The following is a 144,179-nucleotide window of genomic DNA, read 5'->3' as shown; positions in this document are numbered from 1 at the left end:
TAAGCTTTACCCATTCTGTAGATTTTTTTTGTTAAATATAGCATACATTTAAAAAATGACCAATAAAAGGCATCTGGTTAGGTTAATTTTCGTAAATTTTCATATACACCTATATAACCAACACAGATCAAGGAACAGGCATTATCAGAACCATAGAAGACCCCCCCCTCCCCCATATGACCAACTGTCAGAGAAAAATCACTATCTTGACTTCTAATACCATATACTGGTTTTACCTTATTAAAAATTTTACCTAAATGGAATTTTTGTGTATTTTTTTATCTGACATTTTTCTACTCATCAGTATGTTTATGAGATTTACTTCCAATTTATATAGAGTTGTAGTTCATTTTCAGTGTTGTATATTACTCCATTGTATGTCTCATGGTTTATCCATTCTACTGTTGAACATTTGGGTTTCCTTGTCACCAGTTTTTGGTTTAGTACTGCTATGAATACTATTACCTACCAACATTTTTGTTAGATGAATACCTAGGAGTGGAATTCCTGAGTTTTAGGATACACAAATAGTCTTTAGTAGATAGCTCTAAACAGTTTTGCTAAGTGGTACCAATTTACTCCCAACAGCCATTATATGAGAGTTCTAGTACTCCATCTCCTTACCAGCACATGATATAGTTAATTTTTTTACTGCAGTTCTTTTGTGTGTAGAGTGATATTACACTGTGGTTTTGATTTCTACGTCCCTCATAACTAGTGACTTAGCATTTTTTTTTCCAGATGCTGAATGATCATTTAGATCTTGTTTTCCTGTTTAGGTCTTTTGTCCATTTTTTGGGGTGGGTTGTTGGGTAGGTTATTGATTTATCAAAATTCTTTACACCAATCTTTTACTGATGTATGTATTATAAATATCATCTCCATCTCTGTGGCTTGTCTTTCACCCTCTTTATGGTGAAACATTAGTAATTTGTTTTGTGGCGTGACATTGGCTCATCCTCATTGCACATGCACATAATATGGTCACCATAAACGTGATGTGGAGGGGGCTTGGGAAGAGAAGTTGCATGGTGAACTTAACTGTGGCGCCCTCACTTGGACCGTTTTTCCCCCAAGATATTGTTATGCACTATAGCTTAATATGTGCATATTTTGCTTTGAATGACTTGTTATCCAGTTTTCACTAGACTGGTCTTTATAAAATGGATAAATGGCTTTAAAATACTCCTGCAGGGGCGCCTGGGTGGCTCGGTGGGTTACAGCCTATGCCTTCGGCTCTGGTCATGGTCCCGGGGTCCTGGGACTGAGCCCCATGTTGGGCTCTCTGCTCAGTGGGGAGCCTGCTTCCCCCCTCTCTCTCTGCTTGCCTCTGTGCCTACTTGTGATTGCTCTGTCTGTCAAATAACTAAATTAAAACAAAACAAAACAAAACAAAAATAATCTTTAAAATACTCCTGCAATGCAGACTTGAATTGAAGATAATAGAGCAAGCATTTGGGCACTACAGGCAAATGGTTGATCTGACAACTTCTCCCCAAATAAGAGCTATTCTTCAGGTAGATAAAGAAAATGGCTAACTGATAGTATCAGAAAAGCTAGTCAAAAAATAAATTTATTGGAAAAGCTATTAATAATAAAGATATATCTACTCTAGTTAACAATGAGCTTTGTCCGAATATATTTTTCCTTGGTATCCTAAAGTATAAAGCCACTATAATTAACAAAACATTAAATGTGTTTATTTCATCTTTATCTCGTCCTTTTAAATTTTCTAGTTTTTGTTTAATACAGCTATAATTTATAAACAAATTAATACATTCCTATTAGGATCATAATCAAAATAGTCTGGATCACTGCTCTAGAAAATTTTAAAACTATGGAGGTACTGCTAACTGGACGTATTACCGTGCAAACCTCTAGGAAACCTTTGGAATGGAAATTTACAAAGCACCTTTTCTGTTTTAGTTTAGACCTGGCTATTTGAGAAGCATGGCAGAGAGTTACATAGTGCATGCAGGGGAGTGGAGGTAGCTGGGACAGAATTTGGATAGATTTCTAAATAATAGAAGTTATTGTTCTCAACTCGCTATTGTTTTATAAAAGCTGTCCTGAATATCCTCCTTTGCTCAGGAAAGGGCTGATTCCTGAGAATGGTTATCCCTACCAAGGACAGTAGATTTCACTTTGGAACGTAGGATTCGAAACGTGAGTTGGGATGCCTGGGAATATCTAACTGTGTCTTAACTAAGGCAGCAAATCCCCTAGTAGAGGCGGTGGCTGCATTGTGGCCTCTGGAGCATTTTGAGGAGAACCCGGCTTCTTGAACGTTACCTTAATGGCTTAAGTAAGCTTAAAGAGTCACATAAGTATTTCTTTTCTACTGAGTCTGTATCTAAATATAAATAATCTAAAGAGAAAAAGACAGAGGATACACATTTTTTTCTTCATATTCCAGAGATTTTATAAGACTTGGTGACAGTAACTGAGCAAACCATTTTGTTTGCGGGGGTATTCATTATAAACGTCTCCATCTGATGAATGACAATGGCCTCAAGAGTCGCCTCATACATCCTGTGTGTTGTTGGCAAGCCTGAGAGAGGCCACCCTGGGTGGGTGAGGCTTCAGGCTCTCCAGGAGAGGACTGTCCAGATCTTGTCAACAATCCATTGCAGTTGTTTTTGGCTGCACACTTGGTGGACGCTCTTCTTCCAACTGAGCCTCACATCATCCACTTGGAATGATCTGCCCTCCTCTCACTCCTATCCGAAAGGCTGAGAATGCTTTGGAAGAAAATGCCGTGGAAATGTGAAGCATTATTTTAGGAACAAAAATCTCTGTAGCCGCAAAGCTTCTGCAAAGCGCTGCATCTACAAGCGACATATCTGCCACATCTGTTTTTGTGTGTGGGAGGAATGCTATATTTATCATCCAAGATGAGTCACCCTGTAAAGGAGCATAATCTACTTGAGCTTTTGTGTTTAAACTGCTCTTTGGTAGAGTGAGCTGTAGTATTTAAGCTTTAAGTGGTACATATCTAGGCCTCCTGGTCTCACCCTGCCAAGAGCAACAATGATAGTACAGAGGAGAACACCTCCTTCCTTCCGTTTCCTCTAAGTCTGTCTTTTTCACGATATTAGGGCTGAGACAAAGCAGGGAGGACCCTGAAGGGGGCTGCCATGAGAGACCAAGCCGTCCCACACCTGTTCTAGCTGAATTTGGCAATGCTAGAAGACACAAAAACAAAAGGTGAGAAGAAATATTATAAAACGTCAGTTAAAGAACTTTCACCAATCATTAAGCATCCATAGTCATTGATATCAGATTCTGAAGTATAAAACCCTGGGCATATCTGATCCATTCCCTAAAGATTTTTCCTTTAGTTTCCCAAAGTCTAAAGAAAAACAGTGACTTTAACCCTCTTTGCAATTCTATCTTACCGGGGAGGGTCTAAAAAAACAAAACAAAACTTTTTCGTTTTCGATCATTCATTTGCAGACAGAATATTATTTTCTTTTACTCTAAAATGTTTGTATGGTATTTCAATGGCTATTGGTAAGTGGTTTCCATGAAGTAAGCATGTCTTTCAAAAGAAAATGTGTGGCTTGGGAACTTTCCAAAGTGGAAGTTAACACTTACTAGTTTCCCTTCTGTAGACTGTATCTTCAGTTTGTCTTCTATATCCCAATACTTGGTTAAGAAGCCTTACTTGGACCAACAGAGCTATATGACCTAGGTCATGAATCAAATAGCACTGGGTCTATGAGTGGGACACAGCTCATAATATTGTCCCACATATTAGCTCACTGCTTTACTTCTAGCTCCTACCTTCATATCCTGTTCAAGAAGAGAAAGAGATAATCCAATGGATAATCATGTCTCGTTCTCTTTAGAGTTATATAGTCAGAGTATATAAACACAGGGTTTAGCTGACACATTTGTTATAGTTTTTTTGTTTGTTTGTTGTTGTTTTTTTCTTTTGGTCATTTAAATTGAATTCTAAGGAGGTCTGGGGATAAGTTCAGTTCACACTGATATCCAATTATCTTTACAATGAGGAGCCTAATTGACTTTCTGATCAGGTCATTGCATGGCTCTAGTTCATTTGAGAAGCATAGGAAAGTTCTTTCTGTTCACACCAAGAAATACATAGGCAACATTTTCTTTATTCTTGTTCCTATCAGTCTCAACTTACTCTTTCCTATGAGTTTAAGTAACAGAGTTTTGCTTAAAACATAAACATAGATCAGAAGCCATCAAATATTAGGACACCACCAACCCTCAAACTTTTCTGCAGCATCCCCCCCACCCCCCATACAGAAATGTGAAGGAACATAACTCAGAAGAGGCAGTTGTAGTACTGGAGTAAGAAGACAAGGAACAGAGAAAAGTAGAACACCAGCTCCAAAGAGAGAAACAGTGATGGTTATCTGAGGCTCAGGGATGCACTTGGGAACTTGGTTTATGATTGCAGGAAGGCACAGATAATGAAAGAGCACGGAGGAGTGCCAAGGAGAAAGATGTATGCCTCCCTGTTTGCTTACCTTTCCTTTTGTTAGGCATTCTTATGAATGGATGGCCCTGATGATATAAGGGGCCTGTGAAGAGATCTGTATGTCTCAAAGAAGAATATCACCACTAGTGGGAAAATGCGGAAAGATGTCTGACTGTGGGTCAAGAAATGATAAAAGTGTTCAGAGCATCATGATGTGGTAGATTCAGCATTGTTACAGAGTATGGTAAACATTCGGTCACACTTCATTCAAGTTCTACTTCTCCTCCTCCTCCTCTGCCTCCTCCTCCTTGTTTTTATTGCTGCTTTTGTCAATTATTTTCAGTACTTCCTCCACCTTTACTTTGCATCCCAATTATACATGTGTTACCCAGCCATGAAGATCATTTCTCTAGTATTTAGGTTCTATTTTTTTCACTGAGTTTTCTCTAATCCTAACCCACACTGACCTTCCATTTTGGGATTAATACTTAGTTGCACACTATCTTAAAGTGTTCCTTGTTATTTCAAGTATTATTTAATCTTGTTAAATGAACAAGGTAATAAATACACTGAAGACTGAAACCATATCCTATTTATTTCTCTGTATTCACCACAATAATTAAAACAATGTCAAACATATAGAATGTCCCTAATAACTGTTTGCCAAATCATAGGTATTTGATAAATATTGTTTAATTGACTGTCTTCCTTCTGCATGCCTAGAAAAGTATACACATGTTACTGTACTATGAACAAAAGGGTGAACAAAATTTATTAATGTTCATAATTTATTTGACATACTCATATTTCCATCTTGCCAGGTTAAAAAAATTTAGTCTATTCTTGACTTACCACTCTGTCCCAAACTAACAAAAACAAATTAATAAAGAAAAACCCTTAAGAGAAAAACTCCAAAAAACACCAAAAAAAAAAAAATCCAAAGAAACCACCACAACAAAAAATCCAAACAGTCTTGAAATGAATAAAAATAATATATTTATAAGGCCAACATAGATAAATATAGATTATAACTGGGAAAGAATTACTCAGTCAAGATTATGTTTATTATGTAGGAATTGAAACAAATATTTAAAATAAATTGAAACAAATATTTGAAATGAATTGAAACAAATATTTGAAGTGAATTAATAATGGATAGAGCAGCATCTAATTTTTTCCACATAATCCAGTTTAGATCAAGAATACTTTGTAGCAAGAACATGAAATCAGTTGAGACCAGCTGACCTTTGCTGGGAATTATGGCTGGTTAACTTCGTAGTTCATTTCATATTGTATTTGCAACATGAAAGAAAGATCTTCCAGTCCCCATCTGCTGAATTATTCCCCTCCCGTCCTTCAAAGCTCATGCAGAAAAACTACCTCTCCCGCAAAACCTTCAAATGGAAACTGCATGGGAATTCTCTGCTCTGTCATATGAGAACAGTGAAACAGCCGTTTTAGCTCTTGATTAATTCAAGCAAATGAGAAACAATACAATTAGATATGATTCAATATGCAGCAGGATTTTTCTTTTTTCTTCGAAAAAAACTTTTTGTTGTTGTTGTGACTGTTGTCTGACTTGGTCAGATCTGCTTGGAAGTATATGATAAAGAGGGACTGACTTTTTTTTTTCATCATGTTTACATTTTGGGCATTAAAGACATAAATGCTGCCCATTATCTGCTAAGATTACAACCTATCCAGCCAGTTTCTTTTTTAGTCAGAGCTTCTCTTTGGCTGAAACAAAGACTATTTTCTAAATGCTTGATAGCAGAACACTTCCAAGCACTGATGTAGCTATAACTCTTGTGCCAGTTGGGTAGGATAGACTTCCCCAAAGCTGAAAAAAGTCCTGTTCATTTATTTCTCCACTGGGGCCTGTCTCTTGATGTTTCCCAGGCATAGATGGATGGATACCAACCCTAGCATACTCCAAATATGAGACCAAATGAGATAGTTAGTAGAAACTCCACCATGAAGACATTCCATTCTCATGGTGGAGTTTGGGGTTGGCGGTGTGCAGTGTGCTCTCATGTAGGTATTCCTGTTTACTTCTTTGCATCTGTGAATTTGAATTCTTCTTCCTTTAACGCTTCTGTTCTATTGGACCTTGTGGAATACACCCTCCTAAAACAATATTGTTTTTTTTCCTTTTTTTTCCAATTACTTCTCCTCTAACAGAAATATTGCTCTCTCATTAAGAACCTAAATTCCTAATATCCTCTTTCATGCAGATCTCACCTCTCACTGGCCCTGATTAATTGGGGTGGTAGCGAGAACTGGCTTTTTTGGTACATCATTTCTTGATCAGTGAACCAGCTCGTGAGCAGGTATGGAAGAAACCCGAAAGAAAGGCATTATTTTATTTTACTTTAGTTTCAAATGGTAACAGTTGGAGTGAAGGAGCCCTGCCTTCTGTGGCACTTCCCATTTTCATCACCTCAAGGCCTTTACTTTCTTTCATGGGGCCTTCCTTAAAACATCACTGTAATTTATTTCAGGTTATATGAATGATTGGCTGCATTTTTTTTTTTTCTGAGTATTCCCTGCAATCTTCCTTAATCATTTAATTACTTACACTTTTGATCCCGAAGCTTCCTTGGGCTGTTACCTTTCTATTCCTGACCCGATAGACCTGTAGCTCATTGCTTCTTGAGCCACACAGACTGAAATTTGCCATTGTAAGTCAATACTTTTCTTTCTGAGATCTTTAATTCAGCACTTCCCTGCCTCAACCACAATTGTTTTACCTGCATTCTTTCCCCCATTTAATTCAACATTTATTCTCTGTTCTCTTTTGTGCCTTTATAGGCTTAAAGAGCATCTCTTGTCTCTCTTTTCTGACCCAGCCTTGTATGCTCGGCCAACCTATCAGTTCATCTTTCTGATCCCTTTCCTGCCCAACTCATTAGAGCTCCAGCTTGGATAACCCCCACCAGGTGCCCTCCCAGCTACTCTTGGTGTTTTCTTTGAGATGACAGAATGTTTTAGAGAAAGAGGGAAAAAAATATGAAGGCTCACCTTCATATTTTGACTAAAGATGCTCTACTCTCACTCTCAATTCTCCCTAATAGGGAAATTCGTGTCTTCGTTCAGCTTTAGCATTGAATTTAGTAGTGTTTTTTTCTTTCATCTCCCAATACCATCTGGTTATTCCACTATTTTAGGGAGAAAGAGCATGCAGTTTGTCCCCTTTTGCATGTTCTAGTCTTTATCCCTGTATCTTCCTTTCTCTCTGACCCTTCCCCAGTTGAGACTTCACTCTTCTCTCGGTGTTCTGGACTCCAGATGTTACCAGTATGTTCAGCACATTATCAAGTATCTACTTTTTCTCTAACAATCTTATTCTATCCCAACCTGTAGATACATACATCTTAAATAAAAACAAAAGCAAAAACAAAGCTCACTCCTTCAACAGACGTTATTGGACCTGCTCTCTATAGGCACTTTTCTAAGTATACAGAAGACAAGGATCGAAGTCTCCATTAACACAGACTTTTGTATCCTTGCTACCTTTTCTATAGACAAGTGAATTCTTTACTTTCTTCAAAAAATTTCCAAGTATGGTCCTCATGTGACTTCCTCTACTTCCTCCTAACAATTCTCTTCAGAAATCTCTTACAGTCTGGGTTTGTACCCATTGAAGCTGTTCCTTTAAGGATGAAGATAAAATGATGGCTTAGATCTTTTCTCTGTCCTTATTCTCTTTGCTCACTTCACTTTGTCTTATATTCTGTTTTCTCTTTTTTTGGTTCTCCTCTCTTGCCTCAGATGTCTTCTTTATCTCCTCTAACACCTTAAGTTTGGTTGTCCTTTAAAATGTCATCATAAAGCTTATAGCATCTTTTCTTTAAATACTCTATCAAGAAGCAGCTGTATTTTAAAGATTTCTAACTTTCATCCCATCTCTCAAAATTATAGGCAAACTCTGGCTTTGTATCTCCTCTGCAAGCCATATTTCAAATGGCTTATCCAGCACCTCTCTTTGAGCACACTGCCACACCTCCTGTCAAGTCATCATAGCTATGAGGCAGGTCTGGAACATGCTGAATTACAGAAGAGAAGAATCCTAACCGGGAGGAGGGCACCCAGAGAGTTAATTCCTCTGTAGAGTCAGCCCCAACAATATCAGCTGGAAATGTCCCAAGGCATGAGTCCAATTGATATGGTCATTTTATGTGCTGTTCAGGCAATGCCAAACCAGTAGATCTAACATTATCAGGGTCACAGTGCTAGGAATTTCAGGGAAGGGGTAGAAATGTCAGAAGCTGTTTATGTGTGGCAAGTCCTGAATTCATGGTTGGATACATGGAAAATATAAAACAAATTTACAGAAATGAATGAACAAGAGACACAGAAGACATTTTAGATGAAGTTATTAGGTGAAATAATTCATGGGAGGGCCCCAGAGCAGATTATATATAGACTGGTGGTCAAGGCAAAGTTCTAGTGATATGGATAGTGGCAATCAGAGTGTATGGTGCTGGGTAGTAAGGTAGTAAGAGGAGGGATCTGGGGAAAGGTTATCTTTTAGCTAAGTGACAACATGGCCTACCAAGATATTTGTATGGCGAGGGCCAAATTGCTGATGAATTTCTTGGGCTATTTCAATTGCTGTCTTACTGGACATCTCTTTAATATGGACGCTATCAGCCAGGCATTGAAACTTTAAAATCTACTATGCTAACATCTATGAAGCAACTCTTTTTTTTTTTTTTTAAACTCTTATTTCCCTGAATATTTCTTCTTAATCTTCTGTATGTGCTACTCCTCTTTTTCTGCTTTTGAATATGGGTGGCTCCCTTGGATTCTGTCTTTGGCTCTCTGCCATTCTCTCTATCTTCATTTTCCTTGGGCAAACTCATTCACTTTTTTGATCTTAACTACTACTATATATCCTGTTGCTTTGTAATCCACGTCTACAGTTCTGGTATCTCCCTTCAGACTCATATATTTAACTACTTGCTAGTTAAATCCATTTAGATGTCTTACTCATTATGTTGAAATACAACGTGTTCAAAAAAGATCTGAAATTTCTCTCCCTCCAAACCCACTCTTCCTTCCTATGTTTCCTTTGTTAATTAATTACAACATTATTCACATAGTTACTCCAGCCAGAAATTTGGAGTCATCCTAAGCCACTTCCTCTTTCTTATTCCCCACGTATAATCAACCTGCCAATCCTACTGATTTTACATTATGATTATTTCTCAATCTCTTATACTTTCCTAGTTCAGTCTATCATCACTGCACACCTGAAATATGTCACTAACCCAATCCTTGCTCTCCCTGACTGGCTGACTAGCTTCTCTACATTAAATTACCCTTCAGATAGTCTGGGTGCTGTATCTGAAATACATAGCTGGCTCTTGTCACTTTCCTGCTTCTAACCTTGTTATGGTTCTTCATTTTTATTGAATCAACCTAAGCTGCTTCGTCCGACTTAATGACCCTTCATGATCTGGCTCCTATCTGGTCTCTAAGCATCATCCACTTTTATATCTTACCTTTCACTACTTGCTAAAACTGAACTCATGACTTATTTTTATCTGCTTCACATCCCCTAAATATATACATCTTATATTGCTATCATTTTTTTTCCAGTCTTCTAAACTGGAAGTCAACGTATAGTCCTTTACATTTCTCACCAGTAACACAAAACAGTTTCTCGCTAAATTGATTAATTTTATTCCAGAAAGTATGTCTCAAATCTGGACCTTCCATTTTATTCCTCTTTTAATATTTCTTACGTGAACAATAAAATCATCTTGACACTACTAAGTTTAGCTTTCTTAGCCTTTGATGATCCTATTCTGTGTTACAGCTTTGGTTATTCTTGAAACTCCTCCTAAAAGCATTGAATATTTCTGGAGGAAAAGGACATATTACAGATATTTATTACCACTAGGTCCAAAGTAAATACTTTATATATAATTGGGAAAAAACACATAGATAGATTAAATATGTGGCCAGAATTACTCAGCCGTTACTCATGGATATAAGATAACATTTATTTCCCTGATTTTTGGTAGCAGAAGGGACTAGCAAAACCTAAGAATGAAAAGAATTTTTTTCTACAGAGTTCCATGGAGAATTTATCGTAAACTAAAGGGATATGTCACATTATTCATTGTTTAAATAATCTTAGTGTTATCCATACTTATCTTCTTGCCCATACAGTGGTGTGAATATGGACATGGTGTTTTGAAGTTATCTAGGCTTTTATGAAAAATAAGCAGCTGATTCCACAAACTTGAGAGAAAATTTTTTCAAGAGAAATTGTCTTTCTGGAGATTTGGTACTCCCTATCTCGGATTTGACCAAAAATGCTGTTCAAAACCAACTTTCTGGGAAGTAATTTCCATGAAAGGTTTCTTATTTTCCTTTTTCTTCCTGCCAATTCAGTAAAAGCAGCTCCAAAGTCAAGTCTTAAATTGAGGCCTGGTGAAAAACTACATGCTTTTAATAATTCAATAGCTTCATAAAGGTCCCTCAATGCGTGAACCTAACAGCAATATATACTGTTAATGAGAATGGAAAACTTGGAAAGAGAGTGCAGAAGTGAGCCTGCTGAGGAACTGAAGACGGTAGAAAGAAGCATTCCACAGTTTAAGAAGTGGTTATAAAAAGTGACTGATTAAAATGTTCAGAGGAAATGTTCCTGTTATTTTGTTGGAAGGTACACATAATTCACAGTTTTCACCAGTTCTTTTTGGGGGGTCCTACTTTTCACCACACCTCTTACTGGACATTTGATCACAAAGACTCACATTTCACTTTTCACCAATATAGCTACTAATTTGGTGGCTTCCCCTCATAGCTGACAGCTCCCCCATAATCAGGAGGGAATAGGAGACCAGCCGGGGCTTGGCCTTGCAGTAATCTTCTTGAAGCTACATTTGCCTCAAACACATTGTGTCTAAAAGCAAGGTCTGCCTTTAATGTTGGCAAGTTGATGATGGGGAAGAAAAAAAAAAGTGTCTGAGTTCTCCTAGAGGATAACCTTATCTTGAGTGTGAGTTTGTTTGGAATGTCAGCAGCCAGCCTGAAACAAAGAATTCCTTGTATGGTGAAGATGTCTTTTGCATTTATTTTTCCAATGGAGAACTGAGTTGAAGACAATAGTCTCTGGGGGAGAAAACAGAGTAAACTACACTTTAGGTCACTGGCATTTACAATTAATATGATTTTTCTTTTTTTCCTGGTGACCCAAACAGCAGGTATCTGCCGTTTCGATTCAATTAACTACTTGCTGCATTTCCCCCTTACTGTCAATTTAGGTAGTCTAGACATTGTGATCACTCTCTGGTAAGTGGGCTTCTTTCTGGGAATTGATTTCTTTTGGATCATCGAGGAGGTCTCAGCAGACCTGGATAACTCTTCCCACACGTTTCTTTTGCCAATATATTTCAATATCTGTGACTCCATAATAAATTGATACATCTGCATCATATTAATACTACATTAGAGAAATGCAATAGTAACATGATACAATAGAAACATTGCTAACCCCCTAAGACTTTCACATGGCTCTGCTGCATAAAAACCATTACTGTCAATTACAACTCACAGACCTTATATCTCCGAAAAGGCAAAATAGACTGTGTCCTGGATGCCTTTGAGTAGTATAAACTGTCTTGTTATCAACACCAACACTGCTGTCCAGAGATAAGGAAAGCAGACACTCGGACTGCCTACTCTGTAAGCTCTGCAATTTTTTTTTTTTTAAGTAACCCTTGGCACTTTCCTCTTTAGCATTATTGGTTTGTCATTCTCTGGATAATTGTTCATAAATCATTGCTTAAATTGCTCTTGGACTCCATAATGTTTCTTGCCAAAAAGTATTTCACTAAATATTTAATAGATTTTCCAAAATAATTTGCTCATAAGATACTTAGATTTCAGATTTTCAAAATGATAGGAAAAAGCATAAAAAAAATTAAGACTTTTCCTATAAGCCAACTTTGCTGGATATAATTTTAATTTCCAAAGTAAGCAATACACGTGCATGAATCTTAGACCCTTTCTAACCACATTCCTAAATATCTGTTCTTTCTAGTTAGTTCTGGGCACAGGACATCTCTTTTCTATGGAAGTTGACTCTTTTCACAGAAGTTTTCAAAGAAATAAATACTATAACCTTTTGGGTTAATTAAATCTATTGTTTTATAAAGACTTTTAAAGGACTAACCTAAACCTTTGTGCTCATTTGAAGTCAATGTCCTGTGCTTCTATCATTATAAATAAAAATTAAAAACAGCTGCTTACCTCTGCCCATTCCTTTCTACATCTCTGAAATATATTGGTAGGTTTGCCTCTTCATATTTCTACACTTAATAGGCCCAGTTCCCGTGACCTTTCCTCAGAGAGACAATTTTCTAACCATTTAATCATTTTCATTGCTCTTCTTTGGACATGCTCCAAATTCTCTATCCTTGGGTGGGCCCCCAGTGGTCATAGTGTTGTAGTATGGACTCCTATGCTGTGCTGACTAACTAGGAAGTTACTTCATTGACTGCACATAACAATAGCCTGATGTCATTCTATCCATGTGGCTACACCTCATTTTACGTAATTTTGGTACATGAAAATTCACATACAGCTTAAAAATATGCTTTGCAAGATGATTCATCATAGGAGAACGTCTAACATATGTCTAATATAGAATTTGTTTTTCAAAATCTATGTACTAGGTACAACTTTTGAGAGAATATTTGTCATGTGAGGTAAAATACACAATATCCATCTATTCATTCACTCATTCAGTCTTTCGTTTATTCAGGAAAATTTGTCAAATGCCCATTATTTTCTGGTAGCCACTGGGGATGTAAAAATGAATAGCTCACTTACCTCAGCTCCTTACCTTGAGGAGTATGCTGCCCAGAGGGACCGTATGTAAATAGTTTGGAGTTTCAAATCAACCAGATATGTGTGGAAATTATGCTCCTTCTGTTGACTAGCTACACTATTATCAGCACGTACTTACTTTCTCCAAATTTTAGTTTCCTCATTGTTATTTTATTTTTAAAGATTCATTGATTAATATGAGAGAGAGAAGGTGTGTGAGGAATAGCGGGGAGGGTCAGAGAGAGAGGGAGAGAGACTGTCAAGCAGACTCCCTGCTGAGCTAGAAGCCTGATGTGGGGCTCAATCCCATGACCTGAGATGAAATCAAGAGTCAGACACTCAACTGACTGAGCTACTCAGGTGCCCCTAATTTCCTCATCTTGAAAATGAACTTATATAATGACAATTACTATTTCATAGGGGGTTAAAGAAGACATACATATGGATAGTGTGACAGAACAGCTTGTTATATTCCAGAGCCTTCCCTATAGCAGGCAATTTTATTTTGGCCAAAATAGTGAATACAAGAATGAGTAAGCAAGTCAAACATACATGAAAACTGATTTGTACAATACATTATAATGGGCAATAAAATACAATTATGAACAAAATCTTATGGAGGAACAGAAGAGCAAAATACAAAGCCTACATGTGGGGATTCTAGGAAACGTGCAGAAAGTAATATGTAAATATGTCAGTTAGGACAAGGAGCTCTTTACTAAGTGAAAAATGTGGGGGAGGGCATTCCTGAGGGAAGGGAGAATATGTGTAAAGGCTCTGAAATCCAAGTAGGTAAGGCAAATCAGGAAATTGTGGGAGGCTAGGTACATTTTCAGTGCAGGGGGGGAGGGTTGAGAGTGAGAGGGCTGGAGAGTTAGGCTAGGGTCAGAGTTGAAGGGTCACAAGGGCAGACATAGAATTTATCCTTCAGGCAATGGAGAGAAGATGAGATTTTGAGCAGGAGGATGAAGTTCTAAGACAATGGGAAAAAAATTAGTAGTATAATTGACAAAAGTGAAATGGGGAGGATGAAATGGGAAGAAAAAAGACTGGTGACAAGAGAGACCAGTTACGATATGATACAAAGCCTCCTGTGGTGATCCAGGGATGTGATGAGGAAGGTCTGCCTGAATAGTGGTGGTAGGAATAGAGCTCAGATTTGGGACAGATTTTCTGGCATAAAAGTAATCAAATTTAGTGTACAAATGTTTAGGGCTTTACATGAGGGAGGTAGAGGAATATAGGTTGATCTGTTTTAGATTAGAAGATTGGATAAAATGGAAACAAATATGGGAGGATGAGAAGTGAATGAAAATAAATTAGGAGTTCAGTTTCAGTGAAGTGGTCTAAGTCTTGCTCTGTGGAGTTGGAAATGAGGCTCTGTGACTTGGAAGAGAGTTATGGAACAGAAATATGGACTTGGGAATTGTTAATGCAGAGATAGTCATTGATGGTTGGGGATAGGTAAAGTCTCACATGGACTCTGACATCTTTATGGTGCCTATCTAATGACCATTCTGTATCATACTTAGAAAAACTGTTCTACCTTCAAATACACATCCTCTTAGAATTATCTCTTTGGTATAATTTAGTCCTATTTCTTTGTGGACCTGTTATTGTTCAAAACTTCATTCTGTTTCTAAGAGAGTAGACCTTTCACTAAAAATGCATCTCTGTCTCAAACACCATTTGCCAAAAGGGATTTAGTCCCAAAGTCTAGAACTACAGTGAGGGCACTCCCTCTCTTAAGGCCCAGATAACAGGAATATGTAGGAATTCCGGGCTTTATTACATGAATGGGGAGACTTCATGAAAATGGGAAGAAACAATAGCTGCTTGTGATGTCACTGTAAAGAAACATATTGATTAAAGATTCTTTTGGAACCATTTAGAGCACACTAGCCCTCCATCATCAGTTCTGCTGTTCCTGAAATCAAGATCTCTTGCATGCACACCTTCTCTGTCTTCCAAGCTAGTGCAGTTCTTCTGTCTGACCTGCGAGTTTTGGATTGCTTTGTCAACATTGCCAGTCCTTTTGTTAGGCAGTTGTATGACTGAGCGGCCAAAGAAATCCAGAGCCATTATAAGCTGTTGGCTTCTGTTAACCAGCTAGAATTATGCAGAGGAGTCTTCTAAATGGCATCACTTCTAATTTATCAATACAGAATGTTTGAGAGTATTAGTTTTAAAAATTTATAAATGCTCTTGCATTTCTCTAATTTAAACCTACTTTCTAAGACCTTCTGGAATTAAGAAAATTTTTCAATTGTGATAGGAATCTTGGTATGGAATAGGAGACCTTCCGATGCATGTCCCATTTCTATTTTTTCTAGCCCCTGGGTAGAGAACAAACTCTGCTGCATTTAAAAAGATAAAGTTCTAAGGATGTGTCTAAAAATTATCATTAAAAAAATAAATGCTGAAGAGCTGGTCTAATCAGACCAGACTCTGAAGAAGGAATGTTTTTATACTGTTAAGCTGTTTCTTCACGATGTCTTATTGCCCCCATGCTCTAAACTCTCACAGCAAGGGATGGACATTTGTTTGTGTTTTTTTTTCTAATTAAAAACAAACCTCTGATCTCTATCTAAGACAATAATCCATTTCAGAGGTAATAGTATGGAAGCTGTTCATTTCTTGAATAAATCGTGTTTGGAAATCATTTTGCATTAAAAGAAAATTAATTCACTGGCTTTTCATTTTCTGATAGCCCAGTGACTCATTTCCCCTAGCCCTTTTCTTAGCAGGTAAGAATTAGCTAAAGTTATAAACAAATTTATGTCAATGGGTGAATGGACGCTGGTGCACAAACATCTGGAAGAAAACGGCTTTGTGCAAAAGAGGGATTTCAAAGATGAGGGTTTTATGCCCCTTGGATAATTTGCAAAAAGCTAATTCATGAAGTGATCACAGACTGTTTCTTCAATCAGACCACAGTGGTATGCCCTGATAGGTAGAATTGTTTCTAGAGCAATGCTGGATGCCGGTAACGAAGGCCTGCTGGGGCTTCCAGCCTTCTCTCCTAATTGCTTTTTAGTTTATGCTTCTCTACCTTTTTTTCCTGTAGTAATTCAATTTAGAGAGTTTTAATAGAAGGCTTATTTTTGTATAATATTTTCAGACATAGATATATAATAAAACCAATAGAAACTGGAAACCCCCCAATTTTTTCCTACCACAGATAAGAATCTGTCATTTCTCTTTTACTATATTACTCCCCATTACAAAAAAAAAAAAAAAAAAAAAAAAAAAAAAACAAAAACTTCTGTGACAATTTATGTATTCTAAATGAAGTTACAGGCATTTCAAGGTTTTAAATAAATTGATGCATTCCATCTTTTTTTTTTTAAAGATTTATTTATTTGACAGAGAGAGATCACAAGTAGGCAGAGAGGCGGGGGGGCGGGCAAGGGGGGGGGCAGGCTGGCTCCCTGCCGAGCAGAGAGCCTGATTCAGGGCTTGATCCCAGGACTCTGGGATCATGACCTGAACTGAAGGCCAAGGCTTTAACCCACTGAGGCACCTAGGTGCCTCAGCATTCCATATTTTTTTAGTAATCACATATATTTCTCATTGCAAGTCTTCTTCAAACACTACCATAAATTTTTGCATAATTATTTATTTTTTAATGTTAAGTGTGTTTGTGGGGAACAGAGATCCCCAGCAATCATTTAAATTTTATGTTTGCAGTTTCTTACTTTGTGTTTAAGAACTTTAGTAACCAGAAGATTTAGCTCATGATGCTCCCACAGATTAACCCACATCTGTTTTGTAAATCTAGAAAGATTCCTGAGAATTGTCCAGTATTTTTTATGGGAATAATAGACTAAGATGAAGCCTTTTCTTCTTTTTTTATGTATGTGATTGATATATATTCCTTTCTGGAAGAATCTGCTGTACCTAGAAATATAATTATAATGTAAAAAAGGGTTATCAGAGAAATCAACAGTTAAATTTTTACTAATACCCTATAAACTATTGAGGACTGAATCAGTGAGATACATGGGGGAAAATTAGATATTTTAAGTTAAAAGATCTGGGTTAAGCATTCCAGATGTCATACTACTTTTATTCGTTGATTCATTAGCAGTTGTTTATTGAACATTTGTTATGTTTTAGGCACTGTATTAAATCATGATATAGGTTTACTCTATGTCTTTGAGCAAGTTACTTAACTGAGAGCTTCAGTGTTTGAATCTTCCAAAGAGGAACAATCATGCCTTCATAACAAGGTTGGAGAAATATTGAATATGACAGTAAAATATAAAACATGGCATAAAGTGCCTGTACCTGTGTTCCCTGGCTCCCAGTTCAGGAGCCTGGGTGATCTTCTGAAGCAGGGAGTATTATATGAAAATATTCTAGGCCAGAACATAAAGGGAAAGTAGTTGAATTGGACTTTGGAGTCATGGTTATCTGTATCTTTACAATAAAAAAAAAGAGGGTGGCATGAGAAATGAGAGGAACACAGTAGGATTGTCCCAAGAGCTTTGGACAGATCTGTGTTTGAATCCTAAACCCACCTAATTATCTGGGTGACTGTGCCTGTTACTGGGCTGCTCTGAGACTGTTACAGTACCTGTTAAATGGGATAATAATAGTGTCCCCCGCAAGATTGTTGAGTTCAGTGTGGTGATTCCTGCAAGAAACCTAGCACAGTGGAGTGCAGTGATTGTTGTTGTTCTAAGTGTTGTTGTAATTAACAAAGAGCCTTTGGAAACTACTGCTTCATCTGTTAGGTTGCTATCTGGCCATTTTAAACACACTCTGAGTTGACAGTGATGCGACAGATGGAGTCATAAAATTGCATGACAATTTGGGCAGTCTGTCTCTAATAAAAATTATTTTTCAGAAAATAATTTTCTCTTTTTTAGAGGAAAGGTGAAAAAATTTTAAGGGAGAAGTATAACTGCGAGAGCAATCTCTGGATGGAACTGCTGTTTATTTAAATGCATGTGCAGGCAAGGTCACACATAGACTTAATGTTGGGCCTCTAGGTAGAAAAATAACCAGCACTTTTCTACTTAAAATTTCATAGGCTTTCTTTGAACAAGTTCATGACATTTCATCAAGAAAATGATGACATTTCATCAAGAAAATGCTGTTTCCTCTGAGTTAAAGAAAAGCTCAAAGCGTTCTTCGACATTATCTTCATAATTGTTACTTTTTCATCTATTCATATTTCAAACAGTTTAGAAAAAAGACTATTCCCCCATGTCAGCATTCTGCTCTCTCTCGTGTGTGCATTGCTTATCCACGAAAACGATGCAAAATCCTCCATGGGAAAGGTTTAGTGAAAGTAACAGCACCAACATTCTTTTATCTGCAATGATGGAAAGATAATCCACATGTGAAAGCTCTTGGTGCTTCAGCTTATTTTGAGTGACGGAGGCATAATGGAATCTCCTAAGCATGAACACTCTACAATAGCACAGCATTGTCATCCTTTGTCTCATCCTGGCTCATACAAATCTCACTTGGTGTTTCAAATTCCTAACAAAAACGAGAGAAATATACCTCAAAGCCATTACGTGAAAATGGTTTAGGTATAGCTCTAAATCCTCAAACAAACCCTTAATGACATAACAGTCCTATTTATATACTTCTCAAGGGATGTTCAGGATGCAAATTAAGAATCAAGATCTCACAGGCAATTTGCATGCCTAAATCCTATATACATTTTTTTTTTTCCTGAAAGTATTAGCCTTTTATATCCTTTCTCTGCCTTTGGTATTTTGGCTTGCCGTTCTGCAAACAGCTTTAAGAATGCAGTGAGAACAATTCTGTATCTTTTTCAATTGAGAATTAAAGACATTGTATGCTCTTTTCATTAGCTCCAGATTTTTAATTTTCAAAAAACAAAAGATATTACCTTTTGTTACATCAGGTATGGCGAATCTCTGGCAAGTTTTGAAATGGGAAGAGTTTGTCAGCCATTTTCTCCTATATCTCTTTAGGTGTCCACCCTCTAGGAGCTGAGCTCTCCTGTACTCTTCCCTGACTGTCTTGAACTCTTGTTATATGCTCTGAATCTAGACCTTCCTTTCTAGACAGTGTTCTTGCTGCCAAAGTTATTCTGCTTTCTTTGCACCCATCAGATCTTAGCCATCTTTGTTCTTTTGCTCTTAACTCCTAACCAGTGCCCAGGGAGGCAGCATAATAGGAGTAGAAAGAGCATTGAACTAGACATAAGAGACTTGAGTCAAAGTTCTGATCAATGGTTGGGGTATGCTCACCTCTGTCAAGCACTATTTTAAGTGCCTGCCATGGGATAAGTCATTCATTTTTCAATAACAGTTCTACAAAAGCCGATATAGTAAGGTTAAATCACTTGCTTGAAGTCACACAGCTAGCAAGAAGGGGAAGGGATTTTTAGTCTAAGTGGTCTAGCTCCAGAGTCTATGTGTTTAAATCACTATGCCATAGTGCCAATAATTGCTTTGTGGACTTCTCTTGGTCTCAGTTTCTTCTATTAAATAGGAGAGTTTAGATGATAACAAAGATCACTTTCCATCATAAAAGTATAGTTCTAAGTGGGAACTCAATTGAATCAACCAAGTTACATTAAAGCTAGACTTACAATTTTCTTTGACTAGTGGCACCAAATAAATTTTGTTTGCTTAACATCAAATACCGGCAATATTGGCAATGGTCTTCACTTTTTACCGTAATTGGGTGCGCAATTGACAGCTGATGCCTGAGTATATAAATAAATATCCACGCACCTGTGATTATGCAAGGTAATTTAATATGTAGTATCAGTTAGGATTTGATTTTTCTACATATAAAGAAACACAAAATATTAATGGCTTTCTCAAAACAGAAGTTTATTTCTCCATGTAAAAGAAGTCAGGAGATAAGGGTTCCAGAACCTAAGGTAACTTAATCATCCAAATTCTTTCTATAGTCCCAGTGTATCATCTTAACTCATGGCTCCCATCCTTGAGATCAGTACATGGTCCAAAATGATTGTGTTCTATACAGAAGGAAAGAGATGGGGGAGAAAAAAAAGAGAGAAGGGATGAACGACCAAAAACTTTCTTCCCATATGAGTCAGCCATCATTAAACAGATTTTCCTGAAGACTCATCAAGGCCTTCTACTCCACATTTCATTTATAAATCTGTCCAGGGTGTAAGGCTAATCTTATCCCCAAAGTAGGCTGGAACATGTTATCTCTTAGGTAGGTGCTTTGCAGTCCAGAATAAAACCATTCTATTATGAATAAAGAGAAGAATGGATGTTGACTAACAAAAGGAGGGAGTTTTGATAACCACTTATGAGATAGTTGTAGAAATCTACAACCAAATAATAGTCGTGACATGAAGAAGTCCCATTTGGGAGTAGTTAAGGTAGAGTCAGTAGGACTTAGTGACTGATTGAATATGGGGGATAAAAAGAAAAGTTGGAAGAGTCAACATTAGGGACCAAGTTGAAGCAACAAAGTAGATGGAGGTAACATTTTCAGATGAAGAACATGAAGTTACATGGGGAAGATGACCAATACTGTTTACCTTTGTTAAAATTCAGGTATATGTAGAGGAATCCAAAATTAACTTCAGGAGGAAGCTGGACCTTCAGGACTCGAGCTCAGTAAAGTTATCTGGGCTGGAACTATGTAGACATGTGAGTAGCTGGCATTATAGATAGTAAGTGACATACCTGTAACTAGACAGTCACTTGGAAAGAGTGTAAAGAATAAGAAGAGAAGATAGACCAGGACTTTTTTTCCAAGAAACAACTACCCTTTAAGGTAGGGAGAGAAAGAAGAGTGAATAGAGATATAGGGAGACAGGAGGAAAATCAGGAGAGCTTGGACATTCAAGCCAGCATAAGAGTTTCAAGTAGAATGGAACAGTTAATGGTATGAGATGCTACAGAGGAGGCAAGTAAAATAACTCAAAAGATGTTTAAAAAATTTAATCCTAACAAAGCTCTCATGGCCTTGAATGGCAGTTTTCTGGAGTCAGGGAAGAAACAAGAAAACAGTGAGATAAGAAGTACACAAAAGGTGGGAAAGAGAGAATATGTGTAGACCACTTAAAAAAAATGTTGTCAAGATAGAAAAAGGATGATAGCTAGAGGAAGATACGGAATCAAAGGTGAAGGAAATCGATACCGTAAGGTTTGCCAAGTCTATTGCACAGTTAGATTACTTTTAGGCAGGAGGAATGATTTTAATTCACTGTAGTTAGAAGAGGGAGAGAAGATTTAAACCAGCACTGCCTATTTGTAGATAATAAGAATTTAAGAGTGTTAGTCTGATGCCTTTATTTTCTGTGTGAAGTAGCAGTTAACTTCTCTGCTGAGAGATAGGAGGGAAGGTTAAAAGTTGTGGAGCAGGGGGTGCCTGGGTGCCTCCATTGGTTAAGGGGCTGCTTCTTGATTTTGGCTTAGGTCAGGATCTCAGGGTTGTGGAATCAAGCCCTATGTCAGGCTCTGTGCTGGGCACTGGCTCTGCTTAAGATTCTCTCTCTTCCTGTCCCTCAGCACTCCCCTTCCTCCCACCCCCCAAAATTTCTGGAGCAGTTTGAAATTATTCCAGATGACATGTGAGAACACTGACCAACAAAGTATAAGAGACACTGGTAATGGTCAAGGGCATGATTAAGGTCAAAGACTTCAGAAGACTTGGGATCCTCCTCCTCTCTTCCTCTTCCTCCTTTTGCTTCTTGCCATTTGCACTTTTCCATATTTCTTGTTCGTTTTTTTTTTTGGGTATTTCCTATTTTTATTTGTATTAGAATATTTCCTCATATTTTCTAACTAGTTATTGCCACATAAGTCTATTTCAATTTTCTGTATTAATGTCTGGCCTCCATGCTGAAATCTCTCTCTTTTTAAAAAATATTATTTATTTATTTATTTGACAGAAAGAGAGAGATCACAAGTAGGCAGAGAGAGAGGAGGAAGCAGGCTCCCTGCCAAGCAGAGAGCCCGATGCGGGACTTGATCCCAGCACCTTGAGATCATGACCTGAGCCAAAGGCAGAGGCTTAACCCACTGAGCCACCCAGGCGCCCCAAAGTAGTTTATTTATTTATTTTTTAAGATTTTTTTTTTTTTTACTTGCCATGCTGAAATCTCTTATCTGGAGTTGTTCAGATAAAAAATATCTCTGCGAATAATGACCACTTTATCCCTCCTATCTAAAATGTATTTCTCAGTCTTGTCCCTCTTCCATTCAGTGAGTACAGCTTCTGAATAATGATGAATAACGAAAATTACAGAAATAATCCTTTTCTTGTTCCTGTCTTTAATAAGAATGTCTCTGGTGTTTCACTATTTATTTAGATTCATTTATTCCATAAATGTTTATTGAGCACCTATCATTGTGTTAGGTACTGGTTATACTCTGGTGAAATAATTTCATACCCATTTTGATGTTACATTTAAAGTCAAGTGGAGAGACAAAAATTTTTAAGGTTATAAAGATATGGTCTCATAATAACAATTTGTGATAGGAGTTATGAATGAAAAAAGGGGGATGCTGTGAGAAACAAAAGCTAGCCCTAATTTAGATTAGAGGGCCAAGTAATTGCTCTTTGAAAAAGTGACATGGGGGCTCCTGGGTGGCTCAGTGGGCGGGGTCCTGGGATCAAGCCCCACATCGGGCTCTCTGCTCCTCAGGAAGCCTGCTTCCTCCTCTCTCTCTACCTGCCTCTTTGCCTACTTGTGATCTCTCTCTGTCAAATAAATAAAATAAATAAAATCTTTAAAATGTGCTTGTCTTAAAAAAAAAAGTGACATGTAAGTTAAAACACAAAAATGGACCAACAGTTGTAGAAAAGTCAGGTCAAGGTGCCAAGGTAGGGATGAATAAGAGAATTTGGGGTTTAATTAATGCAAGAACATCAGATGAGATTACAGATGGTGATTACTTTTTACCTGGAGAGGCATTTAAGAGCATATACTGAGTGCTTAATAAATGTTGAGACTACATATAATTTTAGATGATAATTTGAATCCTTTCTTATACTTAGAAAATAAAATGTTGGGCTTAACTTACTAAAAAGAGTTTTTAAAAATAGGAATGATTTAGAATATTACTAATAGGTCCTATAGCCATGTCTTGAGAGATGATCGATCATATGGTTTTTCTTCTTTTATCCATGAGTATGATAAATTATGTGAACTCTCCTTTCATTCCAAGAATAAATCTACTGGGCCATGATGTGTTTTTAAATATAAATTTAATTGGTCTATAACTTATTAGAGATTTTGTAAATATATTAACAAATGGGCTTTTAAGAGAGTTTTTTAAAATTATTTGTTTGGGCTCATTTGATGTAGTAACTGTCAAACATATCATTACCAAAGTTTTTCTAACTTCATAAAATCAATTGGAATATTTTTTGTTTTCTTTCTAATGTTTGAAAAGCGCTTCACCAGCATATACATTTCTAAATTACTTTCCTGCAAAACCATTTGACCTTTTGTGATTTTAAGGAGCACATGTTTCTTTGACAGTTTTATCAACTATTTCTGGTTACGTGACTACTAATGTTTTGTGTCTCTTTTTGAATCAGTTTTGGTAATTCATGTTCTCCTCATTTGGATGACCAGTAGCTATCCACTGGACTGTTTAAAACTGATTTCTAGCTGGTCTGCCTCAATTCCAGTTCATTCCTTTCACTGCAGAGTCAGTGAGACAGCTCGAAACTGTTATTCTAATTAACATCCTTCTCCTCTGAAAACCCTTCAACTCTTTATTCCTCTCAAGATAAGATACAAACTCCTTACACAAGATATGAGTCATGACTCTCTGCATTATTTCTAAAATAACATCGATGATCTTTCTCTCCTTTCATTTCAATTCCCAGAATCTTCTAGGTTCACCCTTCCCCTAGGCCTCTGCCTGTGTAATTCCCACTAGCTGAAATTCCCTTTTCCTTTTGCTTCCTGAATGCAGGATAATTCTGTGTCCTTCAGGTTTCTGCTCAGATATAACTTTCTTCAGGAAGTCTTCCTTAACTCCCAAGACTATACAATGTGTCCCTCCTATGGGGAATTGTACATATAGAAGGACAGTGAGAGTGTTTGGTCACCTATGTCTGTCTCACACAAGCGACTGTACAAGCACATTGAGAGGAAAAACATTGCGTTATTCATCTCTGTATTTTCAGTGTCTGGGATAAGGCCTAGCACTCAGAAAATACTCAATAAATATTCATTGAGTGTTGAATGAATGACAGGTGTGAATGACTTCTTGTTACACTGAAATTTTTAACAACTCACATTTCTTTAGCTTTTCCAAAATATTCAACTTAGTTATCAGAGAAATAACAGATTTTTCCCATTCACATATCATGAGAAGGTATGCCATTTAAAATTTTTTTAGATTAAGCAATTTTTTAAATTAAACATTTAATTTAAAATTAAAATTATTTAAAAATAAGCAGAACTGACATCAAGAAGTTTAAGGTCAAAACCTTGACTCTTGCAAGGCACATCGCTGAAACTAACAGAGCAGAAATAATTTTCTAGGTATTTCCTAGGTCTAAGCACAGAGATGGGCAACATTTGTTCATCTGCCGGTTGGTTAAGTGGAAATCTCTCAGAGTTTCTACTAGGTACAGAGAGTGCTCACAATTTAGAAAGCCATTGAAGTTTATTTGCAAGTTTCATGACTTAGATTAAAAAATATTTTTTGTCATGCAAGATAAAAAATAGTTAAGGCTCACAAGATTGGGCAAAATGTCCTCATTGACATGGAAGTTGAACTAATACAGCATTATTATGGCCTGATTTTTAGATCCAAGGAGCTGGAGACTGTACAGTACAGAACGGAGGAAAAGAAATCATAGCAAGAGGACTTTTCTTTCTGTTGGTACTGGAAACACTCTTGGAAAAATTCCATAGTACATAAAGGAAAACTTTATTTGTGAGCTCAAATGCTTCTGTACATTTCTCCTATCTCCTATTTAATCTCTGTGTTGGGTATTCCAAAATAATCTATTTTCTAAAAATTTTTTGGAAGATCCTGATATTTAGAATTGATTTCCTTTTTCTCCTTTTTGTTTCTTATTAGCAAAGCAACAATTAACTATTCCACTGATACATGTCAAAAATACACAAATGTTTATACCTAAGCTGAGTATAAGTATAAAACTTCTGTTTTAGAAAATACTTGGCCTACACATTTTGGGATGTACCTTCGAATCATTCATTCTATTACTGATACTAGGGTCATATGCATTTTATTTGGAGGACTTAGAACTCAAGTCACCTGCCAAAGGAATAAAGATACCCAGCTGGAGCTGATTTACGTGGTTTTATTAATACCCTTTTGTCCATTTTTCTTTGCAGTATTAATTTATTAGAAATGCCTAACCAGTGTCGCCATTCTCACACACTACTCTAAGATAATTTATCTCCCATTAAATGTCTGGTGAAAAACAGCCCTGGAATGTGCCTATCTGCTCTCCGCTGGCCAGTTATATAGGGTTTGAGGTGGAAACCTCCCTCGTGTTGGGGTGTTTCTCTTTCCCCACTCTGTCTTCCTGTCTCCCCTAGGAATTGGCAGTTAGCATACTGATTCAGTTTGTTGTGATACTGCACTGGACAATTACATAGAGCTGGACTTTGAGTTGGTACCAAGGCCAATAAAAGGTACATTTATGGAAAAGCCAAAACTTTAAGAAGATTTTAAGGAAACAGGTTAAAAGCAAGGCAGACACGCAAAAAAAAGCAGAAAAGGGATGTGGCTACAGAGACAGGGATGCAAAGTGGCTGCCTGATGACTTTTAGATCTACCCAAATCCAAGTAAACTGCAAGTACCTTATTTCCTTGCGATTCTCTAATATCTTTTCAATAAACTTGGTAATTTTCATATTCTAAGTGGGTGTATGTGTCTTGCAACCAAATGATTCCTGGCTCATTTTTGGTACCATATTGAGAATTTGAAAACAAGTAAACTTTCAGATGGAAAATGTGACTCATTGAAATGACAGGGTGAAGCGCAAGGAAAACATCGCCCCCTCAGCCCCCACGCACACTTTTGATATCTTTTTCCTTATAAATTGTAACGCCCAAGCTCTGTACTGGCAGATATCAAAGTCAGAATTTGGTCTTTGATGCTACATTCTTTCCTTTAATCCATTCTCTAGCTTATAGAGATACTACCTTTTCTTTTTGGTACCTAGGGACTCGTGCTTTCATTGTTCTTCCTCTTTTAACCAATTTCAGAGAAGTATCTGACATGTTTACTTACAAAAGGGAAAAATAATTTAACGCAATCTCCCTCTCATTCTCTATGCAAAGACATCAGAGAACTTCCCTTTCACAGTATTCCAAATGTTAAGACACAAAATAAATCTCGAATTGGGAAATTCCAGCTGGAAAAAGGACTTGTACTTCAGGGGCCACCTGGACATGTTTGAAGTCACAGCTGAGATGGTTGTCTCCTGTGTTTCCTCCATGTAAAGTCTTGCTCTGATTTGCGTTTGTCTGTGGCGGTGTGTGGAATGTGACTATTTGAGAAGAGACCACCCTGCCTGTTTGGATTAGTGTCTGTATCTATTTTAACAAGTATGGTGCCTGGGAGTTCAGTTATTATGAGTTCAACTCGAGTTTGGGGTCTGCATACATTTCAAGGGTAAAGGGCAAAGTACTTGCAGTCTTTTCTCTATGCTTCATAAGACTCTTTGAAATATAATATTTTCTCGTAAGTGGACGTGTCTTCAAAATGAGCCAGCTAGTTGACAGATAGCTTGCATATGCTTATGGATAAGTACATTCATAACATACAACTATTCAAAAATGCCAGAATTGTTTTCTCAAAATTCAATTTTGCATAGTTCTGGTAATTAACTCACTGTCAAACTCTGCATAAATTTGAATTGCTTCAGTCTGCAATTTCCAAGCTCTGAGAAGCTTGAATGGAGATCAAACAAAAACTCTCAACCTCACTAATGCCAATGACAATATCAAACCAACTCCAAATTTTTTTCCACCGTGTAATCAATGAAATCATATGAATTTGTAAACAGTCCTGTCAAATCTCTGGACATATATATCCTCAGACTTGAGGTAGCCCGCAAGGTCACAGAAAAAGTCTGAGGAAATTGGTTTTCTGTTAAACTCATCCAGACTCAACTTAAACCTGATGTGCTCAGATTTGTTTACTTTAAGGTCTCATATCACAATTTCCTGCTACTGAATAATGATGCTGAAGGAGTTTTATTAGACTCTTTATTATGGAAGAGAGTACAGAGCAGAAATCACAGAAACCCAGGCGGGATAATTAGAGATGGGGACTTTATTTCAAGCCAGATTCTTCACTCATGATAGAGTCATATATTTTATTCCTAAATCTTTCCATTTAAAAAGCAGGATAATACATTAGCTATGTCTACAGCTCTCCAAGGAATTTCAGGCCTGGGTGCTCTGATGAGTGCAGATCTTAACCCAAAGTTAGGGGTCTTGTTTGTGTCCTTAATGCTCCTTGGTTTGTTGTGGCTGCTATAAAAAAATGCCATAGACTGAGTGGCTTATAGATAGCAGAAATGTACTGTTCATAATCCTGAGGGCTGGGAAGGCCAAGATAAGGGTGCCAGCAGATTCAGTGTCTAGTAAGGACCTGCTTTCTGGTTCATAGATGTCCATTTTTTCCCTGTATCCACATATGGCAAAGGAGGGATCCCTCTGGGGCCTCTTTTATAGGGCACTAATCTCATTCATGACAGGTATGTTCTTATGACCTAATCACCTTCCCAAGGCTCCCAACCCAAATATGCTTGCATTGATGATCAAGTTTCAACACATGGATTGGGGGGAAACACATTCAACATATGGCAGCTACTCCTAAATTTTCTAACACGAGACCATTAATCCATTCATTTATCCACTGATCTTTTTTGAATTTCTATTTGGTAACGGGCTCTATGCTACAAGGAAGAAATTCAGAGGTAGAATAACTTAAAGTCCAAAGAGTTTGTGGTTGCCAAATAATGTGGAATTACAGAAATAGGAACATGCGAACCTATTATGTAAACCCCAAGGAGTGGCACTTAGCCCATTTTAGTGTGTGTGGGGGGGGGTCATCAGATGGGAGGGGAGGAAAGGGAAGATGAACTGAGGAGGTAATAAGGCAGGAGTGCCGAGGGGTTGGTAAGGCTGGTAAGGGGGAAGATAATGGGGCCACCAAGGCCCATAAAATTCCTAATCCGAATATCTTTCACCAGATTATGGGAAGATATACCATTTCCTAATTACCTTTCTAGCACCCAGGCACAGCACAGGCCTAGCACTGAGTAAATGTGTAATAAGGCTTATCTGATAGGGTTCTCTACCTCCAGCTCCTTTGTATTTATTTATTTATTTTGTTCGTTTTCTAAAAAAAGAGGCGTTTTTGCTTTTTGGATGATAGGTTTTAATTAATCAGGTAAAACGGGCTGAAAAATTTGAGTACATAAAGTAATGTCAAACACAGCTTCATCCATTAGTTCATGTCTTACAGAGTACAAAATAGTTAGGCCAACACAGACTGATAAACAAAAATGAACACCCCCCCCCCCAACTTGAACAGGGTGCAGGTGCTAAGCCTTGCACTGGCACATGGCATGTGAATTATTTGGTATCTACAACAACTTCCTCAAGTACGTTCTACTGTCCTGACTTTACACGTGGGAAAGTGGGTGTCAGAGACATGACATGAGTTTCCTGTGTTTGGTTGATATGTACAGAGGCAAGGTGTGCACCTCAGTCTGCTGGCTTCCAACCCTTAATTTACCGCAGCACTTCCAACACTAGGTACACAAATACATAGGACAGAACCTCTATTTAGATTAATGCAATAAGTCTACACGCAAAAAAGATAGACTTTTTTTCCCCTCTGCCTTTGCCAATATTTGCATTTAGATTACTAAATCCTTTCAGGAGGTGTTTGACCAAAAAGTTTAATGAACACTATGTTTTATACACATTAATAGATTGGGACCTTCTGATTGGGGATTGCTCAAAAAAACCTCAATAGATCACTCCAAAATCTTTTGAAAATACCTCTTGACTGAAACGGCTTTAAATTGACTTGAGAGAGGGAATTTTGTTTTTCCTCCTGTAGTTCTTGGAAGCCTTCTACTCTTTGTGGTTAGACATGCCCTTGGCATTTTTTCCTTTCGGAGAGACCGTCTGAATAGCGGCTTTCAGGTTGTCAGAACTTCCTCCCTGCCTGGGACTGTGAAGTGAGGGCTTAGAATACACAGTTTGTTACTGGGCTCAAGTGATACAGCAACACACCCAATGCCCATTCGAAGGAGAAACGAATGGAAAAATAGATGCAGGATATCCCACCAAGACAGGAAAATAATGGTAGCCAGACAAGAGATCTATTTGGGGGAAAAGGTATGTAGGGCAATTGTATCCACACCTTTGAGTTGTTTATAGAGTCTGTGTTTTGTTTTTCCTAAGAGAGAGGGAAACATCTCTATCCTTTTTGCACGGGGCTCAGTATATTTCCACTTGCAGATACTTCTCCCATTACAACTTCTGAACAGAGGGAGTAAAGAGAATCTTTATTTTTTAACCTGCTAATTAAAAACTTTCTTTCTCTTTAGTGTTTTTAGTGATTAGTAGGTTAGCTAAAGAATGATGTTGTCCTATTTGCCTATCCCTAAGCTTTTCTAACTTACCCAGTCATTCTTTTCTCTTGGTCTTTTTTCCTACTTGGACTCCTCAACATCTGCTGACAAATCAACCAGGTGTATCAGAGCCTCCGTGGGAAGGCCCCCTCCATTCAGGAGTCACTGGAAGATGGAGAATGTTATTGGTTTGTTTTGTGTCCATTGGATTGGGACACTGGGGGCTGGGTGGGGGAGAGAAGGCTCAATATTATTCTGGGTGTGTCTGTGAAGGTGTTTCCAGAAAGATTAGCATTAGAACTGGTGGACTGAGTAAAGCACTTTCCCTCCCCAATATGAGTGGACGTCATCTAATCCACTGAGGGCTTGAATGGATCAAAAATGAGGAGGGAATATTTATTTTCCCTGCCTGATTGTATGAGAAGAGGCTTCCATCTTCTCCTTTTCTTGGACGAGGACTTACGCCATTGCCATTCCTGATTCTCAGGCCTTTGGACTGGAATTGGAATTTGCATCATGGGCTTTCTCGGGTCTTCATTTTGCAGATGGCAAATTGTGGGACTTCTCAGCTTCCATAATCATATGAGCCAATGCCTTGCAATAAATGTCATTATATGTGTAATATAGCCTACAGGATATATCCTGTTGGTGCCATTTTCCTAAAGCACCCAGACTAATACAGAGCATGTGTGCATCTTTATAGATTTGCCAAGAAAATCTTTTCTCTTTTTTGGCAATATTTGGGTTTGAGTCTTTAGCACGCAGGTCCAAGATGGCACATAATCTGACAGGCTTCTGTACTCCTAAAGTCTTTATCATTTCTTGTCCTAGCTGTCTTTTCTTCCTTCAAAAGTTCAGACATAACTAGAAAGTAAACCAATTTTATTGCTACCTCTTTTCTCCTTCCTTTTGTCCTTCATCTTTCCTTTCTTCAAAATGTCCCCATGCTGAAAACCATCTGGAAGACTAAGCCTCTCTTTCTCCATTATCATTATTAGATACAGTATGCCTAGCAATCTCATTTTCTCAAGTTCAAGAGAAGTTCATTTGTAAAATAATTTAAAATACATTATTGAGAGCTGATAACAATATATTAAAATTGCTTAATCTTCCTAAAGGAGTGAGTGATATGAAATTTTGACACCGTCTCACAAGTGAAAGAAAAGGACCTCCGAGAGGCAACAGACATTTTGCACCATAAACATCAGGAAATAGCCTTCTCTGGACCGTCATGTACTCCGTCCCGCCACTTAAACATCTCAATCCTCAGCCCATAATGATTTCTCCCTATTTCTCTCTCTTTTTTTTAAAAGATCTTATTTGTGTATTTGTCAGAGAGAGAGCACAAATGGGGGGAGCAGCAGGCAGAGGGAAAAGCCGGTTCCTTGTTGAGCAAGGAGTCTGATGAGGGATTTGATCCCAGAACCCTGGAATCATGACCTGAGCTAAAGGCAGGTGCTTAACTGACTGTGTCACCCATGCATCCCTCCCTGTCTCTCCTTTAAGAAAAAAGTATTTTTCAACTTTTCACGTTGATGAAAAGCATTCATCAATATGTTTCTTCACTGGAGTTTTGTTCTTTTTAAGAAAGATCAAATCAATTTTAAAGAATCTATTATCAGATAGCATCTATTAATATTCCATATTTTTTTTACAAACACTGAAACCTTTCAATCAAAAGTATATTCCCTAAAGCAACTATAGAGGAATATGTTGCTCTTACATTATGGAAATAAAGAGGGATTCAGATTGAAATATGGTATTTTATCACATAACACATAAGATCCCAGCATTAACTTTTGGTCCAAGTGGCCCTTGTCCAATGTGTGTGTTTATATTGGCATTTCTTTTTGAATTTTTTAATAAACAATTGACTTCTCACCATTACTTTTCTCTTAACATCTTTAAAAAGAATTATGAGCTATATTAACATTGCTTATAATATATATAAAAAACATTCTTTTTCCTGTAATTTGGTAAGAGTATTAGATTTACAAAAAATCTTCTAATTTCAAGAATATAAACTGTACATATGATATAAGGTAAAAGCTACACCAGACATTCAAATACTTGTATTTTCTCTCTTGAAAAAGGATACATTTTTAAAAATGTTCTTAGAATGCCTTAAGTATCATGGCCCTTTAGATTTAAATTTATGCAACAAGCTACTCAGTTTCCACTTTCTGTTTTACTTACTTTGTTCTGGGTGTGTCACTGAAAAGGATAGTTTGGTACTTAACAGTAATGGGAATGCCAAAAGCTTGGTCAAACAATTTCAGGGTTTCTGATAGCAATTTCCAGTGATAGCACAGTCATGCATGAAATCATTCAGGGCACAGAAACTGAGAAACTAATTTATGTACCACAGCAACTATTTATTATGCACAAATAAGGATCAGACCAGGTTAGACATATTGTTGTCTCTAATCTTCATAACAATTCTGAAGGGTAGGAATTCTTTTCATGATTTTACAGAGGAAGGAAAAAAAAAAAAAAAAACAGAGAAGTAAAGCAACTGATTTAAGGATCTCGATCTCCCAAGTTTCAGAATAGGGATTTCAAGTTTAGTCTACTGGCTTCCAAACCCATGTTCCTGTGACTAAGCCAACTTGCCTCCTGAGGAGTAAGAAAAATGTGGCCCTGATGCAGTTTTTGGTTCTTCAAAAAATGGGATCTGCTTTAATTTTTATATGACATAATTTCTGGAATAAATGAAAAAATAATGGTATCTGGGATAATGTTCCAGAATCCCAGCAAAACATTTTTAAGTCTTTTCTTGGTGAAAGGTATTAAAGTCCATAGTAACTCAAATAATGATTCATCCACTTCTTTCCCATTTTTCATATAGATTAATTTGCTTTCTCATCCATTTTGTGAGAATACAATACTAAAGTCTTTTGTGATTTCAGTCATAAAAAAAAAATCTGGGAGGAGAAGCACTTCTAGAGTGACATCAGGAGGAGCTCTGCTGACCCTCTCCTCAGTGAAATAACCATACCTGGTGAAAATCAAAAAAGTCATTTAAAGTCTCTGGAATTTTTTCTAAGGGCACACAGCAAGTGGAGAAATATGCAGGAAAATATATTAACTCAGAAAAGTGAGAGTCTGTCATTTTAGTCATGACCAACTCCCCTTCCGCCCCCCAGCTCAGTGTGAAGGTAGCTCTGTTCTGGGTTTGTGTAACCAAGAAGATGGGGCTCCCTCTTCCCCCAGCTTGTAGTCTATGATTACATTTCCTCTCAGTGAGGAATAGGTCACCAGTATTTCTTATCCTCCCTGGTTCTGTGTTGTAGATACTTTATTCAGGCAATGTAAAATAAAAGGTAGAGGGAATATAGCATTTATAGAAATAATATTTTTATCTCTCACTGGAACTAAGTAGTATAACTCTAAGGTATATTCTGATAAATTAAGATTTATATTATGTCTTAGAACAATCACTAGAAAAGTAACTCAAAAATATAATGAAAAATAATTACAGGAATTAAAATAAACACTTTTTTCTTTTCTCAACTTCTTAAAAGACATACAATTATATAAAGTAATAATTAAAATGGTGTATTATTGGGTAACATAGCCATACTATGTATAACAGAGCATGAAAAGAAGGAAATAGTACCATAAAGGAGTACATTTTTATGTCTCACTAGAGTTATTAGTATACATCTGACATAGATTCTGTTGTCAGTATGTCTACTATAGTAGCCTAGAAAGCCACTAAGAAAGTAACTTAAAAATATGGTGAAATAACAAAAGATTGAAAATGATCCATCAAAATTATTAATGAAATATTAGTAAAATTAATGAAAAAATGAAGGAACAGAAGAACAAGAAAGACATGAAACATATATAAAATGAAAAGTCAATTAGCAAATGTAAATTCAAGCATCAATACTAACATTAAGTGTGAAAGGATTAAACAATTCATTCAAGGTTCAAAAATTGTGAGGCTGGATTTTTTTTGTTGTGTTAGTTTTTTAAAAATTTTTATTTAAATTTTAGTTAACATACAGTGCAATATTGGTTTCAGGAGTAGAAATCAGTGGTTGTATTTATATACAACACCCAGTATTCATATAACAAGTGCTCTGTGAGGCTGGATTTTAAAAGGAAGATCCAATTATATGCTATCTACAAGAGGCACATTTAAGATTTAAAGATTTAATAGTAGCTTTAAACCATCTGAAAGTAAAAGTTTGAAAAAAATACCATACAAAGACCAATAATAAGAGAGCTGGAGTAGCCATGTTGTTATCAGACAAACAGACTTAAATACACACCAACACACACACACACACGTTACTAGAGATAAAAGAAAGACATTTTACAATGACAGAATTGTCAATCTGTCAGGTATTATTTAATAATTTATATATATATATATATATACACACACTTAAAACAGTACCCTACAACATATGACATAAAATCTGGTAGAATTAAAGAGAGAAATAGAATATTGAATAGTAATAGCTTGAGACTCTGATAATGGATAGAATAACTAGGCAGAAGATCCACAAAGATATAGAAGACTTACACAGCTCTATAAATCAACTAGAGCTAATAGAAGTCTCTGGAAACAGCAGAATAAACATTCTTCTCAAACACACATGAAAATTTCCTAGGACAGATCATAGACTAGGTCACAAAGTGAGACTCAATACATTTAGAAGGATTACAATCATATAAAGTATGTTTCCAACCAAAATGGAATAAAATTACAAACCAACAATACAAGTCAATTTGGAAAATTTACAATTGTGTTGAAGTTAAACAATATACTCCTAAATAACCAATGGGTCAAAGAAGAAATCAGAAGAGACATTAGAAAATACTATAAAATGAATGAAAATGAAAACACAAACCTTTGGGATGCAGCTAAAGTAGGGTTTAGGGGGAAATTTGTAACTATAAATGCCTATGTTAGATAAGAAAGATCTCAAATCAAGATCTAACTTCTACTTTAAGACACTGGAAAAGAAGGGCAAACTAAACCTAATGCCAGCCAAGGTGAGAAATAATAAATATTAGAGCAGAAATTAATTAAAGAATAAAAATACAACAGAAAAAATACTAGTGAAACAAAAAATTGCCCATTTTGCTGATCTTTTTAAAGAACCAAATCTTTAGGTAGACTGACCAAGAAAAAAAGAGAGATTAAAATTACTAAACTCAAGAATGAAAGAGGGCACATCCCTACTGACTTTACAGAAATAAAATGGATTATAAGGGAATACTGTAAAGGACTGTACATCAATAAATTAGACAACTTAGATGAAATAGAAACATTCCTAGAAAGACACAAACTATTAATATGAATCAAGAAGAAATAGAAAATCTGAACAACTTATAACAAAGAGTTTGGACTAGTAATTTTAAAACTTCCCACAAAGAAAAGCACAGACTGGGATGGTGAATTCCACTAAACATTTAAAGAAACAAAACCTATTCTTCATAAATTTTTCCAAAAAATAGAAGAGGAGGGAATATTTTCCAACTCCTTTGACATGGCCAGAATTTTTGTGATATATCTGATAAGGGATTTTTCATTCAGAATATATTTTAAAAACTCATATAATCTAATAATATATAAATAACCTAAATAAAATATGAGAAAAGGATCTGAATAGGCATTTCTGCCAAGAAAATATACCAATGACCCATTAGTGCATGAACAGGCATTCAACATCATTAGCCTTTATGCAAATCAAATCTCAACAAGATACCACCTTACATCCACTATGATGACTAAAATAAAAAAGACAGTTTAAAGGTGGTAGCAAGGGTGTTGAGAAATTGAAACTCTCATATATTGCTGGTGGAAATGTACAATGGTACAGGCTGCTTTGGAAAATATGCTTTGGAAAACAGTCTAGAACTCTCTCAAGGGTTAAATACAAAGTTAACATATGACTCAGCATTTTCATTCCTAGGTGTATCCTCAAGAGAAATGAAAACAGATGTCCACACAAAATCTTGTACATGAATGTTCATAGAATCATTGCTCTTAATAGCCAATTAAAAAATTCATTCAGTTGATGAACAGATAATGTGGTTTGTCCACACAGTGGAATATTATTTTCTAAAGAAATGTACTGAAGATATAACATGGATGAACATTATGCTCAGTGAAAGAAGTTAGTCACAAAAGACCACATATAGTATGATCCCACTTATAAAAAACATCCAGAAGTGACAAATCTGTAGAAACAGAAAATAATAGCTTGGTAGTTGCCTAAGCCTAAGGGAGGCAGGAGAAAGTGGAACTGGGAGATTACGAATTTTACAGGAATTTTAGGAGAGGAGTGCTGAAATTTTCTGAAATTGATTATGATGATGTGGTACATTAAAAAATGCTGAAATGCATGTTTGAAATAGTTGAATTGTATAGTACGTAAATTATATCTCAAAACGGTTTTAAAAATCCTTAGGAAAGCTAGTGCTAAAGCATACCTTATATTTTCAAAAAGTGACTATTTTCTGTTTAGCATACATTGCTAGAAATTCATCTTATGACATATGTGCTGGGCTAGAGTAGAAATGAGAAAAAACAGGGATCAAAAGAACCACATTTATGCTTCTTAGCTGGTAGTTTACATGATGAATTGTGGAATGTTGATGGTTTCTTTCTCTTATAGATTATTCAGGCAGTAAAATGCTTGTGATTCAGAGGATCTTAAAGATCATTTAGTGTAGCTCTGCCCCCACCCCCACTTTTTAAAGTAGTTATGGAAAAATACAAGGCCTTCCTAGATAAAGTGGCTTATCTAAAATGCTCTGGTGTTTGAGTCTGAACTATAACCCAGGTCTTTTGCTTCCTAGATTGGGATTTAGTTAGTCCCATTGTGATAAATCGTTTTTAACTCCTCACTATTTGTTTGTGCTTGGCTTCATCCACATTCAAAATACGTACGTCTAAGAATTATAGCTTCACTCCTAGCAACAAGATTTGGTCTTCACTCCTTTATTTTCTTACGCAAGATTTCCCATTTGTCAATGAAACCACAGCATTCATTCACATACATTCATTTTATTTATAAGGCATTGTTGAGCCCATACTATGTACTAATTTCTGTGCCCTAAATTGCTATCTTTGCATGGGACCACAAATATGAATAAAATAGATACTTTGCATATAACCTGCACTACTAAGGTTTAAAAAAAATACACAATAACAAATAATAAAAAATAGTAAAGTGAGAACATAGAAAGGAAGCAACATTGTTTAAAAGTAAGACTATGGGGCTACAGGGTGGAAGAAGGCAGAAAATATGTTCTAAGGAAAGGAAACAGCACATCCTAAAGGACAGAATCGTGTTAGAAATATAGCCAAAGGAGGAGTCAAGATGGCGGAGAAGTAGCAGGCTGAGACTGCTTCAGCTAGCCGGAGATCAGCTAGATAGCTTATCTAAAGATTGCAAACACCTGAAAATCCATCGGCAGATCGAAGAGAAGAATAACAGCAATTCTGGAAACAGAAAAACAACCACTTTCTGAAAGGTAGGACCGGCGGAGAAGTGAATCCAAAGCGACGGGAAGATAGACCCCGGGGGGAGGGGCCGGCTCCCGGCAAGCGGCGGAGCAACCGTGCACAAAATCAGGACTTTTAAAAGTCTGTTCCACTGAGGGACATCGCTCCAGAGGCTAAACCGGGGCGAAGCCCACGCGGGGTCAGCGTGGCCTCAGGTCCCGCAGGGTCACAGAAGGATCGGGAGTGTCTGAGTGTTGCAGAGCTTGCGGGTATTGGAACGGGAAAGCCGGCTACAGAGAAAGAGCCGACAGTAAGCTCACAGCTCCGTGTTATCTTGAACCGGTCGCAGGCTCGGTGAGCTCGGAGCGCGGCCGGAGGTCAGGCAGACGGGAGTAACTGGGCGCGGTTCTCTGAGCGCGCACTGAGGAGTGCGGCCCTGGGCTCTCGGCTCCTCCGGGCCGGAGACCAGGAGGCCGCCATTTGTATTCCCGTCCTCTGGAACTCTATGGAAAGCGCTCAGGGAACAAAAGCTCCTGAAAGCAAACCCGAGCGGATTACTCACCCCGGCCCCGGGTAAGGGCGGTGTAATTCCGCCTGGGGCAAAGACACTTGAGAATCACTACAACAGGCCCCTCCCCCAGAAGATCAACAAGAAATCCAGCCGAGACCAAGTTCACCTACCAAGGAATGCGGTTTCAATACCAAGGAGAGCAGCAGAATTCCAGAGGAGGAGAAAGCCAAGCACGGAACTCATGGCTTTTTTCCTGTGATTTTTTTTAGTCATGCAGTTAATTTAATTTTTTCTTTTTCATTTTTTTTTTTCTCGCCTTCGGGTAAAATTTTTTTTTAACTGTTACCTTTTTCTTTTTTAACGATTTTATACTAGTTTATCTAATATATATATTTTTTCTTTTTTACATTTTTCTTAGGTGTATTCTTTTTTAAAAAATTATTTTCTTTTCTTTTCTTTTTTTTTTTCTTTTCTTTTTGTTTTTTTTTTTTTTTTCTTTCTTCCTTTTTGAACCTCTTTTTATCCCCTTTCTCCCCACTCACGATTTTGGATCTCTTCTAATTTGGTTAAAGCATATTTTCCTGGGGTTGTTGCCACCCTTTTAGTATTTTACTTGCCCCTTCATTTACTCTTATCTGGATAAAATGACAAGACGTAAAAATTCAACACAAAAAAAAGAACAAGAGGCAGTACCGAAGGCTAGGGACCTAATCAATACAGACATCGGTAATATGTCAGATCTAGAGTTCAGAATGACAATTCTCAAGGTTCTAGCCGGGCTCGAAAAAGGCATGGAAGATATTAGAGAAACCCTCTCGAGAGATATAAAAGCCCTTTCTGGAGAAATGAAAGAACTAAAATCTAACCAAGGTGAAATCAAAAAAGCTATTAATGAGGTGCAATCAAAAATGGAGGCTCTAACTGCTAGGATAAATGAGGCAGAAGAAAGAATTAGTGATATAGAAGACCAAATGACAGAGAATAAAGAAGCTGAGCAAAAGAGGGACAAACAGCTACTGGACCATGAGGGGAGAATTCGAGAGATAAGTGACACCATAAGACGAAACAACATTAGAATAGTTGGGATTCCAGAAGAAGAAGAAAGTAAGAGGGTAGCAGAAGGTATACTGGAGAGAATAATTGGAGAGAATTTCCCCAATATGGCAAAGGGAACGAGCATCAAAATTCAGGAGGTTCAGAGAACGCCCCTCAAAATCAATAAGAATAGGCCCACACCCCGTCACCTAAGAGTAAAATTTACAAGTCTCAATGACAAAGAGAAAATCCTGAAAGCAGCCCGGGAAAAGAAGTCTGTAACATACAATGGTAAAAATATTAGATTGGCAGCCGACTTATCCACAGAGACCTGGCAGGCCAGAAAGAGCTGGCATGGTATTTTCAGAGCACTAAACGAGAAAAACATGCAGCCAAGAATACTATATCCAGCTAGGCTATCATTGAAAATAGAAGGAGAGATTAAAAGCTTCCAGGACAAACAACAACTGAAAGAATTTGCAAATACCAAACCAGCTCTACAGGAAATATTGAAAGGGGTCCTCTAAGCAAAGAGAGAGCCTACAAGTGGTAGATCAGAAAGGAACAGAGACCATATACAGTAACAGTCACCTTACAGGCAATACAATGGCACTAAATTCATATCTCTCAATAGTTACCCTGAATGTGAATGGGCTAAATGCCCCTATCAAAAGACACAGGGTATCAGACTGGATAAAAAAACAAAACCCATCTATATGTTGCCTCCAAGAAACTCATTTTAAGCCCGAAGACACCTCCAGATTTAAAGTGAGGGGGTGGAAAAGAATTTACCATGCTAATGGACATCAGAAGAAAGCAGGAGTGGCAATCCTTATATCAGATCAATTAGATTTTAAGCCAAAGACTATAATAAGAGATGAGGAAGGACACTATATCATACTCAAAGGGTCTGTCCAACAAGAAGATTTAACAATTTTAAATATCTATGCCCCCAATGTGGGAGCAGCCAACTATATAAACCAATTAATAACAAAATCAAAGAAACACATCAACAATAATACAATAATAGTAGGGGACTTTAACACTCCCCTCACTGAAATGGACAGGTCATCCAAGCAAAAGATCAGCAAGGAAATAAAGGCCTTAAATGACACACTGGACCAGATGGACATCACAGATATATTCAGAATATTTCATCCCAAAGCAACAGAATACACATTCTTCTCTAGTGCACATGGAACATTCTCCAGAATAGATCACATCCTCGGTCCTAAACCAGGACTCAACCGGTATCAAAAGATTGGGATCATTCCCTGCATATTTTCAGACCACAATGCTCTAAAGCTAGAACTCAACCACAAAAGGAAGTTTGGAAAGAACCCAAATACATGGAGACTAAACAGTATCCTTCTAAAGAATGAATGGGTCAACCGGGAAATTAAAGAAGAATTGAAAAAAATCATGGAAACAAATGATAATGAAAATACAATGGTTCAAAATCTGTGGGACACAACAAAGGCAGTCCTGAGAGGAAAATATATAGCGGTACAAGCCTTTCTCAGGAAACAAGAAAGGTCTCAGGTACACAACCTAACCCTACACCTAAAGGAGCTGGAGAAAGAACAAGAAAGAAACCCTAAGCCCAGCAGGAGAAGAGAAATCATAAAGATCAGAGCAGAAATCAATGAAATAGAAACCAAAAAAACAATAGAACAAATCAACGAAACTAGGAGCTGGTTCTTTGAAAGAATTAATAAAATTGATAAACCCCTGGCCTGACTTATCAAAAAGAAAAGAGAAAGGACCCAAATAAATAAAATCATGAATGAAAGAGGAGAGATCACAACTAACACCAAAGAAATACAAACTATTATAAGAACATACTATGAGCAACTCTACGGCAATAAATATGACAATCTGGAAGAAATGGATGCATTCCTAGAAACATATAAACTACCACAACTGAGCCAGGAAGAAATAGAAAGCCTGAACAGACCCATAACCAGTAAGGAGATTGAAACAGTCATTAAAAATCTCCAAACAAACAAAAGCCCAGGGCCAGATGGCTTCCCGGGGGAATTCTACCAAACATTTAAAGAAGAACTAATTCCTATTCTCCTGAAACTGTTCCAAAAAATAGAAATGGAAGGAAAACTTCCAAACTCATTTTATGAGGCCAGCATCACCTTGATCCCAAAACCAGACAAGGATCCCACCAAAAAAGAGAGCTATAGACCGATATCCTTGATGAACACAGATGCGAAAATACTCAACAAAATACTAGCCAATAGGATTCAACAGTACATTAAAAGGATTATTCACCACGACCAAGTGGGATTTATTCCAGGGCTGCAAGGTTGGTTCAACATCCGCAAATCAGTCAATGTGATACAACACATCAATAAAAGAAAGAACAAGAACCATATGATACTCTCAATAGATGCTGAAAAAGCATTTGACAAAGTACAACATCCCTTCCTGATCAAAACTCTTCAAAGAAATCAGTTGCATTTCTCTACACCAACAGCAAGACAGAAGAAAGAGATATTAAGGAGTCAATCCCATTTACAATTGTATCCAAAACCATAAGATACCTAGGAATAAACCTAACCAAAGAGACACAGAATCTATACTCAGAAAACTATAAAGTACTCATGAAAGAAATTGAGGAAGACACAAAGAAATGGAAAAATGTTCCATGCTCCTGGATTGGAAGAATAAATATTGTGAAAATGTCTATGCTACCTAAAGCAATCTACACATTTAATGCAATTTCTATCAAAGTACCATCCATCTTTTTCAAAGAAATGGAACAAATAATGCTAAAATTTATATGGAACCAGAAAAGACCTCGAATAGCCAAAGGGATATTGAAAAAGAAAGCCAACGTTGGTGGCATCACAATTCTGGACTTCAGGCTCTATTACAAAGCTGTCATCATCAAGACAGCATGGTACTGGCACAAAAACAGACACATAGATCAATGGAACAGAATAGAGAGCCCAGAAATAGACCCTCAAATCTATGGTCAACTAATCTTCGACAAAGCAGGAAAGAATGTCCAATGGAAAAAAGACAGCCTTTTCAATAAATGGTGCAGGGAAAATTGGACAGCCACATGCAGAAAAATGAAATTGGACCATTCCCTTACACCACACACAAAAATAGACTCAAAATGGATGAAGGACCTCAATGTACGAAAGGAATCCATCAAAATCCTTGAGGAGAACACGGGCAGCAACCTCTTCGACCTCTGCCGCAGCAACATCTTCCTAGGAACAACGCAAAAGGCAAGGGAAGCAAGGGAAAAAAATGAACTACTGGGATTTCATCAAGATCAAAAGCTTTTGCACAGCAAAGGAAACAGTTAACAAAATCAAAAGACAACTGACAGAATGGGAGAAGATATTTGCAAACGACATATCAGATAAAGGACTAGTGTCCAGAATCTATAAAGAACTTAGCAAACTCAACACCCAAAGAACAAATAATCCAATCAAGAAATGGGCAGAGGACATGAACAGACATTTCTGCAAAGAAGACATCCAGATGGCGAACAGACACATGAAAAAGTGCTCCATATCACTCGGCATCAGGGAAATACAAATCAAAACCACAATGAGATATCACCTCACACCAGTCAGAATGGCTAAAATCAACAAGTCAGGAAATGACAGATGCTGGCGAGGATGCGGAGAAAGGGGAACCCTCCTACACTGTTGGTGGGAATGCAAGCTGGTGCAGCCACTCTGGAAAACAGCATGGAGGTTCCTCAAAATGTTGAAAATAGAACTGCCCTATGACCCAGCAATTGCACTATTGGGTATTTACCCTAAAGATACAAATGTAGTGATCCAAAGGGGCACATGCACCCGAATGTTTATAGCAGCAATGTCCACAATAGCCAAACTATGGAAAGAACCTAGATGTCCATCAACAGATGAATGGATCAAGAAGATGTGGTATATATACACAATGGAATACTATGCAGCCATCAAAAGAAATAAAATCTTGCCATTTGCAACAACATGGATGGAACTAGAGCGTATCATGCTTAGTGAAATAAGTCAAGCAGAGAAAGACAACTATCATATGATCTCCCTGATATGAGGAAGTGGTGATACAACATGGAGGCTTAAGTGGGTAGAAGAAGAATAAATGAAACAAGATGGGATTAGGAGGGAGACAAACCATAAGTGACTCTTAATCTCACAAAACAAACTGAGGTTTGCCGGGGGGAGGGGGTTTGGGAGAAGGGAGTGGGATTATGGACATTGGGGAGGGTATGTGATTTGGTGAGTGCTGTGAAGTGTGTAAACCTGGTGATTCACAGACCTGTACCCCTGGGGATAAAAATATATGTTTATAAAAAATAAAAAATTAAAAAAAAAAAAAGAAAGAAATATAGCCAAAAAGCAGCATGGGGAGAATGAGGAAGTACTTGCCTAGGTGGCTCAGTGGGTTAGGCTTCTGACTCTTGATTTGGGCTCAGGTCATGATCTCAGGATTCTGGGATTAAGTCCAGCGTTGGGCTCAATGGGGAGTCTGTTTAAGATTTTCTCCTTCCCCTTTGCCCCTCCCCCTGCTCTCTTTCTCCTCCCGCTTTCAAAAAAACAAATCTTAAAAAAAAAAAAAAAAAAAAAAGATAAAACATAACATACAAAAAGTCACATACCTAAAGGAAGTCCTTGGTGCATTTTCACGAAGAGGCAGGCTTATATAGCCAACAGACAGAATAAGAAACAATGTTTTCAACAGCCCAGAAATCCCCCTCCACCTCTCTAGATATTACCTTCCTGCAATAGTAGCCACAATCGAATTAAAAGGCTTAAAAAGAGAATGAGACAATTAGTGTAGAAGATCAACCAAAATAGAAAGGGATTAATGGAGTAGAGAAAAAAAAATTAGCAAGCTATTGGAATAGTCTAGGTAGGAGACAAGAATTGCAAGTAATTCCAATAGGGATGAAGAGACTAAAGGAAGTCATGTTTCTCAAACCTGACTATGCAAGAATTATCTGGGAGCTTTAAACAGAGTATAAATCTAATACCCACAAATCTCTGGGTTTGGGTACCAGGAATAAGCATTTCAGAGTCCTCTTCTTATGTTTTCTCATGTGCAAGAAATTTAAGAACTGCTAACCTCAGAGACAGAACTCACAGGTTATGGAGATTCATTAACTGTAGGAAATAAGGAAGAGGGATAAGCCCATGGGATCATGGAATTTCTGTCTTGAGCAGCTGGGAGAACAAAAACAAGAAATTTGTTGAGTTTGGGGTGTCTTTGTAACATCAGAAATTGATAGATAAGCTACTGAAATTGTTACTCTCCAATTAAGAATGGACTATGATCTGAAATGTATGTATGCATGTATGTGCTAGTTGGTGCAGTTTCATTAGAGTGGATAATGGGAAAGTAGCTACACTTGATCTTGAACTAAGGGTCTATTTCTCTTTTCCAAATGGGGTGTTAGGTGACTTACACTAGTTTAGAAAATGTGAATTTCTATGACGGCTTTGATCCTAATTAAGAACCATGGGTAATCTGAATTGATTTCCTCCTGCTGTAGCTGTCCCTAGTATTTTGTAATGAAGGGAGAGGTAATTGGAGAAAAATATCAATGTCACAGCAATATTATACACACAGATACATTTTAGCTTGAACAATTGGTGACCTTACATAATTAAGCAGTGGAATAAAACAGACAACAGGTGTAACTACTGCTCCTCCATATGCTGTGGATGGATAGTGACAACTCACTTTAAGGAAAAAATTTAAAGGGCAGTTGCTTTCCTCAAAATATGAAAGACGGGAATTTCTTGGTCTCTTTGCTATGTGACTTGGAAGGTCCTTTCAAATTTGCAAATGTGCTTTGTTTAACCACTTAGAATTAAACTGACTGAAATGAATACAATCACAAGAAATAAGATTGCAGTCTACTTCCAAATTTTTTTTTTTTATAGTTAAGATATGTGAAGAAGCTTGTAGGCCTAGTGCTAGAGTTCTGCATTTGTTGATTTATAACAAAAAATGCCCTAAACATTAGAGAACCCAATTGTGACTCATATTTATTGCTAACCCAATAAAAACTCAAAAATCAGAAGACCTGCTCTACCAGAGAATCGTAAATCAGATAAGGTGGGTCTGTGCTTTGTCTACTGAGAGTGGATTCTCCAATTTATGGTGTCCTTCGGTACTAAAGGGCGCAAAGGGCACCTATCTCCCCCCCCCCTCTTTCCCCCTCCCCTGATATTTACTGAGAGGAAGAATAAATAAATGAATGAATAATATATGAACTGAGTGGAAATAGCTAGGCTCTGACCAGTGGATATTAATCCTTCTCCCTTCTTGAGTCTGTTGAGTTCTGTTAATCTCAGCTGTTGGAATTCAAACTGCTATCACTCTTCAACTTTTAGTGAAGTTTCTTCCCAGTTTAGCATGATGTAATAGTTTGTCTGTGGTCAAAGGGTTTTCAACTAAGAACAATCACCTGAAATTACAATACAATGTCTATGAAAGTATAATTTGAATTTTTTCAAGAATTTTCTTTAAACAAAGATTTGTGGTTTTATCTTATTACTTGATAAAGATTTCCCATGTGTGTTAAACATAGATACAAAATGTGTGTTTAGTAATAATTTAATTAAGCCCATCTGTGTTATATATATTAGGATAAATGTTGCCATTCCTAAACTACATTATCAATATCTGTGTATTTCTCTGGGCTCATCAATTCCCTCTGTGCTATTAATGAAAGTAAAAAGCTCCAGGTAAAATCCATCATTTTCTGTCTCTCCTCCACACTTCCCCAACACTCTGTGCTTATTCCTAGCCTGGTGCTTATCCCCAGGGCCTCTTTGCTACCCAACTTAATGAGGCATTCACACTGAGGCCTTTTGAATAACCTTGTGTTCAACTCTAGAAGGTATCATTCCCATAGGTCTCAATGCCAGTGTACCTCTGGAGTTGTACAACATGGTAGCCCTACCTATGTCATTAAACTGTGACTATTAGCCTAGGTATCTGTTTGCCCCACTAGAGAGAAAGTGATTTGAGGACAAGAATCATGTCATGTTCAATATTGCATCCCTGTCTCTAGCCAGCTGCCTGGCAAATGGCTGTGGCTGAATCAGTGTTTCTTTTGCAAGTGAATAGACAAATGCTTTTGATTCATGAAATAGTTCTCTAGATAGTCGTCACGTTGTAAGTGTAGCACGTGATTCGCATGATCCAATTGTCTTTTGTTGTTAGACTAACAGTGAGTGGGTGAAAAGAAGAATGATTTTATCATATCATGCAATTTTCCTGAGCCAGGAATTCAGGCAAGGTTCAGCTGGATGGTTTTTTAATTCTGCATGGCAGCCTCTGGGGCCTGGCTCAGCTGGTCTGGACTGGAACATCCCAGAAAACTTCATTGAGAGGCTTGGCTCCAGTGTGGAGGTGGCTGGAATAGCTGGTGGCCAGGATTGCTTTCTTGTTCCTCATGGCTCACTTGGGCTTCCTCACAGCAGGGTGATCTCAGCACAGTGGGACTTCTTACAAGGCAGTGCAGGGCTTTAAAAGCAAGTGCTACAAAAGATCAGAGCAGAAGATGCAAGGCTCACTCTACTGCCTTTTTTGGTCAAGCAAGGAGCTAATGTTGGCTGAGATTCCAGGGGAAGGGGATTAGATTTTACCTATCAGACTTCTCCTTGGAGGAAAAGCAAAGAATTTTTTATCATCTTTCATGTGCCAACATCTGTTTTTCAAGAAAGAAGTTAGGTAAATTGATAAGTACTTGATACTAACAAGGGGTATGTGTTTCATGACTTCGAAGAGTGTCACCTCTTTCACCCAGTGTCCTAAATCATCTGCATCTATAGCTGTGCATTTGTAAATAAGGAAACGGAATCTTAAAATACAAATAAGGAAAGGAATCTGAGTAATTTTTGAGGTCATTTTCACCATTATAAATTTTCTTTACAAGTTTCCTAAAAATTAACTTAAAAGTTTAAAATATGTTTGATGCATTCTGTTGAATAATGCTGGAAACAGCACATTTCATAAGTATTTTCATTAAAATTCAGGGGGAAATGTCAGAGTTAATCTTCCACTGTCTGTACATAGGAATTTTAAGGTGTACTTTTAGGAATATCTGATTTTTTCATATTTCCTGGCTAAAAGTATTATGGCCAATACTTTATGGAGTTGTGTGTGCTCTTGTTAGTTCATTTGTCTCTGTTTGAAGGGTTCAAATATGACTTTCTGAGGTTAATCTTGCCCTGCATATTTATTCCCCTAACTCACTATAAAGTGGTCCTGTGGTGGTCTTCTAGGCAGGGGCTTATGCTTGTTTGTTTTCTTAGTCTTCAGGGGAGAATATCAATCCTAGCCACAGCTCAGTTGCTAAAGCCTGAACTCCGCTGGCAACAGAATACAGCTGTTTCAGCTACTTGGAAGGAAGTGTAGATAATCCCTTGCCACTGAATACCTTTAAGAGCTCAACTGAAAGAAATAATATTTGTGGAAGACGTCCTGGAACACATGACCTATCATCTAGAAACTCACTGCTCTTCCCTTTGGTTAAGTCAAACAAGTTAGAATTACCTGTGTTAGAATAAATCATATTGAATCTGATAGATTTGCCTATCACAAGAGACAATTTTATAAATTCCCTGTAACAAAGTAAGAATGTTAAGTACATTATACAAAGTTCTCACTATACATATCAAATGAAAAACTACTTTAGTTTCCCTATCAAGATTAGTTGTTTCCTCCTAACTGACTAGCTTGTTTTTGTATTGTGGACACCATGTGGTGGACCATGTGGACACCATATCCTTGGTCAGACTTCTTTTTTCTGCTAGCTGACTCCAAGTTTACAGTGACTCAGCTCTACCAAGTGTAAGTGACTTTACGGCATTAGGTGATCTGATCTGCTTTCAGGTCACTCCAGGTTTCACTAAACTCTTCTAACTTTATTTTTTTCCATTTGCCTATTTTTTCTTAATTTTAAAAACATGGATTATCTTGCTGTGGTTTTTTAAAAAAAGATTTTATTTATTTATTTTGCGTGTGCACACATGTGCACAATAGAGAGAGAAAGAGCACGCAAGTGGGGGAGGAAGGAGCAGAGGGAGAAGCAGGCTCCCCGCTGAACAAGGAGCCCAATGCAGGACTTGATCCCAGAACCCTGAGATCATGACCTGAGCCAAAGGCAGACACTTAACTGATTGAGTGACCCAGGCTCCTCTATCTCGCTGTGTTTTCAATGAATCCATGACTTGATTTAAGCCATTTTGAGAAAACTAATGGGTTACAAATTAATAAAAATTAACTGGATGATGAGCACTAAGGAGGGCACATGATGTAATGAGCACTGGGTGTTATATGCAACGGATGAATCACTGACCTCTACCTCTGAAACTAGTAATACGCTGTATGTCAATTCATTCAATTTAAATAAAACAAAATTTAAAAACAAATTTTTAAAAATTAAAAAAAAAAATGAACAGGTCCTGGAGACTTGTTGGTCTATTTTTTACCTATACTAGGATAAGGTAGCTGCTTCTGGATTTGAATTTAAAACTGCTTGTAGAATAGCATTATTATTATTGTTACTATTTTTTTTTTTAGATTTATTTATTTATTTATTTGACAGAGATCACAAGTAGGCAGAGAGGCAGGCAGAGAGAGAGGGGAAAGCAGACTCCCTGCTGAGCAGAGAGTCCGATGCGGGGCTTGATCCCAGGACTCTGAGATCATGACCTGAGATGAGGGCAGAGGCTTAACCCACTGAGCCACCCAGGTGCCCCTTGTTACTATTTTTTACTTATTGTAAATGGATATACTACTCTTATGGAAGACTCATGGGAAGAGATTCCTAGTTCTATTACGCAATTATGTAGTCACAGCGAGTTAGCAACTTGGACAGTAGGGAAGACACCTCACCCCATTCTCCAACCACAAACCTTACTATACTACTGCTGGTCTAGCAGAGGGAGTGTCTGATGCTGCTGCCTGGGCCTGGGGGAAGGGATTCCTGGCACCCTAGCCTGGCACAAGGACTTTAACTCCCACAAAAACAATGTTCTAACTTGCAGCTGTATGTGGTAAAAATATTACTACCATTATATATAGTATATGCACACAGAGAAATATCTATTTTAGACACCGAAGTAAAATTTTTGAACTTATGTGAATATCTAGTCATAATTTTGCAACATTATTTCTACGAAAAATGTACTCCAAGTTTTAAATAGCCTTATTAGTAAATTTTCTGAGCAAAATTTGTGAGCTGAGGACTTCTGTTGCTACATTTGTGCTTCTAGTGAACAAATACTGGGGAGGTTAGAAAATGAATTTAGGCTACAACTTCATTTAACAGATAGAGGAAAGATAATATTAAAAAGGGTGCTTTTCAATGGAATTTCATTCAGCCATCAAATACAATGAATACTCACCATTTGCATCAAGGTGGACGGACCTAGAGGGGATTATGCTTAGGGAAGTAGGTCAAGCAGACAAAGACAATACAATTAGACATATGCTAATTGTATGGTTTCACTCACCTGTGGAACACAAGCAGTAGCATGGATGTCCATAGGGGAAGGGAGGGAAGTCCAGAGGGGGAGAAATCTGAGATGAACCCTGAGAGACTATGGACCCCAAGAAACAATCTGGAGGTTTTGGAGGGGAGGAGGTAATAGGGTGATGGGTATTGAGGAGGGCACCAGCTCTGATGAGCTCTGGGTGTTATACTTAACTAATGAATCACTGAACACTGCATCAAGGACTAATTATGTACTATATGTATAATGACTAACTGAACATAAAAAACGGGATGCTTTTTATAATTAGTAAAGGACTTTTCCTCCTTGGTATTTTTCATGTGTGTTTCTTTACAAAACTATAAAATCTAAATCTTTATTTGTAAAGATTTTATTTATTTGTTTTAGAAAAAGAGAGAGAGAGAGCCCTTGGGGGGGGGTAGAGGGAGATGAGACTCTTAAGCATACTCCATGCTGAGCACAGAGCCCAACCTGGGCTCAGTCCTGGGACTCTGAGATCACAGCCTGAACTGCAACCAAGAGTCAGACACCTAACCCACCTGCGCCATCCAGGTGCCCCCTCTAAATCTTTACTTGTAATTTTCTTTGTACAGTATACCAAATAAATATATAGTAACTAAATTAGAGGGGAATTGAAAAAAATATTTAAATATCACTCATTTAACAAGTGTTCACAGAAACTGCTTAATAGTGAAGTTAATACTGCATAAAATTACATTGGGGACTGTATTTAACCAAGTAAAAAAAGTAAGAAAACAAGAATGATTTTAAAAATTAAGATCCAAGGGAAAAGTAGAAATTTCCAGAGAAATGGCTCCCAGCTGTTTTGAATATAGAATGAAATCAAATTAACTTTTCTTCTTCATATGCCAACCCTACTTATCTTGTGACAATTTCTTTGCCGCTCAAGGAATGACAGTGTGTGTTCAGAAAGGTCCTTTATAGACCCCCAAATGTAAGGTTCTGAGGAAAAGAGGCAGCAGGGCATTGCAGTGAGCTTCTGGATATACTTGAGGAAGGAGTGTGTGTGTCTGTTTGTGTGTGTGTGTGTATGCCTGTGTGTGTGTGTGAGAGAGAGAGAGAATGAGAGAGAGAGAGAGAGAGAGAGGAGAGAGAAGGCAGGGAGCTGAACAAACATTTATCTGTTAATCCTATCCTGGCAAGGCATTATTCCAAGAAATCCAGAGTGAGAAAAAAGGCCAAGTGAGACAGAGAAGAAGGAGGGAAAATAAAAACCAGGAGGTCCATTACCAGTCTGACCACAGCGTCACAAAAGGCACAGCTGATTGCTTTGTCTGATGAGACATCTGAGAGGCCATATGCTGCATCTCAAAACAATGCATTATAGGAGGACTAGGGGTAAACCATTTAACTGCGCGTTCTTTCCAATTTTATATCTCTCGCTGGTCAGCCTCATGGAGCACTGTCACCCCTGAAACTTAGCTTTGTGTTACTGGGCAGCTCTCGGCATGTGACAGCTGCATGTGAAGAGCTTCTCAGTGGTGCCTGGGTGGCTCAGTGGGTTAAAGCCTCTGCCTTTGACTCAGGTCATGATCCCAGGGTCCTGGGATCGAGCCCCACATCGGGATCTCTGCTCAGCAGGGAGCCTGCTTCCTCCTCTCTCTCTGCCTGCCTCTCTGCCTACTTGTGATCTCTGTCTGTCAAATAAATAAGTAAAATCTTAAAAAAAAAAAAAAAAGAGCTCACTGGGCAGAAGCAGACATTTAAAAGGGTTTTTGTGACTGGCAGGGAGTGAGGGAAATGCTGTGACCCATCTATAGGGTCACTCTCATGAGGAAGTAGGCAGGGCCAAGCTGATCTGGGGTCGTGTGTAAACTGAGGTCAGTATACACACTTCAGATCATCTCTAGTCTTAAATTTTGCATATCCATCCACAAAAATACCAACATTTGTTTTCTGTGTACCATATTCCAGGTTTTATCCTAAGCATTTGATTTCCATGATCTCTTCTAATACTCAAACACATGTAAGAAAGGCACTCTTGGGTGCCTGGGTGGCTCAGGTCGTGATCTCAGGGTCCTGGGATTGAGTCCCGCATCGGGCTTTCTACTCAGCAGGGAGCCTACTTCCTGCCTACCTCTCTGCCTACTTGTGATCTCTGTCAAATAAATAAATAAATTCTTTAAAACAACAAAAAAAGAAAGGCACTCATTTCTATTTAATAGACAAGTGAACTGAGGCAGAATGGGTACAAGGGAAGTTGGGAGGAGTTGCCTAATAAATCGTGATCACAAAACATCTAAGCCTTACTCTGTCAAAGCTGGAGAGAACCAACTAAACCCAAGGAATGAGGAATGTGCTTTAATTTTATTACTTTCCAAACAGTAGACCTCAATAGTTTCAGATTTCACAACCACTTTACAGGTAACAATCAACTTATAAGGAAAAATTCCAGTTGACCATCTTTTAAAGAAGTGCTACAATCAGTATCTTCTTGGCCAGATCATTTGATATTTACTCTTCTCTCCAAATGTCTTCCTTTTGATGATTTCATTGCAATGTAGTATCTCCTTCCGAATAAAAAAAGGAAAAGAAAAGAAATTCAGTGGGCCTTCATGCAATATCAGATACCTCAAAATGACTGAATGTAAAGAAGTGGTCTAAAGAAAATCCTCAGGAAATCTAGAGGTTTTTATTTAGTGACCATCTTCTATTGCCACAAATAATTTAGCATTGATGGCATAAAAGAGGACTTTAGTAGGATGAGCTTGAAATACTGAATGGAAAGTTACTGCACTCTGATCATTCATTAGTGACTTTTCAAAGAATGGGCTACTGCGGGTAACTTAGCAGCCAACTGGAAAAAAAAATGCCATAAGCCAAGCTGATTATTTTACTGTCATTCAGCTGATGAAAAAAGTGGATGTGGGCTTGGTGTTATGATTAATAATAAGTCACTTGGTTATGTGTTATGTGCACAAAGAAAATTCCACATCTTGACCTTGGGAGAAAATAGGCTTGTAATTTGGGGGGTAGTCTTAATGTAATTATTACCATCTGGGCCTTTCAGTGAATTTCCCCCCCATTTCTAACACTGTTAGCAGGAATATCCTTGATTCTGTTATTGAAGATCCCTTGGCATAATAGTGACCTCACAGGAATGATTAATGACTCTTAATCAAAGAATGGGGGACAGGATTCCAAGCTCCAGTTGGAACACTGAATATAATTAGCATATTCACTTTGCAGAAGACAGTCACTTTTTTGTTAGTTTGTGCTCTAGTGCTTTGACTGAAACGGGTAAGTAATTATTTCACATCCCTTTATTTATTGTAGTGACCTCTAATACTAAGCATGCTTTTAATTTTGGGAGAAGACTGCCTGTTGCGTGACTTCTTAGGGTCTACGCTTTTGATGTTGGATAGTTTGTCCTCAGTAATAGTCTAATTATCCTTCTGGAGGAGATGTTTTGTTTTCAAAGGGGATTTTTCATGGCTTAAATCGGATACCCCAAAGCTGCCAAGTAATAAAAGAGATGGTTAAGATTCTAAATCTTCTTGCCTAACTACTAACTAAAAGCCAGAAGTGTTGGTGTTATTTTGGTGACCACAGTATTGCATTCTTCTTGCAAAACTGCATAATTGAAGGGGTGGGGTCTGGTTTGCATTCCATCAAAACTGACTTTTATAGCCCTTAGAAAGCTGGAAATCTGCTTCATGTTTAACATCTCTTTCCACAAAAGATTCATCCTTTTTTCATGTTAAGTCATTGAAAAAAACATTGATGTTCAGAGTTTTTTCAAATCAAAGTGATGAATACCCTTAATATCTTTTTGTACTGAAATATGTTCCAATAGTATCTTCTGTTGTTGATCTGTTACTTTTTTGTTCAGTCTTCATGTGCCAAATAATTTAGTTCTGACTTTATCTCTTAATAAGTAATAAATAACAGTTCATTGGTGAGCAAATGCATGTCTAACATCTGTTTTGATGAGCTGGAGATTTCCCACCTTGTGGGAAGCATTTCAGAGCATTTCTCCTCCCTATGTTGCACTTAATGCCTGGATACAGTTTCAGTCCCTGCTCCCTTTCCTTTCCCCCCACCTAGAATTGATAGAAGATGGGAACCAAAGAAAAAAATCAAACAATGAATCTCAAAGGAAGACCCAGAAGTAAATATCTGAGCCAAAAAAAAAAAAAAAATCTGAGTCGGAGATAACATTAAAATAGTTACAGTTATGGAATGAGGAATTAAAGAGAAATGGCAAACATGACAAAGTCCCCTAGACTCTGCCATAGTCCTGTGACTGAAAGTCCTGCCAGTTTCCAACTCTCTTTCCTAAACCATTCCATATGGATGTCTAGCTTGTGCTGGAAGGAGGCAGATTTTTATACCTGCCTTAATAACATACCTGGACCTCCCTTATCTCCCTGTTCTGTCCAAACTCAGAGCCCACTGCCACCAGAGCAATTTCATTAGTCTTCTTTTCTCCAGGTGAAATAAACAGTAATCACTATTTATGAGAGAATAGCTCTTTACCATCCAGGTTAGTGACTTCATTATCCCTCAAATACTTTCCAGTCAGGGTCTACTAACTTGCAGATATAATATTGCAGGGCCATATGGGCTGTGTCTCTGTACAGCCAACATAACTGTCGTTGTGTGGCAAATTATAATGTAAAATTAATGTGACTTCCAGTTTTAGTCAAATACAGATAAAGATCCCTCAGGCTTTATGCCACCTTCCCCATTAGCAGTATCTTTTTGTTTTTCCCCTTTATTCCTAAATGCAGGAAAATTCTTTCTTGCAGTTGTATGTCAAAAGGCTCAGATATCCCTGCCCAAGTGAATAAATCTAGACTTATTTTCATTCCAAATTACCCCTCTTTAGTGCCCATTTGTTTCATTTTTTGCCTTGTTTCAGCTCATTTTTCATTGCCTTTTTCCCCTAAAACTATTTTTAAAAACTTGAATTTTTTTGCCCTTTTATGTCTTATTAAAGTCTAAACTGACTATAATCCCTTTCATGCCACTAAGCAGGGAATATTCCTGAATTCTAAAAAACAAAATCATTTTCCACTTCTAAATTCATATTTCATTCAAATTTTGGAAATATTTCTTTACCTTCTGTTCATAAGTAGATAATTATCAATTCTTGGCTAAAAAGGTAGGAAATTTTGTCTACATTAAAAAAATCTTCCATAGAATGTAATTATTCTTTTAGTCTAGTGAAATTAACCAGTTCCCACCCAATTTATTGCCTCATACTGGAAAATGTCACAAACCAGGCATCTGACTTTTAAGAATTGGCTACTGCCCAAATTCTGTGCCCAAGAGTGAGTATGGCTTCAAGAACAGTTGGCATGGTGATTCACAGACCTGTACCCCTGGGGATAAAAATACATTATATGTTTTTAAAAATTTAAAAATTAATAATAAAAAACAGTTGGCAGATTCAGCTCTGGTCATGATCCTAGGGTCCTGGAATCGAGCCCCACGTCGGGCTCTCTGCTCAACGGGGAGCCTGCTTCCTCCTCTCTCTCTCTCTCTGCCTGCCTCTCTGCCTACTTGTAATCTCCAGCTGTCAAATAAATAGATAAGTAAATAAGAACAGTTGGCAGAGCCTTGAAGGAATGAACAGGACAGACATAAATCTTGTCTCTTAAGAGTTAGCTCAAGGTCCACATGTCCTATCACCTACCCATTATATGAAGTTACTTTGTGAAAAATAGAATTATATAAGTATAAATTCTTCTTTTTTTTTTTGGTAGTCTTTTTTAATGATAATTATAATTTCTATGGTTACTGTTAACATTTTAGTGTAATAGAAGAAGTTTTGGAGCCAAACAGACTTGGGTTTGAACTCCAGTTCCACCATTGTGTGGTCTTAGACAAGTGAGTTGGCTTTTGTAAGTCCTAGTGGCCTTATCTGTGAAACAGCACATAAGAAAACCTACTTAATTGTGTGGATGTAATTATATATTTAAAGTACTTTTCTACTATCTGACACATAGTATTTCCAAGTTCTTTAATAAAAATTATCAATACTTCATCTACTTCAAAAAAGTGTTTTAAAACATAAAAGAAAGAAGTGATTTAGCAATTTCAAATCAGAGTTCAAGCACGAGAAGAATATTGAAACCACCTATGATAAAGATTTCTTCAGTTTTATGAGCAACAGGAATTAACTTTTATGTCTTCAGAACCTTCAGATTACCAGGAAGACAAGATATCTGAGACATTTCTATAAGCCCAGAAACTGTGTAGAAGGTAGCTCTCAGGGAGGGTTATGAGTGCTCTACAAGACGAATATCAGTCTCATTAGAAAGTCCTACCCATCCAATCTCCTTACTTTAGAGAAATGAGGAATCTGGATTTCAGAGAGTTTATGACAGCCAACTGGTGGTATTGCTGAGAACTAAAAACTAGTTTGCTTCCCAAACTAGTTTGCGTTGAATGATCTTTCCATATGTAGTTATTTTGAGTCAACTAGAAAATCTGCAAGAACATCAAAATAATGTTCTTTCTTCCTCTGGCCTCAGTAATGACTGGTTAAGAATGCTTTGGAGCAAATATCAAAGCAGTTGCAGATCCTCAGTGTTCCAGAATAGCTATTTTAAGTTCTCCAAGGAAAAATTCCTGATAAAGACCTTTTTTCACAGTAACTAAAAAGGCTCCTGGCTCTCTTGTCAGAAAGTGGCTATTCAGACCTCAAATACAAGATGATCTCATTTGAAGTAGCAGGAGGGAATGAACAGAACTCTAGAATGGACATCAAAAAACTCCTTGACCCTAGTAATAACTCAAGTCTACCTTTTATGTGGCATAAAGTGAACTTTATATATCTCTGAATTTCAAGTTATTTTTACTCTTCTTTTTTTCTCACACATACCATACTTGGTCCAGCAACAAAATGTGAGGGTGCTATCTTTAAAATATCTCCAGAATCTGACCACTACTCATCATTTCCACTGCTAAATCCTTCTTCTAAGCCGCTATCATTTCTTCCCTGGTCAGTTAAAGAAATCTAATGAATTTGCCTGGTTCTACCCTTTTCTGCTCAACACATTAATTAGTAAGGGTAACCTCAGAGTTTGTTAGCCAGACTTCCATAATGGATCTGTCCCTTGTTTAACAACCTTAATTTGTCCCTAAAAACCCTGCTACTAAGTGAAACCCTTGTCTTTTATAAAAGTATTTTCTTTAGGGGCGCCTGGGTGGCTCAGTGGGTTAAGCCGCTGCCTTCAGCTCAGGTCATGATCTCAGGGTCCTGGGATCGAGTCCTGCATCGGGCTCTCTGCTCAGCAGGGAGCCTGCTTCCCTCTCTCTCTCTCTACCTGACTCTCCATCTACTTGTGATCTCTCTCTGTCAAATAAATAAATAAAATCTTTAAAAAAAAAAAAAGTATTTTCTTTAATTTAAATTTCTTTAATTATGATTAATTCCATTGCAGCCGCAAACACACAAAAACTGTATACAGATAGGAAACTATTTTAATTGAACAATAAAAATATTGTTCAATTGTCATAACATTGTATAAGCAATTAAAATCAAATTGAAGATAAATTGTGCTTAAAATGTATGACATGAAGGTTTGTTTTACTCAGCAAAGAGGAAAAGACTTGATGGGTTCTCGTTGGTGGACATGTGTTGAAGGTTGTTGTTCTTTGTAGGCTATATTCTTCCTTCTGAACAATTTTCTTTAGTAATGTTTTCAACAATTTGAAGGATCATGGTTATTTTGTACTCAAAGTACACTTAAAATTATGGTATAGAAGCATACCATAAAGTTATGGTATAGAAGCATCCTGTGGTATAGAAGCATAGAAATATACCTTTAGTCAAAATAATAGCTAAAGATGAAAGCACTTGGAAAGATTAAATAGTCTATGTAGGACATATAGAATGAAAAGTGATAAAAATGTTATCTCTTCATCTTTCTGACTAGGCATACTTAGGCAAAATAAAACATCTTTAGTTTATCTGAACATGGTGCACAGTTCAAAATTTGTTCTGATGTTTGATGACTAATAGCTGTTGAGTCACATAGAATAAATAGCATGTTTTCCTCAAAAATGGCAATGTCAAAATATATTTCTTACACTTATTTTCTCTCCTTGCTTTGGGAAATAAAGATCACTATATCAAAAGAAGAAAGAGTTGTTTAGAAAGTGGGACAGCTGTTCAAGAGTCATATGGCAAAGAGTGGTTAACTGAATGGGCACTGTGTATGGTAAATCTGGGTTTACTGGTCTTTTACTAAGGTCTTCAGTACTTTGTATGGCACTGTAGAACAGCGGTGGCTCATTTATAACCCAAGAATCAGAATACAGGGAAGGGTTTTACCTAACATATTTCACAAGTAATTAATTCAACATGCATTTTTAAAGTACCTATTATATAACAGGTACCCTGATAGAACAGGTAGGCCCAAAAAAAGGGATATCCTCATTCTCAAGGATTCCTCTGCTATAATATTACAAGCACTATAATATGGAGCACTCTGCACATCCTTGTCCACACTTGCTATGTCTTGTCTTTTTTTTTTAAGCCATTCAAACAGGTGTGAGGTGATATCTCACAACAGTTGTGATTTTCATTTCCCTCTTGATGAGTGATGAGCATCTTTTCATGAGTCTCTTGGTCATTTGTAAGTCTTCTTCGGAAAAATGTACATTCAGGTCCTCTGCCCATTTTTTAGATAAGATTTTATTCACTTGTTTGAGAGAAAGAGAGAGAGCGCATGGGGGGAGGGGAAAGGAGGAGAATGAAAAAACAGATATCCCACTGAGCAAGGAGCCCAACATGGGGCTTGATCCCAGGACCCTGTGACTATGGCCTGAGCTAAAGGCAGATGCTTCACTGACTGAATCACGTAGGTGCCTGGTCCTCTGCCCATTTTTAAGTGAGTTGGGTTTTTGTTTTTGTTTTTGGTGTTGAGTTGTATTAATTCTTTATATATTTATTCCTAATCCCTTATCAGATATATCATTTATAAATATCTTCTTGCATTCAGGAGGTTATCTTATAGTTTTGTTGATAGTTTATTTCATGGTGCAAAAGCTTTTTATTTTGGTACAGTCCGAATAGTTCAATTTTGCTTTTGTTTCCCTTGCTTAAGGGGACATGTCTAGAAAAATGTTGTTATGGCTTATGTTAAAGAAACTACTGCTTATGTATTTTTCTAGAGGTTATATGGTTTCAGGTCTTTAATCCATTTTGAGTTTACTTTTGTGTATGGTGTGAGAAAGTGGTCCAGTTTCATTCTTTTGCATGCAGCTGTCCAGTTTTTCTAGCATATTTGTTGAAGAGATTTTTTTTTCCCCATCATATGTTCTTGTCTCCTTTGTCATAGATTAATTAACTGATATACATGAATTTGTTTCTGGGCTCTCTGTTCTTTTCCATTGGTCTATGTGTCTGTTTTTGTGTCAGTATCATACTACAGCTTTGTAGCTAGTATTGTGATACCTCCAGGTTTGTTCTTTCTCAAGACTGCTTTGGCTATTCAGGGTCTTTTATGGTTACATACAATTGTGGTATTACTTGTCCTAATTCTTTGAAAAATGGTTGGTGTTTGGATGGTGATTGCATTATATCTGTAGATTGCTTTTGGTTGTTCAGACACTTCAATCATATTGGTTCTTCCAGTCCCTGAGTATAGAATATCTTTGTATTTGTTAGTGTCATCTTCAATGTCTTTACTCAGCATTTTATAGTTTTTGGAGCATGGGTTTCTTTTTTGTTTTTGTTTTTTACCTCCTGGGTTAAGTTTATTCTTGTGTATTTTATTCTTGTTTGTGCAATTGTAAAGGGGATTGTTTTCTTAATTTCTCTTTCTGTTACTTCATTATTAGCATAAATAAATGTAACTGATTTCTGTATATTAATTTTATATCTATGACTTTATTGAGCTCACTTACTAGTTTTGTAGTTTTTTGGTGGAATCATTAGGGTTTTCTACACATAATATTATGCCATCTGAAAACAGTAAAAGTTTTATTTCTTTGTTACCAATTTGGATGCCTTTTACTTCTTTTTCTTGTCTGATTACTATGGCTAGGACTTCCAATACTATGTTGAATAGAAGTGATGAAAATGGACATCTTGTTTTTTTCCTGATCTTTGAAGAAAAGCTCTCAGTTTTTTTTTCCACTGAATATGATGTCAGCTGTGGGTTTTTCATATATGGCCTTTATTATGTTGAGGTATGTTTCCTATAAACCTACCTTTTGAGTCTTCATCATGAATGGATGTTGTACTTTATCAGATGCTTTTTCTGCATCTATTGAGTTGATCATGTGATTTTTTACCCTTTCTTTTATTAATGTAGTGTAACCCATTGTTGTTCTGTGAATATTGAACCACCCTTTCCTTCTTGAACTATAAATCCCACTTGATCATGGTGAATATTTTGTTAATGAGTTGTTGGATTCAGTTTGCTTATACTTTGTTGAGGATTTTTTAATCTATGTTCATCAAAAATACTAGCCTGTAATTGTCTTTTTTTTTTTCTCAAGTTCCTTGAGAAATTGAAAAATATAATTACCACATGATCTAGTAATTCCGCTACTGGGTATTTACCTTAAGAAAAAAAAAAAGCAGGGACGCCTGGGTGGCTCAGTTGGTTAAGCAGCTGCCTTCGGCTCAGGTCATGATCCCAGCGTCCTGGGATCGAGTCCCATATCGGACTCCTTGCTCCGCAGGGAGCCTGCTTCTCCGTCTGACTCTGCCTTCCACTCTGTCTGCCTGTGCTCGCTCTCGCTTGCTCTCTCTGACAAATAAATAAAAAATCTTAAAAAAAGAAAAAAAAAGAAAAAAAAGCAATAATTTGAAAAGATATATGCACTATGTTTATTGCAGCATGATTTGCAATAGCTAAGATATGAAGGAAACCAAGCATCCATCCATAAATCAATGGATAAAGATATGGCATGTGTACACACACACACACGCATGCACACACTGGAATATTACTCAACCATGAAAAAGAATGGGCTCTTGCCATTTGAAACAAGATGGATGGACTTAGAGGGTGTAAGGATAAATGAATTAAGTCAAAGAAAAATACCATATTATTTCACTCATATATGGAACTTAGGAAACAAAATGCATGAACAAACAAAAAAAGAGACCAGAAAAACAAACAAAAAAACAAAGCCAAATAGAGAGAACAAACTGGTGGTTGCCAGAGTGAGGTAGGTAAAGGGATAGGTAAAATAGATAAAGGGGATTAAGAGTACACATAGGGTGATAAGCACCAACTAAGGATAGAATTGTTGCATTATTATACTAATAACACTGTATGCTAGTTATACCTTAACAACAGGAAAATAAAAATACAGAGTGCTCTGGGAGCAGATAGGATGGAGCCTCTAATTGTCCTGGAGTAGGGTGAAATTTTTAAGGAGCAACACAGAAAAAGGTACATCTTAAGATGAGCTTTGAAAGGGCAAATAGCCTGAAAATAGAGGTGAAGTTGGGAACCTGGGTGGTCCAGGTAGAAGAAGAGTATCTGAAATGGTATTGAGTCATTAAAAAGAGTCTTTTCTTTGGAGCACCAGGGAGTCTCAATTGATTAAGCGTCTGCCTTTCGCTCGGGTCATGATCCCAAGGGTCCTGGAATCAAGCCCCATGTTGGGCTTCCTGCTTCTCATGTTAGGAGCCTGCTTCTCAGAACCTCTCCTTCCTGCTTGTGCTCTCTCTCTTACTATCTCTGTCACTATCTGCCACTCTCTCTTAAATAAATAAATAAATAAAATCTTTGGAAAAAATCTTTTTCCTTAAGGTGGCACCTTCCATTTATGAGCTTTCATCAGTGTTGATTGTGCTTTGTTTCATATTTAGACAATGAAATCTACTCAAAGGCTAAATAAGGGGGAAAATGATTGTAATTTCTACCCACAAGGATGTTGTTGAAGTATCACTTATTGCTCGAGTTATCTATGGCAACAAAACAGTTCACCTAAAACTTGATGGCATAAAGCAATAGCCATTTGATTATGCTTATGAATTATATAGGGCAGAAATTTGAAGAATAGCAAGGAGGGCTTGACTCAGCTTCATGATATCCCAGTACTCAACCGGGAATATTGGAAAGCTGAGCTAATTTAAATGGCTGGGAGTTGGAATCATCTGAAGTCTCCTTCACTCAGATGGGTAGCACCAATGCTGAGATGATTTGAAAGATATGTTCATTGCAGAACACCTATACATGAATTCTCTAGATTGCCTAGGCTTCTCCCAGCATAGATACTTGGTACAAAATTGGAGTGTCCTTAGAGGAAGCATCCCTAAAACCAGCATCCCAAAGAATCAAATGGAAGGTATGTGGTTTTCACTGAAAGAGCCTCAAATGTCACAGAATGTCATTTTCTCTGTCTTTTATTGGTTGATGTAGTCCCAATTGAAATAAAATGGTCATATACCCCATCTTTCCATGACAGAGGCGTTAAGGAATTTGTAACCATTTACTTAAATCCCCACATTTGACATTATAAACATTATTATTAAACATTATATAATGTTTAATAATTACACAGTGGTATTTTCTCTATAGATTAGAATGGGAGAAATTTCTGGTTTAGCTGTCAGGTAAAATCTTTCCTCTTTTGAGCAATTGGTATATATTTTTTTAATTTTTATTTTTTTAGATTTCTTTTCAGTGTACCAAAATTCATTGTTTATGCACCACACCCAGTGCTCCATGCAATACATGCCCTTGATAAGACCCACCACCAGGCTCACCCTACTTCTCACCTCCCACCCCTTCAAAACAATTGGTCTAATTTTACTTTCTGATCACTTGAATCATATAATTGCATTTCTCTCTGAAGTTTGGTGACTTGGAATATTTTTGTGTTGTTATTTAAAATATTTCTAAAGAAGACACAGAGTAAATTGAAGTCTGTTTGTAGGAGACTATAATTTGAATTTTATATGCATATGGACTAGGGGCAGGGGATGAAGATGGGAAGATAGGGGCCAGGTCAGCAGGGGCATATATCTCCTGCTGAGGACTGATCCACTTTATGTTATCTCACTTCACCTTTATATTTATCCTGTGGTAGAGACATTGACATTTAAGTTTTATAAAGAGAATTATCAGGATAAATTACCTTTTGACTTTTGACCTTTAAAGTTCAAGGGCAACATGATGGAATTATAACTACAAATTTTGATTTTTTATTTCATTAAAACATTGTAATTTAAACACTAGCTTTTACAGTAAATTAGACCAGTATGTCTAGAACTATATATAGGAAAGAACCCATTTTATTTTTTTACTTTCGATTTGCCTATCGCTGACATTCCATAAAAAGAAATTTAAAGAAAGAAGAAAACAGCTATAAATTATAAGCCCCCCCTTTTTTTGGTTATTAGATTCAATAGGTATAAAATTGCTTTGTCAAATTACTGTGAAGTTTCTAAACTCTTCAATTTCTGTACTTAACTTGGCAACAGTTTTTGGACAACCGCCTATCTACAGACAACTTCGAATAATATTGACCTAGAGGATTAGATTTAGGCAGAAAGAACATTTTTCTTGCCTTGATCTCTAACCCAAAACTTGTTACTAGTCTGCACTGAGTGGCCATCTCAGTCAGCTTTTTTTTTTTTAAGAGTTGAATACAACTGTCTTTCAGTGATTTATGCAGAAGGGTCAGCTTACTCCCAATGGCCTGGGGAATTGTCAGTGCCTTGCCCATTGTTTAGCCACAGCCAGTATTCAAAGACCATAGTGATTAAGCAATGGCATATGCACAATATGCTTATAATTTACAGGCAGCCAGGGGCCCTTCCCGCAGAGTTCTTGCTTGTATTGAATGGTAAAGAGAGACTGGATCTATTTGAATGCTGTCTATATATGGGAAGTAGAGGTGGCTCTATCTTGAAGCTGTATTTGTGTTTGCCAAAAAAGTACTCTAAAAATATCATGTGTCTTTAGAAAATGTGTGTGGATTAAGAATTTTTCTTTGCATAGCCTGGCTGAAATTTTGTTAGGATTTTGTGGTAGACTGTATGCTACATGAGTACTTTCTAAGCTTCTTTTCCAAGAAAGAGAAAGGAATGCAGTTTCAATTTAATATCAGAAGAATTTGCCAGTTTGGGATGCCTCATGAGGTTTGGCAACATCAGATTGGCATAACATTTTCCAAAGTGAATTTAAAGGGATTAGAGTTTGCTTGTCCTGATTCTTATCCTTCAGCAGATGATTTCTCAGAATAAGGCATTGTAAAGAAAAGTATGGTAGACCAGCCCAGCTAACACAAGTAGACTGTCAACTTGTTCAGTATGTTAGTATCCCTAAGTGTAGTTGTCAACATTTATTGTACATTGAAAGCACTGGAGGAGCTTTTTAAAAATGCTGATTCCTGGACCTCATCTAGATCTAAATTCATTATTCTGGATTAGCACCTATGCATTGGTCCAGTCTATGTCTCCACTCTTCCACAGGCCACTTTTTCCCCCAGTACCTCTGGATTCTAAATTAAAATTTAAGTTCAATTCCCTGCCAGGTTTTGGATTGTCCATAACCTGTTCCTGCTGTATTCTCTAACATTAGCTCTTTCTCCCACTATTTCCCATTTCAATTTGTCATCTTTGAGTTATCCTTGACTTAGAAATGCTACCAATTTCTGGATATTAATTTCGTATCCTACCCTTTACTGAATTCATATATTACTTCTAGTTTTGGGTGGAGTTTTTAGGATTTTCTATGTATAGTATTATGCTATCTGCAAATAGTGAGTATTTAACTTTTTCTGGTCTAATTGCTGTGACTAAGACTTCTGGTACTATATTGAGTGAAAGTGGTAAATAGACATTCTAGTCTTGTTTCTGACCTTAGGAGGAAAGCTCTCCATTTTTCACCATTCAGTATGATGCTGTTATCTGTGGGTGTCTTCTATATGGACTTTATGATGTTGAGGGGGTGTGTGTGTGTGTGTGTGTGTGTGTGTGTGTAATATTACCGATATTTTATTGAAATAAAATACTAAATAACAGAAGTTAAGTGCAAAAAACAACTTTCCCAAACCCCCATGTAGCTATTTAAGGCTGTTTCTAAAATGATGATTTGTTTGTATTCTTTTTTTTTTTTTGGTAGTTTAATGACACTTTAAAGGTAATACACACATAATAATTTTTAAAATCTCAAATAACACCTAAAAAATGAATGTATATTGTGAAGAGTCTTCCAACCCTGTCAGGTTCCCAGTACTCCAACCCAGTGGCAACCAAGCTTACCAATTTTTGCATTTTCTTTAAGATGTATTTTTTAAAATTAACATATAATGTATTATTTGTTTCAGGGTGACAGGTCTGTGATTCACCAGTCTTACACACAACTCACAGCACTCACCATAGCATATACCCTCCCCAATGTCCATCACCCAGCCACCCCATCTCTCCCACCCTGCTCCCCTTCGGCAACCCTGTTTGTTTCCTATGTTTAAGAATCTCTTATGGTTTGTCTTTCAAACAATTTAACCTCTTTTTAATTTTTCCCTCCCTTCCCTTATGATCCTCTGTTTTGTTTCTTAAATTCCACATATGAGTGAAATCATATGACAGTTGTCTTTCTCTAGTTAACTTAGTTTATTTAACATCACACTCTCTAGTTCCATTCACGTCACTGCAAATAGCAAGATTTCATTTCTTGGTAGCTGCATAGTATTCCCTTGTGTGTACACACACACACACACACACACACATACCACATTGTCTTTATCCATTCATCTGTTGATGGACATCTAGGTTCCATAGTTTGGCTATCGTGGACATTACAGCTATAAACATTGGGGTGCACGTGCCCCTTTAGATCACTACGTTTGTATCCTTTGTGTAAATGCCCAGCAGTGCAATTACTGGGTTGTAGGGTAACTCTATTTTCAACTTTTTGAGGAATCTCTATACTGTTATCCTGAGTAGCTGCACCAGCTTGCATTCCTACCAACAGTGTAATAGGATTCCCCTTTCTCCACATCCTCACCAACACCCATTGACTGAGATTCCTGACTTGTTAATTTTAGCCTAACTGGCGTGAGGTGGTATCTCATTGAGGTTTTGATTTGTATTTCCCTGCCCGGTGATGTTGAGCATTTTTTCATGTGTTTTTTGGCCATCTGGATGTCTTCTTTGGAGAAATGTCTGTTCATGTCTTCTGCCCATTTCTTTTCTGGATTATTTGCTCTGTGGGTGTTGAGTTTGAAGTTCTTTATAGATTGGATACTAGCCCTTTATCTGAAAAAAACATTTGCAAATACCTTCTCCCATTCCCATCCCGTAGGTTGTCTTGGTTTTGTCGACTGTTTCCTTTGATGTGCAAAAGCTTATTATGTTTTTTTTTAAGATAGTAAATTATCTTTTTATTTACTTTTTTTTTAATAAACATATAATATATTTTTATCCCCAGGGGTACAGGTCTGTGAATCGCCTGGTTTACACACTTCACAGCACTCACCAAAGCACATACCCTCCCCAATGTCCATAATCCCATTCCCTTCTCCCAACCCCCTACCCCCAGCAACCCTCAGTTTGTTTTGTGAGATTAAGAGTTACTTATGGTTTTTCTCCCTCCCAATCCCATCTTTTTTCATTTATTCTTCTCCTTCCCCCTTAAGTGGTGATGCAACATGGGGGCTTAAGGGCAAAAGCTTTTTATCTTGATGAAGTCCCCATAGTTCATTTTGCCTTTGTTTCCCTTGCCTTTGGAAACACGGCTAGCAAGAAGTTGCTGTAGCCAAGGTGGAAGAAGTTGCTGCCTATGTTCTTCTCTAGGATTTTGATGGATTCCTGCCTCACATTTAGGTCTTTCATTCATTTTGAGTCTATTTTGTATATGGTGTAAGGAAGTGGTCCAGTTTCATTCATCTGCATGTGGCTGCCCAACCATCTGTTGAGGAGACTCCTTTTTCCACTGGATATTCTTTCTTGTTGTGTCAAAGATTAGTTGGCTATAGAGTTGAGGGTTCCATTGATCTATGTCTGGTTTTGGGCCAATATTATATTGTCTTGATGATTACAGTTTTGTAATAGAGCTTGAAGTCCAGAATTATGATGCTGCCAGCTTTGGTTTTCTTTTCAACATTCCTTTGGCTCTTTGGGGTCTTTTCTGATTCCATACAAGTTTTAGAATCATTTGTTCCAGCTCTGTGAAAAACTTGATGTTATTTTCATAGGTATTGCATTGAATGTATAGATTGCTCTAGGTAGCATAGACATTTTAATGATATTTGTTCTTCCAATCCATGAGCATGGAATGTTTTGCCATTTCTTTGTATCTTCCTCATTTTCTTTTATGAGTGTTCCAGAGTTTTCTGAGTACAGATCCTTTGCCTGTTTGGTTAGGCTTTCTCCTAAGTATGGGTACCATTTTGGGTACAATTGTAAATGGGATTGACTCTTTAATTTCTCTTTCTTCTGTCTCATTGTTAGTGTACAAAAATGTTGAGGTTTTGATGTGAGAATATATATCTTGCAAGTTGAACTTAAAATCCCCCATTGCTAATAATTTTGCAAGTTATAATTATTGTAATTTTTTAAATTATGTGTATTACTCTGAAGTTAGGTCTTTATGATGTCAAATATGTGGTTATCTGAAAATATTTCCAATTACTTGATTAATACATACAAATAACCTGGACCAGAGAGAAAGCATAGATTTGAGAGTTTCAGCCATCTTCTACAAGTTCAAAATTTAAAAAAAAATAATTTCATACTTACACATTACATGGTATCACAAGTTTTGTAGACAATGTGAAAAAACACTTCCCTAGAACTGTGACATTCATATCATTTAGACATTCATATCATTTCAATCCCAATTGTTATGAAAAGAACAGTTTCTACAGTTTATGAAGTTTGAGCAAAAGTATAAAATAGGATGTAAAGATTTCACTAGGTTTTGTTGTTACTAACAAAATCAGATCTGAGTCTTGTAGGTAGTTAATACAGCATATTGATCCAGCAGAAGTAGCCAGTATCATTTTTTAGTTAATAATTTTGGTCAATTTGTTAATAAATTAAACTCATGAGTGTTTGTGAAATAGAAGAAATTGTCTTTTCATTTTCAACCAGATGTTACTGATGGGATTAAACACAGGAGTGAATTAATTCAGACAAAAAAATCAAGGAGATAAAATTAGAGAAAAATGCTATGAAATTAATACCCTATTTAGAGAAGGACTAACTTGATATCTTTATAAGGCCATATTTTCCAGGAAAGAATATTTTTAATTTATTAGATTATATGATGTAGTAACAAAATTAATTTCAAAGTCATTAGAAATACATATTTTTATTATGTATTTCCTAATTCATGTTCCCTTATTCCCATCATAAAATATTTTTTCCCAAAATTGGTTTATTTGTGAAGATTTTTAAAACTATCTTCATCTCCAAGGTTCATCCTGTGACTTATCATTCATTGTACCAGATAATGTTTAGTTTAAAGAACATATATTTCCTTACTAATATTCCATTATATATTTCTCAGGCTCATTGTTCAGTAAAATACTGTTTATTATATAGTATATTACTTAGTGGTTTGTTAGTAATATTTGAGTTCAAATACTGCCTCAATTTCTTTTCCTAGCATTCACTTAAAACTAGACAGACTTCAATTTTTATACCTATTCATCACAAAACTGCCTATTTTAGGTTTACCATAAGACAGATAATAATAATATTTTAAAAACAGAGAAGTACAACCAGGAATACAGAAGCCTCAAAATGTCTCTAATAGAAGATGCTGGCAGGATAGAAAATTAAGTTAACCAGATGCTTAGCTTTCCTCCACAAACAAATAAAAAAATGTAAGTAGAAGATTTAAATTAAAAACATTTTAATTACATTAAACTCCAAAAGTTAACTCAAAAGAAAGAAACCAATTTAAAAGCCAAAAATGTAAGCACATTTATATTTTACCTCCTTCAGGTCTTACTCTAGGTCTCGGGCACTGGAGTTTTAGTATTCAAAGGGACATAGGAAATGGCTCTCAGAGCATGTAGAGGCAGAAGCTGGCACTGAGTCCTCTACAGAAAACCTAGCCTTCCCCAGCTGTCCTGGCCCTAATAGGAGAGTAGGAAAATGCCACACCGCAATCTGGATATGAAGAAATACAGTTCATCTCTGTCAAAAGCTTTTTCCAAAAAGAGAAAAAATAAGACTCCTAGGAGAAATAAAAATTCCAGTTAAGGTGTGAGCGTAGGATTGTCTTAATGCAAAACTCTTGTTCTTGCTTTGGTTTCGGCTGACTTTCTTTTCTTTGAATTGTCTTGATATTTATGTAGACTAGAGTTTTTCTCTTGAATCCAGAGCCAAAACATTGGATCCTCTATGTACAGACTGTTATAACATATTTATGCATGTCACCCTACCAGCCTTGTTGGTAAAGATAGGCTATATCTCCTATTTTTTTCCTGCAATTATTTTCTAGCATAGATCTCAAGGTTTTGCAAACTAGTGAACATCATACTAAAGCAGTGACAATTTCAGCCTCCTGCCTCAAAGCTAAATTAAGCCAGAAACTGAATCTCATCAGGTCACAGTGTATGCTCTGAAGGAGAATTTTGTTGATTCTCCCTAGAACTGCACTTGGGCTTAAAGATCACAAAGCTTCCTGGCCTGGAGAAAGCCACAATTTGAGAAAGGATGTAGGTAGATATAAATATTGGATTTTGGTTACAAACTTACCTTAAGAATAATCTAGATGTTACCCTTGTGTTTTTAAAAAATGGGAAGTTGGAGACCAACTTGTTGCTCATGGAACTCTGAAATACTTCTTGATTGACCAATACCGTACCACATAAGGAGAGTCATCTCCAGAACTGTACATTCAAACATGTATTAAAAATAACAAGATTATTTATTCTTCCATTGTGCACACATTTTCATGAACTGCAAAGATGAGAATGTGATGAATGCCATAATACAGCCGCCAAATTTGTGGTTGAAGAAGTAAAGTTTGTGGAAGATGGGCATTGGAACTGATCTTTCTTCTTAATATTTATTACTGTGTCATGTTAGTCACCATACAGTACAATAGTTTTTTTTTTTAAGATTTTATTTATTTATTTGACAGAGAGAGATCACAAGTAGGCAGAGAAGCAGGCAGAGAGAGAGGGGGAAGCAGGCTCCCCGCTGAGCAGAGAGCCCGATGCGGGGCTCGATTCCGGGACCCTGAGATCATGACCTGAGCCGAAGGCAGAGGCTTACCCCACTGAACCACCCAGGCGCCCCAGTACATTAGTTTTTGATGTAGTGTTCCGTGATTCATTGTTTGCATATAACACCCAGTATTCCATGCAATATGTGCCCTCCTTAATACTCATCACCAGGTTCACCCATACCCCCATGCCCTTCCCCTCTAAAACCCTCAGTTTGTCTCTAAGCTAAAATCTGTAAGTAGATATAAGCATTATAGACATCTTTGTATTTCATCTCTAGTAACCAGCCCCTTCCCACCAGGCTTTATCATGAAGTTGATGATTGAAATATGTACAAGTACAGAATAAATATTAAATTTATCTGATAGGTTGAGATGTAATAGAGTTAATGGGTAATTTATAAGCTAAGGAACCTTAAAGTAGCGATCCTGATCAGAAAGAAGTATGGAATAGAATAGTGTATTCTAATTGTAGTCATTAGAGTTATATTTTCATGATTTTCCATATTTAAATAAATCCTGAGCTATTGTTTAATATTTTCCTTTAAATCTACTTATTTAAGAGATATAATCAATCAATGCCTTTTTCTCCTCAAAATTTTTCAAAAAGCAAAAAAAAAAAAAAAAAAAGGAAAAAGGAAACAAAATACTGGAAACTTAATAGTTCAAGTAGGGAGAAGGGAGAGGAGCATGGAGCTGAGGCTCCAAGTCTCTCCAGAGACAGTCCTTATTCTTGAAGCATCCTCTTTGAGGAGGTAAGTCGAGCCAGAGACACAGTCCCTTAGGCCCAAGGCCCAGTCTCCATCTGGAGAATATATATATTCTCCATATATATTCTTTCTATATATTCAGACCACCACAATGGTCTGAGGGCCAGAGGAGCTGGAGGAGCCAAAGGGTCACTAGAAGTAGTTGGCTACAAGCTTCTTGGAGAGGATGCCCCATGTGTCTTGTAAGGCAGCCTAGAAGATGATGTAATCTTTCTAGAGATGCTCATCTAGCTTCCAGATGGCTGCCACATTCCCACAATGACAGAAAAAGCACAGAGAGCACAGTTTCATTGAAGTACCACCTGTAACTTTCCCTCACCAGTTAGTGGGCATACCAGATCATGCCAATGTTGTTGGCTCCGTGTTACTGCCACATAGGTAGTCAGTCCTATGGACTGTCTTCACGGTTAGACTAGAGCCGATCACATGGCCCTGTCGTGAGGCACTCCTTGCTTTTAATGAAATCATTTGAATCTGGTCTAGGGTCTGGATGGAGGAGAGAGCACACATGTATGCAAAAGACTGACAGGCTAAGCTCGTCAAAGATCTCAGGTCAGCAGCATCACATGGTCACCAAGCCATATGCCCAGGGGATCTGGTGGCTCTAGTGTTTCCCCAGGATCTTGGTGATGTGATCAGCCTATTGAACATTAAGTACCAGCAGCAGGAGGAATGTTTCAATGTCCAGAAACTATGAATCATAAATCTCCTATGAAAAGGTCATTGGTCTCAGGGACTCACCAGCCACACTGAACAACTCCTTGAAGTCACAGAATTGTCCAGGGACATCACCACATACTGTGACTGGTGACTCCACCCCCTGCACACTGCCCTCTTCCACCACAGTCTCTCATGCCTGAGTGCACAGGCTCTTGACTTCACTCCCCTGGATGATTTTACGGATGTGCCCATCAGAGTCCAGAACTAGTGCCCACTGGTTCCAGAACTAGGGCCCCTACCCCTACACAGGTTAGAGCCACCACACCCCATCACAGGCAACTCTGACTCCGACTCACGGGCTCTCTGCCTTCCTTCCTAGCTTCCTTGCCAACTTGTTTAACCTTCCATCCTGTATCTTTTTGCAGTTTTTCTTCCTTCTTACCTCTAGTCATCCTCACGCTGCGTCTCTTGATTTCTGTTAGTCTCTTCTTCAGATTTTGTTTAACTATTTTCTCTTGCTTCCTTTTTTAGGTGGGTTTTATTATTAGTCCACATTCAATGTCCTACATTCTATCTCTGGTTCATCAATTTATTTCCCCTTAAAAGCCAGTTAATGCTCTAAAAACTATTCACAGATGTCTACCTACATGTGAATATTCTATTTAATGAAAATACTATAAGCGATACATAATATAGTAATTTAGTAGAAGTGACAGGAACACATGTTATGCATTCTATCAAAGCCAATACAATGAGGAATTATATTCCTTGGAAAATGGTTTCCTGTAAGAAAAAAAGAAAAAATGTGTAGACAATCCTAAGTGGGTGATTTAGGTAATAAATTAGCAAATATAAATATAAAGGATGAAACTTTGTTTTACTTTATTGTCTTTTGAATTTAAATGAGTTCTTCTGAAAATAAACAACAGCATGGAACAATTTTCCTTTCAATTGAATTAATGAGTTTGGCCATATTTTTCAATGAATGTTAAAAATAGAAAGTATGATACATTGTATATACATTCTTCTTTTCCTTAATTACTAATTTGCAGAGGAAGAGGGTTTAATAGGTAATTCAGAATTTCAGAGAATTGAAATTAATACTGGAAAGTAATTTTATATTGTCATGATTAAATTTTTCAATAGGGTCTATGTGTGTATGTATGTGTGTCTATCATTTGTAATCCTCTGGACTGGAAGAGGGCACCTACCGTTTGTCTAGGATGGTCTACACTCAGTATCAATAACTGTTGACAAAATTTATGGCTGTTAAATACAGACAAAACAACTCTAAATTCTGATAGTAACATGTTTCATGCAATTTGACTCACAAATTGGATAGACAGCTTCCTGAAGAAGTATTTTTAAAATGACAAAATCATCTATGCAGCCTCTAGAAAAGGTGTTAAAAAGCTGAGTTAAGGGAGGGAAAAGGTGAGAACAATTATCCATCTTTAGAACATAACAAATAATCATGATATAAATTAGGTTCTTTACATAGGGAATAAATCAGCACTCAACTTTACAAAAGAGCTTAAAAGCAAACTACCCTCATAACATCAGATGTAAGAGAAGATGACCGCATCTCTTTGCTTTGCTGTCTTGGCCCGATCAGAGTGTACAATGATGAAAAAGATTGGTGGTGGTTATACCCCCAGTTTGTTTTTCCATCCTCCTTTTATGTACTGTCTTCACGGGAGAGTGTCAATATGTATCGATCTATCTTCACTACTGTGTTTTGTCCTTACCGCTCTGCCGTAAGAGGCGGACTTCAATACGTTAGCCCACTCCAACAAAATAACAGCCTACCCAAAGTCTAATAATTCTGCAGTGTGTTGGAAAGTGTGTTTGTTTTAAGGGATTCTTCCTAATCTGCCGGAAAACATTTCTCACACAGGACAGTGTTGTTTCTATCAGAACGAGTGTATGAGTTTTTGTCTTACTTTTCTAGACACTTAATACAAATTTAAGGAACTTTTTGGCGTTTGGAAGTCCCTGAATATGTGTGATTCAGGCATATAAACAAGACTTGTCTGGTTCTGATGTGGAGATGTGATTAATTTCAGAGACTTGGTGACATTTTCAATATGCACATCAAGGATTAGGAGATATATGAGATAGAAAGCAAATGCCAAGGAAAGAACAATTATGGTTTGCTAAACACTGCATAAAACATAGGTTTTTATGCTGTTTATATATCTCTAACTGCTAGGGTTTGGAATCATATGAAGTCATAAAATGTCCCGAGCTGTATTAGTAAGTGTTTTGTGTGGGTGGAAGAAAGTCCTTTGAAAAGTATCATCTTGCAAGAGAGTTAAGTTTTTAATTATCAGTGATGAGAAAGCATAGTGACAAAATTACCTCACTCACCATTAGGGAAAACTGCATTTCAACAAATTTGAAATATTTGCATTTGACATCTAAAGCCAGACTGGATGGCAGACATCAGTGTACGGGGATTAGAGTCAAAGGCAGAGACATCTGTATTTTCAGCACTGGAATGTTAAAGTACCCAAATTTAAGCTGATTTTATAATACTAAATATGTATTACATGCCTGGCAGTGAACACTGCAGTAATTTAATAAAGTGTCATTTCATTATAGAAACCCCATTACTGGAGTTAAACTTCCCACAGAATTCTGCACAAACACCTTTCTTTAATGTTACTTCTTGCCTTGCCTTCGAGGATTAAAGATACTGTAATATATAATCTGATTCTGTCAGCGTGTATGAGCCTACTCTCATTTGTTTCAAACTTCGATATAATAGTTTAAGTATTTTTTACTATAATTTGATGTTCATAGCAAATTCACAGTTGAATTTCTATGAAGCAGAAATTTCCATTATTATGTGATTCTAGATTTCTGCTCAGTATTCTAGCTAATAATTCATAATACTTTATTTTTTTTACAGTTTTTTCTTTTTTAATGGCTGTGTGATCCGCCAGCATATGAATAGATCACATATTGTTAATCTCTTTGGCTTTTATCTCTTTGGCTTTCCTATTGCTTCCCAGCTTTACTGAGATATAACAGACATGTTGTATTACAGAAGTTTAAGGCACACAGTATATTGATTTGATACATTTATATATTGTAAAGTGATTACCAGCATAGCATCAGCTAATGACTCCGTCATTTCTTCTAATGATCATTTCTTTTCTGCAGTGAGAACATCTAAGATGGACTCTCTTAAGTACATAATACAGTATTGTGACTTATAGTTCCCACGCTGTACGTTAGATCCCCAGGACTTATTCATCCTATAACCAAAAGTTTGAACCCTTTGACCAGCATCTGCCCATTCTCCCCATCCCCCCATAATCACCTGTTTACTTTCTCTATATTTCTAGGAGTTCGTGTTTTTAGATTCCACATCTAAGTGATATCCTACAGTATTTGTCTTAATCTGACTCATTTTACTTAGCATAAAGCCCTCAAGGTCCACCCATGTTGTCACACCTGGTCTTTCTCATGGGCTGAATAATATTCCATTAGATGTATATTTGTATATAAATATATATCTTTATCCATCTGTTGAAGGTCAATGGTAGGGAAGGGTAAGAATGAAATATAAAAAGTACAGCTAGGCCCTCCCATGTCTGAACACTTAAAAGTACACTAGAAGTTTAGAGGGTTGTAAATATTTCCATTCTCAATTAAGAAATCTTCATTTAGATTCAGGATTTATAAGCTCTGTTTCTCAATGTGTTTTCTTAAAAAATATTTTTTATCTCTCTACCTAATGTGGGGCTTGAACTCATACCCCCAAGATTAAGAGTCACATGCTCTACCGACTGAGCCAGCCAGGCACCCCTCATTGTGCATTTTAGAAATTTTAAGGGGCTCACAGTTAAAATTTCTTTAGGAACCTAGAGTTTTATTTAGGACTTCCTACATAATTAGTGGGCTGCCTATTACAGAGACAGGTAGTAGCTTCAGAATTTTATAAAAAGTGAGTCTGAAAGTATGGGTTTCGAGGACAAATGATGTAATTAAATATTTAGGAATTCTAGGGATATTGCCATGTTGGTTGATGAATTTCAGAATTTGTCTAAAATGTGTTTGAAACTATACCTATTGCCTAATTTTGCCACCAAATAAGTAATGCCAGTCTTTTTATTGTTGTTACTGTTCATGGGGATGATGGTAGTAAAAAGGAAGGGAGGAGTGTAGCAAGCATAGACATTTAGGTAAGGATAGATTTGGGACTGAAAAACTGAGAATGCCTGGCACATACTACTTCATACTCAACAGTATGTCTTATAAATATGAATAATTCTTCTTCATAAGGAGACAAACCACAGTTAAATCCTTTCCTTCCTTCCACCTTTTTTTAAATCTCCACCTCTTTCTCCTCCCCACTAGAGCCAAACATTTAAAAATGTTTAATATATACCCCTTTGTTTTGTAGATCTTTTATAATAGGCATATTACTTTTAAAGTGTTAACTAAACCCATATGTGTTACCAGTATCCAGATCAAGAAATACAATATAATCACCCCGAGTGCCCCCGATTCTCCCTCCCGGTCACTTCCTCCCATAAAGGAACCATCATCCCGACTTCTATCACCTAAATTAAGTTGTGCCTATTTTAAACTTTATGTAGTTGGGATCATATGATATATATACGCCCTCGTTACTGCGAAACATGTGTCTGTCATCCAGACGGTTATATTTAGTGGTATTGCTTTTGCTTTCTGTACAGTTTTCTATATTATGAACATGCCACACTTTACCCACTCTATTTTTGTTGGACTTTAAGATTTTCCAGGGGGAAGTGGGGGCTGACACGAGTATCCCTACTCATGCACGTGTAGTTTGTTAAACACATGCACTCATTTCTCCTGGCTATACACCTGGTAGTATCATTGTTGGTGGATAGTGTATGCTACAAGTTCAGCTATAGGATACACTGTCAAAGGATTTTCCAAAGTGGTTTATTTTATTTTGTTTTAATTAATTTATCTATTTTTGAGAGAGAGAATTTTTTTAAATTTATGTTTTATTTTCAGCATAACAGTATTCATTATTTTTGCACCACACCCAGTGCTTCATGCAATCCGTGCCCTCTATAATACCCACCACCTGGTACCCCGACCTCCCACCCCTGCCCCTTCGAAACCCTCAGACTCATGGTTCACCTCCCCTTCCAATTCCCCCCAACTCCCTTCTCCTGTCTCCCTATGTCCTCCATGCTATTTGTTATGCTCCACAAATAAGTGAAACCATATGATAATTGACTCTCTCTGCTTGACTTATTTCACTCAGCATTATCTCTTCCAGTCCCGTCCATGTTGCTACAAAAGTTGGGTATTCATCCTTTCTGATGGAGGCATAATACTCCATAGTGTATATGGACCACATCTTCCTTATCCATTTGTCTGCTGAAGGGCAGAGAGAATCTTAAGCAGACTCCACATTCAGCACGTGGAACCCACTGAGGGGCTCCACCTCAACAATCCTGAGAGCAAAATCAAGAGTCAGATGCTTAACCGACTGAGCCACCCCAGCTCTGCCAACATGGTTATTGATTAGGCTTTTATAACTGTGGGTGAGAATTTCACTTCTGATAATACCTGGTAGTGTTTTTTTTAAATTTTATCTATTTTAGTGGCTATGTAGCGGTTTCTCATTATGAAGTTATTAATAGTCTTTTTGAGATATAATTGATATACAATAAGCTGCACATATTTAAAATGTACAGTTTGATAAGTTTTGACATGTATACACCTGTGAAGCCATCATCACGATCAAAGCAATGAATATATTTATCACTCCTAAAAGTTTCCTTAATGTCCCTCTGTAATTATTCCATCCTGACCCTCCTTTCCACCCCTCCCCCAGGGCGATCACTGATATTTCTCTCTCTGTGTACAAGATGTTGCCACTTTTTTTTCTTTGCACGGCTATTAAATTTTTTCTGGTTGTAAGTCATTTGATTGTGATGTGTCTTGGTGTCAATTTCTTCATATTTCTTGTGGTAGCTTTGTTGTACTTCTATGAAGTATAAGTCTATTATTTTTATCTAATTTGAAAAAAAATTTTAGCCATTGTTTAAAAAAAAAACTTTTATTTTTTTTTTTTCTGGCTTCCCTCTCTCCTTCAGGGACTTCAATTACAAATAGGTTAAGCTGTCTGAAATTGTCCCACGGCGTTTTTTTAAACCATATTTTTTCTTTGTTGAAAATTATTGCAAAGTTTATTATTAGGTCTTCAAGTCTACTGTTGTTTTCTGCAACATTCTAACCTCTATTAATCACATTGAGTTTATTTTTCTTTACTGAATTTTTTCTCTAAATTTTAAAATTTACATTTTACTCAGTTTTATCTTCCAGTTTCTCATTAACATACTCATGTTTTCCTTTACCTTTTTAGACATATGAAATATGGTTTTAAAAGTTGTTTCTGGAGTGCCTGAGTAGCTTAGCTGGGTTAAGCATCTGACTCTTGGGGTGTCTGCTTGAGATTCTCTTCCTCGGCTCCTCCTTACTTTCTCTCTCTTGAAAGAAAAGAGAAAAGGAAAGGAAAGGAAAGAAAAGGCTATTTCAGTATTATTCTTTACTATCACTTGAACAATTTAATTTCTAGGTCTATTTCTACTGATTGAATTTTCTCTGCATTCTGGATATTTTCTATTTCTTTGCACACTTGGCAATTTTTGATTGAATGCTGGATAGTGTGAATTTTAACTTGTCAAGTGCTGGCTATTTTTGTATTTCTATAATTATTTTGGAGGTTTATTCTGGGACTCGGCAATTGACTTGGAAACATGTTTAATCTTTTTAAGGTTCCTATTAAGCTGTGATAGACATGACCAGAATACGCCTGTGTTGTAAATGTCTATTCAAGCCAGTTGCCTATTTTTCTGTTGGGTTATTGCTCTTTCCTTAAATATTTTTGCTATATTCATTCTATCGGTAAGCCATTTATGGAATATATGTAGGACATATCCTTTCCCACTCTGGCATGCTTTTGAACTTTCCCTCAATCAAAATGTTTCCTGAAAAAGAGCATAATAAATATTTCCCTCCCAGAACTGGGCTGTCTTCATTGTAACAGGGAGTCAAAAGGATATATATAGGTCTAATGGTAGGATCATTATTATCAGTTCATTATGCCCAGAAGTTCACTGGAGCCCTTCCTGTTATCTCTCCAGTCAGCGCAATTATGCCGTCTTCTTTGCTTGCTGCTGGGATCGATTGGTTCTGTGTATAGAAAGTAAAGACAAGTTTTCCCTGTGACACGTTTGCCTAGAGACCTACAGACCTTAAAAAAAAAAAAAATCTCTGGAACGTGTTCACCAAGAACGTCTTACAATAAATGCACCAGTCTTTTTATTAAAAACATACTTTTGAAGATGAATGTTTGTTCAGAGATGAAAATGCCTATAGGAATATTTTCTTAGAAATATGAATCATCCAGTGCTTTGGCTTTTCATAAAAAAAAAAAATGGGAGCTTGTTATATCAGCAATTTGTGTTGCAAAGGGAAAATGGTCAATGAAATAGCTTCAATTTAATCACTGTAAATTAAGTAATTTTCATTTCTTTGTCCAAATAATTTCCAAATATTCATTATCCCCAAATCTTAGTGGCTGGGGAACCGACCTCCTTATTTTTCCCTACTCTCCATCCCAGATAACATTAATTCATTTATTCTTTTAGGCATAATTGCCTACCGTGATGCAAGACACACTGAACTAGATACAAACTCTCCTCCGAAGGAGATTAGAATTTAGAGGGATGAGATATGAGTAAGTAGGCAACAGAGACCAGTATAGCCTTTGGACACTAGGTGCTGGTGGTCTGGCTTATTAGGGACCAGTGCCTAGAGGAAGAGGGATCTAAGTTGACTACTGTAAGATATTTAAATGTTACATCTTAGCATGTAGGGAAGTCAGTGAAATCTCTCTAAGCCAAGACATAGTGGTCTTTCCCAAAGAAATGAATGTTGCAGGTATTTAAGTATGGTTCTATCTGATGGGCTTGTAAAGGGAAAGATGGGGGAAAGGAGTAGGAGAAAGGAAGAAATCTGTAGATAATTAACTAGATTCTTTTGGAGAAAACTAAAACAAAGGAGTTTATGAACACTAGCCATAGTCATTGTCATTATCATCACCGTCCTCATTAAAATGACACCATTTATTGAGCCTCAGCTCCAGCCTAGGTGACATATATGCATTAAAATTTAGTGTCCATAATGATTCTGTTTAAAGTCTTGCTGCCAGTATCCAGCAGAGCAAGGACTGGATTCAACATCTTTCTCCTTAAAGACATGATCTTTGTACTTCACTTGGGTTTCTCAGAGATCAGCCTGTGTGGTACATTCTAATCCAGTAAACTAGAAGTAAGGGAACTTGCTTGATCACAGAATTTGAGGCCATTAAGTCCATAAAAGATACACAAGAGGCTCAGATAAGTAGAATCTTTTCCATCTAGAAACTGAAAGAATTAAAAATATTCCATAACTTTGAGGTGGCTGGGTGGTTCAGTCCATTAAATATCTGCCTTGAGCTCATGACCCGCATGGGGCTTCCTGCTCAGTGAGGGATCTGCTTCTCCCTCTCCTTCTGCTCCTCCCTCCACTCATGCTCTCTCTCTCTCTAATAAATAAATAAATAATCTTTTAAGAAAATACTAGATAATTTAAAGATGACAAGTAAAGCTGTCACATGGAAACTTCAAGTGGCAGGACCTAGAAAGTATACCCAGAGATTAAGTTGGGGGGGTGGTGGCTGATGGGCAGATGGCTGGTGACTGCCTGGAAAGATTGTTTAGTAAGTTCACAGTTTAAGCTAAGAAACATGAAACCATACTGGTTATATACCTCACTGTTTATGGCTTAAAGAGGATGAGACTATGCCACCCCAAAATTCCACTTTGGCATAATAATTACTTTAGGTTGAAGGCAACTGAGAATTAACAGATGCAAGAAGAGTTCTCTGTCCTCCCTTATCTGTCTAAAATGGGGGCAGAAATTCTGTTTTGACGAAAGTGCCCAGGAAGAAGAGTCTAGTTCTTACAACCAGAGACAGGGAGTCACACTGAAATTAATCTGTATAAACAAAACTTACTAAAATAACCTTATCTTCCATTATGTTTAGTCCCCGTATATTTCCTAATCACTTTCCCACAGTTTATCACCACTAGTAGCCCAAATCCCCTTTTTACTTTCTAGTTACTTCTCTACAATTTACTGCCCTTTGTTAAAATGGTATATGAGCTCCTTGGCTAACCAGTTCTCACTTCTTTCCTGTCATTTCTGTGCACACATAAAAAAATATTAGTATCGATAAAAACTGCAACTTCCCCCCAGTGAATCTGTTCCATGTCAGTTTAATTTGCAGGCCCTAGCTACTCAGGATAAGAGGGTAGAGGAAAGCTGGATTTCCTCCCCATCAGTCTGGACCCTAGACTTTTTTTAATCAGGAGGTAACATAATACAGTGGGGAAATATCTGACTGGCAGCTGAGATATTTATTAGTCTTATCCTGGATGCTCCTTACCTCTGTCACTAAGTCAAAGAGTTCTACTACAAGTCTTTGTGCCTTAATTTCCTTATGAGCATAATAAAAGATTTAGAAGAGGATGGCAAACAGGGTTCACTTCCTGACTGGAAGGCTTTATCAAAGAAGATTGAGAAGCCACCTGTACCATGATTATTAATGTCTACAGTAGGCTGCATTGGAGCAAAGCAATTCCAGCATATGTGCAGAACATATATCCTCTCTGGGATAAAAGATGCATAGAATTTCTTCCACTTCTGGCCTTCGGTGAATCTGTTTGTACCCTTTTATGGGTTGCTGATATAGACTGAAAAAAAGTTAGCATGCTTCAAATTCCACCTGAGGAAGAAGTGGGCAGATGCCTGATGTAATGATACAGAGTTTAGGGGAGAGTGAAATCCCTTTTGAGTCTTAGCTGGTAAAGCAGCAATCTGAGATCTACCAAGAAGGCAATATCCCATTCATCCCATGTTGTCCAAAAATGGTATAGGTGTTTCGGATGCCTATAATAATGTATAATTAATATATAGAGGTAGACCCTCCCACTCCAGTTTTAATGTTCAGATTAACTGGCTGACCTACAAGCAAAATCGGTATAACTATGAAGAAAGTATTTAATATTATCAAAGATTCAGTTCCAATGAACTGATAATGGACATTTAAGTTTCTTCCAGTGCGCAACAGGTTGTATTTATTTAAATATGACCATCTCTGTAACATGTTGCCTTCAAAGCTTCAGAAATTTGTTCCCACATAATTTCACTCCCACCTCTTTCTCCCAGATGCAGATGTAATTTATGTAGAAGCAGACATTAAAATAAGTCACTCAGGGCAGACTTGCTTTCATTTACATAATGTTCTTTGGGGGGAAAGTATTAAATCAATTTTAACCTGTTTGGGCCTGCATCCAAATAGTGTGCAGGCCTGTTTAAGGAGAATCAGTTTTGAAATTTGTAAAAGAGATCATATGAAATGCATTACTCAATTAAGTAAAGGAATTTAGACTTTATTATAGAATATTGTACCATCTGCCGGATGAATATAACTAATTAAATTTGACTTGGTATGCGATTTTAACAAACAGTTGAAAAATGAAAATTCTAGAATGAATTCTTCAGCAGCACCTGAAATGATAGATACCCACTGGGAAAGATTGCATCCAGCCCTGCTCAGGTTGCAAACAGACTTTCCATTGTCTGGTTGCAGTCTGCATAATGTTTGCATTAAAAAGCAGGTCAGATTCAGTAACTACTCCCAAGCAACAGGGAAAGCCCAAATGCAGTATTTGTCTGCTAGCATCAAAGAACTAGCAAGGTAATTCAATGAAATTAAAATGGTTGCAAAGCTTCCCTGGCCACGGAAAAGAAAGAACAACTTTGCTCTAAAGTATACTGCCAATTCCCTGCCCAAAAGAGGATGCCCAAACTATGCTGTTCAGTACCCATTGTTGGTAATAAATGCTGTGACAAGTTGAAATGCTCCAGGGACAGATCAGGCTGGAGCCACCCTGCTCCTTGGATAGGAGGCAGTCAAACCTAGCTGGCGCTAGAGGCATCCATGGCATCTGTTAAATGCAGATAGTATTATGTCACGTTGTCAGGAGAGCTGTTAGGGGAACCGGAGTGTTTAGGAAAGTACTTTAGACCAAATGCTGTTAGCTTATTAATGTAGATGCTAAGATAACAAGATGATTTTTTCAAAGAGAAACATTACTGTCTGAAGTGTGACAACTCGGTGTCAGCTACTGAAGCATCATCATAGTTGGCTTTTTCGCTTTGTACCCAGAGGCTCTCGTTCTGCGTTGACACAGCCTTGCTACCCTGTGTGGGTCAAGTGCTTCATTAATTGAGCACCACCAAGAGTGCTGATGTTACAGCTTTCATGGGAACTCAGTCTTTTGAAGATTTAGTTGTCATTTCTCCGGTAAAATCCATACGTTTCCCTATTTAAATAATGCTATGTCTTTTTTTAAGAAATAAAATTACCGTATATCATTTTCTTAAAGAAAGAGGCATCTCAGAGCATTCTATTTGTTCAAACAGTTGAACAGTAGTCCTTAATAAGAAGGAGGAGACGAATGAGTGTGGCTGGTCTGGGATCCATCAACGTGAGAGTATCGTGTCAAGAAGCTGATCTATATAATTGGGTGATAAAGGCTTCTGAGTAGCATATGCTTCCATTCGAGGGTGGTGGTATTTACGGAGCACCCAGCATCCTCACTTTTCCGAAGAGAGCTGGGGTTGAACAGGAAAGAAAACAGAAGATTTGTCTAAGAAACAGAAGTTGATACCATTAGGGCCTGTATGGGGAGAAAAGTTTCTCAAGTTTCATCTGTGCAGGAATGAAGGCTCCACGGGAAATGAACACTTTGGAATTCACTAGCTCATTCGAATACTGAAGTGATCTTTCTGTAACTATTTTCGCTGGTATGAAAATCATGGTTATCTTAGGGGCCTATAGAAGATAGCTGAATTTAAAGTAACCTGTTGACATATGGAAATGATAGGAACAAATGCCAATTTGAAAGAAGCCCAAGGAACATATGAAATAAATCACTGGAAAGCTGAACACATGTAGGTAGAGCTGGCCCAATTAGACTTCAGAAAATCAAGAAAAAACTGAATAAGATCAATGCTTGTGGTAGCAGTTGGGAAATACAATGATTCTCCTGAGGTTAGAAGAAGCTTCAACAAACCAACCCGGGCTCTTGGATTTGAAGGTAGCTATAATAAAATTCCATCTAGAAAAAGCCATCAAGCCCCATTCCTTAATTGCATATTTATTAAAGACATTTTACAGGATATCCCTGTTAAGCTGACCTGCCTGTTTACAATATGTGTCCACTTAAGCCTGGCTTTATAAACATCCATCATTTGCCAAGGTTCAAAACCTCCAGCATCTTTTATAAATACATTATCCAGGCATTAGTCACAAACTGAACTGTTGTCCTGGTGCGATGATTTCGGGCAGGTCTCTGTGGGATTTCTGGTTCTGATGTTGTCTGAGGAGGTGCTGACCACACTTCAGTCAGGAAGAATGGTGACATGCACCTGTACTCATTGACATGCACCTGTACCAACCCGGGCCACTGGGTCTTCCTCTCCATAGCCCATCTGAGGTGGTGCTGACCTGAGAAGAAACTTGTCTTAACTTTTGAAGTTTCGCTTGAAAATTGTTTTGCAACAGTCCGTCAACAGGCGTTTGCTTTCTCTGCCAGAGGGCAGCAGTGAATATAGGAACTGCTCTTTCCTCGACTAGAGAGGGGCAACGGAAGGCCAAGATGGACTCGCTGAGCACCGTTTAGGTTAGAGGCAGCATCTGGGTTGCTGGAAGGAACTGGTTTTATCCAGTTTCATAGTTGATCTGAAGGAGAGACTGGCGTCAAGTGACATTTTCAGGTCACAAGAAGGTAATGTGGAATAGAACCTCAGAAAGGACTGTCATTAAGACGAACTCTTCCCACCATGACTGGATATAGCCACTCTTGTCTCTGCTAGAGAGGTGGTTTGGAATTTAAATATTAGAGACACACTTCCGATTTTTATTGGATATTAAAAACTAATTTCTCAGAACTTTGACGTGCATATTTTAGAAAAATACACACTTTTGCAGAATTGATATAATTTTGCTTTTTTATTTCTTAATTTGATGTGATCTACCCATTGACATTTCAGGAAGCACTATTAGCTAGTTACCCCTCCCCCCCATTCCTACTGCTTGGTTCCTTTAAACCAGGAACTGAAATGATAATATTATTAATTCTACTTATGACTATATTTAAGTGCCTACTATGTACTTGACCTTGTTCTAGGCACTTTAACTGTGTTAACTCATTTAGTCTTCCCCCAAAATACTGAGAAAGGTACTATTATTGTTGTCATTACACAGCTAAGCTGAGGAACAGAGAGTTGATTTTAGAGTATTCCTGTTCATGTTTCTAACTCCAGCTAATGGATTTCTTAGTGCACAATTGTTAGGTGGCAGGATTATGTTGTAATCTCCCTCTGGTGTCCTACTTTCAGTCCCTGCCATGGGTCCTAGCCTATCGATTTCAAAACCTATGCTGAATCAATTGTTTTAAGACTCAACACTGCCTTTAACCCTTGGCAGCCATAACATTCATTACTCAAATTTAATAAAAAGGTAGGATATTAGCATATCTCTTAACATTCACTCACAAAATTAATTAAGCATGTTTCACTTCAAACAGCACTGATTGATCGCTTCACTCATTGTTCATCAACTATTCATTGAGTGGTAAAACCCAGAATGTGGGAGTCAAGATCTCACTTTAAATCAGGTTTCTGCCATTTACCAGTTATGTGATCTGAGCCAGGCTCCTCTAGCCCAAAGAGTCTTTGGAATCAGACATACCCCAATTCTTAAAATTAATTGCAGGGCCTTGGATAAAGGACTTGAACTTCTCTGAGTTCAGTTTCTTTATCTTTAAAAAAAATTGCTGGAGAAGAAGCTGAGTACTTGGCATTGGGCCGAGCACAGAATGTACACATTACATTGCACAAATTAATATATAATTTTCAGGGAGGAAGTTGTGTGTCAAGAGAGCTTTCAGGGAGAAAGTTGTTGTGTCAAGGTAGACGCAAGCTGGTTCCCAAGGAAAGGCAGGGGTAGTGTGACCGGGGTTCCACGATCCATTCCACGCCCTGCCTGCCATGTAGTCTTTTGAAGGATCAGGGCCGGAAATGAGTGAGCACTGGGGAAGACATGGGTGAGAAGGACACTGCTCAGCGCTGCTCCTGCCGGGCCTACCTTCTCACCCCTTTTCAGCTACAAAATAGCACATATTTCTTCCTCCCAAGCAGCTGTGTGGGACATTATGGATTGTGCAATCCAACTCAAATGTAAAGCAGCCCCCAAATCCTCAAAGATCATTCACAGGGATTTGGCAGATTGTGAGGTTTATCATCAGCTTGTACAGATGTGGCAATTATTGGTGCTGCTTATCTGAAGAGAGCCAGGTGTGTGGAAAGCCAGCCACAGACAGTCATATGTACAAATATAGAATGAGAAGTTTTGAGGGAAAAAAAGAAAGAAATGAGATAATGCTTCTTTCCCTCCCTTTCTTATTGCTTTCTGCTTTGGAAGACATTTAACTGATCAAAAAGTAAGCTTTCTGTCTCACTTTATAAATACACTGTATTCTGTGTATGTACATTTTACACAATAATTTCTTCTTAGTATTCGGTATTCTCTAGAAGAGATGTGTTTATTTTTCCCTTTGTTTCTTCTGGACCTTGGGTATAGAGGTTTGAGGTGACACATTCCTTGGTTTATGACTTTCACTATCAATTGACAAAGGCTCTGACTCAATGGACTGGTTCCCTTCTGTCTCCTTTTCCCACATGCACTTGCTTCCCTCCACCCACCGGCTATCATTCCAATAGCATTCAGAGAAATTCTTTTAGTTAGATATGTTCTTATAAAACATGGGCCTGCATTATTCATTTAATGAATATTCCTCCACTTATTATCTTTTATGTTACATGATAGAATTACTGTCGCATGATAGAAATTATATGATGGAAGTTTCTGTGTTCTTCATTACATTAATGCCTAGATATTTTATATCTTTCTATTTTTATGTAGGAATATAGTTTTTGATTGTTAGGAAGTATGGAATCTCATTTTTAATTATATTTTCAGTTTGTTGCTGGCTGTTTCATTTAGCTACTGCTACAATGACACTAGTAACAATCTAAGTAACAACAAGCTCAGTGACTAGAATATGGATTTAATTTTTATTTTTGATTGTAGTTCAAATTACATTTCGCTGGTTTTTTAGCTATTAATCCAGTAATGTGGTGTAACAGGCCAATCCAAAACTCCGTGTTTCACGAAAGTAAGCGTGTCTGTTTCTCTCTCGTGTCCCCAGGTTGGTTGGTTAGGGCTCTGCAGCTCAGGACTAAGAGCATCTGGCCTTGGCTCTGGGCTACAGGTTGGCTACAGGTCTACTCTACATGACTTTTCCTTCTCTTTGGAACAGGAGCTACCCAAGGAATATTCTTCTGATGACTAGCTGGAGTGCAAGGAACCAAACTGAACCATTCAATCAGGTTGAAAACTTTTGTTCTCCTTCAGTCTACTAACAGGCTTTCAGCAAAGCAAGTCACATAGCCAAAGCCAACATCATTTTGGAAGAAGTACCCTGTGCCATAATGGGGCTGGAGGATGCCAGTGCCTCATTATATGATAGAGGGTGTGGATATATAATTCTGATATATAATCCCTCTTGATGTAGATAAATTCTATTGATTTTTGTGAGGTTTTTTTTAAAATCCTTACTAAATTCTCTTCCCATTATTAGTTATGGAAACTTGTGGGTTTTCAAAGGCAGGTAATCATATGGTTTGTATGTAATGAAAGTTTAATGTCCTCCCTTTCAGTGCTTTTAACTCTTCTTTCTTTCTTTTACTATCCTGTTATCCAGGATCTACTCTGTTGAGGAGCAGTGGTGATAGCAGGCAACTCTGTCATATTCCTTATCTTAGAAGGAATAAATGATTTTCTATAAAGTATAATGTTTACTGTAGGTTTTTTATATTTAATCTCATCAACTTAAGGAAGACCCTCTCCATTCTTAGTTTTCTGAGTTTTAATCATAGTTCTTGAATTTTAGCAGTATATTCTATGCATTGATTGACATGGGATTTTTTCTCACATGGTTGTTAATACAGTGAATTACATTGGTAGTATTTCTGATTATCTTCATTTAATTCCTATTGGAAATGTATCATTTTTTAAAATAACCTGAAAGATTGAGTTAATATTTTAATGATTGTTTTGTGTATATTTTAATTGAGTATAATTGATACACAATGTTACATTAGTTTCAGGTGAGCAACTTAGTGGTTTGACAAGTTGATATGTTATGCTATGTTCACCACATAGCTACCATCTGTCTCATTATGTTGCCATTAGAATTATTGACTGTATTCCTTATGCTCTGCTTTCTATTCCCATGATTTATTCCATAATTAGAGGCCTGTATCTCTTTCCTCATCTCCTATTTCCCCCAAGTCCCTCACTTCTCTGTATTTATAGTTCTGATTCTACCTTTTTCCATTTTTTTTCAGATTCCACTTAAGAGTGGAAGTGTATGGTATTTGTCTCTGATTTATTTCACTTAGCATAATACTAGATCCATCCATGTTGTCTCAAATGACATGCTCTCATACTTTTTATGGCTGTGTAATATTCCAGTGTGTGTGTGTGTGTGTGTGTGTGTTTACATCACATTTTCCTTATCCATTTGTCTATTAATGGTCATTTAGGTTGCTTCCATGTCTTCACTATTGTAATTAATAGTGCAATAAACATAGGGGTGCATATATATTTTTGAGTTAGTGTTTTCATTTTCCCTAGGTAAATACCCAATAGTAGAATCTTTGGATCATGTGTTATTTCTATGTTTAATTTTTTGAGGAACTTCCATACTGTTTTCCACAGTGGCTGGTCCAGTGTACCTTCCCACCAACAGTGCAAAGGGGTTTGTTTTTCTCCACATCTTCACCAATACTTCTTGTTTCTTTTTTTTCTTTTAGCCATCTAACAGGTGTGAGGTGATAACCCATTGTGGCTTTGATTTGCATTTCCTTGATGATGAGTGATGTTGAGCATCTTTTCATGTATCTGTTGGTTACCTGTATGTCCTCTTGGGAAAAATGTCTAATTCAGGTCCTTTGCCCATTTTTTAATGATTTTTGGCAGGTGCTGAGTTATAGAAGTTCTTTATATATGGATATTAATCCTTTATCAGGTATATTCTTTTCAAATATCTACTTCCATTCAGAAGGTTGTCTATTTTGTTGATGGTTTCCTTTGCTGGGCAAAAGCTTTTTATTTTGATGTAGTCCCAATAGGTTGATTTTTGTCTTTGTTTCCTTTGCCTTAGGAGACATATTTAGAAAAATGTTGCTATGTTTTATGTCAGAGAAATTACTGCCTATGTTCTCTTCTAAGATTTTTATGTTTTCAGATTTCATGTTTTTTATGTTTTCAGACCTCATGTTTAGCTCTTTAATCCATTTTGAGTTTATTTTTGTGTACGGTGTAAGAAAGTGGACCAGTTTCATTCTTTTACATGTAAGCGGTCCAGTTTTCACAGCACCATTTGCTGAAAAGTCTGTCTTTTCCTATTATCTATTCTTGTTTCCTTTGTCATAGAGTATATGACCATATAAACGTGAGTTTATTTCTAGGGACTTTATTCTATTTATTTGATATATGTGTCTATTTTTGTGTCAGTATCACATACTACATGATTACTACCGCTTTGTAGTATATCTTGAAATCTGGAATGGTGACACCTCCAGCTTTGTTCTTCTTTGTCAGGACTTCTTTGGTTAGTTGGGGTCTTCTGTGGGTCCATAGACATTTCAGTATTATTTGGTCTAGATCTGTGGGAAATGCTCTTGGTATTTTGATAGGGATTGCACTGAATCTGTAGATTGCTTTGTGTGATATGGACATTTTGTTAATTTCAATTCTTCCAGTCCACGAGTATGGAATATCTTGCCTTTTGTTGGTATTGTCTTCAATTTCTTCCGTCAGTGTTTTATAGTTTTCAGAGTATAGGTCTTTCACCTCTTTGGGTAAGACTATTCCTAGGTCATCAATGTTCATAAGTGAAATTAACCTTTATCTTCTGTTACTTTTATTGTTTTTATCCCATTGTATAAGTTATGCTAGTCTGATAAAATGAACTACATAGGCTTTCACTCTTACTTTTTTTCTGAAATAAATTTTTACAAAACAGGACTAAGTCTTCCTTACAAGTTTGATAGAAAGTACCTACAAAACCATCTGGGACTGAAGCTTCCTGGGAGCAGAGATTTTTTATTACCATTTCAGTGTCTTTGGACTTTGCTCTGTCCTCTTCCTTCTCTTCTTTCTCCTGCTTTTGCTATAACCTCATGTCAGCTTTACTTAAATTATAAAGACCAATTCTTCTTTACAGCAATGTTTACTTATGTTTCTTTTAAGAGAGGGAATGGGGAGGGGCAGATAGAGAGAGAGAATCTTAAGCAGGCTTCACACCCAGTGAAAAGAGCCCAATGCTGGGCTTGATCTCATAACCCTGAGATCATGACCGGAACTGAAATCAAGAGCTGGATGCTTAACTGAACTGACTGAGCCAACCAGATGCCCCAACTTTTACTAATTCTTCTGACCAGCAAATAAACCTCCTAGAGAAATATGCTCTACACTTGCCTTTGCTAATGTTAATTAGCTACTGGAGAACCTCCTATGCCACTTTTGGCATGTTGACAATTTTCTACAAATTGACCCATTTCATTTAACTTTGAAATGTATCCATTTCATCTGAGTATCACATTGATTAGGTAGTTATTCAGAATACTCTCACCATTTTTAATTTGTATTGTGTCTGTGGTTGTTTCTGCCTTTTCATTCTGTATTTTACCTTATAATTTTCTTTATCAGTTTTGCCAAAGGTCGATCTTAATAAACTTTCAGTGAGCCAGCATTTGTTTATATTAGCATATGTTTTTATTTTAGCCTATATATTTATTTTCTTTGTTTCCTTATGTTTGTACTGCCTCTTCACAACTTCTTGAGTTGATTTACTTGTTTTAACTTTTATTTCCTGATATATTTAAATGCTGTAGTGTATTTAAATGTAGATAGAGTTTTAATTTGAATCCAACATACTTAGAAAGGTATGATGGATACTGTCATTTGATTTTATGTATTTTGTAATTTTCCTTATGTTCTTTTTGAACTCAGGAGGTACTTAGTAAACAATTTTGTATATTGCATGGTTTTATTAATCCTATATTTCTTTGACATTCAAACTTATTAAATAAAGAAATGAGGGTGTAAGGTGCATACAGGGCAGATGAAAATGTGGTAGAAAAATGGGTAGTAGTTCCTTGTAAGGTTGATGAGTTGAAGAAACTTGGAAATTGGGCTGACTGGAAAGAGTGAAATTTATGGCTTGGTTTGGAAATAGGATGCTTATAACTGAAATTAGAGTGGTTGTAGTTATCAATGATGACAAGATCTAGAGAATACTGCCAGCAGTGAGCATAGAGGTGGAGGGAGGACACCCTCCTTATCCGAAGAGAAGCAGTCTTGGTTCTGGAAGGCCAACTGTCATAAATATCCTCCAGGTGCATATTGCAGCGGTAATGTTGAATAAAAGGGAAGGGTCTGGGAGCTAAAGCTTCAAGGCATGACAGGGGTGGGAGATGACTACAGCAAAACGAGATAAAGGGTTGACCTGAGAGTCGAAGCTGAAAGTATTTGAGGAATGGAAAGAGACCGGTAACTAGAAGCAACAATGAAATGTTAGGAAGACAGCTACAGTATCTCCACATATAGAAGTAAGAGGGGTATGAGAAAGAAGAGAACCACCAGTGAAAAAGCTTTGGGACAGTGTCCTCAAAGGAGACCCAGATTTTAATTAAAGCCTGAAGGTGAAGGAAAGGTATAGCTAAAAGGTCAAGGATAAGAATGATTTGCTGATGACTGATTGTGACATCTTCAGGGCCCAGGGGAAGGGCTTCAGGACTTTAGGAAATGGTAGGAAATGGGTCAGAGCTTAAGGAGATATAAACTATGGGAGATGTGGAATAAACTGAGAGTCCTAGGATTCTTCTAGTGACCAACATAAATAAGATACAAGTCATAAGGATATCAGTCTCTAAGTTCTTTAGACAAGGTATCTTTAGACAAGATATAATGGGGGAAGGCTTAGAATAAGCCTTTATAAGGCTAGGATAGCCTTATAAAGGTGGAGAAGTCTGTAAAAAACATTAACAGTTGTATTCAAGGGCTCCTTCAGATTGCTAATGTCCTTTTCATGCATACTTAAAGTTTTTGTTCTTTTTCAATAATTTTGTTTCAGGCATCACATAGTGTTCAATTACTGTTGTTTACATATGAGTTATTCATATTAGACAAGGGCCAAAGTTCATGTCCCTCCTGGTGTGTTTTGGGAGAAGAGTTCAGGCTATGAGTCCCAGGCCAAGGGCAATTCAACCTGTCACACCCCAACCAGAAATTTCCTTGTCATGGATTCAGCCTTAAACCCTAAATAGAAGCAACAGCATTGGCAAAGCACTCTCCTTTGGCTCTAATCCACCAGCCCTCGGGATCCGGAGGGAGAAAAGTCGAAGAATGGCTTTGGGCTTCCTCTGGTTACATGGTCCTCATGCCCTGTTTCCTCTGTCTGGAATGCTCCCCTTCCTTCTCCCAGTTACCTCCAGCTCAAGGGTCCCATTCCCGAGAAACCCTCCTTTCCTTGCCAGTCTACACCTCCTTGTTTTATGTTCTCCTAGAATCTTGTTCCTTTCCTTCAGAGCATTTACCTCCGTTTGTAATTACATACTCATTACCCTGATTATTTGATCTATGATGGTGTTCCCACAAGCCTGTAAACTTCATGAGAGCAGAAATGGTTTCTCTTTATCATATAATCTCTAGCATTGGTGCCGGTATACAGGAAATGAATGAATGAATAAATTACACAAAAGAAGAACAGATGATGTGGAGGACAGTTTATATTGGAGACAAACAGTTGAAAATCTTTTAAACAAGGAGGGGGGTGGTCTTGATAATTTATTAGAATTACCACTGCCTGTGCTAGGTGGCAATCTAAGATAAAGCACTCAAAATTTCCTTTCAGTTGTTATCTATAATTTTTGCTTTTATATCAACTTTCTAATCTGATACTTCAGAGTAGAAAAATCCAAACAAATATTTTCAAAACTGTTATAGATAAATTGAGCTATAACATATATACATGTATATGTATATATATGTGTGTATATCTAATTTCAAACTTTCTTATGGAAAAATCACAGGGTTTCAAACTCAGCAAAAATATTTTGGGAACTGCTGAATTAACTACATTGATATGATTGATTACAGATGGTGACATGGACAAATGCAAGGCATAGTATTTCAAGGTTAAGTACTTCTGTGTTTCAATTAAATTGTGGATCAAAAGAGCAGAACATCTTCCTTTGAATTCTCTGAAGTATCAAGTCTCATCTAACCTAAACAGCTTCTTCTATGAGGCAGTCTTGCTAAAAGAATGCTTTCAGGGGTCAAGGTAAGTGGTTTATGATGAGATAGAAGTGAAAATATGAAATACATTGATTAGTCTGTAATGTATCATGATTAATTCTATTTAAACTGATTCCTTAACTGGGTCAGTGCTATAGTTTTCATACAAACCCACTTTGGCTTTACACACAAACCTCTCCCATCCCCTTTCACTCTCCCAATCTGACATTCTGGAATGCCTTTTTTTTAGTTTGTTGATAATGTTGTATTGCCAACTAAATGGCACTTTTGTCCATTCTGTCAGGGTCCAATCAACACGGTTTGCCTGATATTTAGGGATCATAATAGTATGTTAAGAGTGAATAATTTTAACATTTTAATTGTTTATTCCTCCAGTTGTGAGCCCCTGAAAATTTGGGCTTGAAGAAGTAGCTTTGGTTGATTTGCATTTCTTTTAGTTGAGATCATTAGTACACTGAAATGTTGAAATGTCACTTCTGACATTTTCCTTTGCAATCAAAGTCATCTTATTGTACATTTGTAATTTTTTTCAAAAGAAAATAATTATGAAGTGAACACTCTTGTCATTGTTTCCCCATTAGGAAATATTCATTATTATATAGCAGCTTCAGCAAAATCAACTGGCATATCAAATGTATATATACACACACACACACACACACACACATACATACACACATATATATCATATATTATGTAATATAGTAACATAAACCCTTAATGTTATCATACCCTCTTAATACCTTTTCAGAGAAAGTTTAAATGAAAATTTTATGTGGTTCAGTTTATAGAACTCTAAAGTCCTTTCAAAACAGTCTGTAGCCTGAGGAAAGGAGTTCATCCATTTCTAGACATATTCCACAGTCAGTAGTAAGGTATACACATACACATATATAATCACACACACACACATATGCAAAGAAAGAATAAAATACAAATAAAAAAGTACAGAGTACAATTAAAGACATAATTAAGCAAATATCTAGGGAAAATAATCATTCAAATTTGATAAAGGATTAATATATTTATATTAATTCATGAGAAAAATACCAAGATGTTAATAAAAAAATAGTGAGGAGATGGGACAAAGAACCTGAGCAGAAGTTCAAGAAAGTGATACATACAAGAAAGAAAAGATTCACCTTCATTAATAGCCAAGGGAATGCAAATTATGGTACCAAGAAAGCATTTCTCTACCAACAATAAAGATGTACAATTTTTTTTAAAGGTAAGAAGTTCAGGTTAAAATGATCCACTCAGTTTAAACTTGAAGGTACTGTTCCAAAGCCAGAGCAGTGTTAGATTAAATCTAAGAAGAGGAAGATATACCAGGATTCAAAAAGGAGAGAAACCCTGGCAATTCTGGAAACAATACAAAAAATTTAAAAAGTCCTAACAAATCACTATAAACTTTATGCTAATATATCCTTTAAAGGGATAGACAATTTTCCAATAAAATTAAAAGGCACAAAATTAATGTGGGAAGAAATAAAAAACCCAGAACAATAACCATTAAATATATTTAGTCATCAGTTGAAAGCCCATCTCTAATAAAAATTTACATATATATGAAAACTTACATGGCCAAATGAGAAAATGATGAACTATTCAATGACTGGGACTTGGTAATTGGTTATTTATATGGAAAGATAATGTTCTTACCTTATTTCATACACAGAAGTCAGTTCCAGTTGGAATGAGGACCAACTTGAAGAAAAAAAAATTTTAATATTTTTAGGACAATATATATAAAAATTTCTTTATAAACTTATGTTAGGAAATTATGTTTTAATCATGATCCAAAAGCTTGAATGATTAAAAATAAAACTGGATACATTACAATTATTATAAAGAAAGCAAAATGGCAATCTTGGAGAGAAGTTAGATACTTAAACTGACCAATATATTGTATCTGAAATATGGAAAGTATTCTTCAGTTCAGACTTCTATTACTGGCAGTAAGGCAAACCAGAGACACTGAAAACCTCCTGCTGTAAACACATAAAAGTGTTTGAAAAATCCATACTTTCACATGAATAAACAACTTTGTGAGATAAAAAATGTGCCAGTGCCAGGATCAAAACAAGAATAAAACTGCAAAAAGATAAGAAGGCTCTAAAACTTTTGGATATATTAGTCTAGAGCAAAGCATTCTGGGGTCAAAACTTTGAATTATTCTTAGTGCCTAGATAAATTAATGGAGCGTAGAGACTGATCTCCAGGAGCCTTACGGAAAACATCTTGCATGTAGGTGGGCCAAGAGACGCTCCACCTTCAATGAAGTAGTGAGCTAAAACAGAAAACTACAAGAAAAATTGCCTCTCTCATCCTTCACTCTAGGTAGCAATTAAGAAAAGTCTTCAGGGCACCTGGTGGCTCAATCAGTTAAGTGCCCTCAGCTCAGGTCATGATCCAAGGGTCCCTAGGACAGAGCCCTGAATCAGGCTCCTTGCTCAGTGGGAACCCTGCTTTTCCCTCTCCCTCTGCTGCTCCCCCTGCTTGTGCTCTCTCTGTCCCTCTCTCCCTCACATCAAATAAATAATTTAGAAAATTGAAAGTCTTCCAATCAATTAATTACAGGACCACTGGCTTACTTTGTATGGGTTTAATGCCTGAATCAGTATAATCTGCATAATTTAAATACATGAATCAAAAAACATCAAGCATATCTAGCTCTTTAGTACATAGTAAAAACAAATGTAGTTTGTGGAGGAAGTGTTATTCAATTCACTTTTCAAAAAATTCTTGCAAAATACCAACTCCCAAAGTACTCTTGCAGTGTTGAAATTATCAGTTATAACATGCAAAATAATTATGCTTTATACATTTAACAAAAGAAGGAAATAAAAATATGAGCAAGAAAAGTTTACAAAAATAAGCAGAATTTATAAAAAGAACCTAAAAAATGTCCTAAAAATAAAAATATATAGTTAAGCCAAAAACATAGATGATGGGTTAAGTATAACTGCAGTATAACAAAATTAGTGAACCATACCATCCCACGAAATTTGTCAGAATTCAGCAAAGTTAAAATAAGGGAAATATGAGGGCGCCTGGGTGGCTCAGTGGGTTAGGCCGCTGCCTTCGGCTCGGGTCGTGATCTCAGGGTCCTGGGATTGAGTCCCGCATCGGGCTCTCTGCTCAGCAGGGAGCCTGCTTCCTCCTCTCTCTCTCTGCCTGCCTCTCTGCCTACTTGTGATCTCTCTGTGTCAAATAAATAAATAAATAAATCTTTTTTAAAAAAAAGGGAAATATGAAAGAATGATTTATGAACATGGAAGAGAAAGAGTTGAAAGAGGAAATATGTAAAAGAAAAATGGTGGAAATTTTATTCAGAACTGATAAAGGCAAGGATCCTTAGATTCAAGAAGCCCTAAGAATTCAAACAGGAGGTATAAATAAAAATTCACATCTGGAAATATCATAGTGAAAGTACAATACATCAAAAATAGTGTCACTCTAAAGAAGACAGAAAAGTTTTTTTTTTTCTTTTTTAATTTTTTTAAGAGAGAGCACACAGAGAGAAAGGGAGAAGCAAACTCCCTGCTGAGCAGGAACCCCCCCCCCATGGGGGACTTGATGCAGGGCTTGATTCTAGGACCCCAGGATCATGACCCAAGCCAAAGGCAGATGCTTAATGGACTGAGCCACCCAGACACCCTCAGAAAAGAGTTATCTTAAAAAAAAAAAAAAAAAAAATCCCAATTAGATTGGCAGCTGATTTCCCAGTAGCAAAGATGGAAGACAGAAAGCACTGGAATGATATGTTTAAATAAAAAACCCAGAATTCAAAGCTTAGCAACTCTATATTTTAATAGTAAGTAAAATATCAAAACATTTTCAAGGATATGAAAAACATAACCTGTTAATGATCAAAATATAGACCTAAATGATTTCTTCTATTTCAGAAGAAATTTCTAAGAACAAAGAAAATATTAAACACGTGGATAAATCTAAACAAATAAAAATGAATATATAAGGCAACAATAGTAACATTGAATTAATCATACCATTAAAAATAAAAATATTAAATATTCTATTAAATCAGGAAGGAAGTAATTGCACTAAAGTATTCTAGTTAAATACACTAATTTTTTAGTCTTCATCAACTATAGATGTCAACATTTCTACTGCGAGATTAAAAGAAAAAAGAGGCAATACCTTTAAATGTGGAAGCTAGTAGGATGAGAGAAATAAAAATATCCTTTATTTAAATAAGAATTAAATATCTATTAAAGCCCCTGAGTTGATGGTATTTCTTTTTTAAATAAAAGCAGCTTGAGCTGAGACAACTGACAATAACAATATTTCTGAGGACTTGGAGCATCTGGAAACTCATATTGCTAGTGGCATATGCAAGGGTGCAACCACCTTGGAATCCTGTTTAACAGATTCTTGTAAAATTAAATAAGATAACCTGGGAATTCCACATCTAAATATTGATCCAATGGGAATCAAGAATATTCATAGAAGCCCTATTGACAGTAACCTAAAACTTGAAACAGTTTAAATATTGATCAACAGGAAAATGGATAATTATAAGAACTCAGTCATTATAAGTAGAATTTTTAAAACTACAGCTATGCCCAACTAAATGGATGAATGTCAAAAACATTCAGAAGCCTATTCAGATTATTTATCTCTCTAGAAATAGCTACATATGTGTAAAATGGTACAGATTACAGACCTATAGGTACAGACCTATTATGTCTGATGAATGTAAGTACTGACCTCCATGTAATTCCAACACATGCAGATGCTTAATTCACATGCTTTGAGAGAATGAGTTCTGTCAAATGTTGAATTCACACACAAAGTACCCACTGCATTATTGCTGTCTAATATTGCTAGGCAGTAATTAAGATCCTATCTCCTTCTGATGCTTACTAATTTTTAATAATAAATTCCAAACTCTGGGGGTGAGGTTGACAGTGAAATCACCAAACTATTATTTTTGGAGGAGGACATTTGCCTATTTCCAATGCTCTGGCATCTCTCCCATTCTCTATTTGAAGTAACAAGAGCTTGGACTAAGATGGTAACTATGAACCTGGAAAGGAAGAAATGGCTATGAACAGTCCTGCATGAGCAGGAGGAAGAAGAAAAGGCATGAAGGACACACAGATGGTTGCAAAGTATGGAGCCTGACAGCTTTCTGGGATCGGGAGACTGATCTATTTATTTGACAGAAACCTGCTGATAGCTTTGGCCTAGGGAGACAAAGGGATGTTATTCCAAGCAGAAGCCAGAGGAGCAGCATGAACATCAGTGACTCAGCCCTGAAAGAACTGGCCAGGAAACACTGAGGCCTTAGAGCTGAGATTGGTCACGTCCCTCTCTTTTATGTGTTGCCCAGACTCTCCTCTGCTTCTCCAAAGCTTTCATCTAGCTGAGTGCTACTCAACCTTTCTGGGTCAGCCAAATATTTGTGGAGAGCTTTACAGTCCATGAAGTCCTTTTACATACATTGTCTTATCAACCCTATGCAATGGAAAAGCATTCCCATTTTATCGTCAGGGAACCTGAATGGTAGTGAAGGGCAGAATTAGGAAGTGGGTAGGGGGACTGTGACCCTGTATTTACTCAGTGTCTACTATTCAACACTGTATCATGTTCTCTAAGAGATAGAAGCAGAAGACATGAACTTTTGACCCCAGGGGCCTGTCATCTTTGGAGGGAAACAAACAGAAAATACATCAGATTGAGTAGAGAATAAGGGTGTGCATCCCATAGCTAAATATTAGTAAGTATATAACAATATGTCGATATAGAGAGTCATGTAAAAATCTGACACATTAATTCCATTTGCAAGAAGAATCTTTTAAATATTTATTCTGGTTTAGTGGCCAAGGACACAGAATAATAGAGAACTAGAGCATTTGTGGAGATTTTACAGGACCTCTAGACTATTTATTTGACTATATAGGACCTCTATCTTGAGAAACTGAATTTCTTCACTAAAAAATTATAGGGAATTTTTAGGCTTATTGTCAAATAAAACAAAGCATATACATAAAAGGAAAGCTCCATAAATTCAACATGGTTGTAAAAAAAAAAGCATATAATAAAAATAATACATCTATTTTATACATTTTAGACTGTAATAGGAAGACAGAGTGTGTATGGCAGAAATATAATATAGAAGCTTCCTGTTATCGACTTTTTGTTTTAAAAATGAACTACTTAATAAAGCGGATGAAAATAAAAAGTGATTTCAAAAGGAGTAGTGTAGTTCTCCAAGGGGAAATCACTTTGACCCCGATTTAAAATAATTTACAGAATGTGGATCTTCTGTAAGGATCATGTTTTGCTTTTTAAGGATTAGTTTTTTCCAAGCAGGAGGTGGTTGGAATTTTTAGAGTCTAGTGTGTGGCAATAAAAGGAGGTGAGGTTTGAGATTCTTCTCAAATTTGTACTCTATCCCCACCTCAGTCCTCAACAAAGCTACAAAACTAAAAAAGGCTTTAGTTGCAAAGACTTTTTAAGCAAATTCCATGATGTTTATGAAAAAAACAATTTTTTTTCTATTTTGTCCTCAAAAAAATGAAAAACAACTTCCTGGGTTATTCCTACATCTTCCTTCAGCTTTTTGCCAGACAGGAGATGAGTGCTCTATTTCCGCTGACTAGCAGACTCTGAATTGAAAGAGCTGGAGTACAAACAAGAATAAAGGAGGTAAGGTTCTATTCAAAAAGGGCTCATGTTTGCAGATAATTTGATTTTATTCATTAAATGAAGCTATTATTTTCTTCTTCCCCAAAAGCTTTAATGCAGAGTATAGGAAACACACATGTCTAAGAAGCCTATCTCTGAGAAGAGAAGACAGAGTCATCAAAGACACCCAGTTGTGTGTGGGAGTCATCACTGGGAGTTGAATTATCAGGCCAAAAACAACTGGGTATGGCTCAGTTTCTGGAGCTGTTTCATGTCAGGGTTAACTCCCACTTCAAAGAAACCCAGCAGATGGGAAATGAAAGTTCAGGACATCTTCCTTTGAATCTGTTTTCAAAATGGCTCATGCAGTTTGTTGGCTGGTATCTTGGAAAGGCGCATTTCAAGGTTCATCATTACTATTTGCCTTTTATCAAGAGCCAATAATATGCACTGAAGATGCTCGTGTACGTATAAATTACGGTTCTTCCCTTATGAGCTTGGTGTTGATAACACTGCGATCCTTTTGGTCCAGTAAGACCAGGTCCAAATCAAAGTTATTAGTAAGAGATGAGAAGACTTTCAAGGGAAGACAGAACACCAGGATCTGGATACAAGTTTCATGGAAGGGGAGCAAATGAGCATTTGAAGGAAAAAAGGAGAAAAACAAAGACACCCCCTCCTCCTTTCTGCTCCTGTTTAGTTGAATAGAAATAAGCCGATTGTCCCAACCAAATCATCTGTGCCTTCTTGGTAAAATAGATCTTCATCTTGCAAAGGAAAGGAATTCTTTCTGAGCTATATATGGACACATAGGTGGATTCTAGGCTTTACAGTTATTGCAGAGAATAACATAGTTATTGCATCATTTTGTCATTGTTTAAGTACATTAATAGTCCAAATATTCAAATAGAACTTTGGAGCTAAAGAATATATGCAATTTTAATGTCTATTAATATTGTCAAATTGTCCTTCATTGGAGTTGAGCTAATTTATTTACACTTTCTTCAGAAGTACAACGGGCCTCTTTCCCCACCATTTTATTATCAGAGTATGAGGTTGACTTTGGGATTTTGGTCTAGATAAAAAATTAATATATACTTCATTATAATTTTAATTCCCATCCTCTTATGAGTGATATTGGATCTCTTTTCACCAAACTTAAAGCCATCTGTTTTGGATGTCCATATTTTCTGTCTTTTGGGGGCAGCAATTAGTATTTTTCTTCATAGATTTTTAGAGTTCTTCAAATATGGAAACTAGCTTTTTTTCAGTAATATGGGTTGCAAGTATTATTTCTCAGGTTATCATTTGTTTCTGGTGTTTCCTCCCCTACACATTTTTATTTTTATGTATTTGAATTTGACAGTCTCTTCTTTTCTGACATTTGGATTTTGAATCAGAGGTAGGAAGCCTGTCTTCATTATAGGGTTATAAAGGAATTCTCAGATATTTCTAATACTCTCATTATGATGTCATTTGCAGTTATTCCTACTGTGTATTGTGATATATAGATCCAACTTAATTTTGTTCCATTTCTGGATCCATTGTCATTATTCACAATAGCCAAGATATGGAAACCTAAGTGTCAACAATGAATGGATTAAGAAAATATGGTGTATATGTCTGAATATACAATGGAATATTATTCAGCCACAAAGAAGAAGGAAATCGTGACATCTGCAACACCATGGGTGCATCTGGACAACATCATGCTAAGTGAAATAAGTCTGACATACTGTATGATCTTACTCATATGTGGAATCTAAAAAAAAGCTGGTCATAGAAACAGAGTAGGATGGTGGTTGGCAGGGGCTGGAAAATGGGGAAGTATTGGTCAAAGGTTATAAATTTTTAGTTTTAAGATGAATACATTTTGAGGATCTAATGTACAGCATGGTGACGATAGTTAATACTGTATTTCATACTTGAAATTTGCTAAGAGTAGACCTTTAGTTCTTACCACAAAAAAAATGGTAAATACATAAGGTACTGGAGGTGTTAATTAAATTGTGGCTAATTGTTTCACAATGTAGATCAAATCAAAATGTATACATTAAATATATATACAATTTGTTAATTATACCTCAATAAACCTGGGAAAAATCAATATAGTAATTACTTAAATGTATAAAGTAATATAGAGAGAAATGACAAGTATAGGATATCCAAACATGGTTTTTCTATTTTCCCAAATCTTCTATATCTTTAAATAGCATTTTGTAGTTATTTTCATATATATGTACATTATTTTTCTAAGGATTGCTTTTACAAACATATTACCTATACTTTCATTTGAAGCATATATATATATATATATATATATCTCAAATATACAAATATAGTGTTAAGTATATTCACATTGTTCTGCAATACATGTCTAGAACATTTTCACCTTGCAAAACTGGAATGCTATACCCACTATCTTCCATTTTGGTTGGATTTTATATTGTATATACCAACAGTTAATATCTGCATTTCATTTTATTTTCCATTTCACGAGCTTTCTAAATTTGACCACCTTTGACTTCTGTATATATCACATCTGCAAATAATAAGAGTTTTATCTCTTCCATGAAAATTTGTTTACTTCGAAATTTTTTCTCTTGTCTTTATCTTGGCTATTATCTCCAGTAAAATGTTAAATAATAGAGGTGATGGTGGACATCCTTATCTTGTTCCTGACTTTAGTGAAAAGTTCATGAAGATATATTTTGTCATGTTTACTGTATTTAGTTTAGTCTTATTCTACTGGGGTTTTTTTCAAAAATTCTATCATATAAGATGTTGATCTTTTAGTATTACAAGTAATTTCTTTTTAGATATATTTATTTGATGGATTATATTAATAGGTTTCTCATCACTAAGCCATCCTTACTTTCCTGTAATAATTCCTCATGTTCCTGGTATGTTATTCTTTTAATATGCTTAAGGAGTCTCCTTTTTGGATATTAGAATCTATATTCAAAATGATATTGACTTGTAAATTTGTTTTACACAGTCTGTATCAAACTTGGGGTCATTTTCCTTCCTCTTATATGTTCTAAAAGAGTTAAAATAGCATGGAATTAACTGCCTTTTAAAGGTTTAGTTGAGGGGCGCCTGGGTGGCTCAGTGGGTTAAAGCCTCTGCTTTCGGCTCAGGTCATGATCTCAGAGTCCTGGGATTGAGCCCCACATCGGGCTCTCTGCTCAGCAAGGAGCCTGCTTCCCCCTCTGCCTCTCTGCCTACTTGTGATCTCTGTCTGTCAAATAAAATCTAAAAATAAATAAATAAATAAATAAATAAATACAGTTTTAGTTGAACTACCCTATAAAACCTATAAAGTCATCTGAATCTGGTGCTTTAGGTGGGTTGCCCCATGAAACCACCCCCCCACCTTTTCCCCCTTGTTAAAATGAGTTTTTCAATTTTCTTCCTTTCCTAGAGTCAGCTTTAGTAATATATTGTCTTAGAAAATTTTCCACTTTACCCAACTTTTATTTCCATGTTTCCAGTGAAGACACGGAAGTTAAGGGACATGCACTGATAGAGTCAGGACTTCAGGCCAGATCTCTCCTCCTCCCATGCATTGTTTATATTACCAATGTTGTTTTAAAACACAGCATGCTGTGACCTATTTGGTACATGGGAGAGGTGACTGGGAGAGGGACGGGTTAGAGGATGGTGAGAAAAGAAGCCATCCCGGTAAGGCAGTTAGAAGGAGCACAAACAATACTGACAGTGAGCAGGGAAAGACGCAGCATTAACTGTGGTTTATACACATTCAATGAATAACAGAAGTAGAAACAGCTGAAAACAGATTCCTGAGGTCAAAAAGTATGGGCATGTTTGGAAACAGCATTGCAGATTAGAAAAGGAATTAATTAAAATTAATTTTGGTTTAAGTGTATTCATTAATAATAGGAAAATGAAAAGCTGGAAATAGTCTTTTCTACTTACAATTTCAACCATTTTTTTCCTTTTTTGAAAACTAAAAACAAATTAGAAACAAAAATTTAATTTGCAGGTTTCTTCAGTCATTTATATTTCTTTCTTTCTTTTTTTTTTTTTTAAGATTTTATTTATGTATTTGACAGAGAGCAGGAGAGAGAGCAAGAGAAAGCCAAAGCACAGGGAATGGCAGATGCAGGGCTCGATCCCAAGAGCCTGGGATCAGGACCTCAGGTGAAGGCAGATGCTTAACCAACAGCCACATAGATGCTCCCGTCACTTATATTTCTAATGGAAAGAGAGAAATAGGTACACTCAATAACAAACTTATAAACCTTAGGAAGTCCTAATAGGGAAATATACTTAGAGTAAGCCATGCACTAAGTTCTTCACCAGCCACATGTATTTTTGGAGAATACCTAAAGTCTGTACATAGCATAAATCTCAGAATTGAAGAAAAGTTCTCAAATCTACAGAATGACTTGACAGATACAGGAAGGGACAGAGTTTCCTTAAAGAAAGAGCTGCTCAACACCAGAATCAAAACCACCACAACAGAAGGACAAATACGCTCTCAGGAGAAACAATTTAGGAATTCTTCAACATAAATCATATAATGAAAAAATAATTATTCAAAAGAATGAGAAAATCAGATCCATATAGGTCCAGAATAATTAAAATCTACATGAGTAAGGCTTTTAAAAGAGAAGAATTAGTAAGTAACTGAAGTAATACAATTTCAAAATCTTATTCTCATTTTTAATACTTCAGTGCATTTATGAAGCCTGATTTCCTTTGCTAATTTTCCTTCTGCTTCATCACATTTTTTTTCTTTAAAGCACACGATATTCTTTACTTTATAATATTCAAACTCCAAAAGAACCCAAGAATGCTTTCCCTTTTCAGCTATAGCTTAAAATAATTTTTAAAGAATGAATTTCTAGAATCATGAATGCTTGGAAGAAACTTCTAGAAAAAAGCTCAATAATTGCTTAGCCAATTCAAATACTAAAGCATAAAGCACAACATAAAATATATAAAAGGAGTTAATCTTCCACAAAGAAGAAAAATGTGTCATAAAGAATAAAAGGATATAACCAGATATAGACTAAGGACTGAACATTGAAGTTAAATTAAAAGTTCATATTTCCTTTTCTCCATTTATCAAATCATGTCAAATCCATGTGTCTGATTCCAGGAAATTATTAAAATTCAAGACAAATTAGAATAATTTCCTTTGGGAGAGAAAATCATCTAGTCAGTATGTAGCTAGCAAAGGGCATATTTTCAGTTCTAAGGTCTGGCACTTAGAACTATATACAGTTCTAATCACATACATGCTAATAACAAGGAAGGGGTTCAGTCACTCTATATCTTAATAGAGGTGATATAAGTTATTTATCGGTTCCTGATGAAATCTCCTACAATATTTTCCTTTCGCTCCACTGGAAAGGACTATAATTACATGGAAATCCATGATAATATATTAAAGATCTCATGTCGCTGCTCTATAGAGCACTTAGAATGGAGTAACATTACGCCACACACAGCAATTAGAATGCAACTAATTAGTGTCACTTACTGGGAGAAGCAACTGATTAATTATGTTTAGACATTGCTGCTGAGAGAAAACTCAGAGCCTATAGCTTCTAAATTGCACTCTCTGCCATTCAGCTAATAGAACACCTCTGCTAGCTCAATCGTTACTATGTATTTAATTCAGCCTCACTCTCTGGCTAATACAGGCACCCCCGAAGTTCTGCACTAATGCTATGTTCAGAAAACTACCCTCCATCAGAATTACAGTGTACTTTTCCCTCGATCACATTAGGAGAGTAATTAGTGAGGCAGCTGTGCAGCTACAAACTTCCAGGATCAACTCTGTGGGCAGTAATATATTTCATCGTTATAGAAACAATATCCTAGCACTTTCAGCACATCAGTTTGGAAAAAGAAAATTGCTCAAGGAGTCAAAGGAAGAGATGTGAATACCTTTCTCAGCCTCTGTGAAGCTATTGTATCAAGAAGGCGTTTTTTAAAGGGCCCAATGCCTCATGCCTAAATTTTGCCAAATACTCGTTTACTCTCAGACGTCTAGTCCTGCTTCCCGAAATTGAATCTGATAATTGCCTCTGCTCGGTCATCTCCATGTTTATGCCACACCAGGGTGGAAAGCGAGGCCAGATGGATATTTGAAAGTGTCTCAGTCTGGTTTGCAGAGTATCCTTGAAGGAAAAGCTGTTAAACACCAGAATCAAAACAACCACAATAGAAGGACAAATGTGCTCCTAGGAGGAAAAACAAACAAACAAAAAAACCCAGGAAGGAATTCTTTAACATAAATCATACAGTTAAAAATAATTACCCAAAAGAATGGATCTACTCCATTCTGAAATTTGTTCTTGAGGCTGCTAGGGAGCCGATTCAACTCCTTCTGCTCTGTGTAGGAGCTGCACAAGGTAATAAATGGTTCTCCTTCTTCCAAACCCACTGAGTTCTGTCCACAAAGCATGGGATGAGCCACGGACTTTGGTGTGAAAAAAGATGTCTCTTAGGAACTAAGCCTGACCCGAGGAGGGAGGACCTCACTGGCCTGAATTCTTAGGTCGACAGTTCATTATGTCAACTGGTACATACCCTCTTCTTTAATTCTTCCTTTTTTCTCCCTCTGCCACTGCCCAATTCCAGGTTTCTAGTGGTTTCCATCTGCACTATCAATTCCATCTGCACTATCATATTAAAGGCACATCATCTCATATTTTAACATGTAGCAGATTTATGTGTGACTCTTATTAAAATGGAATGTAACAACACTGTGTTGTATACTTGAAACTTGCTAAGAAACTTGCTATCTTAAGTCTTCGCCCTGGAGGAGGAGGAAGGCAAGAGGAGGAGGAGAAAAAAAAAAGGGAAAATGGTAGCTCTGTGGGTGTGTTAATTAGCTTGATTGTGATGATTATTTCACAATGGTATCAAAACACCAAATTGTATGCTCTAAGTATAAACAATTTTTATCGATCAGTTATACCTCAATAAAGCTGAAAAAATGCAGATTCTGACTGGATAATTTTGCAGCTGGCCCAGAGCTCTGCATTTCTGAGAAGTGCCCATATCCTCTCAATGCAGCTGGCCGGCCAACTGTGCCCTGAGTAGCAAGCTTATAAGTGGCCTTCTTGGGTCTAATTTCTCCTCTTCCCAAACATTCTTCATGTTGCATTTGGATTAATTTCTCTGAAGATGTGCTTTATGAAATGTGATCCCAGAGTTTTCTATAGAAGAACCAGATCCTGTTTCAGACCTGATTATTGCCATACTTCTTAGAGGGACATCCCCAAATCTGCATTTTTAACCATCACCTCCATGGTTCTCAAGTACCCTCAAATTTGAGAATTGCTACGATAAGGCAGAGTCCAAATGAGGTAATTTTTCTCTTTCTGAAAGCTTTTTAATGATCACTTCTTGCCTATTAAATAAAATTCCAAGTTTCTTACCTGGCATTTAACTTTTTGCATTTTCTCTTCCCCATGACTTTGTCATAATGGTTTCACAGATTTAGAAAGAGGGAAACTGACATAATAAAAATGGTGATAATGATCATTACTGAGTACCTCATTCATCTCATTTAACCCACTGAAATCTCATCATTCATGTGCAATAATTTATCTCATTTCCCTCTCTTAACCCTTTGATGTAGGTAATATTTCTTCCACTTACGGAAGACAGATCTGAAGAACAGAGACAGAGGCAGGTTTATCATTGTGATGGATTCAAAAGCTCATGTTGTTTTCAGTCTCCTGTATTTCTAAACCTGGAGAGTCACCTAAATTTTCTTTATAGATGTTTCACTCTCAAATCATTATTTATATAGCAAAGAATTAGCAAAAAATTATGGCCCTTTCTAGTGCATGCAATGAATGTTGTACACATGGGCTAGACAGAAGAGTTTTACCATACTGATGAACCCAAGTGTTTCTACTTCTCCCTTTTCTTTCTAAAGCTCTATTAAATTTTGCTTGCGATGTTCTGTCTTTCAGAATAACTCTCCAGACCAGTTGTAACAAATAGTCTTGATAAAATACACAAGCCATGAATCCATTGTAAAAATTTAAAACCATCTGTGCATTGTTCATCTAACCCAGGACATTTTATTTGTACACTTCATGTACATTCTGTTGTCAGAGAATATCGGCTAATCATGAAGAGCTGTTGATGAATTTAAAATAATATTTAGTATTGTTTACAAAAGACATTACTGGATAGACATAAGAACTATTTTAATATGAGACATGAGACTGAATTTGGCCAGTTTTTGCATTAGCACTTTGTAAATGGAGTGTATAAATCAATCATCAAATAGCATGTATTAAGACTTGCAAGCATATGGTGCTATCTGAGGCATTTTGTGAATAAAGCAGACACCCATGGTGGCCATTCCTAAAACAGAAAATGTGATATGGCAGAGAGAGAACAGGAATAGGTTTGTATCTCTTAATATAATTGTCCCCTTTGTCGTTGGTTAAGGGAAAAAAAACCACATTATTTTCTTTGGGATATAGGGGTTGGGAGGTTCAAAGAAAATTTTTCTAGTAATCTTAGAAAATATGTATGACCTCCTATTAAGTGGGTGTCATCAGTATCAAGCTAAGGATTTTGAACCGTCAGTTAGTGCTCTGTTTTGATTTTCAAAATGAATTAGGAAAGTAAATCAGTCATTAAGAAGATCTGAAATGATTTCATACCACATAAGTAAAACCAAATCATTTTATGTAAGCCAAAGGAAAAGATCTTGACAAGTATTTTTTAAAAATTTTAACTGAAGTATAGTTGACCTAGAATATTATATTATTTTCAGGTGTACTATATAGTGATTCAACAACTATATGAATTATGAAAAGCTTACCGTGATGAGTGTTGTTACCATATGTCACCATATAAACTTTTTACAATATTATTCACTGTAGTCCCTATGCTGTAATTTTTATCCCTTGTGATTTATTTTATAACTGGAAGTTTGTACCTCTTAATCCCCTTCTCTTATTTCACCTGTACCTTCAACTCCCCTTCCCTTTGGCAACCACTAGTTGCCAAAGTCTGTTTCTCTCTGGTTTGTTTTTTTAGATTCCACATAGAAGTGAAATTGGGTAGTATTTGTCTTTCTCTAAGAACACACTCTAGGTCCATCCTAGTTGTCATACATGGAAATAACTCATTCTGTTTAGAACTGAGTAATATCACACACACCCCACATAGTCTTTGTCCATTCATCCACAGATGGACACAGGTTGTTTCCACATCTTGGCTATCGTAAATAATGTTGCAATAAACATAGGGGTGCATCCTCCCAAGTATTTTAATGAAAGGTCTGGCCAACTAAATCACAGTCCCAATTCTGAACATCAAAAAATACAAGTTAAGTGGAACATCATAAAACACCTTGGCACAGGTGTAAATTAAAAGTAACAATAACAACAGTGATAAAAACCAGAGGAATGGTTACTATTGTTGTAATACTGCTTTAAATTATTTTCCACCTTCGTGTGTGTGTGTGTGTTTAAAAGATCTGTCTGGATTTTTTTTAAATTAATTTATTTTCAGCATAACAGTATTCATTATTTTTGCACCACACCCAGTGCTCCATGCAATCTGTGCCCTCTCTAATACCCACCACCTGGTACCCCAGCCTCCCACCCCCCCACTTCAAACCCCTCAGATTGTTTTTCAGAGTCCATAGACTCTCGTGATTCACCTTCCCTTCCAATTTACCCCAACTCCCTTCTTATTAGCCATATTGCATAGCAAGGAAAACTGAGAGGCAATATGCTCGTGTCTTAAAATACTATGCTCCCTATAGTTCTAATATTCCATGTTTCTATTTTTCCATAGAATCTTCTTATGAGTCTTTCACCTTAGTGAAAAAAATCAAATGGGTTTAAGCTGCTACTTTAATGGCTGAGACATAGTTCATTATTTTAAAACCGCAGAGTATAATGTTCCATATAAAATATTTTTTGGATATTTGACTGATGGTTTAGAGTTAGGGTTTTTTCAATTGAGAAACAACTTATCCCTCTGTGTCTGTCCCCTCTACAATAAAACTTATTTACTCTAGAAATTGAGACATTTATTAGCAACCAGATTTTCAGTCACTAAAATCAAATGTTCAAATATGTATGTTAAAATAGCATTAAATATTATAGGTCCAATCCTATTAAGATTCTTTGTTATCCAAGAATAGGCTATTGAAACAGCTTATCTGAGCAGGAATAGAAACCTTCCTAAGAGGGTACCCACTCCCTCTCCTTCTGTTGCAGATCTAGCTATTTTTGTACCTCATTCCTGATAATTAAGAATGTGTCTGTCAAGTCACAGGCAGAGATGATCCAGCCCCATCATTCCTTCTTATTCAAGGTAGTGAATTTTCTCTGGCCATTAATGCTAAATTTCACCAGCCAAATAAAAAATACCTATACTGAAAATAATATCCCCAATTTCTGTTTTCCTAACTCTATGTGCCCTATTGAAACCAGGTACTCCCTATGCCTCCCACCCCCAATTCATAGACATCCTCTCTAAATCTTTGATCTTTCTGTCTTCTCTCCTCATTTTTTCTCCTTCCCTCCCTTTCTTCTCTCCTTCCTTTCTTCCTCCCTCATATCAACTCATACTCCTTTTATATTTCAAATACTTTATGACATCTTTCAGTGGAAGCTGTCCACCACGAATAATTCAACAGCCGATTGTAATTGTCTCATAATTGTACATGGATCTATAAGAAATCCTAGTCTAATACATTGACTTTTCATCCTGACAGCTCTGGGCCATCAAAATTTATTTTTGGTCTGAGGCACCATTCTTCAGAGGAAGACCATTCAGGAATTTGCCATTTAAGAAAAAAACAGAATTGCAAAGTCATGCTAACATGGGAAAAGCAACCAGAAAACCGTTCTCTTTGCAATTCTTTCCACTTTCCTATAGACATAAGTGTATATATACAGGAATATAATGACATGTAGAGTGACCTACATGACAGTAGTCATGAAAATAATAGTCAACCTAAGATAGCAGGACCTTGGTGGCCATTTAACAGAGTCTGATAGGAAGTATAACAGTATCCACACATGTACTCAGTTCTTAATCATCTTGGGCCCCACTGGAAGTTATTTTTTCCAAACAAAATAATTAGACTATTACTGTAGCAACTTACAAAGTAGCAGGAAAGGACAGTCCTGTTCTAAATGACTTACAGCAGTCATTTTGTACTATGATCATCCTTGGAACTAGTTCTGAGAAAGTCTGAAAACTTCTGCATTCACAAAAGAATAAAAGATGTAACTTCTCTGCTATAGAACACAGTGGGACACAAACAGATAAGTAATTTGGAAAAGAAGAGATAAGAAATTTGCATAGAGGAAATAAGTCAAGCAGAGAAAGACAACTATCATATGATCTCCCTGATATGAGGAAGTGGTGATGCAACATGGGGGCTTAAGTGGGTAGGAGAAGAATCAATGAAACAAGATGGGATTGGGAGGGAGACAAACCATAAGTGACTCTTAATCTCACAAAACAAACTGAGGGTTGCTGGGGGGAGGGGGTTTGGGAGAAGGGGGTGGGATTATGGACATTGGGGAGGGTATGTGCTTTGGTGAGTGCTGTGAAGTGTGTAAACCTGGTGATTCACAGACCTGTACCCCTGGGGATAAAAATATATGTTTATAAAAAATAAAAAATTAATAAAAAAAAAGAAATTTGCATAGAGGATGCAAATTCATAGAATAACCTTACTATATATTATTTATAGGTTGTTTATTTACGGTTCTGATAAGAGCACGGACTCTAGAGTCAAACAGCCTTAATTTAAGTCAATTCCCCACCATTTACAGCTCTGTGACCTTGGGCAAATTTAACTTCTCTGAGCCTCCCTGTCCTCATTTTTTAAATGGAGATAATACACAGTACCCATAAAATTCAGAAGCATAGATGCTATTATATGATTGTACTTTTTAAAAAAAATTTTTTGAACCCCTCCAATAAACTTCTGGAGTTTGTGAGAAGTTCAGGTTCAATCAGTGAAAAAACATCATCTGCGACAACACATCACAGACGCCAGATGCATGTGCGGGACTGATGGGAGTGAATCAGTATACCACAACCCTTACAGCTCTGCACAGCACACTGAACACATCATATGCTGCAATGGGTGAGTTATCAGTCATGTATAGTGTCTTCTCCAGAAGATAAGGGTAACTTCTCTGTCTCATAGGGGTTTTGTGGGTGTTAAATGGGTTCAGGTGTTCAAAGTGCTCACAAGTCAAGGCCATGGTGAGCATTATCCAAGTGCTAGATGTTATTTTCATTTACATAAAAGGATGGACTTGATTCTTACTCTTAATTGTGGTTTTAATAATTCTTATATAATCCTTTTTTTTTCTTTCCCATATGAAGTCATACATTAAAAAAACCTCTCTAGGACTTGTTATATGAGGATATCTGGACTGGTGTATCCACTGACTTTGGCAGTTGTCATTCTAGGGGTCAGAATGGGAAGATCATATGAGTGGTTCATCTTCTGGGATGTTATCCTAAGTATGTTTTTCTCTGGGTATGTTTTTCTCTGATAATATGTTATCATTGTATAAAATACTATTTTCTGTTAGGATGATAACAATCCAGAAGTTCTGTTCCTTTCGGGAATATTCTTTTCAAGAGGCATTTAGTTGTTTGTGCAAGGAAAGCAACTTTTAAGTTATGAACTAGAGAACCAGATGAACTATCCGTCATTTGTAGACTCTGTAAGTTAATGATTCAACATGTTATTAAATAAACCAATTATGTGTACCTAAACACATGTGAGATTGCTTTAAGTCATGCCTTTTGCAGGTTCCTTAAGCAGTAAAACAGGTAAAGAATGACAAGGCATTTAATGAGTGACCTTGATAGCTGCAAAAACCACTCTACCCTGAATCAAGGAAGAAAAGAGGGCTGGCGGGCCAATTGGACAGAAGCAAGACTGAACTACAGGGCAACTTGGCATAGGGAAGACTCCACCTTAACTAACTTTAATCATCAGGGGTAAGCAGTTTGTGGGGAGTTTTACAGTGACTGGAGAATAATTTTTTGCTTACTTTGTGTTTCCAGAGACTTTTCATAGAACGTAGTGAAAATGTTAGGACTAGATAAATATAAAGCTTTTCTTCCAGAGCATGTCCTGTGGATTAGCTCATTTGCCCTCCTAAGGAAATAACCACCTAAATTCAAAAGTTTGAAAATCCAAACACCCTGCATTCTAAACACCCGTCTGAGAGATTTATAGGGCATATCGATATCAAAGTCTGGTAAATTTTTACTGTGAAGAAACCTAATGTTGTCTTATCCAGAGATTTCCAATATCATTTAACAATGGAAACTCTCTGTTCATTTGACAGATTGTTATTTATTCATCAATGTTCCATAGAACAGGTTTGCAAAATGCTGCTCTAGAAAAAAAAAAAAAAAAAAAAAAAAAGCTGATGGAATTCCCCTTTAATCACTGGAAGGAATGCCAATATTCACAGCAGCAGGAACTAAATTAATTCTGGCTGAATTGCCTTCCCTTCAGTTCAGAAATGATCCCCAAATCATTGTTCACTTCACACTGTTCCTCCTTTCAACTGCTACCGTTCGTGCCAGCCTCATTTGGCTTTGTGCCTAGATGCCACTACTTCTGCTCAGTTCTCTTGGGGCTGAAAACTTGACTTCAGATTTCCAGTTTGGAAGTTCCACATGAAAGGAGCTTGGAAATTACTACTTTGTCCGAACAACAAGTAAAGAGCTGAATAGACTGAAAAATGAACTATTCCTGGATCCGTAAGAGGGAGAAAACACAAGGCAAGCTGCTGCCCCCAGGTTGAAGAGTCAGACAGACAAACTGAGAGTACTGGCTTAGCCGAGCAGAGATTCAGGAGCAGAAAACTTCACCAGAACTGGTGCCAGGGGAAAGAAAACCTGAACTGTAACTGATAAACTGCTGGAGGCTCCATGGGGACAAGTCTGAGAATGAAACACTCCAGGGGGATCTAGTCATAGAAAGGCCCCCTCAGTATTGATTTACTTTCAGGAACTGGACTGGATTCCCACCGAAAATAGCAGAGAAAAGTTACCTTCAGCTTCTGAAAGGGAAAGGGGAAAAGGAGCCATTCTGAAATATGTCAGAGTACTCTGCTTATCACACAGGTCTGTCCTCAGGGAAAACTAGTTAACCAGAGCCTAACTTTCTGGGATATTATCAGAGCCTAACTAACTTCAGGAAAAGAAATACCCAGCTCCAGCTAGCTCTAGCCTTCCAAGGGGGAAAAACTCCAACCCACTCCAGACATCATGTCCCACCTAAGGGGGCAGGGCATGTGGTACTGAAGTACGTTTGTGAAGTCACAGTCCAAAGGCATAGCTCACTAAAAGAATGGACCTAATCATAGGGCTACTGAATGATTTCCATCCTCCTACACTGCACCACCACATTGCTACAGGAGTATTTACAGCAGTTCCTTTGACCAGCACATCATGTCTGGTTATCAAGGAAAAAAACACACACACACACACACACACACACAGCATACCAAAAGGCAAAGCACAATTTGAAGAGATAAGCAACATGTCAGGAATGTTGGAATTATCAGATAGGGAATCTAAAGCAACTATGACTAATATGCTAAGGGTCCTAATGGATAAAGTAGACAGTATGCAAGAACAGAGGGGCAATGTAAGCAGAGAGATGGAAATTCCAAGAAAGAACCCAAAATAAATGCTAGGGATCAAGAACACTGTAACAGAAATGAATAATGCTTTTGGTGGGCTTATTAGACTGGGTGTGGCTGAATAAGGAATCTGAACTAGATGATATAAAAACAGAATACTTGAAAACCAAAAAGCAAAAAGAACAAAGAAGGAAAAAACAGAATATCCAAGGACTGTGGGACAATTATGCAACATACAACATACATGTAATACATGTAATAGGAATACCAGAGGGAGAAGACAGACAGAAAGGAACAGAAGTTTGAAATCATAATGAGCGAGAATTTCCCATAAATTAATGTCAGATACCAAGCCACATATTGGGGAAGCTAATTTATTCAAGTAGAATAAATCCCAAGGGGGGAAAAGAAACTACCTTGGGATGTCATTTTTAATTTATATAAAAATCAAAGATAAAAGAACAATATTGGAAGAAGCCAAAGGGGAAGAGAGTAAAACACCTTAGAAAGGAACAAAGATGAGAATTACATCTGATTTCTCTTCAGAAACCAGGCAGGCAAGAAGAAAATGAGTGAAATATTTAAAGTGTTGAGAGATAAAAGAAGCTATCAACCTAGAACACTATACTCTGTATAATTATCCTTCAAAAGTGAAGGAGAAATAGACTTTTTGAAACAAAAATTGGAATTTTTGCCCATGACAAGCCTTGCAAGGACTATTAGAAGTTCTTTAGGAAGAAAGTAACAGGTCAGAAATTTATATCTACATAAATAAAAAAAGAGCACTGAAGGAGAATAAGTGAGTTAAAGCCTTTACTTTTCTTATTCTTAATTGATCTGACAACAGTGTGTGTATGTGTGTGTGTGTGTGTGTATATATATATATATATATATATATATATATATACTCTATGTATTCTTATATATAAGTGAAGTGAATTATAGCAATGATACAAGGGAAAGGAAGAATTATTTTGTTTTTATAAAGTACTGACTCTACCATGAAGTGGGATAGATTTACTTGAAAGTGAACTTGGATTACTTATATATTACAAATTCTAGAGAAACCACTAAAAAACATTACAAAAAGAAATATAGCCAATATGTTAGGAAAGGAGAGAAAGTGGATTCACAGAAAATGCTTAATTAAAACCATCAAAAGCAGAAAAAGGAGACAAAAATAGGAACAAAGGACAAGGACAGCAAATAAAAAAAGGTTAATAAATATGGTAGATATTAATCTGTATCTGTTAACCATCTTTTTTAATGATAATGATCTAAATCTATAAATTTAAAGAGATTAAAGTGTATCAAAAAACATGACTCAACTATTTGTTATTTTTAAGAAACCCACCTTAAATATAAAGATGATATAGAGTAGGGATGCCTGGGTGACTCAGTCAGTTAAGTATCCAACTCTTGATGTCAGCTTAGATCATGATCTCAGGATCATGAGATCAAGCCCTGCATCAGGCTCTGCACTTGGTGTAGAGTTTGCTTGAGATTCTCTTTCTCTTTCTCCCTATTTCCCTTCCCCCCACTTGCACTTTCTCTCTCTAAAATAAATAAATAAAACCTTAAAAAAAGATGCATATAGAGTAAAAGTAAATGGAGAAAAATATACCATACTAACACTAATGAAAAGAAAGCAGGAAGGGCCCCTGGGTGGCTCAGTGGGTTAAACATCTGCTCTGGTCATGATCCTGGAGTTCTGGGATCAAGCCCCCTTCAGGATCCCTGCTCCATGGAGAACCACTTCTCCCATTCACTCTGCCACTCCCACTGCTTGTGCTCTCTCTCTGTGTCAAATACATAAATAAAATCTTTAAAAAAAGAAAGAAAGCAGGAATAGCTATATTGATTTCAGACAGAACAGTTCTCAAACTAAGGAAGATTATCAGGCATAAAAGAAAGGCATTGCATATTGATGAAGGAGTTCTCAAAGAAGATACAATTCTTAATATGTGTGTGCCTAACAATAGAACATTAAAATGTGTGACACAAAAATTGAAAGAACTGTAAAGAGATATAGATGAATACGTTATCGTAGCTGGAGACTTTTAACACCCCTCTTTCAGAAATGGGCAGATCCAGCAGGGAGTAAACCATTAAGGACATGGTTGAATTCAACAGTACTACAATCAACTGGATAGAATTGCTATCTGTAGATTGTTCTATCTAACAGCAGCAGAATACACATTGTCAAGCTCACATGGACATTTACCAAGATAGGTCACATTCTGAGCCATGAAAAATGCCTTAACCAATTTAAAAGAAGTCATACAATGTCTGCTTTCAGAACACAATGGAATTAAAGTGGAAATCAATAACAGAAAGATAACTGAAAAATCCCAAAGTACATAGCAATTAAACCACGCATTTCTAAATAACACATAGGTTAAAGAAGACATCTCGCGAGAAATTAAAAAATACTTTGAACTAAATGAAAATGAAAGCTTATCAAAATTAACAGGATTCAGTGAAAGTAGTGCTTAGAGGGAAACTTATAACATTGTATACATATATTAGAAAAGAAAAAAGATCTAAAATTGATAGTCTAAGTTTTCATGTAAGAAAACTAGAAAATAAGAGCCAAAGTAAACAGAAGGAAAAAAATAAGAATTAGAGATGAAATTAAAAAGAACAAATCTGTAGGGAAATTAAAAACAAAAGTTCAAAAAGTTCAAAAAAATTGATAAGCCAAGCTAAGAAAAAAATGGGGGGGGACTAAATTATTAATATCAGAAATGGAAGAGGGGACAACCCTACAGACCTCATGGATATCAAAAAGATAACACAAGAATACTATGAACTCTGTGACCACAAATTTGATAAATGAAATGGACCAATTTCTTAAGAAATATAATCCTTAAAAGACAAAAATTCACAGAAGAATAAATATCTGAATAGGCCTATATCTATTAAAGAAACTGAAGCAATAATTAATGATCTTTCAAAACAGAAAGTACTAAGCCCAGGTGGGTTCACCAATCTACCAAACATTTAAGGAAGAAATTGAATTAATGTGCTACAATCTCTTTCAAAAGACAGAAGCGGAAAGGATACTTGCTAACATTCTAAGGGTCAGGGTTATCTTAGTACCAAAACCAGTCAGACATTATGAGGAAACTACAGACCAACAGATCTCAAGAACATAGATGTGAAAAATTCTCAAAATATGGCAGACTGAATTTTTTAAAAGTACAGAAACAATTATATATCACAACCTAATGGGATTTATCCCAGGTATGCAAGATTCACAACATTCAAAATCAATGAATATAGTCTATCACATTAACAGAGTAAAAAGGCAAAAAAAAAAAAAAAATCACATGATCTTATCAATAGAAAAAGAAAAAAGCATTTGATAAAATCCAACATCCATTCATGATTTTATTTAAAAAAAAAAAAAATCCTTTCAGTTGAGTAGGAATGGAGGGATACTTTCTCAACATGATGAAGTCTACCCACCCCCCCCACCACCAAAAACCCAATAACTAACAACATACCCAACATACCTAATGGTAGGCAACTTGATCCTTTCCTACTAACATCTGGTATGAGGCAAAGATATCCTCTCTTACCACTCCTTTTTAAACCCTGTACTGGAAGTCCTTGCTAATGTAAGGAGTAAAAGTCATCCAGATTGGGAAGGAAGACATAAAACTGTTTTTGTTCACAGAAGACATGATCATCTATGTATAAAATTCATAAGAATCTACAAAACAAAACCCCCAAAAACAAAAATGGGTGCCTCAATGGCTCAATCAGTCTGACTTTTGGTTCTGGTTCAGGTCATGATCTCAGAGTCATTAGATCAAATCCCACATGAGTCATTGTGCTTAGCGAGGAATCTGTTTTAGATTCTCTCTGTCATCCTCTGCCCCTCCCCCAGCTCACTCACACACTTTCTCTCACTCCCTCTCTCTCAAATAAATCTCTAAAAAACAAAAACAAACAAACAAAAAAAACCAAAGGAAAACAAAGCAACCCCTATCCCCTACCGGAACTAATAAATGATTATAGCAAGGTTGCAGGATACAAGTTTAAAACACAGAAGTTACTCACTTTCTTGTATACCAACACTAAATACATGAAATTTGAAACAAAAATGTAAAAATAGAATTACAGTATGATCCAGCATTCTGAGGTCTAAGTGTATATCCAAAGTGAATAAAAACAGGATCTTGCAGAAATATCTTCATACCCACACTGTAGCATTATTCACTATAGTCAAGATAAGGGAACATAAATGTCCATCTACAGGTGAATGAATAAAGGAGATGCACACACACAGATTAATAGAGATAGAGACATAAATATTCAAATATGAACCTATGTAATATAATGCATTGTATATTATACAATATATTCATATATGGATAGAGACATAAATATTCAAATATGAACCTATGTAATATAATGCATTGTATATTATACAATATATTCATATATGGATATCTATGGATATTGTTCAGCCATGCAAAGTAAGGAAATCCTGCCATTTGCAACTAACTGTAGTGATCCTTGAAGGCATTTTGCTAAGTGAAATAAGTCAGACACAGAAAGATAAATACTGTATGATATCAATTGTATGCGGAATCTAAAAAAGCCAAACTCAGAGAAACCGAGTAGAATGATGGTTACCAGGGACTAAAGGGTGAGGAAAATGGGAAGATGCTGGCCAAAGGATTTAAACTTCTAATGATAAAATTAACATGCTGATTATAGATAATAATACTGCAAATATACCTCACAGTTCTGAAAAAGCAAATCTTAGATGTGTTCATCACAAAAAAAGAAATAGTAATTATGTGCCAGGATGGACGTGTCAGCTAATGCTGTGACAGTAATCCTTTTGCAATACATAAATGTATCAAATCAACATACTGTAAACCTTAAACTAACATAATGTTATGTGTCAATTATATCTCAATAAAGCTGGAAAAACCCAGCAATACTAATTACACTAAACACTTAAGGAAATTAAACACTTAGGTATAAATCTAACAAAATATGTAGATAATCTATATAGGGAAAACTAAAACTCAGATGAAGAACTAAAAACTCAGATGAAGAACTAAATAAATAGAGAGAGATTCCATGTCTAGAGACACGAAAACTCAATATTGTCAAGATGTCAGTGCTTCCCAATTCAATTTACAGAGTCATTGCAATCTCAACCAAAATCTCAGCAAGTTATTTTATGGTTACCAAACTGATCATAAAGATTAAAATAGAAGTCAAAGGACTTGGAATAGTCAACACAATACTGAAGAAGAAAAATTGAGTTGGAGGACTGATGCTCCCTGACTTCAAGACTTAAATAAGTGAGGATGTGGAGCAACAGGAATGCAAAATGTACAGCCACTTGGAAAGGCAGTTTAATAGTTTCTTTAAAACTTAACATACTCTCAAAAAAAAATTGAAATATCCAGCATAGACCAGCTCTCTTTACACCTTAAAGAACTGGAAAATCAACAAATTAAGCCAACCCCATGCAGAAGAAGGGAAATAGTCAAGATTAGAGCAGAGATTAAGGAGATAGAAACTTGAGATACAGTAGAACACAACAAAACTAGAAACTGGTTTTTTGAAAGAATCAGTAAGATTGATAAACCACTGGCCAAACTAATCCAAATTAATAAAATTATGAATGAAAGAGGAGGGATCACAACGAGATCACAACTAATACCAAGGAAATAGAAAAAATCATCAGAAATTATTATCAACAGTTATATGCCAATAAGTTAAGCAGCCTAGAAGAAATTGATGCATTCCTGGAAACCTAAAAACTTCCAAAACTGAATCAGGAAGAAATTGACAACCTGAATAGACCTATATCTAGAAACAAGATTGAAGCAGTGATTTAAAAAAAAAAAAAAAAAAAAAAACTCCCCCAAAACAGGAGCCCAGGACCTGACAGATTCCCTGGAGAATTCTATCAAACATTCAAAGAAGAAATAATATCTATTCTCCTGTAGCTGTTTCAAAAAATAGTATCAGAAGAAAAACTTCCAGACTCTTTCTATGAAGCCAGCATTACCCTGATCTCCAAACCAAGCAAAGACTCCATCAAAAAGGAGAATTTCAAACCAATATCCCCGATGAATATGGATGCCAAGATTCTCAACAGGATCCTAGCTAATAGGATCCAACAGTACATTAAAAAGATTATCCACCATGACAAGGTGGGATTTATCCCTGTGATGCAAGCATGGTTCAACATTTACAAATCAATCAATACGATAGAACAAATCAATAAGAGAAGAGAGAAGAACCACATGGTCCTCTCAATTGATGCAGAAAAAACATTTGACAAGATACAGCATCCATTAAAACGCTTTAAAATATACAGTTAGAGGGAACATTCCTCAACTTCATAAAATCTTTCCATGAAAAACCCACAGCAAATGTCACTCTCAAAGTGGAAAAGCTGACAGCCTTCCCTTTGAGATCAGGAACACAACAAAAATGCCCACTCTTGCCACTGTTGTTCAACATAGTACTCCAAGTCCTAGCAATAGCAATCAGACAACAAAAAGAAATAAAAGGTATTCAAATTGTCAAAGAAGAAGTCAAACTCTCTCTCTTTGCAGATAACATGATACCTTTTATGGAAAACTCGAAAGACTCCACCCCCAAATTACTAGAACTCATACAGCAATACAGTAACATGGCAGGATACAAAATCAATGTACAGAAATCAGTGGCTTTCTTATACACTAACAATGAAAATATAGAAAGTGAAATTAGAGAATCGATTCCATTTACTGTAACACCAAGAACCATAAGATACCTGGGAATATACCTAATCAAAGAGGTAAAGGATCTGTACTCAAAGAACTACAGAACACTCATGGAAGAAATTGAAGACGCACAAAGATGGAAGAGCATTCCATGCTCTCCATGCTCATGAATCAGAATAATAAACATTGTTAAAATATCTATACTACCTAGGGGTGCCTGGGTGGTTCAGTGGGTTAAGCCTCTGCCTTCAGCTCAGGTCATGATCTCAGGGTCCTGGGATTGAGCCCCGCATCGGGCTCTCTGCTCAGCAGGGAGCCTGCTTCCCCACCCACCCCCCTACCTGCTTGTGATCTCTGTCAAATAAATATAATCTTTTTAAAAATTTTTTTGAAAAAATGTCTATATTGCCTAAAGTATACTTTCAATGCCATCCCAATCAAAATTCCACCAACATTTCTCAAAGAGCTGGAAGAAACAATCCTACAATTTGTATGAAACCAGAAGAGACCCCGAATTGCTAAGGAATGTTGAAAAAGAAAAACAAACTGGGGGCATCACATTGCTTGATTTCAAGCTTTACTACAAAGCTGTGATCACCAAGACAGCATGGTACTAGCACAAAAACAGACACAGAGACCAGTGAAACAGAGTAGAGAGCACAGATATGGATCCGCAACTCTATGGTCAACTAATCTTCGACAAAGCAGGAAAAAATATACAGTGGAAAAAAGACAGTTTCTTCAATAAATGGTGCTGGGAAAATTGGACAGCTATATATAGAAGAGTGAAACTCTACCATTCTCTTAACATGGGAAAAAACTCAAAATGGATAAAAGACCTCAATGTGAGGCAGGAATCTATCAAAATCCTAGAGGAGAACATAGGCAGTAACCTCTTTGACATCGGCCACAGCAACTTCTTTCAAGACATGTTTCCAAAGGCAAAGGAAACAAAAGCGAAAATGAACTTTTGGGACTTCATCAAGATCAAAAACTTCTATACAGCAAAGGAAACAGTCAACAAAATAAAGAGGCAACCCACAGAATGGGAGAAGATATTCACAAATGTCACCACAAAGGGCTGGTATCCAAGATCTATGCAGAACTCCTCAAAGTCAACACACATAGAACAGATAATCACATCAAAAAATGGGCACACTGTTGGTGGGAATGCAAGCTGGTGCAGCCACTCAAAATGTTGAAAATAGAACTGCCCTATGACCCAGCAATTGCACTATTGGGTATTTACCCTAAAGATACAAACGTAGTGATCCAAAGGGGCACATGCACCCGAATGTTTATAGCAGCAATGTCCACAATAGCCAAACTATGGAAAGAACCTAGATGTCCATCAACAGATGAATGGATCAAGAAGAGGTGGTATATATACACAATGGAATACTATGCAGCCATCAAAAGAAATGAAATCTTGCCATTTGCGACAACATGGATGGAACTAGAGCGTATCATGCTTAGCGAAATAAGTCAAGCAGAGAAAGACAAATATCATATGATCTCCCTGATATGAGGAAGTGGTGATGCAACATGGGGGCTTAAGTGGGTAGGAGAAGAATAAATGAAACAAGATGGGATTGGGAGGGAGACAAACCATAAGTGACTCTTAATCTCACAAAACAAACTGAGGGTTGCTGGGGGGAGGGGGTTTGGGAGAAGGGGGTGGGATTATGGACATTGGGGAGGGTATGTGCTTTGGTGAGTGCTGTGAAGTGTGTAAACCTGGTGATTCACAGACCTGTACCCCTGGGGACTAAAAATATATGTTTATAAAAAATAAAAAATTAATTAAAAAAAAAACGGGCAGAAGACATGACAGACACTTCTGCAAAGAAGACATACAAATGGCTAATAGACACATGAAAAAATGTTCATCATCACTAGCCATCAGGGAGATTCAAATAAAAAACACATTGAGATACCACCTCACACTAGTTAGAATGGCCAAAATTAACAAGACAGGAAACAACAGTGTTGGAGGGGATGTGGAGAAAGGGGAACCCTCTTACACTCTTGGTGGAATGCAAGTTGGTGCAGCCTCTTTGGAGAACAGTGTGGAGATTCCTCAAGAAATTAAAAATAGAACTTCCCTATGACCCTGCCATTGCACTCCTGGGTATTTACCCCAAAGATACAGATGCAGTGGAAAGAAGGGCCATCTGTACCCCAATGTTCATAGCAGCAATGGCCACAGTCGCCAAACTGTGGAAAGAGCCAAGATGCCCTTCAACAGATTTATCATTTATCAACTTAACATTTATCATCATTTAACATTTATCATTAACATAACATCATTTAACATTTATCAACAGATAAATGGATAAGAAAGGTATGGTCCATATATAAGGTGGAATATTATGCCTCCATCAGAAAGACTGAATACCCAACTTCTGTATCAACATGGACGGGACTGGAAGAGATTATGCTGAGTGAAATAAGTCAAGCAGCGAAAGTCAATTATCGTATGGTTTCACTTACTTGTGGAGCATAAGGAATAACACGGAGGATATTGGGAGATGGAGAGGAGAAGTGATTTGGGGGATCACTTAGAGAGGGAGACAAACCATGAGAGACTATGGTCTCTGAGAAATAAACTGTGGGTTTTGGAGGGGAGATAGGTGGGGGTTGGCTGAGCCTGGTGGTGGGTATTGCATGGAGCACAGGGTGTGGTGCATAAACAATGAATCTTGGACCACTGGGGGGGGGGAATTAAATTAAAATTTAGCATACTCTTACTCTATGATGTCACCATTACATTCCTTGATATTTTCCCAAAGGAACTGAAAACGTATGTCCACACAAAGACCTGCACACTGATATGTTTATAGAGGCTATATTCATAATTACCAGAACTTGGAAACAACCAAGTTGTCTTTCAGCAGGTGAATGGATAAACAAACTGGTACATGCAGGTGATGGAATATTATCTACTGCTAAAAAGAAATGAACTATGAAGCCATGAAAAGACATGGAGAAACTTAAATAGAACCTAAGTAAAAGAAGCCACTGGGCAGGATCCCTAAAGTAAAAAACGGGTATTGGATGATTATGATGTGTCATTGTAGGTTCATCCTTGGTAGAAAAATGTACTATTCTGCTGAATGATGTTGATAACGTTGGAAGCTATACATGCATGGGGGCAAAGGGTAAGTGGAAAATCTCTCCTTCTTTGTTGTTAACTTAAACTGTTCTTTAAAAATTAAGTCACTGAAGGTTGCTGGGGGGAGGGGGGTTGGGAGAAAGGGGTGGGATTATGGATATTGGGGAGGGTATGTGCTTTGGTGAGTGCTGTGAAGTGTGTAAACCTGGCAATTCACAGACCTGTACCCCTGGGGATAAAAATATATGTTTATAAAAAATAAAAAATTAAAAAAAAATAAGTCACACACACACACACACACACAAAACAACAAACAAACAAAAACTAAAATCTTGACTTCACACTACTTTTGAAATATATTTTGGCTGATGAGAAATCTGCTGTCAGTGTAGCTGTTGGACCTTTACAGGCTGTCTTTTCTCTCTGGTAACTTTCAAGATTTTCTCTTTATGCTTAATATTCTGCAGTTTAATTATGATATATGTGGATGTGGTTTTGATTCATTCTGCCCTACTCTTTTTATGTACTATTTCAGCCTAAGAAGTTAGAGATTTTTTCTTCTAGTTCTGGAAATTTTCATCCATTAATCCTTTGACCTTGTTTGTACAATTTACCATTTTCTCTACTTGAATTTTTATTAGAAGTACATTAGAACTCTTGGGCACCTGGGTGGCTCAGTGGGTTAAGCCGCTGCCTTCGGCTCAGGTCATGATCTCAGGGTCCTGGGATAGAGTCCCGCATCAGGCTCTCTGCTCAGCAGGGAGCCTGCTTCCTCCTCTCTCTCTCTCTCTCTCTGCCTGCCTCTCTGCCTACTTGTGATCTCTCTCTCTGTGAAATAAATAAATAAATAAATAAATAAATCTTAAAAAAAAAAAAAGTACATTAGAACTCTCCCATCTAACCATCTTTTTTTCCAATTTTCTTGTTTTACTTATCTCTCTGTACTTCATTTTGGCCAAATTTTAGGTACTATCACATTGTTTCGGTTATTAGATCCAGTCTAGAATTCCTATCTATTGAATTCTTCAACCCAGTGGTTATATTTTTCATTTCAAGGATTGCTAGCAGGTTATTTTTCATATTGATTTGACCTTAATTTATAGCTATTTGCACTTTATAATTTATTTTTATGGTGATTTTCCTATCTTTACCTGTTTGAGGATTGTTAACATACATTTAAGTCATTTTAAGATTCCATATTATTTGCATTTTACCCGTAGTATAGGACCTTTTTGCTAATTTTGTTGTTTCTCTTTCTTAATGATACGTTTTGTATATGTGATTGGAAGATTCATGTTGAGGCTATAAAAGTAGAAATTACTTACTGTTCCCTTTCTCTACATGCCCTCTCTGTGTCCACAGGTGGATTTTTATCCCATGGTGATGCTGGGGAATTTACAAATTCAGTCACTGGATCAGCAGGTGGTTTGGCCCAGGTGCTGTTGGTTCAGCCACTTGAGCTCATTTCGGCCACTTTCAAAAGCCACAGCCCCAGGCAGCAGTCACAGCCTTCTTCCATCTCTTTAAGGGTAGAAAAGTCCTATCCTAGCCCCAGGTTTTCTTTCAAGAAATTGGATCCAGTTCCCCAAACTGTGTGTGATGCTTTTTGCCCTTGTTACTCAGGGGATATCTAATCCCGGGGGTCTTTTAGACCTAAGGTCCAGCAGGCCTATGGCTTTATCTTCCATGCAGCTTGTTACTGCTCTTTTTCTGGCTCACAAAGACTTTAGCCTAAAATACAGATACATCTTTTTATTTGGGTTCTAATATTTATCATCACCGTATGTTTGAGGATGGAGAGCAATACCATGACCAGAAATTGTTTAAAAATTCTTTAAATTCGGTTTAAGTAAATGCAAGGCTACTGTCCCAAATAAGATTGTTTGATGATCCATATGCTCTATGTAATTAGTATACACCTGTGGTTGTTACTGTCAGGTTTACAACACATCATAGAAAGTATCCATGATAATAATAGTTTGTCCTCTAAAAGAATCTAGGAAAATTCCAAGTTGTTGACCAAAATTCCTTTATTCAGGGTCTTCATGAGGCATATATTACAAATTTATATCACTTAATATTTTATATCACTTAATATTATCACTTAATATTATGTCACTTAATATTTATATCACTTAATATTATATCACTTTATATTTATCACTTAATATTATATCACTTAATTTTATATTTATATCACTTAATATTATATCCTATTTATATCACTTAATATTATTATTATTTTTTTAAGATTATTTATTTATTTGACAGACAGAGATCACAAGCAGGCAGAGAGGCAGGCAGAGAGAGAGGAGGAAGCAGGCTCCCTGCTGAGCAGAGAGCCCAACGTGGGGCTCGATCCCAGGACTCTGAGATCATGACCCGAGCCGAAGGCAGCAGCTTAACCCACTGAGCCACCCAGATGCCCCTATTATTATTATTTTTTAATTTTTTATTTTTTATAAACATATATTTTTAGTCCCCAGGGGTACAGGTCTGTGAATCACCAGGTTTACACACTTCACAGCACTCACCAAAGCACATACCCTCCCCAATGTCCATAATCCCACCCCCTTCTCCCAAACCCCCTCCCCCCAGCAACCCTCAGTTTGTTTTGTGAGATTAAGAGTCACTTACGGTTTGTCTCCCTCCCATTCCCATCTTGTTTCATTTATTCTTCTCCTACCCACTTAAGCCCCCATGTTGCATCACCACTTCCTCATATCAGGGAGATCATATGATATTTGTCTTTCTCTGCTTGACTTATTTCGCTAAGCATGATACGCTCTAGTTCCATCCATGTTGTCGCAAATGGCAAGATTTCATTTCTTTTGATGGCTGCATAGTATTCCATTGTGTATATATACCACCTCTTCTTTATCCATTCATCTGTTGATGGACATCTAGGTTCTTTCCATAGTTTGGCTATTGTGGACATTGCTGCTATAAACATTCGGGTGCATGTGCCCCTTTGGATCACTACGTTTGTACCTTTAGGGTAAATACCCAATAGTGCAATTGCTGGGTCATAGGGCAGTTCTATTTTCAACATTTTGAGGAACCTCCATGCTGTTTTCCAGAGTGGCTGTACCAGCTTGCATTCCCACCAACAGTGTAGGAAGGTTCCCCTTTCTCCGCATCCTCGCCAGCATCTGTCATTTCCTGACTTGTTGATTTTAGCCATTCTGACTGGTGTGAGGTGATATCTCATTGTGGTTTTGATTTGTATTTCCCTGATGCCGAGTGATGTGGAGCACTTTTTCATGTGTCTGTTGGCCATCTGGATGTCTTCTTTGCAGAAATGTCTGTTCATGTCCTCTGCCCATTTCTTGATTGGATTATTTGTTCTTTGGGTGTTGAGTTTGCTAAGTTCTTTATAGATTCTGGACACTAGTCCTTTATCTGATATGTCGTTTGCAAATATCTTCTCCCCTTCTGTCAGTTGTCTTTTGATTTTGTGAACTGTTTCCTTTGCTGTGAAAAAGCTTTTGATCTTGATGAAATCCCAATAGTTCATTTTGCCCTTGCTTCCCTTGCCTTTGGCGTTGTTCCTAGGAAGATGTTGCTGCGGCTGAGGTCGAAGAGGTTGCTGCCTGTGTTCTCTTTAAGGATTTTGATGGATTCCTTTCGCACATTGAGGTTCTTCATCCATTTTGAGTCTATTTTTGTGTGTGGTGTAAGGAAATGGTCCAATTTCATTTTTCTGCATGTGGCTGTCCAGTTTTCCCAGCACCATTTATTGAAAGAGGCGGTCTTTTTTCCATTGGACATTCTTTCCTGCTTTGTCGAAGATTAGTTGACCATAGAGTTGAGGGTCTATTTCTGGGCTCTCTATTCTGTTCCATTGATCTATGTGTCTGTTTTTGTGCCAGTACCATGCTGTCTTGATGATGAAAGCTTTGTAATAGAGCTTGAAGTCCGGAATTGTGATGCCACCAATGTTGGCTTTCTTTTTCAATATCCCTTTGGCTATTCGAGGCCTTCTCTGGTTCCATATAAGTTTTAGAATTATTTGTTCCATTTCTTTGAAAAAGATGGATGGTACTTTGATAGGAATTGCATTAAATGTGTAGATTGCTTTAGGTAGCATAGACATTTTCACAATATTTATTCTTCCAATCCAGGAGCATGGAACATTTTTCCATTTCTTTGTGTCTTCCTCAATTTCTTTCATGAGTGCTTTATAGTTTTCGGAGTATAGATTCTGTGCCTCTTTGGTTAGGTATATTCCTAGGTATCTTATGGTTTTGGGTGCAATTGTAAATGGGATTGACTCCTTAATTTCTCTTTCTTCTGTCTTGCTGTTGGTGTAGAGAAATGCAACTGATTTCTGTGCATTGATTTTATATCCTGACACTTTACTGAATTCCTGTATAAGTTCTAGCAAGTTTTGGAGAGGAGTCTTCTGGGTTTTCTACATATAGTATCATATCATCTGCGAAGAGTGATAATTTGACTTCTTCTTTGCCGATTTGGATGCCTTTAATTTCCTTTTGTTGTCTAATTGCTGAGGCTAGGACCTCTAGTACTATGTTGAATAGCAGTGGTGATAATGGACATCCCTGCTGTGTTCCCGACCTTAGCAGAAAAGCTTTCAGTTTTTCTCCATTGAGAATGATATTTGCAGTGGGTTTTTCATAGATGGCTTTGATGATATTGAGGTATGTGCCCTCTATCCCTACACTTTGAAGAGTTTTGATCAGGAAGGGTTGCTGTACTTTGTTAAATGCTTTTTCAGCATCTATTTAGAGTATCATATGGTTCTTGCTCTTTCTTTTATTGATGTGTTGTATCACATTGACTGATTTGCGGATGTTGAACCAACCTTGAAGCCCTGGAATAAATCCCACTTGGTCATGGTGAATCATCCTTTTAATGTACTGTTGAATCCTATTGGCTAGTATTTTGTTGAGTATTTTCGCATCTGTGTTCATCAAGGATATTGGTCTATAGCTCTCTTTTTTGATGGGATCCTTGTCTAGTTTTGGGATCAAGGTGATGCTGGCCTCATAAAATGAGTTTGGAAGTTTTCCTTCCATTTTTATTTTTTGGAACAGTTTCAGGAGAATAGGAATTAGTTCTTCTTTAAATGTTTGGTAGAATTCCCCCGGGAAGCTGTCTGGCCCTGGGCTTTTGTTTGTTTGGAGATTTTTAATGACTGTTTCAATCTCCTTACTGGTTATGGGTCTGTTCAGGCTTTCTATTTCTTCCTGTTTCAGTTGTGGTAGTTTATATGTTTCTAGGAATGCATTCATTTCTTCCAGATTGTCAAATTTATTGGCATAGAGTTGCTCATAGTATGTTCTTATAATAGTTTGTATTTCTTTGGTGTTAGTTGTGATCTCTCCACTTTCATTCATGATTTTATTTATTTGGGTCCTTTCTCTTTTCTTTTTGATAAGTCGGGCCAGGAGTTTATCAATTTTATTAATTCTTTCAAAGAACCAGCTCCTAGTTTCATTGATTTGTTCTATTGTTTTTTTGGTTTCTATTTCATTGATTTCTGCTCTGATCTTTATGATTTCTCTTCTCCTGCTGGGCTTAGGGTTTCTTTCTTGTTCTTTCTCCAGCTCCTTTAGGTGTAGGGTTAGGTTGTGTACCTGAGACCTTTCTTGTTTCTTGAGAAAGGCTTGTACCGCTATATATTTTCCTCTCAGGACTGCTTTTGTTGTGTCCCACAGATTTTGAACCGTTGTATTTTCATTATCATTTGTTTCCATGATTTTTTTCAATTCTTCTTTAATTTCCCGGTTGACCCATTCATTCTTTAGAAGGATGCTGTTTAGTCTCCATGTATTTGGGTTCTTTTCAAACTTCCTTTTGTGGTTGAGTTCTAGCTTTAGAGCACTGTGGTCTGAAAATATGCAGGGAATGATCCCAATCTTTTGATACCGGTTGAGTCCTGATTTAGGACCGAGGATGTGATCTATTCTGGAGAATATTCCATGTGCACTAGAGAAGAATGTGTATTCTGTTGCTTCGGGATGAAATGTTCTGAATATATCTGTGATGTCCATCTGGTCCAATGTGTCGTTTAAGGACTTTATTTCCTTGCTGATCTTTTGCTTGGATGATCTGTCCATTTCAGTGAGGGGAGTGTTAAAGTCCCCTACTATTATTGTATTATTGTTTATGTGTTTCTTTGATTTTGTTATTAATTGGTTTATATAGTTGGCTGCTCCCACGTTGGGGGCATAGATATTTATAATTGTTAAATCTTCTTGTTGGACAGACCCTTTGAGTATGATATAGTGTCCTTCCTCATCTCTTATTATATATAGTCTTTGGCTTAAAATCTAATTGATCTGATATAAGGATTGCCACTCCTGCTTTCTTCTGATGTCCATTAGCATGGTAAATTCTTTTCCACCCCCTCACTTTAAATCTAGAGGTGTCTTCGGGCTTAAAATGAGTTTCTTGGAGGCAACATATAGATGGGTTTTGTTTTTTTATCCATTCTCCCCTCGTGGTCCAGTAGCTGTTTGTCCCTCTTTTGCTCAGCTTCTTTATTCTCTGTCATTTGATCTTCTATATCACTAATTCTTTCTTCTGCTTCATTTATCCTAGCAGTGAGAGCCTCCATTTTTGATTGCACCTCATTAATAACTTTTTTGATTTCAACTTGGTTAGTTCTTTTATTTCTCCAGAAAGGGCTTTTATATCTCTCAAGAGGGTTTCTCTAATATCTTCCATGCCTTTTTCGAGCCCCGCTAGAACCTTGAGAATTGTCATTCTGAACTCTAGATCTGACATATTACCAATGTCTGTATTAATTAGGTCCCTAGCCTTTGGTACTGCCTCTTGTTCTTTTTTTGTGTGTTGAATTTTTCCATCTTGTCATTTTGTCCAGATAAGAGTATATGAAGGAGCAAGTGAAATACTAAAAGTGTGGCAGCAACCCCAGGAAAATATGCTTTAACCAAATTAGAAGAGATCCCAAATCGTGAGGGGGGAGAAAGGGGATAAAAAGAAGTTCAAAAAGGAAGAAAGAAAAAAAAGAAACAATAAAAAAAAAGAAAAGAAAAGAATTTAAAAAAAAGAAAACAAATAAAAATATAAAAAAGAAAAAATATATATATTAAACTAGTTAAAAAAGTTAAAAAAGAAAAAGGTAAAAGTTAAAAAAAAATTTTACCAGAAGGTGAGAAAAAAAACAAAAAATGAAAAAGAAAAAAATTAAATTAACTGCAAGACTAAAAAAAATCACAGGGAAAAAGCCATGAGTTCTGTGCTTTGCTTTCTCCTCCTCTGGAATTCTGCTGCTCTCCTTGGTATTGAAACCACACTCCTTGGTAGATGAACTTGGTCTTGGCTGGATTTTGTTGATCTTCTTGGGGAGGGGCCTGTTGTAGTGATTCTCAAGTGTCTTTGCCCCAGGTGGAATTGCACAGCCCTTACCAGGGGCCAGGGTGAGCAATCCGCTCGGGTTTGCTTTCAAGAGCTTTTGTTCCCTGAGCGCTTTTCATAGAGTTCTGGAGGACGGGAATACAAATGGCAGCCTCCTGGTCTCCGGCCCAGAGGAGCCGAGAGCCCAGGGCCGCACTCCTCAGTGCGCCCTCAGAGAACAGTGCCCAGTTACTCCCGTCTGCCTGACCTCCAGCCGAGCTCCGAGCTCACCGAGCCTGCGACCGGTTCAAGGTAACACCAAGCTGTGAGCTTACTGTCGGCTCTGACTCTGTAGCCGGCTTTCCTGTTCCAATACCTGCAAGCTCTGCGACACTTAGACACCCCCGATCCTTCTGTGACCCAGCGGGACCTGAGGCCACGCTGATCCCGCGTGGGGTTCGCCCGGGTTTAGCCTCTGGAGCGATGTCCCTCAGTGGAACAGACTTTTAAAAGTCCTGATTTTGTGCGCCGTTGCTCCGCCGCTTGCCGGGAGCAGGCCCCTCCCCCCGGGGTCTGTCTTCCCGTCGCTTTGGATTCACTTCTCTGCCGGTCCTACCTTTCAGAAAGTGGTTGTTTTTCTGTTTCCAGAATTGCTGTTCTTCTTCTCTTTGATCTACCAATGGATTTTCAGGTGTTTGCAATCTTTAGATAAGCTATCTAGCTGATCTCCGGCTAGCTGAAGTAGTCTCAGCCTGCTACTTCTCCGCCATCTTGACTCCTCCCCCCTATATCACTTAATATTATATCACTTAATATTATATCACTTTATATCACTTAATATTATCACCTATTCTGTGCCCCCAGACGTAATTCTTAATGCTTTAATGTAAAGAGCTTCTAAATATATTGTTTGAGTATATCCCACCTAACATAAAAATAATTTCATACAACAGAAAGAAGGCTTCCCAAGAAGCAGAGTCAATTATCAGTAGAAAAATCAGATTGAAAATTAATAGCATCCTGGGTTTTTTGAGTATTTGTTCTACTGGTCATTTCATCATCATGAAGTGGTGTGAAAAGATTACCTTCTAGCAAATGATGGGAGGACAACATAATCAGAAGCCCATAGCTGATGACCTAATACAGTTTTTGAAATTATAGTCTTCTAAGCTTGGATGTCGGTGGCAGAAAAGTTCAAAGCTGCATCCATGGTTACATAATTAAGAGTGTATGATTATCTTTAAAGAGGAATCTTCAAAGAATATTCCAAGGAGTCTGTATTCCATTAATTGTAAAAACCTGACAAAAATGGTTAGAGGGATTTTTGGCTTCCTTGATAACTGTTGGAACTTCGTCAGTTCATGTGTAATGTATATGTCATTGTTCTTGCATAGTGAGCAATTGGTTTCTCAATGCCATCTGGCATTTTTTGGCTAAACACAGATGCAACACCATAAGGTGAAATACCAGCAGTGAGAAATAATAGTTTATATTTATCATAATGTACTAGCACAAAACCAGAAGCCAGTAACTGCTTAATGTTCCCAAAAATCTGTCTTAATGTTTATTGTTTTTGTTTTGCTTTTGCTTTGTCTTCTTTTTGGTGTCAGTAGGCAATGAAGTGGTTCAGCAATGAATGGATTTTGAGAAGAAAAACACGGAATTTTAACGGGCCCATCTTTGTTTTTATAATTAGCACAGTTTCTTGAATTGGGTTAATGTACAAATGCATTTGTCTAAAACATGCTTTTGGAAACTTTCAGCTCCCTTTTTGATGGCATAGCTAAGCATTGGTTATTGGCATCGGAGATAGAATGATGAACAACATGGTCATGAAAACTCTCCTATGTGGCATCCAGTCAAATACCCTAAAGGCTTTTTTTTTTTTTTTTTAAAGAAAAAGAGCAAGAGAGAGAGACGGGGGGAGGAGGGGGAGAGAGAGAGAGAAAGAGAACACATGCCAGAAGGGAGAGGGGGGCCAGAGGGAGGAGCGAGGGAGAGGAGAGAGGGAATCCCAGGCAGGCTCTACACCCAGGGCTCGGCCTGATGTGGAGCTTAATCTTATGGCCCTGATATCATAACCTGAGCCAAAATCAAGAGTCTGATGCTTGTATCCCTAGTCTTTTTTAAAGGTGACTCTCAGTTGATAGTATTATGAAGATCAAGACATTTTAACAATATGGCATAATTGTAATTTTGAGGAAGCAGAAATTTTTCATTTTCTACAGTCAATTGAAATTCTGTACTGAAAGAACTTGGTCTATTGCTTTTTCTTTAATGTAAGATAATGAGTAGATGAATCATACACTAAAAACTAGTTTGAAATACACCTGACATTTTTCTCGCCCCCAGATGGCAATGCATCGATTGACGTTTGACACCTATGGAAGATGAAGCTGTCTGAGTGTCTTACTCAGTATTTGTGTTTCAAAATCCTACCCTTCAAGGAGGCTTTTGAGTTGACAGCAGTGGCACAGCCCTTCAGATAGGTGGAAATGCTTAGAAACTATTCTTAAAAATTAAAGTTGAAGTTTTTCTATAACGTTTTCCTTACAACAAAAGGTAAATTTATAACTTTGAAGTGGTTAGAGCTAAGTGAAATGGCAGTTGTCCTCTTTAGTTCCCAAAAGAACACCTTGAAAAAAACCTGTAGAAGATTCCCTATGTGTTCTCATACTCCTTTATGAATATAAAGGTCCTGAAGATAGATGATACAGGTAGAAACAATGTCCTTTCTCAACAATCCTCTAAATGACCAGGAGGCATACCTAATTGTTCTAATCTTCCCCTTTACTTCAGATCATCGAAATCATTGGTATCTGATTCAATTTTCATGTATGATACTTAAATTTCATTAAAATTCAGACATATTTTAACCACCATGTGGTGAACACATCTCATACTCAGAATTCACCATTCCCTGACATCCTTAGTTCTAGCTAGATCTTCTCTCTCCAGTGTGCTAGCTACCATCCACATATGGCCATTGAGCATTAGAAACATAGCTGGCTCAAACTGAGATGTGCTAAGTGTAAAATACATCCCTGATTGCAAAGTAAGATAAAATACCTCATTATGATTAGATATGGTATATTTTGTTATACATTCATTATATATAAAAAATATTTCTGATATATTGGGTTAAATAAAATATCAAATTTCATGTTTATTACTTTCTAAAATGTGGTAGTAAAAAATTTAAAATTAAATATGTGACTCATATTATTATATTTCTTATGGATGGTGCTATTCTAGAGAGTTTCACCTCCATTCTTCTCTCCAAACCATCTTCTGGATCTTGCCATGCAGTTTAGGGTAATCATTTCTCTAGAGAAAGCTTAAACTTTAATAATCCAAGTTTTGGTCAAGAACAACTTTATAATTTGAAAAAAAGAACTATATAATAAAGAGTGTGTGTGTGCATGTGTTTACACACATTTCACATTTCTTTTATTCTCCTAATCCTATTCTGATCTCATAGTCTTAGTTCCTTTATTTATCTTAATTCTTTATTTCCGTATTTCCCTTTTTTCAGTCATTTTGATGTTTCTTCCTACTGGGGAACCCAAGAATGATGATCTTCCCTCCAGTTTCTCTAGCTCCCTTTATTCCCCTGTTATTATCTTTCTACCACATGCGTTCTACAAAATCTAACTTTAAATCAATGCTAAATCCTTATTACTTTTTCTTACACATAGATATAGTTAAAGAACAGAATATAACTATGCAAATTGGAACTTCTAAAAATTCAGTGTACTAACATGACTGAACTCTCATTGCTGCCCGGAAATCATGTAACTTGTGTCTGGTCAGCAACTGTTCTCACTCTTCTCAATAACACATTCCATTTACTGTATTCACTTACTGATTCTTTCTTTTTTTTTTTTCTTTTCACCAAGTGATATTGAATGTCATTTATATGCAAAGAGCAGGTGATAAAGAAATGAAAACACATAGTTCCTTCTTTCAATGAATATACAGTCTCATACAATATTTGCAAAGTGTTTGGAATAGTTTCAGGCAGATAATAAAAACAATAAAAGTGTTTGTTAAAATAAAATAGTGCATGTAGTATAATCTTTACTATAACCCAGTAGAATAAGAAACTTAAGGGTGAAATAAGTAATCACTTTGTGTCTTCTTAGAGTGTGTGGTGGCTTGTGAACTTTCCAGGTGGAGATAGTTGTTTCTAGGCCATTAGAAAAACAGTCCTAGAGCCAGGGATATTGGATTAAGATACAAATACCAGAATCCTGGGGCACCTGTGTGGCTCAATGGGTTAAAGCCTCTGCCTTCAGCTCAGCCATGATCCCGAGGTCCTGGGATCAAGCCCCGCATCTGGCTCTCTGCTCTGTGGAGAGCCTGCTTCTTCCTCTCTCTCTCTGCCTGCCTCTCTGCCTACTTGTGATCTCTGTCTGTCAGATAAATAAATAAAATCTTTAAAAAAATACTAGAATCCTGAAAAGGTTAAGTCATAGTTAATAACTCTTGGATAAAATCATTAAAAAAAGACTGAAATGAAAAAAGAATCAAGGTTAATAAGCACATACAAAGAAAGGTCATCCAAGGAAACAAAACAAAAAAGCACAAAAAGAATGGATGAGAAAAGTAGGAGAAGGACTTTGCAATAGGACTGGCTCCTTTTCATCATTAAGGGCTATGACAAAGTTCCCCTTTCCAAGGAGATCTTATCACAGCATCAAAAATAATATACACACCTCCAAATCACTCTATTTCATGTCCTGAATTCATTTTCTTTATAGCACTTTCCATGTTTAAAATGATCACAGTATTGATTTACTCTTTTAAAGCTTGTCTCTCAAATAAAAGGCATCTGAATCAGCAAAGAAGTCAAACTCTTAGTCTTTGCAGATGGTATGATTCTTTACATGGAAAACCCAAAAGACTCTACTCCAAAACTACTAGAACTTATTCAGGAATTCAGTAAAGTGTCAGGATATAAAATCAACGCCTAGAAATCAATTGCATTTCTTTATACCACCATCAAGACAGAAGGAAGAGAAATTAAGGAGTCAATCCTATTTACAATTGCACCCAAAACCATAAGATACCTAGGAATAAATCTAACCAAAGAGGCAAAGAATCTGTACTCAGAAAACTATAGAATACTCATGAAAGAAATTGAGGAAGACATAAAGAAATGGAAAAATGTTCCATGCTCATGAATTAGAACAAATATCATGAAAATGTCAATGCTACCTAGAGAAATCTACACATTTAATGCAATCCCTATCAAAAATACCATAAACTTCTTTTCACAGAAATGTAACAAAGAATCCTAAAATTTATATGGAACCAGAAACGACTCCAAATAACTAGAGTAATATTGAAAAAGAAAGCCAAAGTTGGTGGCATCATAATTCTAGACTTCAAGCTCTATTACAAAGTTGTAATCATCAGGACAGTATGATATTGGCACAAAAAACAGAAACATAGATCAATGGGACAGAATAGAGAGCCCAAAAATGTATCCTCAGCTCTATGGTCAATTAATCTTCAACAAAGCAGGAAAGAGTATCCAGTGGAAAAAAGACAGTCTCGTCAACAAGTGGTGTTGGGAAGATCGGACAGCCACATGCAGAAGAATGAAACTGAACCATTTCCTTAGACCACACACAAAAGTAGACTCCAAATGGATGAAAGATCTCAATGTGAGACAGGAATCCACCAATATCCCTTGAGGAGAACACAGGCAGCAACCTCTTCAACCTCAGCCACAGCAAATTCTTCCTAGGAACATTGCCAAAGGCAAGGGAAACAAGGGCAACAACGAACTATTGGAACTTCATCAAGATCAAAAGCTTTTGCACAGCAAGGGAAACAGTCAACAAAACCAAAAGACAACTGACAAAATGGGAGATGATATTTGCAAATGACATAGCAGATAAAGGGCTAGTGTCCAAAATCTATAAAGAACTTAGCAAACTCAACACCCAAAGAACAAATAATCCAAACAAGAAATGGGCAGAAGATATGAACAGACATTTATGCAAAGAAGACCTCCATATGGCCAACAGACACATGAAAAAATACTCAACATGACTCAGCACCAGGGAAATACAAATCAAAACCACAGTGTATTACCACCTCACACCAGTCAGAATGGCTAAAATTAACAAGTCAGGAAAGAACAGGTGTTGGCAAGGATGTGGAGAAAGGGGATCCCTCCTATACTGTTGGTGGGAATGAAAGCTGGTGCAGTTACTCTGGAAAACAGCATGGAGTTACCTCAAAAAGTTGAAAATAGAGCTACCCTATGACCTAGCAATTGCACTACTGGGTATTTATCCTAAAGCTAAAAATGTAGTGATCCAAACGGGCATGTATACCCAAATGTTTCTAGCACCAATGCCCACAATAGCCAAAGTATGGAAGGAGCCTAGATGTCCATCAACAGTCAAATGGATAAAGAAGCTGTAGTGTATATATATACAATGGAATATTATGTGGCCATCAAAAACCAGAGATCTTGCCATTTGCAACAACATGGATAGAACTAGATGGTATATGCTAAGCGAACTAAGTCAATCAGAGAAAGACAATTATCATATGATCTCACTGATATGAGGAATTTGAGAAATAAGAGGAACATAGGGGAAGGGAGGGGAAAAAATGAAACAAGATGAAAACCAGAGACAAACCATAAGAGACTTGTAATCTCAGGAAACAAACTGAGGGTTGCTGGAGTAGAAGGGGGTCAGGGGGATGGGGTGGCAAGTGATGGAAATTGGGGAGGGTATGTGCTATGGTAAATGCTGTGAATTGTGTAAGGCTGATGAATCACAGACCTGTACCCCTGAAACAAATAATACATTTTATGTTAATAAAAAAATAAAGTAACTAAAAAAGAAATAATAAAGCCTGTCTTTCCTACCTGAAAGGTAAGCTCTTCAAAGGCAAGATTTTACCTGTTTCATTAACCAACATCTCCCCGAAGCCTAGCTTAGTGTCTTTGCTGTTAGTAGATACTATGTGGGCATGTGTGGAATTAATGACAGGACAAGGAAGGAGGGAGGGAGGGAAAGGAAACCCAAATGGAGCAGCCACTACTTGACAGAAGCTATTGTTACCATATGGGTTCACAGCACTAGTGTGATCAAATATTTTAATTTGCTGAAAGAAGCCAGAAGTCCAGATATTTACCATATTTCATTGTTTCTAAAATATGTTTTTTTCACACTTTAACAACTCTGAAATCAGGATGTGTCTCATAATTGATTGACATCTTAGATTCAGTGAAATTAGGGACGTGAAATTCTTCTGTTTTTAAAATCACAAAGCACTTATTTGGATCAAGCAAAATACTGATGTCTGGATTAACATGTTCCCAGTGGAATCTCTGACTCGGAAGTTTTCTTACACCCCCTTCCTTGCATCCCTGCAGTCTCCATTTTACATTTTCATGGGTCCCTACAATGAAAATGCTAAAACATGAACATAGGGCAGAGTGGCACGATCATTATCATGGTAGTTTACTTAAGGGTCATATTTGACAAAACCAAACAACATCTCATCAGTCTTTGACAGTGTATAATTATGTGCCCAATGTTATGTATTGCCCATATGCAGATACTTTGTCTTTGACTTTGGTTTTAATCATGAAGAAAAATTGAAGGATAGAAAAAAAAGGGGGGGGGGGTTGGGAAATATCACCAACCTACCTTTTTCTGGTATTCACATCTTTGGCTGATAAATACAGTCCTGATTTATTCAGTCTATTTTCCTTTGAGGATTTATATAAACTCTCTTTATAACCTTTACCAGATGTTTAAAAAATACATAAATGAAAAAATTTATAAATTGTCTATGCCAAAAAAGTAACTAACGAGAAGAGTTAAATTGTACTTTAGATATTTCAAGATTTAAGGAGAAAAGTATAAAATCTACATGATTCTCATCTTACTTGAGACAAGGAAGCCCAAGAAATGTAATTTACTGTCAGAGAGAAGAATTATTTCTTCTTCCTTGCTTCTTCCCTTTTCGTATTGAGGTTTTTTTTTTTTTTTTTTTTTTTTTTTTTTAGTAGGAAATACTAGCTGAGCTTTAGCTGATGTATTGTGCTTAGAAAAGAAATGCAAAATGACTGTTATTACCTTCTTAAATACAGGCAACAGCTTCATATCTCCGCTTAATATGAAAGAATTAACTGTTCTAACTGCCATTTTGATCTCATGATGTGTTTAATAAAAAGCATGTAACAGTAAATGGTAGTGTTTGGTTCATGTGTTGACATAAATCAATTTATAAACTCTAGGTTTCATTTAATGAGTATTTGCATTTCACAAATAGCACACTGTGAACAGTTTCAGCATTACAGCCTTTTATTTCACTGCATTAATGTCAACAATGAACTTTGATGTCGTATGATGTTAAATCACCTCTAAGGCCTTAACTTTTCATAGAACCATCTAGAAACTCTTTTATATATAGCAGTTAGGCAAATAAATGTGAGAATGATTTATTGACTAGGATCTTCAACTTTCTAAGAAAAATGCAGAAGAATATAACAAGTAAAATTAACATGAAGTGATTAGTATATATATATATTTTTTTAAAACAAATATATTTTTAGGAGGTAGAATTTTAAAGAATGACATTTTATGTTTTAGAAAAGAGTACAACTTTCAAATAATTATATTTTAAACAACATTTTTAATGTAAATATGGAGGATGATATTGGATTAACCATTTTACTTCATTAGTTTATATGCGTTCCCTAAAAGCAGTATCTATACAATTAAAGGAGAATTCCAGGGATAAATGGAAACTTAGACAAGATGACTTTAGATAACTGATTATAGGGTCTGTTTTAATATAGCATGGAGTTTAGATTACATAATTTGAATATGACATGTCTGAATCCAGTGTCTGACTTTGCTATGCACTTGGTGTGTGATCTTCAACAATATACTCACTTATCTCAGACTCAATCTTTCTCATCTATAAAATACTATTTGTAGTATTTAGTTTGTAAGGTTATTGTGAGGCGAAATAACATTATGATCTATTGATATTTGGTTAGCATGTAGTTAAAAACTAATCAATTGCTATGGTTTAGTAATTGACTCAACAACAAGTACATAGTGCTTTCTTTTTGTGAAGGATGCCTATATTTTGAGGAAATATTTTGAGGAATTCAGGACTGAGGTGGAGAAGATCTAAGAAAATAATCACAACAAAATGTACAGAAATATGGAAAAGGGGCCACATAGGACACCAACCAGCCTGGAGTCTTCAGTGCTGTTTGAGGAAGTGCCATTTAAACCAAAGCCTTAAAAGAAATGAAGAGTTTGTCCAATACATAAGAAAAGATGAAGATAACTCATGAAGATCCAGGGCAGGTAGTGGGGGAAATTTCCAATGGGGCAGTACGTAAAGGGCTTAAACTCATAAGCCCTATGGTGAATGTTTCAGAAAGATCAGAGCTTCCTGACATCAACCATTCTAAGGCCCTATTATTAAGTAGTGTACTTCTTTTATAAAGAAATAATGTAGGTATCACTGTTTCATTTGTCAAGTTGACATTTATCAAGTATATACTATCTGGAGACTATGATTCCAGAATACAATGATGAGCAAACTGTACAGTTCCTTCCCTTAGGAACCTTGAATGTAGTGTGGGAAACTGGTATTCACTTGATTCAAACAATTCTAACATCTCCAAATAAGTGCTTGGTGTAGAAGAATCTGACCTACATTTATTTGACCTAGTTGGAACGTTGTAGAAGGGGCCATGGAACTGAGATCTGAAGTGTGAGTCATGGCTAAGTAAGAATGGAGGAGGGTCTATCCACACAGATAGACTGAGTTGTAGAGGCCCTACTGAAGAAAGAGCAGGTGCTGGATGGAGCAGAAATTACGACAGAACATGTGGAAACAAAGAACACCACATGAGAGCAAGCAAAGGTTATTCCAAGCTTGCCATACCAAGAAAGTTAGCTACTGTCATTGATGTCTTGGCAGAGGGTCAAAGACAGGCACAGGAAAGAGAAAACTTTATGGTGGAAAAACAGGAAGGCTTCAGATGTGTCCTCACTGGAGTTTGATGACAAGGGGAAGCTGGCAGGCTAATTAGAAACGAAGTATCCTATGTGGTTGGTTAGGAATGTGTATTTGGCTTTCTCAGATTGGTCCTTAATTGGGAATAGGAGGAAAATTAGGGCAATTAAGTCAGTTATTTATCAAGTCCTGGCCACTTGGGGCCAGTTTTTGCAAGGGTTATTGTTTGGCTTCCTGGACTAGTGGCTACAGATAGTAATCCATTATTCTACAAGTTGGACTTGTAGTTGGGCTGCTTACAGTAGATAATAGATTGGTTTCCTGGGCTGATTACTGAAGGCCATGGGTCAGAGTTCTATAGTTACATGAGATTTGGCCATTATCTGTATAGTAAGTCTCTTACATCTATGGTTTTTCACAACTATAAAAAAAATCAAAATGGATACCAGCTATGGACCAAATGAAGTAAATGAACATCATCAATTACCCTTGTTTGTGTATGTAACTTTACTGATATTGAGCAACTCAAGGACTCAGAACATCAGGAAATAAGGCAATCCTTTCAGTCCTACTAGTTCCATATTGACAAGGCAGATCAAAAATGTAAGAACATATGCTACTTAAGACCCAGGAAGAACAAAACTGTTTAAAAAATATTTTCTTTATTTCTTTTAATTATGCTATTCCTAACAAATTAGTTATTAATAAAAAGTTGAGGGAAATTTTTTTAAAATACAGTATATAAGGACCTGAGAAAAACATACTCTCTCTTGCCCTAAATTTAATTTGATAATTTATAAAGTTAATTTCCACAGAGTGATAATTTCTGAAATATCATGTGCATATTTTAAAGCATACATCTTTGTTCCTCACTCATACTCCAGACCCAAAAGCACAAAGATTTTCAGGCTGTTGCTGAATTCTAATGCCTCTGCAATGAAAAAAATTAAATGGTAATTTTAGACATTTCTTTTGGATGGATTTGTACTTTGAATTATCTCTACCTGGGGGTAAGCTTTTGTAGAAGTCTTTCCTTTAGTCTTCCTCTACTTTTTCTCCTTAGGGCTCTTCCATACCTGTTTTCTAGGTGGGGGAGGGGCTCCCGAATCTCTCAGCTGTGGAGTACATTCCTGAGGAACTATCTGTCTAAATCATAAATGACTTCTTTCAGAAACGTCTTTTCTAAAGAAAATTTGGGAGCTTCTACAGACTGGATCACTTATTTTTCATTATTTTTTTAAAGAACTGAGTTATTATATTTGAAATTTTTCTCAAGGATTATTTGGATGTTAGGCAGCTAAAATATAAATTCCATCTAAAAGAAATTGAAATGATTAACATGGAAAGATCATTATGATGATAAAATCAAAATTTCAAAACTCAAGCAAACATATCACTAAAGAAGAAAATACATTTTCTAACATTCATTATGAGTTTTGTGTTACTGGGTGGCAAACAAAGAACTCCAGAGTTTCTTGAGCCTGAGCTATTTGAGGTACACACTTTCTAATGATATCCTTCCTGTTTCTCCATGTGAAACATCATCACTACCATGGGAAAAATGAATTCAAGACCAACTCTAGGTTGGCACCAATAAAATTAGGTTTGAGTTCCCCCAAGGAACAATTCTCAGTGCCAGGTAGATGAAATAGCTCATGCACTATTCTTTCTTCAGCTCTAGAGAATGATTCTCTGTTTTATCTCTTTGGAAAGACTTCTTAAAAGAAACATGTTTTGTCTTTTTTGATTCTTCTTTCTGTAGCAGTTTACAAAGTTCACTCAGTGGCCACAATTAGGCATTAGATCTAAGCTCCACCATGTAAATATCGTATTTTCAGAACATAATTAGCAATTTCTCCCTTCTCCTCCTTGTCCTTCAACCTCACACCAATTAAGTCTATATACCCCGTCATGTGTCCTTACATCTTTTTTCCTTCTCTTAAATCAAAGGAAGTTTTCCTTCTCTATTCAAAGGTCAACTCTTTCCATTGTGAATAAGATCTCACCACCTCTGTCATTTCAGGGACCTCACTTCATTGCTGATCTCTAGTTCATGCTTCTTCAGCCTCTCCCTTTAGAGGATCCTTCCCCCTGAGCCCTTGAAATTTAGTGTTTCCCATATTTATTTTAAAAAATCAGTCCTGGACCTATATTATTCCTACTCATCCTACTCCATTTCATAACCAAAATTTAAAAGGCATTTTTTTTCATTCACTCAAAAATAATTTTATTGTGTGTTCACTTTGTACTAAGTACTATTTAATATCTATGTTGTGCCAGGTACTGTTCAAAGATGTTGGTGAGAAAAACAACAACAATAACAAAAGGCAATGACAGGAAATGAAAAAAGGTGAATAGAAGACCGTGGTTGATAGGTGATTTTTTTTTTAAGATTTTATTTATTTATTTGAGAGAGAGAGAGAGAAAGATAATGAGTGGCGAGGAGGGGAAGAGGGAGAGAGAGAGAGAGAGAGAGAGAGAATGAGAGAGAGGAGCAGACTCCCTGCTAAGCAGGAAGCCTGATGCAGGGCTAGGTCCTAGAACCTGGAGATCATGACCTGAGCTGAAGGTCAGGACAATTAACCAACTGAGACATCCAGGCACCCCAGACAGATGATTTAAACTGCAATTTAAATGTGGTTGATAGATTATTTAAACTGCAATTTAAATAATGTCCTCACTGAAAAGGAAAATTTTTAAATTCTTATTTCTTTCTGTCCTGAGTTTTCAATTTCTTTATGTTTTGCTGAATTATTGGATTGAGGGTTCAATTATATGTATCCCTCACTTTATGACACAATATCTTACTGATCCTTGCTTCCACTGAGTATTGTCCAATTTCATTTCATTTTCTTCTCAGCTCCACTGAAAACAGATACTCTGATGCATATGGAATGTTTCCTTGGACATGTATTTGTGTGTATAGGCGGAGGGAAGAAGGGGAAGAAAAGGAGGATGAAAGAAGGGAGAATTAGTAGACATAGAATAGTTGATTTGTATACTTCTTTCACATTTCCATACCTGATTTTCTGCTGTGGCATTCTATTTATAAGCTGTGTTGTAAATTATTGCATATAGTATATAAACATATATATATACAGTT

At 36.8% G+C, this 144,179-nt stretch overlaps 1 long non-coding RNA gene across 1 annotated transcript; it reads right to left on the bottom strand.

Annotated features, from left to right (window-relative positions):
• Positions 1 to 51,722: 51,722 nt before the first annotated feature.
• On the bottom strand, positions 51,723 to 139,225 carry LOC106007134. The gene is made up of 3 exons (XR_001181701.2): positions 139,171 to 139,225; positions 94,212 to 94,256; positions 51,723 to 51,938 (listed from the first exon to the last, which is right to left on the bottom strand). It is a non-coding gene; the product is annotated as an uncharacterized LOC106007134 (long non-coding RNA).
• Positions 139,226 to 144,179: the final 4,954 nt, after the last annotated feature.

The sequence above is a fragment of the Mustela putorius genome, unplaced genomic scaffold (assembly GCF_011764305.1).
Source record: "Mustela putorius furo isolate JIRA1106 unplaced genomic scaffold, ASM1176430v1.1 tig00537227_pilon_pilon_pilon, whole genome shotgun sequence".
NCBI classification, from domain to species: domain Eukaryota; kingdom Metazoa; phylum Chordata; class Mammalia; order Carnivora; family Mustelidae; genus Mustela; species Mustela putorius.
This window is presented reverse-complemented; position numbering and strand designations above follow the sequence as displayed.